At 38.8% G+C, this 143,604-nt stretch overlaps 9 protein-coding genes across 21 annotated transcripts in view; 7 read left to right on the forward strand and 2 right to left on the reverse strand.

Annotated features, from left to right (window-relative positions):
- LOC116264117 (nuclear/nucleolar GTPase 2) overlaps window positions 1-5,813 on the forward strand; it is a 17,423-nt gene extending 11,610 nt beyond the window's left edge. For all 4 annotated transcript variants that reach the window (XM_031644123.2, XM_031644125.2, XM_031644122.2 and 1 more), the window contains 2 exons: window positions 3,922-4,213; window positions 5,332-5,813. In XM_031644123.2, coding sequence (XP_031499983.1) covers window positions 3,922-4,213; window positions 5,332-5,342 — 303 coding nt within the window. In that variant the 3' untranslated portion in view covers window positions 5,343-5,813. The remainder of the gene's footprint in view (window positions 1-3,921; window positions 4,214-5,331) is intronic.
- A 5,795-nt stretch (window positions 5,814-11,608) lies between these two features.
- Window positions 11,609-22,712, forward strand: LOC116263763 (uncharacterized). Its single transcript, XM_031643538.1, has 14 exons — window positions 11,609-11,866; window positions 12,914-13,025; window positions 15,286-15,398; window positions 15,515-15,637; window positions 15,763-15,935; window positions 16,071-16,146; window positions 17,866-17,952; window positions 19,018-19,098; window positions 19,196-19,228; window positions 19,869-19,922; window positions 20,044-20,085; window positions 20,754-20,832; window positions 21,126-21,196; window positions 22,374-22,712. Exons 1-14 carry the CDS (start codon window positions 11,624-11,626, stop codon window positions 22,494-22,496), a joined length of 1,410 nt encoding a protein of 469 aa, XP_031499398.1. The 5' UTR covers window positions 11,609-11,623; the 3' UTR covers window positions 22,497-22,712.
- Window positions 22,713-23,583: 871 nt separating this feature from the next.
- Window positions 23,584-26,492, reverse strand: LOC116263764 (zinc finger A20 and AN1 domain-containing stress-associated protein 4-like). Of its 2 annotated transcripts, none has more exons than XM_031643539.2 (2): window positions 26,058-26,492; window positions 23,584-24,543 (listed from the first exon to the last, which is right to left on the reverse strand). In XM_031643539.2, exon 2 carries the CDS (start codon window positions 24,432-24,434, stop codon window positions 23,922-23,924), a length of 513 nt encoding a protein of 170 aa, XP_031499399.1. In that variant the 5' UTR covers window positions 24,435-24,543; window positions 26,058-26,492; the 3' UTR covers window positions 23,584-23,921. The 2 variants fall into 2 exon arrangements, with proteins under 2 accessions (XP_031499399.1, XP_031499400.1); XM_031643540.2 differs by lacking the exon at window positions 26,058-26,492 and adding an exon at window positions 25,920-25,944.
- A 14,062-nt stretch (window positions 26,493-40,554) lies between these two features.
- Window positions 40,555-59,223, forward strand: LOC116264028 (subtilisin-like serine-protease S). Of its 4 annotated transcripts, XR_004174768.2 has the most exons (19): window positions 40,555-40,717; window positions 40,801-40,895; window positions 41,209-41,306; window positions 42,477-42,629; window positions 44,026-44,137; window positions 44,663-45,203; window positions 46,104-46,198; window positions 46,507-46,755; window positions 47,047-47,161; window positions 48,531-48,735; window positions 53,873-54,024; window positions 54,578-55,162; window positions 55,752-55,826; window positions 56,715-56,793; window positions 56,894-56,958; window positions 57,052-57,087; window positions 58,117-58,238; window positions 58,321-58,475; window positions 58,720-59,223. XR_004174768.2 is itself a non-coding variant. In XM_031643929.2 (18 exons), exons 1-17 carry the CDS (start codon window positions 40,643-40,645, stop codon window positions 58,450-58,452), a joined length of 2,862 nt encoding a protein of 953 aa, XP_031499789.1. In that variant the 5' UTR covers window positions 40,559-40,642; the 3' UTR covers window positions 58,453-58,475; window positions 58,720-59,220. The 4 variants fall into 4 exon arrangements, 2 of the variants coding, with proteins under 2 accessions (XP_031499790.1, XP_031499789.1); XM_031643929.2 differs by lacking the exon at window positions 58,117-58,238 and having other exon boundaries at window positions 40,559-40,717; window positions 58,720-59,220; XR_007574627.1 differs by lacking the exon at window positions 41,209-41,306 and having other exon boundaries at window positions 40,628-40,717; window positions 58,720-59,221.
- On the forward strand, window positions 51,878-53,866 carry LOC116264029 (flocculation protein FLO11-like). Its single transcript, XM_031643931.2, has one exon. The coding sequence runs from the start codon at window positions 52,100-52,102 to the stop codon at window positions 53,117-53,119; it is 1,020 nt and encodes a 339-aa protein (XP_031499791.1). The 5' UTR covers window positions 51,878-52,099; the 3' UTR covers window positions 53,120-53,866.
- Window positions 59,224-67,899: 8,676 nt separating the features above from the next.
- On the forward strand, window positions 67,900-74,682 carry LOC116263875 (GDSL esterase/lipase At5g03610-like). Of its 4 annotated transcripts, none has more exons than XM_031643686.2 (6): window positions 67,900-67,994; window positions 68,762-68,983; window positions 69,280-69,527; window positions 70,088-70,364; window positions 70,576-70,699; window positions 74,073-74,682. In XM_031643686.2, exons 1-6 carry the CDS (start codon window positions 67,946-67,948, stop codon window positions 74,239-74,241), a joined length of 1,089 nt encoding a protein of 362 aa, XP_031499546.1. In that variant the 5' UTR covers window positions 67,900-67,945; the 3' UTR covers window positions 74,242-74,682. The 4 variants fall into 4 exon arrangements, with proteins under 4 accessions (XP_031499546.1, XP_031499545.1, XP_031499548.1 ...); XM_031643685.2 differs by having other exon boundaries at window positions 69,280-69,551; window positions 74,073-74,678; XM_031643688.2 differs by lacking the exon at window positions 74,073-74,682 and adding an exon at window positions 71,806-74,054 and having other exon boundaries at window positions 69,280-69,551.
- Window positions 74,683-77,856: 3,174 nt separating this feature from the next.
- On the forward strand, window positions 77,857-87,416 carry LOC116264599 (GDSL esterase/lipase At3g09930-like). 2 transcript variants are annotated; one of them, XM_050080598.1, is made up of 5 exons: window positions 77,857-77,980; window positions 78,611-78,826; window positions 79,181-79,449; window positions 80,226-80,502; window positions 87,193-87,416. In XM_050080598.1, exons 1-5 carry the CDS (start codon window positions 77,932-77,934, stop codon window positions 87,399-87,401), a joined length of 1,020 nt encoding a protein of 339 aa, XP_049936555.1. In that variant the 5' UTR covers window positions 77,857-77,931; the 3' UTR covers window positions 87,402-87,416. The 2 variants fall into 2 exon arrangements, with proteins under 2 accessions (XP_049936555.1, XP_031500776.1); XM_031644916.2 differs by lacking the exon at window positions 87,193-87,416 and adding an exon at window positions 80,839-81,199 and having other exon boundaries at window positions 77,858-77,980.
- LOC116264292 (GDSL esterase/lipase At3g09930-like) lies at window positions 83,603-85,350 on the forward strand. Its single transcript, XM_031644427.2, has 3 exons — window positions 83,603-83,701; window positions 84,324-84,539; window positions 84,877-85,350. The coding sequence occupies exons 1-3, from the start codon at window positions 83,653-83,655 to the stop codon at window positions 85,107-85,109; spliced, it is 498 nt and encodes a 165-aa protein (XP_031500287.2). The 5' UTR covers window positions 83,603-83,652; the 3' UTR covers window positions 85,110-85,350.
- An 11,989-nt stretch (window positions 87,417-99,405) lies between the features above and the next one.
- The window catches only part of LOC116265003 (uncharacterized), a 47,598-nt gene continuing 3,399 nt past the window's right edge, over window positions 99,406-143,604 (reverse strand). The window contains exons 8-34 of one of the 2 annotated variants that reach the window (XM_050080670.1): window positions 141,173-141,274; window positions 140,907-141,014; window positions 135,021-135,163; window positions 129,677-129,774; window positions 124,035-124,113; window positions 123,890-123,941; window positions 122,723-122,803; window positions 121,015-121,110; window positions 120,826-120,929; window positions 114,003-114,094; window positions 113,662-113,825; window positions 110,613-110,648; window positions 109,757-109,970; window positions 109,567-109,643; window positions 109,168-109,354; window positions 108,844-109,073; window positions 108,640-108,735; window positions 104,253-104,345; window positions 103,876-103,908; window positions 103,647-103,778; window positions 103,009-103,069; window positions 102,868-102,923; window positions 102,717-102,773; window positions 102,454-102,574; window positions 100,908-101,112; window positions 100,684-100,794; window positions 99,406-99,805 (exon numbers count right to left, since the gene is read on the reverse strand). In XM_050080670.1, the coding sequence (XP_049936627.1) occupies window positions 100,961-101,112; window positions 102,454-102,574; window positions 102,717-102,773; window positions 102,868-102,923; window positions 103,009-103,069; window positions 103,647-103,778; window positions 103,876-103,908; window positions 104,253-104,345; window positions 108,640-108,735; window positions 108,844-109,073; window positions 109,168-109,354; window positions 109,567-109,643; window positions 109,757-109,970; window positions 110,613-110,648; window positions 113,662-113,825; window positions 114,003-114,094; window positions 120,826-120,929; window positions 121,015-121,110; window positions 122,723-122,803; window positions 123,890-123,941; window positions 124,035-124,113; window positions 129,677-129,774; window positions 135,021-135,163; window positions 140,907-141,014; window positions 141,173-141,274 (2,664 nt within the window). In that variant the 3' untranslated portion in view covers window positions 99,406-99,805; window positions 100,684-100,794; window positions 100,908-100,960. Of the gene's footprint in view, window positions 99,806-100,683; window positions 100,795-100,907; window positions 101,113-102,453; window positions 102,575-102,716; window positions 102,774-102,867; window positions 102,924-103,008; window positions 103,070-103,646; window positions 103,779-103,875; window positions 103,909-104,252; window positions 104,346-108,639; window positions 108,736-108,843; window positions 109,074-109,167; window positions 109,355-109,566; window positions 109,644-109,756; window positions 109,971-110,612; window positions 110,649-113,661; window positions 114,095-120,825; window positions 120,930-121,014; window positions 121,111-122,722; window positions 122,804-123,889; window positions 123,942-124,034; window positions 124,114-129,676; window positions 129,775-135,020; window positions 135,164-140,906; window positions 141,015-141,172; window positions 141,275-143,604 lie in introns of both variants that reach the window. The other variant, XM_050080669.1, reaches the window with a different exon arrangement.

A 143,604-nucleotide genomic window follows, 5' to 3' on the forward strand; every position in this document is an offset into this window, starting at 1 on the left:
TCTGAAGCTAGGATTTTTCCTGTTCCAGCATTCACACTCCAATCCCGTCATTACTGGAAGGACGGAAGTAGCCTTCAACTATATTGAGTACATTTATAATATCGGTGGGGCCAAACATATCATAAGATCCTAACTAGCTTGTGTTAACATGCTGCAGCTCACGTGTGGACTTGAAAACAGAGGCATATGTTTTTTTGTTCCCTTGTCCAAGTTAAGGGAGGGCCTCCTATTAAAAACTGTGTATCACCCTTCAGCTGTGTTAGCCCTCCTCGACTAACGATCTGGACGGCAACGACTGCCGCAGCCACACACGCACACAGTCCACATGAAGCCCAGCTTCTCTCACGTCAAAATAATCTTCATTAGGGTTTGATTACCCTTAAGCAAGTTTACATGACGTGCTGGGTTGGGTTACACAAGCTAACTAGACCCGACCCGTTACAAAAGAAATTATAACTTAAAAGCACCCAGAAATGACAACAACAGAAATTAAAGAATTGCAGAAATTAAAAGATTGCTGAAATAACTTGTGCCTAACAATTTCTCCCCCTTGAGAGACACCTTGTCCTCAAGGTGTAAAATCTGGAAACCGACTAGTAATGTCTTCCGCCTTTTCCCATGTTGCTATGCCCTTTTCGGTATTGTTCCACTTTATTAACCACTCAACAGATTTTGCCCCGTCCTGGCTGATAGTGTGAGTGCCTAGTCGGCCAAAAGGAACAGCCTTGGTTTGATCTTGATTAATCGGTTTCGAAATTTTGTCTTCTTCAATTGGCGGCTGGGGACAAGGCTTGAGTTTTGAGACATAGAAGACAGGATGTATATTACTTCCAGCCGGCAGCAACAACTCGTAAGCTAGAGGGCCAACTCGTCTGATGATGCGAAATGGTCCGACATAGCGGGGGGCGAGTTTGTTGTACCCTCTTGGTTGACGATACCCTGCGGCATGTGTTGGTCTGTGCAAGTACACCCATTCGTCTACATTACGCTGCTGCTCTCGATGTCTGCGGTTGTATTGGATTACCATCCGATTGCGCGCCACAGCTAGATGCGTCTTGAGATCTCTCAGAATGGCGTCCCTGCAGCGGAGTTGTGTGTCCACTGATTCTTCCCTTGTTGTGTTTGGTTGATAGCGACGTATAGTGGGAGGAGGACGCCCATACACGGCCTCAAATGGTGTGACCCCAGTAGAGGAATGCCAACTTGTGTTGTATGAAAACTCAGCCCATGACAAATAGTTCGCCCAAAGACGTGGCCGTTGCCTTGCAAAACACCGTAAGTTTCTAGGCAGCGGTTGACGATCTCGGTTTGGTCATCGGTTTGTGGTTGATATGGCTATGCTCAACTGCAACTTCGTGCCCTGCAATTGAAAGTATTCTTTCCAAAAGGCGCTGATGAAAATGAGATCTCTATCGCTGGTTATCGATATGGGCATTCCATGTAGTTTTCCAATATGATCTTGGAAGGCACTGGCTACCGTTCTTGCTGAATACGGGAGCGACAAGGGCATGAAATGCGCATACTTGGACATGCGATCCACCACTACCAAAATGACGGATTTTCCCCGAGATGAGGGTAGACCTTCTATGAAATCCATTGATATGTCCTCCCATATCAGTTCCGGCGTGGGAAGGGGTTGAAGCAGTCCCATAGGCTTCATTGTTTCATATTTGCTCTTTTGGCATATGTTGCATCTTCTTACAAAATCGGTGATGGCTCTTTTCATTCCAGGCCAATAAAGTAGGGCGCAATCAGCTGTAAGTACCCTCCACTCCTTCATGACCAGCCGCCTGTTCATTGTGATAATGCTGTATAAGGGTTTGCAGCAGTGTGGACTTGGGCGGAATGAAGATGTGTCCTCTGCGATACAAGTATGGTGGTTTCCACTCATACCCATATACTTTAAGAGGATTCTGCTCTAATTCTTCTTTGATCTTCTTTATCGACGCAGATTCTCCTTGCGCCTGTTGAATCTCCTCCCACAAGTGAGCCTGGACTTGTGAAATTGAAAGTAAGCTACTGACCTGTCGATCGGGGGCTCTTGACAGACCATCCGCTGCAGCATTTTCTTTCCCCTTGTGATAACAGACCTTGAAATCAAAGCTCATCAATTCTAGTATCCACTTTTGCATCGAGGAAGATAAGGACGGTTGTTGTAGGCAATGCTTGAGGCTTGCAGTGATCGGTCAATACTATAGACTGTTGCCCCATAAGATAGTGCTTCCATTTTAACAAGGCAAGTACTAGTGCTATCGATTCTCGTTCGTAGGTGGACTTACTTGCAAAAGTTGGACCCATTGCTTTGCTGAAATAAGCAATTGGGTGTTGTTTTTGGCTAAGCACCGCGCCCACCCCAAATCCGACGCATCTGATTCAATGGTAAATGGAAGCCGGAAATTAGGTATATGTAACACCGGGGCTGTTGTCACTGCCTCTTTAAGTTGTTGGAATGCTTGTTCGGCCTGAATACTCCATGCAAATCGACCCTTCTTAGTCAGCGTTGTGAGAGGTGCTGCCACCAATCCGTAATTTCTGACAAATTTGTGGTAGTAACCCGTGAGTCCAAGGAACGCACGCAACTCCCTTACGGTTTTGGGTGTACTCCAGCGCTTCACCGCATGGATCTTTTCTTGTTCCATGCTCACCTTCCCTTGGCTTATCACATGCCCTAGATATGCGATCTTGGAAGTGCCAAAAACACATTTCGAAAGTTTGGCAAGTAACTGATGTCGCTATAGGGCCGTTAATACAGGTCGTAGGTGGTTGAGATGTTCTTGTTCACCTTTGCTATAAATCAGAATATCATCAAAGAATACTAATACGAACTGTCGCAAAAAGGGGCAAAACACATCATTCATTAGCGACTGAAAGGTGAAAGGTGCGTTCGTCAGTCCGAAAGGCATGACGGTGAATTCGTAGTGCCCGTTGTGAGTGTGGAAAGCGGTTTTTAGGAATGTCTTCTTATACGTTGTGCCACACGGATTTGATGATAACCCGAGCGCAAGTCGAGTTTAGAGAAAACGCATGCCTCATAAAGCTCATCTAGCAAGTCTTCCACAATGAGGATCGGGTACCTATCTTTGATAGTGATTGCGTTCAAGGTGCGATAGTCCACACAGAAAGGCCAGCTCCCATCCTTCTTTTTGACCAATAAAGCGGGCGATGCGAAGGGACTGCGACTTAGTTGAATCACCCTTGTTTTCAGCATCTTCCGTACTAATTCTTCGAGTGTTTCTCGCTGCACACGACTGTAGCGATAGAGTCGTGATTTCACAGGTTCGGCGCCCGGCTGTAACTCAATGCGATGCTCCCACCCTCGCTCGGGTGGCAGCGACTTTGGCGTGCTGAAAACTCACCCAAACTCCTGGATTATTTCCAGCAGCGTTTGTTTAAACTCTTCAAACCCGAACCGAGTCTCCTCCTCTTCTTCCGTCTGAGTCTGCACTTGAGTGGAGAAATTGGTAGCTTCCATGGCTTTTCAACCACTCTGATCTATCTTCACTACAACACAATGTTTGTCTTGCAGCTAGGATAGCAGAACGTATATAGCGATACTTGTACTACACTTTGATTTCCCCACTTTGTTAACCATTTACAAGGGCGAGGGATTTCCACTGAGAAATTTCTGGCAGCTCAATCCACTATATTCCTTGGGATGGTGTAGAATAAGCTTGGCTATCAAATACATCATTTACATATAGATGAAAGCAACCCATTATCTTCCTTGCGTTCACATGATGTGCTGATGATTTGAGTGGATACTAAATAAGGAAAATGGAACATTGTTGTTCTGATTTCAGGTAGCTGCTGTGTGGTGATGAATAAGTCTTTCTATGCACTACGTTATAATATTACTTTATCTGATGAATTACATTCCTGTGTTTATTAGTTTAATTGTTGGTTCATTTTTGCTCACCTTAGGGTGGTGAACCTGACCTGATGACTGCTGCAAAAATGGTTCTCCATGATTGGCAACGCGGGCGGATACCTTTTTTTGTTCCTCCACCATCAGAGGATATTGATGCTGGAAATAACAATGCTGAGGTTTCAGATACAAAGGAGGAGGGTCATATTGCTGATGATAAGACATCTGCTGCAATGAAAGTTATTGCGAATGTCATGGCAGCACAACAGCAAAAAGACGTCCCTTTTCAGAAGGAGTTCTTCGGGGAGGGTAATGTGGTTGAGGAATCAGGATCACCAACCGTGCCTCGTAAGTTAGCCTCTTTCAATGGGCTCCATTAGTAGTGAGCTGTAAAGGTTATATCTCCTGTATATTCTACTTTATGGCCTCTGATCTGCTTAAGAACTTGTTTAGGGGAGAAGACTTTAGTCTTTAGGTTTCTTGAATTTTTTCTTTTGATCTGCAAGTCCTCTAATCTATTTATACGGCTAGTGTTCCATTTTGCTTGGTAGTCAACGCATTTTAAGGTTATAATGTTGCCCATTCAAGAAATAGCATCTTAAGCCCCAATGTAATACCTGATAGAACTTTTGCCAAGGAGCGTAAGTGGGTTATCTTGAAATAAAACTCAAACTTAATTGTATATGTGAAATAAATGTGGCATGTGAAGAGAATTAAGGGGAGGTATCATGGTCGTATCACATTTCTAATTTGCACATGCAAAGTTTCAGGGAATGGCTTTGACAAACTTCTTAAATGTCTGTTTTTCTCCCGGTACAATGATCTGTGAAAGCCTGGAAAAGGAACTATGCAGCTCGTTGACTTGTTTAATTCAGCCCGTGGAGTTATTTCATGTTCATCAAATAGGTTCTGCTTGTCCACGCATATAACCAACCAAACATGAACAACGATTCTGTCTCACCTTATCTCTGGTAGATGTATTGTACATATTAAACTACACAATGTTATGCATGTATGTTTTGCACATCTACTACATGCAGATATAGGCATATAGCACATAAACATTTTATATTTCATGCATGATTTTATTGAAGTTCTGCAGCTACCAAGACTTCAGTTTCTCACGCAGTTAACCATCTCAGTGACGTCTGGTGACTCCTGAGCATAGAATCTGCATAGGTTACCAGTACATTTCTTTTTATTATTAATATTTTATTTTTCTAAGATAGGAAATCTGGGACTAGGGGACGTTGTATTGGACTATGTGAACGGAGATGCATCCAGGGCTATGAACATATGATTTTTGTAAATCAACGACCAGTCAGATTAATAGAACCGTAGGCAAACAGGGATTGTTTTCTTAATAATTGGCTTGGACACGGTCTGTTTGCTTCATCTTGGCAGCCTAAATATGAACCTGCGCCCTTTGCGTATATTACCTTAGTCTCTTTTTGTTGCCTGTGCAGCCGAAGACTGATGCTATATGGAGTTGACAGCCAACAAGTTCCATACTGCAGAAATTATGGAAATATTCAAGGAAACATCGTGCAAACTTTTCCAGCATCAATTTGAAGATGGAAGCAATTTCTTCCTCTATTACCGATGAACGGTCAAACATGGTATCCGCTATCATGAGCAAGGATGTTGCAAAGGAATTTTTGGATTGTGAGCAGTAGGCATGAAATGAGGGTGTTCTACTGTTCTCGTCTTTTAACTTTTCACGTCCACTCAGGAGCAACGTGAGATGGGCTTAAGTTTTGTTAAGTGGGAGCTAGTAACAAAGGAGGAATGAACATTAAAAGCTTAAATTTTGTTAAGTGAGAATTAGTTTGAGAGATTATTGAACATTATATGTTGAATTTCAGAAAAGAAAATAGCCTTTCTGTAATCGACAATTATATTATTTGTTCTTTTTGGGAGGAATGATGAGGCAAAGCAGTTTTTTTCAGTTTTCTGCACGTGGTGGATTCATTAGCATAAGTTACGAATGTTTGTCATGCCTGTTGCCTTCGCGCAACTCTGTGTACATGGACTAAAAGGGGGAGCGAAAAAAAAGAAAAAAGAACTCCGACGGTTTGCTCAACCTGCCAGATCGTTTGCTAATAGTACCCTCTATAGTGAACAAGAAGGCGATATTATTCTCGAATACGAGGACTCTTCGTATATTGTGATGTTTTCAGGGTTGATTACTCCGTTGAGTGCTAATGCTTGGTGCAAATGTACGCCAAATTTTGGATTTGAGAGGATATTTTCAGTTATTTGCAGTCTGCTTCTCCAAAATTTCATACATCTTAATTAAATTTGTCACCATTGCTGTTAAATTCAATGAGGCGAAGCAAAGCACTGAACATGTAAAGCAAGAAACTGCAGGACCAAAATTGTTGAGCATCTATTATCGGTAGATAACTTTAAATTGGAAACATCTAAAATAGCAAGCATTGCAAGTATACAAGTACAAAAAATAATGTAGAGAAACATACTCACTGAACAAAGTTTGTAGCTTCATAAACATACCAGCATCACCCTGCACATCCATCCCATAATTTTAGTCACCAAATGATATGTCTATGCAGAGACTAATGAACTAATTTGCGCCAGCCGACCGCTCTACCACTGAGCTACTGGGGAACAACGGGAGATTAGATCTCCTAGAGTTTAACTCCCGTTCTCAACCCATGACCAATATGAGCCCGAAGCTTCCTTCATAACTCCCGGAACTTCTTCGCCTAAACAAGAATTCTGGTGAAAGCTTGAAAATGCAATTTCAAAAGGTTTAGTTGCAATAGTATCTTTTATCTGCCCAAAATTACACATACAGGGTTTTAGGCCTTGCGGGGAGCTTTGTAATGGGTATAAGGTAGTGTTGGGGTAAAGATGAAGACAACACTTTGTTGAGAATTGGACATCAGCATTGGAGTGTGGATCACAAGAGGCAAATTTATCAAACTTCACAAGATCCGAAAATCAAACTCAATGAGGCGAAATTTAAAAAAAGAGAAAGGCATAAAAAATCGAAGGAAATGTGCCTTCAACAGTTTTTTTAAAAATGAAAAGAAAAATTATTTCTGAAGCATAAGCATCAAACTTCACGATTCATATGCGGATCAGCCTAATGCATACGCTTCACAAGGGTGAAGCGCAAGCATCAGGCAGATTTGCACCTTGCCCACAGCATCAAGGCGTTGGATTGTCTGATGCGCTCGAGGTGTACGTTTCAAACCTTGGAGTGTAAGTTTAAGTGCAGTTTACATGATCGACGTGATAGGGATCAACCTCTATATAACGTGTCTCGCTGTACAATTTAAGTTGGAAAAGAATTGACATCTCTGGAATAAACTTTCGAAGCCATTTTAATCCATGGCTTGGTGACTTAAGATTTAGAATCTTAAATCCCAAAGTTTCAAATCCTTGATCTATAGCAGGAATATGAAACCTTTTGTTTGGTTGAGTTGTATCACAAGTTTGTAATATCTGCATTTTAATGTCCATGGGTCTCACAATCAAAACCCTTCTCCTCTTCTTTCACTTGGAATGTGAGAATGGATCTTAAATTCATGATTGTAAAACCTGCAGTTTGTCAGAGCCGTTGGATCTAAGATCCAAGGTACTCTTTGAAATTTTCCTTTCCAAAGGTTCTTGTCATAAACTCTTGTAAATTACTCTAAAAAGGAAAAAGATATTCTCATTGGGAATCTTCAAAAAAATGGTCCATTATAAAAAGTTAGCGCACATGCAAGGTGTGTCCCCCTCTACTTTTTTCCCTTTTGAAAACCTTTTCCTACCAAAAGTTAACGTGGAAAACTGAAACAGATAGATAGCTACGTCGAAGGATTTAAATGCTTTGGATTGGAATAATTTAAATATATCAGAAATTCTTTTTGCAGGTTATATAAACTTTAATTTACATTATCATATCTTAATCACCTACATCTCTGGTAGTTTAATGCTGTCTTAACCACCAACTTATGATCAAGGGCCACTTGCCATTTCAAAATATCTCGGAATATGAGGCTCAAATTACAATATAAAAATGCAATAGGATACATTAACCTTGTCATCATGTACATTATGAAATTAATGTCCCGCATTTCATGTACGTCAGCCTTCAAAAGGTTTGGTTGGTAGCTCTGGTTAGTGCATCTTACGCACGTTAGGAAATTAATACTTAATTGTTTGCCCCTAAAACCAACTTGCTGAACGAATATAGTGAGGATTTTCAAATTCGTTCTTGGCTTAGGGGGAATTGTCAAATCCAATCCTGCCCAATGGTGATGCCAATCCAGTTTAATGTGTGATTGCTTTGGTTTTTATGAGAAAGATTTTCAAGCAAGTAGGAGTATTTTATCCTACCATCTCGTTAAAAGCCTAAGCTCCACCCTTCCCCTCATTCTTATAGAGTACTCGGTCCGTTTTCGATACCTCGAAGGTGAAGCTCCTGCTATATATTTCAACTTACATGATAGGGTTTTTTTTTTTTTTTTTTGAAGTATAGGTAGTTGATGCCATGTGAGTTCAAACATAAACATGTCTTCTATCAACCCCTGCCTCATCTATTGGGCTAACTTCTTCAGGGATTTCTAGAAAAAAAAAATTAATTTGTATTGTTTCAAGGGAATAAGAACAATTTTTCTCGGTATTTTATAAGCATGTCGAAAGAGTGAAGTGCATAATTTTTGGAAAAATGTCAATCATGATTTTGATTAAGGAAAAATTCAAAAAACACATGTGAAAAATAAGGAATCATTAGAAGTGCACCTAACTTTTCTGTTTCGCTCAGTAATATGCCTAAGCTTTGTCACATGTAATTAAAAAAAAAATAAATCAACTGCTAAGCTAATGAAAATTGCTACTTTTCCTTCTAAAAGAAGAACATGGAAAAAATACCGCATTTTGCAAATATGTGCCAAACCAGGTCGTATAGTTAATAGTAATATTGTCTGGTAAAGTTAAGCAGGTTAGTGCAAACTACCAACATGAGTTAGTGATAACCTCTGGTTTAATTTTTGGAAGGTTGAGCGTAGGCCTGTTTTCAAAACTTTCCCCTTAGTGAATTGATACTATTAAAATTACGTAAAAGATTTTTATTTTTTTCTTTAGTTAGAACACGCTCTGCAAATATTCGAGCATGGTATGCAAAGAATTGACACTTGTGTATTATTTCAATATTTCCAAATGCATCCTCCAGCGTAATCGACCATCCCTTCTCTCCCTTAATCATTGAACCTTCCACCATGCAGGAAGTTGGACAAATTTTCATCCATGACCACATATTCTCCACCAACTTTCCTTACCTTGTGCTTTTAATATTTTATTCAATATGATTGATTTATTCTTTTTTTTTTTTTTTGGTTTAAAAACAAGTTCCGCCTTTGAGAATCAATGTGATACTAACTCTCTCTTTTTCTATTCTTTCTTCAAACTGTAGAATGTAAGTGGCCGGATTGATGAGCTGGTGAAAATCTGATCGTTATTCTTTTAAAGTACAAAAGATAGATATTTGATACTCCAAGTGACATATATATTGCTGCTCTCCACTCAGAATTAGGCCTTCAAAATGTCATTTCTGTGAATTATTCATATTTCAATCAATCATATGCATGGCCTACATCTGACCCAAGTTAACGAACCCAAGTACATATGAGCAAAAAGAATTCTGGCTCCACCGTTGGTCATGGCTCGAAATAGCCGGACTAAAAAAACTGGTTTCAAACTCCTCTTTCTCTCTCTCTCTTGTTTTCTTGTGCAGGGGATGTCGAGTTTGCCATTTGGCTAAGACGTCATGGTCCGTCTGTGGTTGGGTGACGGTGCTGCTCCTTCTTTCCTCTCTATTCACACCTTTTTTATTTCATTGTGCATTATTGTATATTTTCGTCCTTTTGCTTTTGTTTTTGTGGTTTGCTTTTGTATTTAAGGGACTTCTTGTTTCCCAATTTTGTTATATATTTTCTATTTTATCGGCTCTCTCTTCCCACTTGCACATTAAAAAAGAAACCAAGATTTTGCTTACTAGAAAACGCAACTGCTTTGGAAAAAATGTAAGATGGTTTTAAAAACTTCTTAGCTTCGCAACTATGCCAACATCACATGACTGGGGCCAATCCCCCTTATCTGTGGCCACACTGTCGGCATCACATCAAGTTGAAAGACATTGAAAGTATAAAATCTTTTGTCCCCCTTGCAGTAATAACAAGGGAGGTTGCACACCACGCTAACCAGCTTTTTATAATATATATATATATATATATATATAAAAAGAGAGAGAAGTTCGAATGATTAAAAAGGTCATACCATTGTACTCTAAATTTTTGCGGTGCATGAATATTTCACATGCTGAACTGAGTAGATTCAGATCTCCTTGGTACAGTCACAGGAAAGAATTGTCAGAATTCATGTTATTTCTGATGCCTTCCTACGACCTGGTTTGGCTCCAACAAATTATGAATCTCACCCGACCCGTTAAAGTTCCCCAACCAATCTGACCGTCTTTGACGCTTTGACGGTGTGGCCTTCATCGCTGCTCGTTGTCCAAATTTCTTTTATAACAGGTTATTCAATCTTCATCCCAATAGTCTAAGAAGAAAATTTTCATAACTAACTTACGAGTCTTTCTTTGCACAATTTTTCTTATTTTATTTAATATTTTTATTTTTCTTTTAAAATTATGTTTTCATAACAAATTATCTTTTTTTATGAAAGAGCATAAGCCGATAAAAGTCATTTCTCTTAAGCACTACCTTTATAGTTACAAAAAGTAGATATGTGATACTTTAATTGACAAGTGTACTTATCCCACAAAAGTCTACTCAAAGTGTCTGTTACTTCAAAGAAAAAAATGATGAGAGATGTAAGCTTCCGTAGATATTTCCCCCTTCTAGAAAAATGTTTGTCCTTACCTTCGCATAAATTTGATAGCATCATATAGAATTTGGGGCCCATAGCATCTATTGCATGACAATTGCCTTTCGACAACCATGATCGATAAGTAGAAAAACATCATTCCCCCACTTCAATAGGTGGGAGCAGATTTGCGTATGGATGTAAAGCATCAAACGAAGTCCATGTAAAGCATCAAACGAAGTCCAGACTCAGGGAACACTCTCTCGAGCTTCTTTGCCAAAACCCAGCTGAGATATTTGATCCATATGAAAGCCATGTTAACTACTGGGGGTGTTTGGACAAAGGAATAGTTTGTGAGCATAGCATTTCATGAATCTACCTCGTAGATTTGTTTTTCTTGGAGATGAGTCCAAATCCAATTTGCTTCCATCTTCTTGGGTCGGATTCTAGTGCAGTGACTCCAATCCAAATCCAGGTCCAGAACTCCTGCATCAAAACCTCAATGTGGTATTGGATTTGGCTTATCATCTATAGATCCAAACCGCATCTCACCCGATTGTGTCCCACACGCAACATCAACAGCTTAAGTTAGGCCCCTGTATGGCTGGAGCTAGCGTCTAGAACCGACTCGGTTTGGTTAAATCGATTCGCCAGTAGTCGATCCAGAGGGTATGCGACTCGTCTCGCCGTTAGAGCACGAAAGCATGTCCTTCCGACGAACGGGGTGCTTCTTGCACGCGCGAGGAGCCACGTCAGACGAAGTAACCAATAATACGTAGCCAAGTAAGCACAGGAGCTCGTGTGGCAGAGTGATGGCGCGAGAAAAGCCACGGGCCGAAACGTGGCGAATGGACAGCGGCGGACGTGGAAGCGCTCCGGGCACGCGTTGGCTGTGATGATAAATTGGTGGCGGGTAGCGGAATGGCGCCTTCTTTCTCCGCTTCAGTCTCGGGGAGAGAGGGAGGGAGTGAGCGAGAGACGGCGATGGATCTCTCAGGGTTCAGGTCTCTAGGTCCTCTGGTTCACCTCCTTATCCCTCTCTGCATTCATTGGATAGCGGAGGAGATGACGGTCTCCGTGCTCGTCGATGTCACTACTGACGCTCTCTGCCCTGGCGAAACGACGTGCTCCCTCGCTATCTACCTTACGGGATTGCAGCAGACGGTGAGCTTCTTCTCTTTTTCGTGCTTTTGTCTGTCAGTTTTTCCGTTGAAATTTGGTTGTAAGCTCTAATTGAGCACAGAAATTCGGAAATTTACACGTTATTTTGTTTAATGCTGCCGGTTTTCGTGCTCGTTTAACCGGTTTTCTTCTAGCATTCTCGAGAACGAAATCCGTGCAGTTTTAACGTCATTGCGGTGCCGTACTGTTTATTTTTGTCTCGATTAGCAGGATTCATGTTCATGGAGATTTGGATTGTTCTTTTCGAATTCTGAGTTTTCTTCTTCTTCTGTCTTCTTGTTTTTCTGTCCGCGTTCTCTTTCACTCTGATGTTGTTAACAGCTTGTAGCTATCTCTATAGTGCGATGTTTACTGTTTTTCGCATTTTTGTGTTTTATTATTACTGGTTTTATATAAACCGGCCAGGAATTTCTTCTTGTATTATGACACATATCTTTGTGTTAATTTCCGCTGTTTTTTAATTAGTTGAGGTCCAGTATCGTGTTTTCTCGAAACTGTTGCGCTAGTGTTCATTGTCGCGGATGCGGAAACTGGTCGCGGTGATGCGGGAGCTCTGAAAGACGCCCACGGTGTAAGGGCGGAATATCCTGCTTTTTTCCTGATCGTGAAATTGTGAATAGGATGGTTAGAAGAACATGGACATTGATCCGCCGACAAGAAATTATGCTTTCAAGACCGACTGCTTTTTTCAGTAAAAGATGCCTGTTTTTCCTTTTATATTCTTTTACTTTTTAAAAAGTGCGGGCGCAACTTTTTACCTTTTTTTCTTCTTCGGAAGCTCTCCCTATACCGACCCAACACACGCGTAAGGGCAAACGGTATGCCTGCTTAGCACTTAGCAGCAAACGTCGAGCCTTTTGACTTTTTAGAAAATTTGTGTTCCACGAGTTTTCTGTCCTTTGACCTGTTTACTTATTGTGAACCATTCCACGAGTTTTCTATCCTTTGACTTGCTTGCTTATTGTGAAGTATGTACTCTCTCTGCCATCAAATGCCGCCTCACGTCCCTGAAGTTGTGTTCACTTGTAGGTCGTTGGAGTGTTCAAGATGATTGTTCTTCCTATCCTTGGCCAGCTTGCGGATGAATATGGGCGCAAACCAATGCTTCTTATTACTATTTCTACATCTATCGTTCCATTTGGTATGGTGCTTTCTTGCTCTTCCTCTGGTTTTTTTTTTTGGGTGCTAGTTCTTGCTCCTACCTAATACTTGTTAAATTTCACCCAATAGGTAATGATTACTGGTTATCCAGCATTGCTTGGATTCTACGTAAATGCATTTGTGCTTTTGATAGAAAGAAAATTGTTATCAATTTTTATTTTAGTGCCTTCAGACCTTGGGTATATAACAATGGGGTAGGTTCATTTCAGAAGAGCATGGGAAAAATGGATGTGTGCTTGTATTCTTAAAGAGCTTTTATGTATATCTGCCGGTAACTGCATATTGAAATAAGGTAGTTGAGTTTAGGTACTTTTATGAGCGTCATAGTTACATAAGGACCACAATACTGTCATCTTCCTTGAGATCGTCACACTTACATAGTATGGTCAATACTGTCACTAATACTTGTCCCATCGTGTACTTGGCCATAAATCTAAACTTGCTTCTTGGAACATTTGTTGCGATGATGTACCGCATTCACACCTTTATGTGATTGATTATACTGTTATAGTTGGTATGTTGGATATAGAGGAGGCAAAACATTAGAGAGATGGACAATCTGTCAACTTTTGCAACACCACCATGGTTACAAGTGACAAAACTATAGCTTTGAATTAGGCAGAAAGTTTCCTATTTTAAATTCAACTGATTAATACGGATTGGAAAACCATTCTTAATACTCACTTTACTCGCCTGTATCCTTTTAAGGGCAAAGTGGCAGGCAGTAGCGTCATAAGATCACAATGTCTTGGGCAGAAAGAAAAGTCAAAACTAAAACTGCTAGAGTTTTCTGGTTGGTGTTGTTCAGAGTTTGGATTCAAATTTAGCAGTTTTTTTAAACTATTTGTGGAGGCCACCCAGTTTGTCTTGTGTAAAACTCTGAACTCTAGCTATTATCCCTTTTTGAGGTGATTTTGATTACTACAGCAACAGGAAGATCATCCAGGTCTTCGGCCACTACTCAAGACACAAATTTCCATGTCTTCTATGTAGAGCTTGCTGGATAAAAGAACTTACATGGACCTGATAAGGCGAATAACTAGCAAAGGCACTTTTCTCATGGAATGTTGGATTAATTGTTGAACCTCCTCAATGGAATATGTGGGTGATGATTCTGTTTGGAAATGCTTGTATTGATGTATGGAGTCCTTAGTTGCATTTGCTTGCTTCTAGTAACCAAATCTTTTTAAGGTATCATGTAACATAGAAATCATCTGACCTACATAAATTGGCAGGTTATTCATTGATTTCATAGGATAGATTTTGTGCACTGGAAGAGTTGAGATGTCAGGAAATGATAAAGCTATGTAAATCAAGTTTTTTTTTTTTTTTGTTTTCCTTCTTCAAAATTTCATAGTCACAGAAAACGTGTTCTTTTAGAAAAAAACACAAAAAAACTCGAGAAATTAAATGGCCGTTTAAAACTAAAAAAACACATTTTTTTTAAAACAAATGAAAAAACGTGTTTGAACGCGTTTTTTCACTTGTTTCATTTTTTTAAAATGCCAAACAGTTTTATTTTCATTTTCTATTTTTTATTTGTTGCAAATCTACTTACCTTTTTGATGTTTGTGTTATTAGTTTCTCACTTATTTTATTTTTTCCCATATTTTTAGTTTTTTTATATTTTTAAAAATGTACAGTATTTTTCCCTTTTTTTCAAGCTCGCTGTATTATACCCAAGAAAAACTTCGCTGTTTAAAACTCCGAGACGTTGTTTGTGACTGTTCAAATTGCCTTTGTGTGATGAAATTATTTCCTTGTAATTATAAAGAAACAAACATTGTAAAAATGTACTAGTAAATAATCTGGATTGAAAACATAACCCAGAAAGATATTTTTGATTTCATCATCTTCAGCTCTAGTTTTTAACTCAGCTGTCTCACAATTGAAGGTGGAGTATAAGCCCAGAAAGCTTTTGGTTGCCACAGATTCCCAGAGTTTGATGGTTTTTTGCATCTTGGTGTTCACTGGGCCAAATTCTATCAAATGAAAGCATAAGGGTACCTTGCAATGAAGATTTTATACAAAAGCAATTTCTTATATCAGAAGCAAGTTTGTTTGTGAATCTGAATAAGTGTCATCTGTTTATATACTTTACATTGCTATTTACATGATTAAGGCATGACCATATTAGCTCTGCCTCTAAGTTTTACTTGCTCAGAATATCAATGGGCTTCATCTGTGTATGGTGCTGCCTAATAATGAACTATGCCTTATTTCAATTGTTTGTGTTTCAGCTCTTCTTGCTTGGAATGAATCAAGGCCCTTTGTCTATGCATATTATGTTGCCCGAACAATTTCATATATCATAAGTCAAGGAAGTATATTTTGTATATCAGTTGCTTATGCGGTAAGATATTGCTTGAATAAAAATCTCATTTTTGTTGCCAAGTAATTGAATTGTAGCTTCATATATCTGTATAAATCACGTGCTTTTGAACTTAGCACATCTCCATGTCATAACAGGCAGATGTTATAGAAAACAGTAAGAGAGCCGCAGCTTTTGGGTATATCACTGGTCTTTTCTCTGCTTCACATGTGCTGGGTAATGTACTTGCACGTTTTCTTCCGGAAGATCATATTTTTGAGGTGCATATCTTAACTATATTACAAACTGGTAGAATTGTGATTGTGCATGTAACTTTGTAAAGTTTCCTATATATATGATGTGGAGCCTCTATTTGTTCATTCTATTGACAGAATTGCACATTCAGGTCTCAATTTTTCTCTTGATCTGCTCCACAATTTACATGAAGATATTTCTGGTAGAAACGGTTAAAAAAGTTCCTGGATCAACTGGACTTGCACCTTGTGCCTTCATGTTTAAGAATCTGCTTCGGAATCGAGTCAGTTCAATGAAAGACACTATTTCAGTGGTTACGAGAAGGTTTAGTTCACATATTATCTGACAGATTTTGTAGCATTCTGCTATTTGTTCTTTTTCTACATATATTTGCACGGTTAATACTTAAATGGCTTTAGTGGGAATAAATTGTCTGACTATCTCACATTGCTGTGACAGCGGAATACTTAAGCGCATAGCATCTATTTCTTTCTTCTATGAGTTGGGAATGTCTGGCATCACCAGCGTGTTACTTGTATGTGCTCTCTCTCTCTCTCCCCAACCCCCACCCCCTCTCTCGCTTCTACCCCATAGAAGTGTATCTCATTGTAGGTGTGTGGAGAATATGCATGTCTGTGACTGTCACAAATGTTTTCGTGTTTTGCTTTATCCTTGAGCATAAGGATTGTATGTTCTTCTGTTAGTTATGCACCTGCTGATCATTGATGGCTGCAGTTTCTGTTGTATTAACAATGCTGTTTTGTTGTACTGCTGAATTAGTTTGAAGGTGCTCGTCCTAGTTGTAGGTGTTTGCTTAACCTACTGGTGCTACTGTATAGAGAGAAAAACACTGTGTGGTATGGTCTTGTGGGGCTAACTTTTAGGGTGTAGAATTAGAGTGCCTAAGACACTTGTCAAGTTGAATGTATTATGAAAGCTAAATTGATAGGAGTGTGTGGCACCTTTTGGTCTTTTAATTTAATTGTGGAAAAGAAAATGTGGAGTGGACATTTCAGATTCTGCAACAATGTGAATGTTAAATACCGCCTGACTTGGCTGCCTGCCCATACTTGCCTTTCATTCATGTAGCTTGTTATATCTTCTAGCCCTTTAAAGTAGGATTTCATATTGTTCTGGGAGATGCATATCGTACATTGAAATATATGTTCCATGCAGCTCATAGGAAATGATATGGCAAAATTAAGTTGGCATTATCATATTACTGCTTTTCTTTTTCAAATGTGCTTGCGCACTTCCAAATTGCTACTCGTTTTCCCAGATAACATTGCCTACACTAACGTAATCTTGCCGTCCTTCCACTCCCGCAGCTTCCATATCCTTTTCATTTACTGGTTACTTTAGATTCTGTTGCTTAAAACATTCTGCACACTCGGCTCTTCCAGAGAATGGTTGCTAGGGGTTTAGGCCCCCAAACCTTTATTCACAAAAAATGGGGATATATGTACAACAAAAAATGGGATCAAAGTAAGATCCTACCCCAGAGCAAGGCAAACTCCAGAAAACGGGTCAGTTGGTATTAGTCTGATTCCAAAATTTGAACCCTCATAGTTGGAGTCACTTAAAAGAAGTTGGCAAACCTCAGAGGCTGGCCATCCTGCTGTATAGCAGATTTTTCTTATTTCATAGTGATCAACACAATTAGACCCCAGCTCCTCAATGCATCAGTATTTGACTGTCTAAGCGATTTTCTCCCATCACTGTTGCTAGCTTTGACTGTAATCCTACCTGGTGGGACGCTATCTGCATGTAACACCTCAAGGCATTTCGTTATGGCCCAATCTTCATCCATATTGCCCCAGACAGCTTCTCCCCACTTGAACATGCCCTCTTTGTCTTTTGCCCAGACAGCTACTCCCTTGGGTCTAAATTTCCTGCAAAAGGCTATGTGAATATTCACTTCAGTATTGGCGTCATACACCTTGTTCCTGGATGAAGGCAGGTTTGAATTTGTGTTCTTTCTGCCAGTTTACATTTCCTGTTTAGGGTATGGTCTTTACAGGCCTTTGGTCTTTACAGGCCTGCACGCTTCCATTGGTTCCCACCTATGTGAGTTATCTTCGTCATGTTTTAGAGAGTTACACATCTTTACACTCGGTTCTCACATCATGGATGCTGAACTATCAAACTTATATTGCTGTTGTATTTTGAATGATGGAGTAATAATTGTATCTTACGACCTTCTATTTTATGGCATCCCTCGGTGAGCTTAATGCTTTTTTCATCTGTTATGCAGTACTACCTAAAAGGAGCTTTTGGCTTTAGCAAGAATCAGTTATCAGAGATACTGATGATGGTGGGAATTGGTTCTATCTTTTCTCAGGTACTCTATCCAGCTTATACCTCATATCATTGAGATAGTACGTCAACTTCTATTTCTTTTCTTTATGTACTGAAGACATGTTTAGCTTCTACTGCTAATATTGTGTATTTTTCAAATTTTTCTTTGTGTATGCAATTTTCTCAGTCTTTTACACACTCATACATGCACTTAAATTCTCTTTGTCCTTGAAATCTGCTTGTCTGACTCTTTACACTTATACTCACACAGTCTTTGTGATCCAATTGTGAATGACTTCAAATCTGCAGGTTGTTTTTTTATTAGTGAAGGAATGATTTTTTCTTTTCCACTTTGAAGATTCAATGTAATGATGACTGTTTGTTTTCATATTTCCTTGGGAGCCTTGCCTAACCTCAAAAGTTTCCCTGATAGATATTCTTCCTAGGTAAAGCACTGTCATCATATTTGGAGGGTTTGATTTAAAAAAGAAATAAAACATCAAAATATTAATGCTTTATCTGCACCTGTATATGAATAGAAACAAGGCTGATGTGGCCTCTCGGAGACATGAAACCTGGACCTGTATTATGGTGATGGATGATCAAAGATGTATTATCAATTGTAAACTCCATACCAGCATACAATGTGGCTGCGCCCATATGAGTAGTCTATAGATAGTTTGTCTATCTCTATTTTTTTTATTTTAAATCATGTTAAATTTTCTTTCTCTTTTTATGGTACTTAAGTAGCCTTCCAAGTTTTATGCATGTAAAAGCTGATTGGCACATGGTATAGAGGTTCTAATGCTAGGGCTCAAGGAAAGATGGATATAGATATTAAACTTTTGTGCATTCAAAACCAAAACATAAATGTTCATACTTTCTAGGAGAGGTGCTAAGGGCATCAAGAATAAGGTTGCCATAAAAACTCCTGTAACGAGGGTTGGCTGGTAACTGTGGTGCGAAATTTTCTACTTTTGCTTTGTCTAATTGTCCATTACTTAATCATTGTAGTTATGGACATTTATATTGTCATCTGTTCCTGTTGAACAAGAAGCTTCCATTATTCACTTGCTGGGATTGCTAACACGCAGCTTGTTTCCTATAGATTTTGGTGCTACCAGTCATCAACCCCATGATAGGAGAGAAGGGGGTTCTCTGTCTTGCAGTGGGTGCAGCAATTGCTTATGTATGGTTATTTTCCCTTGAGATGACTCTTATTTACTTAATGTGGAATAAACGTAATTGTTTCTTTTTTCATTCATGTCTTATTTTTCATTCTGCAGGCTCTACTTTGTGGTCTTGCATGGGCAGCTTGGGTATGTACCTTGCCTCTGGGAAAGGATGATTTAGATAAAGACTACTTTTTTTTTATGCTTTACAGCGGAGATTGCATACCTTATGTAATATTAGGATGACAACCTTGAATGGCTAACTAAGACCACTGTATGTACAAATTGGCACTTTCTTGTGTAGGCTTCTTCAAAGAGTATAATTCAACAAAAGAAAGAGGAAACAAAACGAACAAAACATGAGCAATGTCCAATGATTTATTTGTCTTCTGAAAAGTCCTTCTCTTGGCCACCTAGAAACTTTTGTATTAAGCAGGCGTCCATTCACCAATTACCAGCCAGAGCCTAGATCAACCGTGCATGAATTGGTAACTTTTAACATTGACATCAGAATTCAAGATTGCTTGTATGACTGCATCTCAGAAATTTGTTGCTGAGCAATTTGGGAAAAAAAAAAAAAAAACCTCTAACCATCTAATCCCTGACTTCACCTTGACAAGATAATCTCTAATTTATGATTGTGAAGCTACAGATAGACTTGATAACTGATGCACATATTTATCATTTAGCCGAACGTTCTTTTTCTGAATTTAATATACCATGCAGAAGTCCAAGTGAGGATCAACTTCAGTCCTTGACTTCCTTGTTGTGAAAAACTTAATCGCAGGTTCCATATCTTGGTGCTTCTTTTGGCGTTGTATATGTTCTTGTGAAACCTTCTGTAAGTATCACCGTATTTTGAGACGTCATGTGTGAAATAACCAGTTCTTTATCAGTTTCTTTTCTTTTACGTTTCTTAGTGAATGTGACATTGAGTACTATTATACTTTGGTGTTGGACAGACTTATGCAATCATTTCCAAAGCAACAGATGCAAATGATCAGGTTGGTCTCTTTGCCCTCGATAGATGCTGCTTGGTTTGTAAAATTAAGATTTTGCTTGGCGGCCTTGGATTACCTAGCTGTTAAATATTTCTTTCACAATCTTTGACATCTTGACCTCTGCATGAGATCTGCTGGGTGGATCCAGTGCAAGTTTTTCTATTTGCACCCAGGAATGAGGTTTATAAGGTTAATTTCATAAAAATGAGCCCCTGGTAGAATTCAGAGTACGTACAAGGAGGTTATGGTATTCTGGAAGTGGGTTGTCATGTGACAAAATCTTTATGATTGAGCAATGAACAATACATGCTTTTGGATGAAAAAGGAAGAGAAGAATTTGAAAGTGTTCTTATCAAATCAACTACACAGATAACTACATAATCAAGTTTGGCAAAAACACTTTAAAATATGAGCATTTTCAACGGTAAAGGAATGTAGTCTTCTTCCTTCGCCTTCAATTACATGGTTTTTCCATTCCGTGCTTCATTAGCCAGAACAGTACATTTTCATTTTAAACTTTTGCGTGGTTTTGGACTATACTTGTAATGTAAAAGGCTTTGAAGAGAGCTACCGTAGGCACGACTTTTTTTTTTGGCTACTGCATGAATCTCGTGAGAAAATGGTATGGCTGCGTTCTTCGAGTAATTGATATGTTGTGGGGTCTTTTGCAGGGGAAGGCCCAAGGATTTATTGCCGGGGTGCAGTCTGTTGCAAGTTTACTGTCTCCAATCGCTATGAGTCCATTGACATGTAAGTAGTCAGACGAAGCACGCCTCAGGAAAATTCTCCGCGTATATATTATATAGCAAATATTGATGTCACAAATTCATGAGTAATATCAAAAGGATAGGGGCAGAAGCGATTCTTTTATCGGATCAAACAGTGGTGGAGAACTGAATCATGGAAAATATCGTGGTTGCCTCGCGTTTGGATCGGCTGTAGAGGATCTTTCTGTGGGGGGAATTATTTAAAACATTTGCTGATACTTGTCTATGCTGCTAAAATCCTGACAATGTTCTCGTTTGTTTGTGTGAATGCACCAGCGTACTTTCTGTCCGACGATGCGCCATTCAACTGCAAGGGTTTCAGCCTCGTGTGCGCGTCCATCTCAATGGTGAACTCTCTCTCTCTCTCTCTCTCTCGTGTGTGTGTGTAAGAGGCGACAAGCAAACAACCCTGACGCTTGTGCTTGATTTACACGTGGTTTTAGAGATTCTGCATGGTCATTTGAGGTGTTATGGTGCTGTTTTAGTTACCTTTCTCATCTGTCTGACACGAAATCTGGTCCTAGGCCACAGATATTCTAGCAACCCACTAGACCCCATACACACTAACAACACTTGCTATGAAACGGCAGTTTTGGGTAGAAAACCACTGAGAATCCTCTTGAGGTTCTTGGCCTGGGTTTTGGAGTCTGACGTCAGTTTAGTATTCAATTCTTATTCATAGGCAATCTGGAAATGGACTCGATCCTCTTATTGAGATCGGGGTGGAGGATGGATAGATGTATTAATAATAGTAAACCGGGCGGTTCGTGCTCATAATATGAGAAAGCAGCTACTTGGATGGATTCATCAGGATCGTTCCAAGGTTGCAAGTCATGTTTTCAACGGAATGTGTATTTTTAACTTAGAAATTCCATAGCTTTCTTGTCTCTATCAAACATATAGATCAGATTTTGAATAATAATTCTAATTTAAAGGACCACATTAATTCATTCCCGCAGTCTGGATTTTAGAGGTGAATTTTAGGAGTAACAAAACATGAGAATAGTTGCCAACTTAAGGGCCTGCGGACGAGGGATAAAAATTGCTCTCTGTTCCTTTTCACTAGCTAAGAATCATTGTGGTTCTTTTTCCAAAAGCATAATTCTTGATTTATGACTCCACCCAGGGGTGGAGGGAGAGGGATGTGTGGGCATAGTGTGGGCAATTGCTCACACTGACCCAAGTCACTTAACTGATTCGGTCAGACAAATCGTTAGGTAACTAGTGCCTTTTTGTTGAAATTTTCGATTTACACCCCTCACTCCACCTGTGGTTTTTTTGGAAGTCTTGTTTGATAATGTATCTTTATTCCTTTTTACTATGAGATAGGAATTTATGTGCAATTCCTACAAATTTATGTGCCCTAGTAATATGTCCAGACGTTTCCGTCACTATGTCCAGACGTTTCCGTCACTATGTCCAGACGTATCAATCATTCTTCAGAGTTTTTTTTTTTTTTTGTTAAACTGGCGATTAGGAACACGCTTTCTCATTTGTAAATGCTCATCGCTATTCTATGAACAGGTCGCTGCTTTATGTCAAGCGCTGATGCTGAAACCTAGGGAGGAGGAAGATGGTGAACAAGGATGCCAAGACGTGAACAACAACGGCAACAACAACAACCTTGAGGCACCCCTTCTCGTTTAAAACAATGTCGACTGTGTCGGTGACCAGTTATGGAAGAAGGAATATGGCGGCACTTCCAGATCGGAGCAATTCTCTTAGCACTCTGCATATCAACATAGCACGTGCTTGCTACTTCTAGGCTTCATACCAAATGTAAATTTGAAAAAAAAAAAAAAAAACCTGCAATGTAAATATTTCTTTATTAAATTATCAGAAGCTCTTTTGGTTGCTTCTCAAGGTCGTTATGCCCCGTTTCAAGCCAGTGACTCCCTCCAGCCACGTGATGAAACTTGGAAGTAAACCTCTTCGCTGAAACTGCATGGATGACTTGTACAGAAAAGCCTCGTCTGCAGAATCATACAGTTTACATGGATGACTTGTACAGAAAAGCCTCGTCTGCAGAATCATACAGTTTACAGGTGAAGATAATGGCTGACGTACAGACACGACCCGACCATAATGGGGAGGAAACCTCATGGCAATTGCTGCATCTATCTAAGGGCCCAATTCGCGACTCACCTAAAGCAAACAAAAGTTGAGTCAGAAACGGGTACCGCATCAGGGGGGTGGGGAGGAAAAAAAGCCAAGCTGAGCCAGAATGCCTCCCCAGTCTCCATTTACAGCCAACTCTCCTGCCCACAGACCGATCACATGGGTACGAACAGGTTACCGACAGGCGCCAGATTACGCCGGCATCTCCTACACTCGTCCTTTTTTGCATAGGAATCCACAAAAGCAGCGCACCTTACGTCAACAGCACCATGGACAAAGAATAACAGGTAATACCTCTATTGGTACCGCAAAGTAGTTGGTTTCGACCGCCATCAAAGACAAAAGGATCAATAAATTCCGGCTTATGATTCCCTGAAATCCGTTTCACCTTGTAGCTGTTAACACCAGACATTGCAGGCTAAACATAATGATAGTTGCCTACAGCAAATACCAACTTAAACCACAATTCCAGAGAGCAATTGAATGACGCCCGGTGAATAATATCAACTCAGTGCAAAGCAGCTTGCCGCCAGAGACGACTAGAATGGGTGCACGTTTATTCGGGAGGGAGGGAGGGAAGGAGAGAGAGAGAGAGAGAGAGAGAAATCCATACCAGTGCATCTAAAGATCCACAATAAAATATAACGAGTAAATGAAACGGACTGAGAGTCCCGGGAAGGGTAACACACCCCACGCGAAACGCTTATCAACACAAACCACCACCACCACTAAAATATGTCACAGACTGAACCCAAACACGGGCCGTCAAGCACAGAAAGGAGTTTCATTCAGGAACAGAGACAGAAAAGAGAGGAAATGGAAAGGATGGTTGAGTTTTTCTTTGCCATCATTATCCGGGCTCTATAGAATTTCCCCCCTTTTTTCTGGTCGATGGCGTTCTCGCCTTTTTTTTCAATCTTTGGAAGAAGATGCCGACTACTTTCAGTACCCACATCAGATCTTCTCGAGTTTCTCTGCCTTAACCACTGGGTTCTCCTTGCGAATCATGTCCTGGCCATGCAGCTTGTAGTCATAGTCGCACTTGTGTTCCTCCGGATACCGATGCGAGGCGCAAAATGTCCGGCCGCAGCGGCATCGAAATCCAGTTAACCCTACGCGCTTTCGGCAGGAGGAGCAGCGGTTGGGTGGCTGCTGGGCAGGTGGATCAGAAGGGGCGGCGGCGGAGGACGATGCACTCTTGAGACAGTCGTCGTCCTGGCCGATAGAGATGGGAGCAGGGACAACAGCAGTTTGGGTGGAGGCAGCCGCGCCAAGGGACTTCTCCACCGCAGCCTTGGCGGAGGAGGCCTGCTCCTCCTTGAGGCAGTGGTCGCGGTAGCACTTAGAGCACAGGTTGAGGGTGGCGGGGCTTCCGAAGAAACCGCAGTTGTTGGCGCACAGGCGATGACTCTCAGGAGCCTGGCAGCCGGTGCCATCGGTACCCCGGTTCCAGCTTTCCTCAGCCATGACTGAGTTTTGCGATAGACGTTTCACGGAATTTCTTCCGAACAGAAGTTAAGGAGAAGATTGCCACGAATCAAAGTTCCTTCTTCTGATACCAAGAACAAGCTGTAACCTGAAAATCCATGAAAAACAGCGATGAGAAGCGAAATTAAAATTGGTGCAATTTTAGAACGAAAAATGATCATTAGGCCTAGCGAACTACGTGAGAGGATCTCTTTCGGTCGATATGAAGGAGAGGACGGAAGCGAAACTTTGATAAAGGAGAACCTAAACCAGGAAAAGACCGGAGACCAGGAACGTGAACGACACGAAAAGAATACCCAACCACTGTAGGACGCGGAAGCCAGAGGAAGAATGTTTCCGAATAAAGAAATTGTGATCCAAACGAAAACACGAATTCTTCTTAGAAGGAGAACGATAGAATTTGTGATTCCACAAAACATTAGCGGGTAAGAAAAGGCGGAACGGAGATTGGGATGCTTTGCGAAGGGAAGGGAAGAAAATTGCGGCTCATAGAGAACAAAATGAGCGAGAAAGGAAGAAGAAATGCAGAAAAAGTTATCCATTCTAATTCTTTAGACAGAAAAGGAGTGATCATGACACCGCGTTCCGACTAACTTTAGACAAACCGAGACTAAAAAGATCAAATAGCGCAAGATGTGGTTAACAAGGCCTTTTAAAAAAAAAATACGAGCTTTGGACGTCCAATGCAATGCACATGGTAACAGCAACAATATATATAGTAACAACAACGATGAACGATGAGGAGACCACCTCGTGGCGGAAACTTTAGAAAATAATAACAATACTGATGAACGAAATTCATCAGAACAAGTTTGAAAAAGGAGGAAATTTTGAAACCGAATAGGTAAGGCCAAATTACACAAGCAGTTAACCTAACAAGATAAAAAAAAGAAAAGAAAAAACCACGACTCTTCGACATTGCAACAAGTATTAGTTCTTTAAAGAACATCTTCAGCAAGCAATAAAATTTAATCGATTATCTTATTTAGAGAACCCATCAGACTTTTTCTTCGGAAGAGCAACAGCTTACAGAAAACTCCACGCAAAGATAAAGACCCTCAGGAAGGAACCTGAATAGTACATAGGCAGAGACCTTGTGAGGTAAAAAAAACGGGAGAAGAAAAAAAACATGGAAAGAAATTATGCAGAGAGCGGTATAGTAAAACGACGAAACATTTCCAAAGAATTGCAGATCCTGAAGAAGCAAACCAATTTCAATGCACGAACCTGAAAACTTAATAAACAGAAGGACACAAAATATCCGAAACGGAGCCAAAGAGCCTGAAAGTCGGGGGGAAAAAAAGCTATAGGATACAAGAACCCCGGCGAGACCACTCACAAACAAACCCCCATTGAAACACTTAGATGACTCGAAACCACAGGCAACCCCCGAAGGCTTCACAAACCCGAGCCAAAACCAACCCGAACGCCAAAACCAACGAAAGCCAACTTGAAAACCCTCACCGATCATGAAACACATTAAGTTCCACCAGAACTCCGCCCGAGAAGAACCATCGGAACCAGTCAATGGCCCAGATCTGCGTAGATCTAGTCGAAAACCAGGTAAAAACGACAACACAACTCAGATCCACATCAACGTACCTGCGCGTTCCTGTCGCCCTGATATCTACCGCCACAGCCCAGCCAGATGGATCGTCTCCGCCTCTACAGCAAAGAAATCGATCCACGGAGCGAAATAGAAGGCTAAAACCGAACAAAGAGCAAACTAGGCGTCCGAAACGAAGAAGGCGAAGAGGCGAGATCGAGAGGCTCTCCTGGTGAGATTTCTCGCCCTAACTTCGACCTTTTCTCGGTTTTCCGATTCTTGTTCGTGGATGAGAAAGGGAAAGAAGGCAAACGAGAGAGGGAGAGAGAACGCTCAAGATTGAAACGGAGGTGAAAGTCTGAGAGGATTTATATAATCAAGAGACGGGAGAAGCCGTCTCGACCTCCTCTCCCTCCTCTCTTCCTCTCTCTCTCCCCTCTCCTCTTCCTCGAACCCACCCAAACCTAACCCTTTGGGCTGCAATAATACCACAAAACCGGAAGCGGTTTTTGGGAAGCTTCCCGATGACGCTCTCCCTTTCTCTCTCTTAGCTGCTGCACATTCTTACCGTAATCTGGTTTAACGTTTAATTCCCAAACTATCCCTGCCTTTTGAATTTAATGGCGTGAACGCCTTTGGAGTCCAACCCGGGTCTGGATCCGACGGATGCTTCGCTGGCGGCTTTTGCTTTCGAAGGTGGCAAGTCGGTTGCGCTGTCGACCGCACGGTACACGTTAAAACGGTAGCCGTCCTTGTCCATCCTTTCCGTCCAGAACGTCGCTTCGTTCGGGACCAACGTTCAAAGCCTTTCAACCAATTTTGTCTTCCGACCGTCGCCGGATTCCTCCTGAGAGTAATTAGGAACGAAGAGTCAAATTCGGACAGTTAAAGATTAGGACGATCCAACTCATTTGTGTGAAGGATTTCCCAATCCTACAAGGTTGTGTTTGTTTCACCGTGAATCTCAACATCTTAAATCAATGGATTTAATGTCCACATCTTCCTGACTTTAAATTTATGAGTTTTAACATATAGCATGAATTTAAAATTTAAAATCTCCAAGAAATGAATTAAAAGTAGTTTGAAGATATTTAAATTAATATAAAGACAGCGAGAGGATTATGATGCACATTGCCCATGTGTGTGACTTCATCCTTGTCTTTTGTGTGGCAAAATGCGCTTCTTTTTTTTTTACTTTCACTCCGCTTCTTGCTTCCGATAACTTTCTTCAAATGCTATGTCCTATAAAATTTAGCAATGTGTTTCGTATACTTGCTCTCCTGTTCTCTCAATAGCCGACGCCGAGTTCAAGACAAGTCACTTGCGGGTCAAGCTAGCATACCATCCTTTTGGCTCATAAAAATAAAGTAGGTAGCTGGATAGTCAGTTCGAAATATTATTACCAATAAGGATTACTGGGTATTGGATCACAAACCGGATCCGATTACTTCCAACCCTATCTATCTATGTAGCATGAGTACAAGAGAAGAACGAAAGTAAAAGCATTAAGCACGCACGCCTCATATGAACCATGTGATGTGAGTATCCAAAAGATACTGGACTTTGGTCAGTTGTGGTAAGCAACCGGATCCGGCCCGATTGCGCGACTCGGTCAACCGCGTGCAGACCGAGGGCTTTTTGGTCATTGCAGTGCTCTTCGTCGGGGCCGGCACTGGGAGAAGGCGAACCCGGTCCCACACAAGTGCGGGGGCGTGGGCGCGTGCGAACGTGGCGTGAGCCCTACGCGTTGCCACAAGACCCATTCCGTCGGTTCCTTGGATCCTCGTTTACTGTAATTTGACCAAAATGGCCTCGGAGATTTGGATCGCCCGGATCAGGACAAAGGACTGCGGTGGGTCCGCGGCGGTTGGTCGATAGGAGCGGCATCTATTGACCCGTGATTGACTGAAGAAGTCTGAAAGCTACGAAGCACTCGAAAGGACGAGTAAAGCAAGGTCGGTTTGACCCAGAAGCGTGTTGCGACTTCTGGACTTCAGATCTGGTTTTCGGGTTGGATTCTGTTATGATATAGAAGTAGGAGGAATGTAAAACTTTTGCTTATTAGAGGATGAAAAAAAAAAGTTATATGAACGAATTAAAGTTTTTGAATTTTGATAAGAAGCGAAGTATCATTTTTAAAAAAAATTATCAAACATAAAAAGTATTAATTTGAAGCACAGGCCTCACACAGTTTTGCCTTTTGACTTTTTAATAGTCTTGAATTTTCTGGACAAGTGTGAATCGAGGGCATTTACTGCAGCAGCAATAAAAGGTTAAAAAAGGTTGAATTGAGCGCAGCAGCAATAATTTTGCTTCAATGTTCTTGATTGACAAGATGACATGAAGAAGTAAATTAACTTCTGCCTTTTATTTGATAGCTTTCAGTAAAAAAAAAAAAAACATGAAGTTGTTCACTCACTCGATATTAGATTTAACGCCCCTAGATTCCTCCACTTGGAGATGTTCGTGTCCATAGAGAAGAAACACATGCTATACGGCCAAACATGACTGTTGCTCCATGCCTCCTTGGAAAAGGACACGCTTTGAAAATTTCATCGCTATCTATAGATGGTAGTTGGGGAAAATTTTGTTACATTGGTAAAGAAGTTCTTTCCCCCAGAGGAGGAAAAATTTTTCTCTCTTTTTTTTTTTTTTTGCCGAGAAGATAACCCTTTTCTTTTGCCCTGTTATTTTCCCGTTCAAAAAATGATCCTACAGAAGTTGTTTGGCAGTAATAACTGTGTTTTATGAATCTGTTTAATGATTGAGACAGATTTATGTAATATTATAACTAATATTTTGTAAATCTCGTTTAATCTTCAGAGTAAATTGCTACTTTTGGTTTTGGGTTAAATCTTTCTTTTTTATCTTGTTTTGTTTTCATGAAAATCAAATAGAAGCAAGTTGATTGGTATGATCCACGGATTAGTTTTATATCGATTGTAAAGCGGCACAAATTTTAGTAAGAACCAAGAGTACAAATTCGATATAGTATGATCTAACATTTGTTCATTCATTCCCATCCAATCAAAAAAGAACTCTTTTTGCACAACCATCTTTTAAGATAACATTTCATTAAAAATAACACAAAATTCAGCTAGAAAAATTTCTTCCATCCAAGCCGAAGCTAGAGAACTTCTACCAACAAAACCTTTCGCGTTTGAAATGTCGAGAAAAACTTTCGAGTTTTCATTTTCAACTTTACTTTTTCCCGGCATTTCATTTTCTTGTGTGCGAGCGAGAAACTGATGGCTGCTGATGTGATAGGCAGGGAAATTTTCCCTTGGCCAACGGCAACTTAAGCTGCTAAAGACTTTTCTTGGCACACCTTGCTCGTTCTGCCGCTAAAGATTGACCCTCTCTCACTTTGGGTTGGATAAAGGGAATCAGGTATGCTACATACGAAATCCAAATTTCATTTTCTTCACTAGAAAAAGTATATTCAAAATTGGATCGATATTCCAATATATCCGATCCATATACAGCCTTCATATGTCGGTATTAAAGATGTTAAGCAAAAGGCAGTAAAACGAGAAAGATATAGAAAACGAGAAGGTGAATGTTTTGAAGATACTTTACGAGAACAGGCAATTTGAATCAGAAATGTGATGTGAAGTGGAAAACCAATTGAATATGGGTAGTAAATAACAAAAAAAAAACATGTTTCTTGGTAACTCTTTTATTTTTATAGTTGAAAATATGACTAAGCTTGATTAGAGAAAAACTTTTGCCTTATTCTTAAGGCAGAAAACAAACGTTTAGTAAAAAGATTTTGCAACGTTTATTTATGTTTGTCCTACTCCTAACTACCAAACTAGCTTTAAGATTCTTAATTAGCATTAAAATCTAGATCAAAATGTACATGAAGGAAACATAATTCTGAGTTTTTTTTTTTAAATCTATATATATAAAACAAACAAGTGCATCAGATATTAGTCTAATGTGACACAAAAGTCACATCTGCATAATATTCAATATGAAATAGTCAATATAAGAAAACCCCAAGAGAAAAGTTTAAGTGGGTACATTCAAAAAGCTGTACCAAACATAAAAAGTCACATTAAAACACAAGTGGGGCATGGTGGCCCGGTGGACCAAGTTTGTGGTGCCATGTTTCTCTAAACAACAGCCAGGGGATGATACCTCAATAGGTCGATTCCGAAAAATGTGAATTTCAGCAGTTGGATTTGGTGAATCGGGATTTCTAGTACACCAATAAATAAATAAATAAATAAATAAATAATATATATATATACATACTTGTGGATTTGTATATCAAGTTTACATGGAAATATCCTTCAGCCTCTCATATGTGATGCATGGGATATTGGGTAGTGTGTTTAATCACACCTACCTAATGCATTTGCATTCAGCAGCCGTTTCTCTCTCTTACATATATAAAACTCTGTGAGCATACATGAAAAAAAGGTAAAGAATTTTCTTTTCCAACCATTGATTTGATCGCATATTATATCTCTTCACAGTGTTAAAATGATATCTGGTTTAGAGCATCCAAGAAGAAAGCTAAAGATTTTTCTTTTCCAACCATTGGTTTGATCACATATTATATATCTTCACAGTGTTAAAAAAATATTCGTTTATGATTATTATTGATTCCGTGTCGGCTGCAGATTGGTCTTTGAACGATATGCATAAGCTTCATTCACTATAGTAATTCATAAGCTTCATTCACAAACTTTAATCTTTTTATAATGGAGAAAAAGTTGATCGCCTGTAAGGAGTGGGGCCGATTCAGTGGATTTGAAATGATTGATCGATTAAAGATCCAAATCCGGTTGTTATTAGCATTAGCATATGTAAATTCCGTCTGTTGTGGATATGATCCGCAATTCTACATACTCGGATGATCCAATCCGAGCTGTTGGAAAACAATTTTACGTTTGGCTTTAAGGCTGCGAATGGATCAGTCCAGGGGCAGAATTAGGATTTTTTTCAAGATGATCCAATCCGAGCTGTTGGAAAATAATTTTACGTTTGGCTTTAAGGCTGCGAATGGATCAGTCCAGGGGCGGAGTCAGGATTTTTTTCAGGAGTGAGTCAAACAATCCGCGGGTCTGGCCAAGAGGAGCGACGGGTATGGCCAAGAGGAGCGACGGGCCAGACCAAACTAAAAAAAATTGATTTTTTCAACATAATTTTTTTTCCTCTGATTCAATGGGTTGAGGCCTCAAAGATTCAAGTAATAACTAGGTATTTAAGTTTAAGGCTAAATGTGAAAGTTTTACCACATTTGAGATTCTCTCTTTTGAAGATTTTCTTCATGACCTATTTTGCTATTCAAAAAGAACAGCACTAGACCTGGGCATCGGCCCGACTTGGCTCGATAAGAGTTGGGCCCGGGCAATCCGATGCCTGAAACTCAAGCCTGATATGTTTTTTATACGCACTATCAACCAGCTAAGCTATGTCCCTTAAAATAAATACTAACAAAAAAAGCTTTTGAATCACCTCGCAATGGAATATAGCAGTTTTTATTAGAAAGCATAAGTCAACACGTCTCCTTTAAAAGGAAAAATTATTTGGAGGTGTCATGGGACGCTTGCTTTGAAGAAAATGCAACTGTGCTTCCCCAGGATTCAAAATTATTTGTTTGATGTTGAAAATATCAACTACTTTGTTATGTTTTGTTTGCCAACAAGAACTTCCTCCACTTGCTAGGGAATTGGACTTAACGAGCCTTTAATTCGAAGCTAAGTTAAGGGTTCGATACCCGAGGGCGCACGCCTTGGTAAGATAATTCGGCATCCCCAATTTATCTATTAAATATTTTAAAAAATAATTACGAATTATTTGTTCGAGGAGATCCATAGGGGGAATGGGACGCAAAACGCACCAAACGTCCACCAAAAATGAGTGATACGGACGTCACGTCTAAGTTCAAAATTTTCTTAATAGCGCGTTTGACTACCTGAGAAAAGTTTTCCGACCGTACTGAATTGGTAAAAAAAAGGGGTAAAAGGTTCCCCTTGTTCGGACCGCAAAAGCAAACACGGGTGAAAATTTTCAGAACATTCGTCGCATCTCGAACCTGAGATCCAAACGGGAACTATTTTCGGGTCGAATTTGAGCAAACGGGGTGGATCAGGGATGGTCCTTGCTCCAATCGCCACGTAAGCATGAAATCTCATAATAGCCGCCCTGGTGACGTGGAAGGATGACGTGGAGGGCTAGCCAAACACGTGGCAAGCCAGAGCCCGACGAAAACCGGCGTATAAAAAGACAAAATCTGGTATATTCCATGAATGATGTGGACGGTGCAGATGCTGCCACGTGGCTTACAATGATTTGGTGAAAAGAGATAGATACGAGCCCCCTGGAGGTCCAGCCTGTGGTCCAGCTCATCAGATTGGTAGTTTTCCTACATGGCTGGAGCCGTCCAAGTTTGACGCTAAAAATAAATTATTATTTTTTCTGCTAAACTTCCAAAAAGTACTAAATGAAGATAAGAACGGACTTAATTCATTTGGATTAAGTCCTAAGTCAAAGATTATGACACGCTAATCGGGATCACGAATCAGCATTGTCGGAATCCGCGATTCAAGCGTTTGCATGCGACATAGAATCCATGTGGGATGGGACTCAAGCGTTGACTTTGTTTTTGCCTTTTTAAATGGGGAAATGTTGATAGTTGGAAAACTTATTCTGGGTACAAGTTGTCCTCGAAGCACAAGATTCATCCCCTGAAACGCTTTCAAACACCTTCAAATATGACCTTGCACACAAGGACACACACTAAGGACAGCTTACAAATGACAATAATTTGCTTAGACATCACATGTGGGAAGCATAAGATCAGGTATCTCATGCCGCAAACATGAAAGGGAATTGTGGGATGGATGGAATTTTGGGGAGATGCAAGGGAAGAAAAGATTAATAGGCAGACTGGCTTGCAGGGTCCCCACATTATTACTAGTGATTTGACATGTTTTGTCTGGCCAATCGAAGGCGTAAGCATATGGGATGTTGCATTTATTTGCAACAATTGATAATGGCCTAAAAGATATATATATATATATTGTAAAGGGAGCTACGGTTCTGAACTTGTGCGTACGAGTGATCTCCCTCTTCTCATGAAATATAATAATGTATTTCTTATAAGGCGTTTGATACATGTTCTTAAGATACAAAACACCAATTTCTTATGCAAGAAATATGGTGTAGATATGAATGTTGTTCTCAAATCTAACAATTAAATGTGGAACATAACCACAATATGTTTCACATCACAAGAACATGGTGTTCTTCAAACATGAGCGGAACCATGATCAGTCGATGGAAGAATCTTAAGTTTTCATGGCAGATGACATACAGGAAATGCTGTATGTTTGTGCATCATTAATGGCGAATGGGGCCTTCCATTTTCAGGCGAGCCAAGAACATGGTGTTCTTCAAACATGAGCGGAACCATGATCAGCCGATGGAAGAATCTTAAGTTTTCATGGCAGATGACATACATGAAATGCTGTATGTTTGTGCATCATTAATGGCGAATGGGGCCTTCCATTTTCAGGCGAGCCAAGAACATGGTGTTCTTCAAACATGAGCGGAACCATGATCAGCCGATGGAAGAATATTAAGTGTTCAGGGCAGATGACATACAGGAAATGCTGTATGTTTGTGCATCATTAATGGCGAATGGGGCCTTCCATTTTCAGGCGAGCAAAGCTCATGTGCATCCTTCCAAAGAGGTGTCCCATCGCCATTACGCCGGTGCAAAAGTTACCCACGTAGAATGCATTTGAAGATTGGTTCGAAAGAAAGTTGACAAAAAGAATACAGTCCACACTGATTGTAAGACGTTCTTTTTATCTTTTTTTATGGATCAAACCTTTAAGATGTGAACTGCATGTAATTGTTTCATGGAAAAGGACTTTAGATCATGTAACTGTGACGAAAATTTTATCTTCAGATCTTGAAAAGTTTATCTTCGGATCTGAAATTCATGTTTTTATGTATTCAATTGTTATGACTTGAAGCGTCGTTTATATCAACTACGATATCACATCAATTGAGTGCATAAAGAAGATCACAATTATACAACTCCACAACTTCTAACTCTAATTTTCATAATAGAGATGTAGATATTTAAAGGGAAGCTGCACCCAAGTTTCCTTTTTTTATTAAATGGCGCCACATCCACACCCTGTGCCGATGCCTTGAAAGCTCCGAGGGGCATAGAGCTGGTCCGTCTGAGTGTTACATTAATGATGCATCTTCATTTCAATTCTTGTGGTTGCTACTCTCCTAAACTATTACAAACGGCGGCATGCAAGGTCTTTGCGTCAAATGGCAGTAGCTTTGCCTCTCACTAACGGCTTCGGATGCCTTGAACGTTTCTTCTATGGTCAAGCATTGCCAGTGACCTAGCCAAGAAGCTCGATCGAGTCCAGTCAATCGTGTACCTTCTTTCTGAAACATGAATTCGAAAGTTCACAATGATTCTGTCCAGTTTCATGTGTTTCCCGGCTTAACTGGAGTAGTGTAGGGTGAGCACCAAACATGGACCGGACCTAACGTCCTGCCCTGCCGGAGTTTTATAAGGTCGAATATGGGGCCAACTCGTATGGACATCTCTAAAACTTTACAGCTAAATATGAGCTTGATATATCAGAAAATATACTTTCACATCCTTACTAATATATTTTATTCCCATTATTATTATCATATTTTTTTGTGGTGAGGAACCATCCAAGCAGCAGACCATCCAAAACGGCATACAAGATTTGAAAAAAGTTAAAGGAACTCCAATTCATATATAGATCTAGCTACTTTAAAAGTTCCAAAATTAAACGATGTTGGGTTTTTCCATTCAAAAAATTTGAGCAAAACAATTGATTTTCATGATTTTTTAAATATTTTTTTACGTTTTCAAATATTTTGCACACGATTTATTTTTTGAAAAAAACACAAAGTCTGGTAATATGAATGACCGAATCTAAGGACTATATGCATATATATAATCTCATAGACCATATTAAACTTTACGATTTGATTATCTCACACGAAACAAAGATTGGGGATCTCGATAGATAAGTTGAACGTTAATGAAGAAATATAAAGAGTACAAGTTTAGCATTCTATCCAACGAATATTGATTTATTATTCGAAGGACGTAATGACATGACTAATTGCAGAAGACATGATTAATACATTTTTTTTAATTAAAAAAGATTCCCTCCCTTGAGAAGAAACCAGGCATCCAGAGCTGAAATAGCAATATCTCATAATCATTTTTTTTAATTTCATAATTATTATCTTTGTTTAGGTTAGGGACTGTCTAGATTCGAGTCAGGCCGTGCACCATTTACCATATCCCATCTATGAATATTGATGAAAAGTATATGTCATATCCAAATATGAATTTAGATTAACAACCACGTCTGATCTGAAATCTACTTTTAAATTTATATCCAGATAATTAAATTTGAACTGGCAACATAAATTTAAGGTGAAATTGGCACTTATTTTCCAGTTAGATATTCATTTCAGACCAAATCCAAATCCCATCAGATGTCATTTCATAAAACTGAGTTAGATCCATTTTCTTAGTGGAATTTTAAAATATTTTTCATACAACAGCTTTACTGATTCATTGACATCATACTAGAAAGACAAAAAAATATGTTTGTAAATAGTGGCATGGTTTGGACTCCTTTGTTTGAATACACCCGTGACTGAGAGAAATTCGCAGCAACGTGGAAGGATTTATATTCACGTGCATTCTTATCAGCCTTTAAAAATGTCTCAACAAATAACCATTTTTTCCAAAATTTGCCAAATATTTGCAGCAATTATCACTCGAACATATAAACCAAAATCAGAGCTTCAGGCCAATGTTGAGGGCAATTTATAACCTCACATCTGACCTTAGGACCTTCAAATAGATAAATAACCTCAAATCTAGATGCAGATGAAATTGTTTTAGAAATTTTTACTGAAACCATTATTATTATTTTTTTACCAGAGCATGCAATACAAAGTAATTGTATAAAAACATAGTGCAGCAAATTTGTAAAATCTGTTCATAAAACTGGGATTTAATGAACTCGGAGTTCTCGTCGCCATTAAATCCGATGACCTCAAACGCCTGAAAACTATGTAGGGTCACAGAAGTTGCTTCTTTCATTTGAATTGCTTTGCGGTTTCCCATTCATCTCATTTTCAAAGTTCACGTCAGTAAAGTTGCTTCGCTTCAGGGGAAGGTATTCCTTGAGAACTTATCGTTGATGCATGACAAGCCAAATAAGTTCTGTGACGGGCATGGTATGGGAACCAAGCCGAACATCATATATGTTCGTGTTTGCTAGTCCTAAGACATCTTCAACTTGATATTTGAAAAGGCAGAACCTGAATCAATCAATTGGACGCTGAAAGTTGTAAGATAAGATAGCCAACATTTTGGAACTCAAGATGTTCTTCACATAGTTTTTATAATTTAAAGATTTAGATATAATGTTCATTTCAGATCCTTCTTTTTGGTGCTTCTGCGGCTGTTTTATATTTATCCTATACAAAATTTTTTAAAAAATAATCATTTCGGCCCCATCAAAATTTTGAAACTATAATTTGGTCCCCTCATAAAAAATTCTTGGCTCCACGCTTGCTTCCTTCATACTTCATGATTTTAGAATAATGTCCTTTCAAGACCTTGCAAATATTTCAGATTTGGATCTTCTAATGTTCTTTTTCCTGTTACTAAAATTTTTTCTTCCATCGTGCTGAATGTTCAATCTATCCCTCCTCACCTTTGATATGTGGGCAGTTCTGATTCATATTTTCTCCTACCATCAACTGCTACTGCAGTTGGTCTTACTATATATTCACTCACATAAGTCTAAGTAGAGTCAGAAATTTTGTGTGAGGGAGACCGAATTAAAGTTTCTAAATTTTGACATGGGCTGAAATATCATTTTTCAAAATTTTTATATAGAACAAGTAAAATTTTCTAAAATTTAGATGTAAATTTTTTAAAATAGATCTTTTGTGATGAGGCCAGAGCCCATGGGGGCCTCCCCTTGGCTCTGTCCCTGAACCTATTTTCTGTCCTTCTGGCATGCATCGAGAGCTGCTAAATTCACTCGTTGGTTGAAACTGCTGATATCCGTTAAAATATTAATGTGTAGTACATTTTGGATTTGATAACCAAGATCTATATCCAAAAGGTGATAATACATATAAAATGAAAAGATGCTTCCACGAGACACCTTGTTTGGTGAAAAGTTGCAACCTTATTCATCTTTGAAATTTACCAAGATGTATGATGTTCATGTAAAAAGGTACGCCCTTTTGTGAAAGTGTTCCACGGTTCATTTTTGGGCTCTTTAAAAAGCCCTCTTTTCCTTGTAGTATGGAATCCCATTTGTTCATCTTCAATAAACTAATGTTTTTTAGTGCATTTGTGAAAGTATGTGAAAGTGTTTCTTTTCTCTTTTTACTCTTAATTTTATTTTTCTGCAGCCATTCCCATTTTTTGTTGCACCAATTAAAATATTCAAAATATTAGAGCAAAGGTTGAAGAGGACTACCTTGTCTTTGAAATTATGGCAATGAATTCAAATAGCTCTATCGCTAATCTTTCTTTCCTTTTTTTTTTTTTTTGAGTCTCAAAATAAAAACTGTATTTGCCTCACAGGAGCTTTCCTAGATCTTCCATAGCAGTTATAAAGAGCGGGCAGATGATGTGATTCTTTCGTCATGAAAATCAACAAAATATAAAGAGTTCAAGGATAACAGGAAGAAGATGCAAAGACACTTCTATGTATCCAATTTGGGATAAGTAATACAATCTTTCCCCTATCAGGAAGTTAGCTTTATCCAAAGAATCTTGAAATATCTTAAAAAACTAAATTCCAAGGTTCCAAAAATTCATCTTTGTTAAGTTCTTCTTTAGACTTTAAATATAGAGTTGTATTGATGATAATTTAATTGAAGAAAAGAAAATAATTTCTAGAAGATTTTGAAAAGTTTGCCATAAAAGTGCGATTATGTCATAGCTGCCAAAGAAGAAGCAAAAGATTTATTAATTCTATAATTACAAGAGCCGATGGGATCTGTCCAGGCAGAAGAAAAGAAAATTATAAGGTTTGAATCTCAAACCATTAGGTGCGCTTCAAACAAGGCTCATTTTTTATGAAGAAACAAAAAAATTTCGATTTTCAAAAGGAAGAAATCAAAGGTTTCGAAGGCCATGACAAAAGAAAAGTTACTCTATACAACGAGGACCGTTCAAGCAATTAGAAAAATACTGTCATGTTTTCAAAAAATCTGGCATGAATCTAAAGAATGTCGATTTAGATGTATGAGAAGTTGAATATCAAATCACACTCAAAAAGAGTGTTGGTCGCAAGAAAAACCAGAAGCCAATTTCTCAAAAAATGAAATCAGATTGTTTTCTCTTGTATGAATGTTGAGCAAGAGCAAAGTAGCGTATAACAAAGTTTTTTTTTCTCAAAATAGAGAGAAATTTGATGAAAAGCGACAAAAATTCATGTTTATTGGCCATAGTGATACGTCGAAGGCCCATTGCCTCATTAATCCAAATATAAAAGAATTGGTCATTTCAAGATGTCATTTAAAAGTGAATGGACCAGGAAAAAAGTTAAGAAGAAGCAGTTGAAAGAGAGAATGTGTCAAACATACATGCAATGAAGATGATGATTAAGTGATGCAGAATTTGAGACTCCTTCTAAAAGGTCAGATCTCTTATAGATATTTTTAATTCTTGTGATTTGGGATTATTTGCTTATCAACCACAAAGTTATGAAGAAGCCAGTCAACATAAGATTTGGAAAACTGCAATGAATGAAGAGACTTCTACAATTGAAAAAAATAACACATGGGAATTAACAGATAGACGAAAATGAAAAGATGTTACTGGACTAAAACGGACTTTTAAAAACTAAATTCAATGAAGTCTTTTAGATTAACAACTACAACAACAAGTGACGCCATATGTGATCGTCCTAGTCGTCAGAGAAACTAATATCGGAAGTATCTGAGATAATCCCAACAATTTCAGGATACTCCAACATCATTCCCCGTCATACTACTTTGATTTCTATAACATGGCTTGCTCAAATTTCGGTCTTTTTCAAAGGCGTATACGAGATGCACACGATCACATGTTCATCATATTAAAACTTTTTATTTAGTTATTGCTTGATGGGGACGACGTAACTGTGCATTTAGTCAAAGCCAAATGCTATATGGCATCATTATTATTATTCCTGAGAGAGAGGGAGAACAAAAAAAAGAACTGGTTATCAGAATGGTCATGAAACAGCGGTGTGATTTTACTCTTTGCATTACCGATTAGCCAGTATTCTCTATAAGAATTTCAACTATTTTATCTTAGACTTTTTGTTTGATCAACAAACTGCAGATATGATCTCCTTTGTTTATTTAGCAAGAACCCTGTCCCGAACTGTGTCTTGAACTATGTGGCATGTGATGTTTTAGCATATGGGTAGTAGTATGCTGAAAAAGTGAAAACAGCTTCCCCTAGTAAAAACTTGAACAAGTTGAACTCATCCATGAATTCCGATGGACAAAATAGAATTCGCGTGATGGCTTTGCAGGGGTCGACAGTAACAGTAATGACGATAAAAGCAGGTGCTTATAGTGGTATAAATGTTTTGGATCTGGATAGACAAGCTAAGCTATGAATAAGAAATGCAGAACCCAATGGCAATAGAACTCGATTTTCCTATCTACGAATGCATGAGAGGTAGAACGCCGTGAATATATATGTATTATGTACCATAACTTTATGTACCATACCTAATACTTTATAGGCAAAGATCTTAACAATTTTCGGTTTGATGTCCTTCTGATCTTCCAAAGAACATAAATTTCCACTCTGGGCATCTCCAGCCCCTTTTATATACAAAAGTTTGTCCTGTTTTCTCTGTGGTGAATCTACTGGTTTCGCAAGTTTTTTGGTACATTACAATTAGGATGGTGGGATTCTTCAGGCCAGCATATCCAATTGTTAGGATCCAAGTCTGACCCCATTTTATGTTCACATTTTCTTGCAGGTCTCATTTGTTCTTGTCACTTTCAGTATATGTAAGCACATACTGTACAATCCCATTCCTCGTCAGCTGAAAGGGCACCTCCAAGTTTTCTGAGATTCGTAGTTTAATTATTAATGGCTCTATATTACATCCGGATTCCTGTATAACAGTACTACATCAGATCCAATAATGACTAACTGGATCCTGACATCGTCAATTTCTTTGGTTGGCGTCACGGCACTATTCGACAGTCACAGATGTGATGCGCAAGCTGATGCCAATTTATTAGTTCCTGCTACCATCTTTGATAGTTTCTTGTATATCATGAGTTTCTTTATTGGGCAGGAGCAAAGGTTGGCTGATCACCTAAGTCAAATTTCTTCACTTTCTTAACGGGCTAATGGATTTCTTCTTCTTTATTTATTTCTTTTCCCGTGCTGGGAAGTTAAATCCAACCAGTTGACAAGAAATAAAAAACTAGTATTTGCCTATGTTTTTTGATTCGGACTGTTCCTGAATTATTAATTGAAAAGGTTGACTTGAAATATTTAAAACGCCAAGTGAGAGTTTGAAGATCGAATTCATCCAGTGCTCATTGTTGAGCCATGGAGTTCCTGGTCTTCTTCTTCCTTCTTCTGCTACCTTCATTTTCTGCAGCAGATGGGCAGAGCGGAACTAAGGTACGTAAGTTCTGTCACAGTTTCACGTAGGAGACAGAGATAGAGAGGCTCAGAGTCTTTTGTTTGGTTTCTCTCGAATGCAGCGGCACTACATCGTTTACATGGGACAACATTTTCATCCAAACAGTGAAGCTGTGATCCTTGCAAATCATGCAATTCTTTCATCTGTGGTCGGCAGGTATACTGGCAAATTAACACAAGACCGCCATTAGCTTACCATCTGCAATTTTTTTTGGCCTTGTACAGCAACAAAACTTGTGTTTAAGATGTTAAGTATTATCACCACCTTGAGAACTAGAGAGAAATTCGGAAGAAAACAAAATTTAAAAGTTTTCTTGCTATCGTTTGCTGAAATGAGAAGCATGATACGTTCGGTAAATGGAAGAATTTTATAAGTGAAAAAAAAAATCAATTAATCAACTTGATATTTCTGAAATCTAAATAGAGTAAGCATCTTAATTTATTGACCTACTTAATTTGGGGTTACTCAGCGTGCATGGGGCTCGAGAGGCTGTGCTGCACCACTACAGCAGGAGCTTCAGAGGCTTCTCTGCTGTTCTAACATCAGAGCAAGCTCGCAGACTTTCAGGTACTTGTAGCAATTCACAGATCTACACAATTGCTGCAGGACTTCTTTTTTTCATGTACTAAGTTAGCCTTTCTAATTGGCCCAAGAAATATGCTAGTAATCTTAAATAATTTAGTTAAATGCAATTCATTGAAAAATATGTCGTTAATTTGTGAAACAAATACTAATTACATGCGAGCTTGCTAGCTGGTTATGAGTTCGAACTTCACTGTGGCTTCCTCCTGTCGGGTAGACTGACATGCCTTGGCTGAGTAGAAGTTCTTGGGTTTCAAAGGTTCTTTTACACTGTTAGGAAGACGACCATTAGTACTATGAGATGATATAAGTTAAGGAAATACTCTCCGACCCAAAAATAGTTTTCTGTGTTATTGAAAAAAAAAGGGAATACATTCAGTACATGTGTACATACTTCCACGGGTAGTTTGGAAGCTTTCAAGCATAAAGCAAACTGAAAAATGCAACACAAAAGAAATGGTAATACGACAGATCTTCTTGAGTTTAACAAATTTTTAATGTTTCCGCACAAGCAGTTTATGAATATTTTCAATGATTTTATACCTCGGATTTTTCATCATTTGTGCCGGAAAAACTGATGATCTGGATGTACTTTCCATTTGGTGGAGACCAACTTGTGATTGGTTTTTTGGATGTCGAATCAGGTTTCTTTTGGGCTTCAAAATCTGAGAAAACTCCTTGATGACAAAATGTTCTCGTCAAAGTATGAAGCGGTTTTAGTTTAATCGAACATGAGATCCATATAATTAATAAGATCAAACTCTTTTGGGCAGTTACCATACATCATTGGTTTCCTTTGTAAGAGTAAAATGAGAATGTCTGAATTTAAGTTCTGATTTAAGATTTTGATGCACAATTCTAGAGAACGTCTAAAATATTTAAGTTCTGATTTAAGATCTTTGCCTAGATGAATCATAAATCATTAGAGTAGACCATTAGCCACATCGATAAAAGTATGCTCCATTTCTAAATTTAAAATCAATGCTACTCAAATGCCTCTGTAAGCAACAAAGAGACCCATGCCTTTCAGTAGCCAGCCAACCATTCAAAAAATCGGACAAGAACAAAATCAAAAGAGGGCTGCAGGCTAGTTTAACGGTGGCGATGGATGGATGAGAGGGAACTGACGGTGTGGATGACACTATGATTTTGCAGAGCACGGAGAGGTGGTATCAGTTTTTGAAAGCAAGGTGTACCGTGTTCACACATCGCACTCATGGGACTTCTTGGGGGTGAGCCAAGGCAGCTTCAGCACAGGCGTCGACTACGCGGCCCAGCAGGATGTCATCGTCGGCGTCATCGACACAGGTTACGGCCTCAATTGCTCATTTGTTATCATCACTAGTTGCCCCAAGGCATTCTTGGTAAAGCTAACCCTGCTTTGGAAGTATACTGCCACTCTAAGGCAGTGTGGGCGTTTCTCCCTGGTTCTGCATGGAGCCACTAGGTGGAATTTCATCTGAATTTTACTTTAATGGGTATTTCTAGATTCTTATTGAGGAACCACTGCTGCTTTTATTCTAACAAAAGGTTCTCGGAAAAGATTTGTATCGATAGTTATGACCTTACGTATGGACAATTTCTCCATATGATGTAGAAGATCCTAACATGAGTGATTCGGCAGATTTGAATTCTCATATATATCCACTCATGTTCCTTACTTCAGCAAGGTGCAAATATACACATTTCATTATAGGGGTCTCTCAAAAATTCTGAGGAAACACCAACGACTGCTGGTTTTTTCAATCTTTGTTTAGGCAGTTCGTACCATCCATACATAATGTTTTGATCTAAGGTTTCAATTATTGCAAGTTTCAACTCAGTAGCAGGAGCTGAGGCCTGCTTTACTGTATCTTGCCCATTTTTTGATTAATTTATTCTGAGGAAGAACCTCCAGCAGGGTTGTTTCAGTCATAGATCGATCATTCACCACCCGTGGAGAGCAAGTAGTGATTAAGAAGAGGACGATCCTAGCTGACGTTTATAAGCAGTACACATTTTTTGTTCTTTATTTTGGAAAACAGCGTAGTAGTTTTGGATTTAATTTGAAGAGCCGATTCCAAAGTAGTTAATTTCGGTGTCAATGATAAATTAACTAATTTCTTGAGAATTAAAAATTCATGCAAGAGGGTTTCACGTAAGACCATCATTAATATTGGTTGAAATCAATTATTTTATCGAAGCTCAATTGTGATCTCAAATGATTCATAAATTTTCTTCATGAGAATCAAACTATGCACTTGCTTTCAAACGGACTTTTAACCAAATCAACTATGCTATGCCGCTTGAGGCAAATGATTTGGTCTTAAGGTTTAAGAGACTTCATAATCTCCACCATCTAATTTTTAAAGATAAGAATTGAATTACATATACATGAATATATCTTTTTCTTTTTCTTTTTTCCCTGTTGTTGCAGACGATCACGGGAGGGCCATTTGTTTCATTTTTAAGAAAAGATGGAATTGGCTTTTCGATGTGAAGATAAACATGGTTTTTCTTTTTCTTGGGGGAAAAGGAAGTGGAAAAAGTTTCTTATTGAATGAGAATTTTACTACTTTCCGTTTGAAAAATAAGCGATAGAATTTCCCTGTTAAGAAACTAATTCCCTTGATATCCTCAACATAAATATTTGTTAATACATTTCAGTTTTTGCATAAATTAAATGAAGGAAATGTCATAAATAACTTGGTGGCACTGCAAACAGGAATATGGCCAGAGTCCAAGAGCTTCAGTGACGCAGGTATGGGGCCCGTGCCTCAGAGGTTCAAGGGTCAATGTGTTCCTGGACAGGATTTTACCTTAGCCAATTGCAACAGGCAAATCTCTCTCTCTCTCTCTCTCTATATATATATATATATATATATATAGATTATGAACTTGAGATGTTACAGATCTTGGCTTCTGATTCTCTGTGTTCAAGATCAGTAGGATTTCTTTCTGTTTCTTTTTTCCACCCTGTTGAACTGATCAATCTTCAGATTAGTTGCAGCAAGGTTAAACCACCTATAATCCTGACTAACATAATCACTATGAGCTCAATCACAAGAATATTCCGGCGTTAATGAAAGTTTTCCCGGCGATTGAAATCTTATGTGGCGATTGAGCTAATCATATTTCCTTAATCACCATATATAGGACTTCACTATTTTAAACCAAAATCACTTGCAAGAATGAGATTCACAAAGAGATATGATGCCCATTGTAAGGTTATAGAATGGATGCAGTTTGGTTTCTTATGGTGTAAATATATGTGCATGTAAACATAGAGATCATAGTAATCTGGGGCAACATTATTATTTAGATTCACTATACGTTCTTCTCACAAGGATAATTATATACAGGAAGATCATAGGTGCCCGCTATTACTACAAGGGATTTGAGAAAGATATTGGACATCTTGAATCCGTCGGCGAACTTTTCTATCTCTCTGCCCGGGACGCCGACGGCCATGGTACGCACACTGCCTCCACCGCCGCCGGAGCCATAGTTACTGATGCTAGCTTCATGGGATTAGCCAATGGGACTGCAAGAGGTGGGGCTCCTGCTGCCAGGCTCGCCATTTACAAGGCTTGCTGGTTCGGCTGGTGCAGTGGTGTGGATCTGCTTGCTGCCTTCGACGACGCCATCGGCGATGGAGTTGACATCATATCAGTATCAGCAGCACCGGATCCACCACAGCCAAGCGTCTTTAGAGATGCATTCTCCATTGGGGGCTTCCATGCATTTTTGAAAGGGATCCTTGTGTGTGTTTCAGCGGGGAACCAGGGCCCCCTACCTGGTAGTGCTACCAACGTTGCTCCATGGCTTTTTACTGTTGCAGCTAGCTCTATAGACCGAAGATTTGAAGCCGAACTAGTTCTTGGCGACCAGGTTGTTTTGAAGGTATTGAATTTTCAGGAACACAGCGTGTAGTTTTATGTTTGTTTCTCCGGTTTGAAGCTATTTTCGTTAGTTAAATATGTTGTTTGGGACAACAACTATACTAGTTTGATTCTTATAAGTGCTATTCCTTTAAAATGCAAAAGATAGTAGTGTTGACCCTTTTGAGCGGGGTCTGCTCAATTGGTATTGAATTTTATACTTCTTTCACCATAAATGTATGAGTGATAGATCGATGCTTCACGTTATATGAGACAGTTATATGAGACAGCTCTACGAAGCTTCGGTTCAGTTTAGTTAACCATGGTTGCACTACCAGATTTTGCTGTGGAGAAGTGTTTGGCATCTTCCTAAAAATGCCCTATCAAGCTTTGTAATAACTATGAGACTCACCTTAAGATCGGACCCAGACGTCCCTATATTTGGCAATATTGTCAAAATCGGCCTGGAACGACCGGTTCGAGTCTAATTGCCGGCAAATCGATTGAAGTTAACCTAATTATTTTGCAAACATTTTTTAAATATTTATATTTTAATTATTCAATATTTTCTTTTCATTAAAGTTATATAACAGTTTATTCCACCACTTTATAACCGGCTCAGCTGAACCGGCGGCCCTTTTCTGGCGATATGTTTGATGAGGCTTGAAGACCAACGCCCACCATCACTTCAATGATGTTCTACGGACTTGGTTTAGAACATGTCGGTATCCATAGGTACATGAAAAGCTCTTATCGGTTGGATGGGCTGTCATAGACTTGTTCTACTTGAGAAGTTCTCGTTGATGAATTATCCTCTCTGATCCGTGAACTTCCTGAAATCAAAGAGTCCTTGGTTCTCATTCTCCCTAATATATTTGAAAAACCGTTATGATTTCATTGGGTTGGCTTCCTCTACTTGCAGGGTGAATCACTAGCCCCTGCAGGGCTGAATGAGTTTCATGATCTGATTGATGCAAGAAATGCAGCAGCACCTGGAATTCCTGCTGCCAATGCAAGGTACTTTTTTTTTTTTTTAATTTCCACCTAGTAACAAGTAGCAATGTTGAATAAAGGCGCAGATGGCTCCCAAAATGAGCTCATCTTATATAGGGGATTAGCACATTGGAAGCATGCAGACCAAGCGTTTGACATAATGTTATAAGGAGTCTGCCTAATCCTACATTGCCATTAAAAAAGAAGCAGGTTGAGTATGGAGTAGGTGAACTGAGAATCAAATTGTTGGGGCCTGGGGGTCAGGTTAACTGCGTAGCTGAATTCGAATCTGTTTATTCAGTCATGTATCATCTTTTTTCTTTTTGGTGTAGCTTTTGCTTGAAGAACTCTTTGGATCCTAATGTGGTGACTGGGAAGATTGTCTTGTGCGCGATTGATACAACAGGCAACCACAGCAGCAGTAGAATAATGAAGAGCATTGTTGTTCAACAGAATGGGGGTGTGGGAATTGTCCTCTTCGATCCCTTCTTTAAAGATTTGGCAATTCCATATGTTATACCCGCAACAGTAATCGGAGAGGGGCAATACCAGCAAGTTCTCCAGTACATGGCCACTCAAGGGTATGTTTTAAAGTATACGTTGGTTAATTTTAAAATAAAGAACCAAATATAATTCAAATATTTGTATATGGGTGTCAACTCCAGTGCTGTTGGAAAAAGTGTTATCTACACCAGCTTGGTGTCGCTGTATACCAGTTCTAATCGTTTAATTTGGTTGACCTTATGAAATTAAAAATAATATAAATTTTCTAGATTAATTTGAAAATTTAAACATGAAAAAACCTGACCGGCACCAAACTTATGTGCTACTCTCTGATGCATAACGTTGATTTTTTCCCTATTACGTCTCAGGAGGCCTATTGCAACAATTCGGCCGCCTGTAAGTGTTCTACGAGTTGAACCAGCGCCACAGATAGCTGCATTTTCTTCAAGGGGTCCTAACACCATGAATCCTGATATCATCAAGGTATGGCATCTCTCTCTCTCTCTCTCTCTCTCTCTCTCTCTCTCTCTCTCTCTCTCTTATTGCTTATACGTCTAATCTAACTTTAAACCTTTTGCAATCATTTTAGCAACAACTCAACTGACTGAAATGGCAACAACAACTTCCACTGAAATGGTTACATTAATGTTTTCTTTTGTTTTAAGGAAAAAACATAGCTAAATTCGCATTCTAAAGTAAAAAATTAAAGAACCGTTTACTAAAATTATGTTTGCAATGTACAAACGATTCATTTACCCTTAAAGAACCAAGGATGCATTTTAAAAGGAACTTTCTGTTTGGAGTGCCACCTTTTATCCATAATTTAAAAAATCGGCTTCCTGTTTCTGGAATTCCTAATATAGTTAAGTTGAACTTTTGTTGGCGGTTGGAGGGCCTGCCCTTGTCCTTGCTGCTTAACTTAGGTTAAAAAACTCGGTGAATTAAGTGAAACGGAAGTAATTTTTTGTTTTTTTCTCAAGAGTGAACGAACGATTTTCAATTTGAAAAGATGATATGAAAACCAAAAACTTCACATGTTCCAAAATGACAGTCTTCAATTTGAGTAGGGTTTTCACTTTTTATCATCAAAATTACTTGGACCAATAAAAGAAAATTCTGAAATTTGGAATCTGCTTTCCAGATTTCACATATTTCAAAATGACAGTCTTCAATTTGTATAGGATATTCGTCAGCAAAATTACTTGGACCCGAAAAAGGAAATTCTGAAATTTGAACTCTGTTTTCCAGATTATGGCCAAAATGTGGGACCTTAGATGGTTGCCTGTTGAAGAAACCATGACTGCAGTGGTGCTTTCACTATGTCAAACAGTTGAAGTCAGCTATTTTGTGTAGGGTGTAGGGATGTAGTAGGAATGTAAATGGGTAGAGTATATCATATTGCAAGTCCAATTTCAAACTCATTCAGTCAAATGTGGCAAAGAAACCAGAATTTGCTTACTAATCAGATTCAGGTTCTATACTTAGCTTCATAATGGAATCCATATGTCAATATCTGATTGGTATCTCATAAAAATCTGATCTGATTTCATATAAATGTCAGGTTTTATGCTAGTCACATCTGCATTCAGTTTCAAAAGGTAGTTTCCAATTCAGTAGAATTTCATAAATGGCTGGTTCCCACCCAAATCTGAACTGCTTACATGTTGACATTGGTTTGCAAGCCATTGCATGTGTGAATGTGCTTATATATACATATGTTCACATGCAACTGATGAGTTCAGTTTTAGTGCTCACGAGTGTTACGTTGAAAGGGGAACCCAAATTCTTAAGGCTGAATGCCACAAGACAAATCATAAAGTTATTCATGAACTGATATCTCCGTATTTTGCAGCCTGATATTACAGCTCCAGGATTAAACATCTTAGCAGCATGGTCTCCAGTAGCAGTGAGTGGTTCCGGTGGAAGACCTGCAGACTTCAATATAATCTCCGGAACTTCCATGTCCTGCCCTCATGTATCTGGCGCCGCAGCACTCATAAAATCTCAGCACCCTTCATGGAGTCCTGCAGCTATTAAGTCTGCCTTAATGACAACAGGTGCAGTGAACTACGTTTTCATTGAATGAAACAGTGTACTTGTGCACAAGATTCATACTTATACACAAAAATCTGCACCCTAAGAGAAGTTTTAGCTATGGACTTCCAATTTTGATCATTTTGATGGTGGAAAGCCTAAAGTTTGGTGTTATTGGCTAACATGATCACCTTATGAACAAAAAAGGTTCAGAACAGGAGTGTGTACTGCTCTTCTAAACTCGTCACAAGCCTTTGGTTCCCTCCTCAGTTATGTTAACCCTTTGGATTCCAATGTGCTAAAACCTTTGTCGTCTATAGCTCACTCTGTTTCTAACCTGTATTTTGGATCCTTAAATGATGGAAAGACAAACTGGTTACCTTAAGGCATCTTCTGACAAGCCTAAACTACTGAAGATTGCATTAGCTGGATTAGTTTTCAGTATTGGACTGGTAGAAAACTGTTCACCAGCTCTCACTTTCTCCTTTCGTTTATGACGGCTCTAATTGTGTTCCTTCATGGTTGATTCAGCCACTCTCAAGGACAACACTGGAGGTCCTTTACTGAGGCAACCACAAGGCATTACAGCAACTCCATTCGACTTTGGGTCAGGGCACTTGAACCCGATTGCGGCCCTTGATCCTGGCCTAGTTTATGAGTTAGACACTGATAATCTCATAGACTATCTCTGCAGTATGAATGCAACACAAGTTCAGCTGCTATTTCTCATCGGCAACATGATTAACTGTGCTAACCGACAAGTTCCTGCCTACAATCTCAATTATCCTTCTGTTGCGGTAGCAGAGCTGAGAGGAACTATCTCAGTTTCTAGAACTCTTACAAACTATGGAGAAAGTGGTTCAGTTTACACAGCCACGATTGGGCATCTTGAAGGGGTTAATGTTAAAGTAACACCAGACAAGCTAAACTTCACCAGAAATGGTGAAAAGCTTTCATATAGGTTGGATTTTACTGTGCAGAGCCCGGGTAATGGGGATTTTACCTTTGGCTATTTAACATGGAGTGATGGAAAACACAACGTAGGCAGTCCAATTGCTGTAAATGCAGTTTCAGTATAAGATTTTACTAAAGAAATGTCTACAAATTCTTCATTTGCACGACTTCATATGTGCGTGCATTGTTCAGATTTGAAGAAAGCCATTCTCATCAGCTATTGTAAAGAGGATTTACAACATATTACTAATGATATTGGCTGCTTGGTTCGTAATTTATGTTTCAAAGATATGTTTAGAACTAAAATAATTCAGCCTAGTTGACTTAAGGGCACTTCTTCCATTAGGAAGAAAATGTACCTTGCGGAGTTCCACACTTTCAGTAGTCTGGTCTGGTGGCCGACTGGGTAATATTTTCATTCATGATTTGTCTCCAGAGCTGATGGGACTGTCTCTATTCATGGACTACGGCTGTGCTCTATGAAACGACACAAACAAAAACAACGGATTCTCTAATCTACCAAACGGAAAAAAATTCACAAAATTTGATGTGAAGATTGAAAAATGGGTTCTGTGGTTCTGAATTCTGATGCATGAGAGGAGTCTTCTAAGGGTTGCAAAACCAAATATGGTATTCCATTCTTCTGTTCAAAGCTTGAGCTTTACCTCTTCTTAATTTATATGAAGCAAAGAAAAAAAAACATGCTGACCACATCTTTAACTTTAGCACTGAGATAATGTTGTTGCTGTAAGCGAACAGTGTTGCAAATATGCTCGCAGTTGCTCTTTTGATATGGGGTTGGGGTGGAGATATTCCAAATGGATGAAGTAGCATCGTCAGTTTTTCTTAGACACACTTTTGAGGAATTAAGTTGCTCTTTTGATATGGGGTTGGGGTGGAGATATTCCAAATGGATGAAGTAGCATCGTCAGTTTTTCTTAGACACACTTTTGAGGAATTAAGTGTGTAGATGTCATCTACATAATGGATCTAGTAACATCAAGCAATTAAACAAGCATTTGGATTTCAATATGGATTTCTAATGAAGGTCCACCAATGCAGATGCATTACTAGAACGTATATCAACCTGCTTCAAGTTGGTGTTTGAGGATTCGTATAAGCTAAAGTTCACATATGGATCTGAGTAGGACTGCACAATGAATCGAGCCAGGTCGAGCTCGACTCAAACTCACTCGTCCAAATTCGACTCGAACATGAATCATTTATAAACGAATTGAAATCAAGTTCAAATGTATGGTTGAAATGTTAAACGATGCGAGCTCGAGTTTATAAACCCTGGGTGATTGTTTTATCTTTTCTTCTATGTTATTCTTTCATCTCCCTCTCTCTCTCTCCCTCTCTCATAAACATAACTTTCTAGACCAATTAACCCAAAGCCACCCGTGTTTGATCTGTTTCATGCCCTGCTGACCTCTCTCTCTGGCAGATGTTCGTATTGGGTTGTATGGCTTACGGGAAGCGGTATAGCATCCCCCTTCTTCCTCCATTCTCTAGCCAACCAATGCAACTTTTGCTTCTATGCTGCAGTGTCTCGGCATCATCTTTTCATCTCTTTCCTTCTTTTCCTTTCAGCTACCTTTTCTCTTTTCTCTTGCACTTAGCCTTCCTTGCTACCTCTTTTACCCAACCCTCTGTCCGGTCACCTGATGCTTCCCTTGGCCCTTTCGCCCACTGTCTCTTAGCTCTGATGTTTCACATGGTGAACTTAGCTTGTCAGTTGTTGGTAGCAGATTTAGGAAGAACACAACAACAAGAAGTCTAGGGACACAACTAAATTCGTCAGTTGTAGGGCTGATGTCCTTGCGTTGCACATCGGTCTCACTCCCACCGGGACACAGCTACTCCTGTCCCTTCTGTGGGGTATGCAATTGGGGCTGAACTGCACCCAGCACTTGGCTGATGCCTACAGTTAACCGGTGATTAATCGCCGCTTCCCTGCTTTTATTTGTTTGATTTTTGCATTATGTTTTGTATTTCTTTTGTTTTTTTTTTCATCTGTGACTTTTTGTCACAATTGTTGATATTGATTTTCCATTTTGTCGGCTCTCTCTCTCTCTTCGCTTTTTTTTTTTTCCCTTCTTCGCTTTTGTACATTCGGTGATAGCTTGTCACCCAATTTTATTACTACTCTAAAATCACCCGCTTGAACCTGTTTCACCTCTCTCCAGCACAAGTGTCTGGGCCAATTAATCCACACCCACCCTTTTTTAATCTGTGGGAGGATTGGGGAGGAACACAACTGGGCGCTGCTACCGCTGAGTTCGTCGAAGGCTAATGTCCATCTCGCGCTGCACATCGAGCGGCGGTGCGCCCAGCTGCTGATTAACCGATCTCTCTCTCTCTCTAAACCACGCCCGTCTTGAATCTGTTGCATCTCTCTCTCTCTGTCTGTCTCTCTCTCAGAAGTCAGGGATGGAGGCAGAGCAAGCCCCTCCACCATCTTCCTCTGCTCCATCCTCCTCTTCCTCTGCATCATCTTCTTCATCCTCTATCACTGATAGCGTTCCAACCTCATCATCGCCCTTCTCGACTGTTGCCCCCACTCCTTCCCCATCCCTTTCCACCACTCCCGTCAGCGCCACAACCACCACCATGGCCACTTCCACGGCCACATCTGACACCACTGCCACCGTCACCACCACCACGACCACCCAAATGATAGATATACCACCAATACTAGGAGCCACTGCCACCACCACTACTTCTACTGGTGAAACAAATTCTCTGACGTCCACCAGTATCAGCAGCAGCACCACCGGTCCAACTGCCGCTACCACCATTTCCACCACCACCACGACCATCACCACTTCTCCATTCTCTACTTTCGACCACCAACCACCATCAAATTCACTTCCATTCAGACCTTCTTTCCCAATCAACAGGAATCGGCCTCAAATGCCACCTCCAATGCCACCTCCCCATTTCGTCCAGCACCTTCCTTCTCCGTCCCCGCCCCCTCTTCCCTTTTCGTCGTCATCACCAGCTTCTTCGTCATCGGTGGGTGTGCCTTCCTTGTTGGCTTCTTCTTCATCATCGTCGTCTTCTTTATCTTCATCCTCATCATCATCTTCTCCTTCTCCTCCTCCTCCTCCTTCTGCTACGTCTCCTTCCTCCTCTTCCTCCCCTCTCCAAAGAGGGGGACTCGCCATTGGTGTCCCTGCTTATCCTCCCAGACCTCAGTCCACCTCTTTGCTGCCATCGTCGACGTTCGGTTCACCCCCTTTTGGTCACCAACTCGGTAGCTTGGGCAGAATTTCGGATCAGACGCAGAGCGCCAGCCCTCAGAATGGAGGACGTATTTTGGTGCTTTACTTTGAGCATGTCGTTCGGCTCATGATTGAAATACGATGTACTTCTTTTTCAAAACCTTTTCTTCCCCCCTTCATGGCTTTACACGGGTTTCTGAATAATTATCCCAGTTCACTGGCATAGACATGATTGAGGAACAGACTTGGCGGACTTTCGAATCCGATTTATGTAGATGAATTGATACCCATACCCTAGACGAGACTTAGTTTTTAGACGACAACCATTTGCCCAGAAAAGTAAGTTAAGCCATGTAGTACCCCGTCTATTACCCATTTGCCAGAAAAGCAAGTTAATCCATGTAGTATCCGATCGAATCCCGCTTCCAATAATGAATATTGGACAAGAATGCGTCTAGCTGTTATATTTCTCCTGAAATATGTATCTTGCTTCCTGCCGGAGATTCGATCTCGAAAGGTATTTCTGTTTCTTATAATAGAAAATACATACATGTTGAATTCATCAAGATAATTAAAGTTCTTAATCTTGTACACTCTTAGTAATTCTTGAATAGCCACAGTCCTTTTTGGAAGATTTCAGTATGCACAGAGTTGGTTCCATTGGGTTCAATTATTCGTAAGACAGATTCAATTGTCAGGTCCTTTTTTTGTATTTGACTGAGGTTGGTTTATTTTGAGATCCATTAGGAATCAAGCCGGATATTGCAAAATACAGAACTCTTTTCAATTCTATGTACCATTACTTTTGTTCACGACCTTCTTCAGCCCTTTTCCCTATTTGATGTTACCTGTATGCGTATATTATTGGACCAAATGAAGACTCCAAATCTTATATCTATTTACTTTTATACTCCTAAAGTTCAGTCTAAGTAATTTTAAATTTTCATGCTCTAATTTGTTATTACATAGGTAAGACCAGGCATGCAAGGAATTCAGACAATCCGGATGATGGGTGCACTTTCAGGTTCACAAATTCGTCCAGGTGCAGCTGCTGCACATCTTCCACCAAGACCTGCTCAGCAGCAACTGAAACCACAGTCTCCTTCGAGTAACCAACCCTCGGCACCTCAGGTTTTCTCTTTACCATTTATTTTGAAGACAATTATTCTCGTATTTCTTCATTGATAAAAGGTTTGTTAATTCAAGGACTACATGTTTTCTTCTTTTTCTCATTAAGTGAAGAATCAATTGATTGTCTAGATTGGTGTCCTTGACTGATTCTTTGAAGTCATGCCATGCCCCTAATGCCAACCCATTTTTCTTCATCTCATGCCTAAATGTACTTCATATTGATGTTGCAAGGCATGCATGTCCCTTACTAAAATTTGTTTTCAACCCGAGCCATCTTTTATTTGTTTCTCAGTCTTTCCTGTTTGATCACAAAGCATACCTTACTACCTTAGCTTGGGGTTTCTTTTTTATTATTTGTATTCTACTGCCTATGATCTTCGAGTGAAGACATCAATCTTACTCTTTAATGGGTTACTAATTCCACATGATGAGCTTGTTATTTCTTTTTGAAACCTCTCTTCAGGAGATGGTGTTGGCTTTGTAAGTTAAGAAGTTTAACTCTTTAGTAGTTCAATAACTAGCTCCTCTTTCTTCTGCTATCTAAATTTTACAGAAGCAGCAGGGTCCGGGATTATCAAGAGTATCTTCATTTGGTCCAGGCAATTCTCAACCACCTAGCATGCCACATAGTCCACAGTCCCATACACAACCATGGATGTCAACACAAGGAAGATCAGTGCCTGCATCTGTCCTGTCTTCTGCTTCTTACAGACCACAATTTCGATCATCTATCTTGCAACAAAGATCAACAAACCCCCAGCAACAGCAGAATCCTATGGCAGTTGCACCCCAGCAGCAGCAGCAGCAAAATGCATCTTCACAACAACAGCAGCAACAACAACAACAACAACCTCAGCAGCAGCAGCAGCAGCAACAACAACAACAGCCTCAGCAAAACACATCACAAATGCAACATGCTGCAGAAAATTATCCTCAAATGCATCAACCATCTCAGATGCATCCTGTGTTGCAACCACAGCAAGGGCTGCGACCTCAAGGATCAATACAGAAATCAATTACTCCACCTAGCGTGCCATCAGCTCATCATGGATCTCTTGCGCCAACCAAAGCTTCTGAAGCTGTTGAAACAGGCAATCAAATTCTTTCCAAGAGAAGCATCCATGAGCTACTAGCCCAGGTCTGCTGCACTATTATATTGCTTTTCTTCATTTTGATTGATATTACTCCTTGGTCTGCTGTGCTGTTAATGCTTCTTCTGTTCAGTATGGACCATGGTTGACAATGACACTAGTTCCACTTCAAAGTCCAAACTTGCTTGCCTGTGGTAGATTTCACATGCAAAAATATCTTCCTGCCTCAGTTTGAATAGGATATTTGGAGTGTTTGAGGGCTACAAGTGACCGACAGATATTGGTGTGTTTCTTATATTGGATACCATTAGCTTGATTAGGGATGAAAACTATCATGAGTTCAACTCTCAGAATATTTTTGTTTTTCTTTTCTAGTTGCTTGATGCAAACCTCATCCCTTCTGATGGATTTGGATGACATTCATTCTCACGGTTTATTACGATAAAATGAGTAGCAAGCAACCTAGTCTACTGAGGAACTCAGAGTTAAGGGCATGGCGCATGCATTACAAAGTTTCTTCTTCCTATAATGCCAAACTATTTAGTAGTATGGATTTATAAGCTCTGGGTTTGCATGAATGGTTGAGAATCATAGTATCATCAGTTCTCATTCTCATTTAACAAGTGATCCTGGCAGATTGATCCATTGGAGAGGTTGGATCCAGAAGTTGAAGATGTTATGGCAGAGATTGCTGATGATTTTGTTGAATCTGTAAGTCGTCAGTCATCTTACAAGTCTGTCAGTGGACAACAGCTTTTCCTTTGTTTTTTTTTTCCTTTCGTTTACTGCTTCATACCTTGGGTTGAAATTAAAGAATGTTGCTTGTTTTGATTTGCATCGAGTTCTGAAAACATTAGCACCTGTCAGTCTTCGTGAAATTGAAAGGCCTTTTAAGTTGATCTTTTTGAACTTGGCATTTTATATATTTAATAGTATAGCATTTTGTGGATTATCTGTAGAACAGGCACAACACGTATTCGATACTGGTACCAGAACGAATGGCCAATTTAATTCTAAGGATTACTTCTTGTACTGGTAAAATATGTTTTCTAGTACTTTAATTTACGAATGTATTTATTATTGAAAAGACCTTGGGTTGAAATTAAAGAATGTTGCTTGGTTTGATTTGCATCGAGTTCTGAAAACATTAGCACCCGTCAGTCTTGGTGAAATTGAAAGGCCTTTTAAGTTGATCTTTTTGAACTTGGCATTTTATATATTTAATAGTATAGCATTTTGTGGATTGTCTGTAGAACAGGCACACACTTATTCGATACTGGTACCAGAACGATTGGTCAATTTAATTCTAAAGATTACTTCTTGTACTGGTAAAATATGTTTTCTAATACTTTAATATACAATTGTATTTATTATTGAAAAGATCATTTATTTATTATTGAAAAGATCATTGAAATTGTGAAAAAGCTGAAATAACATGGGACTTGTCATGTTTTCTGTCCTAATAGGTGCAGGAATAATATTACTGGTGCACATGACAGTCCTGATTTTCTTTGTCCCTCCAAATACTTTCAGAATCAGTTGTTCTTGACTATGGCATGCATGATATAGCTTGCATATTGTATTTGTTTTTTTGGGCAGATAACAACTTTTTCTTGTTCCTTGGCCAAACATCGCAAATCAACTACATTAGAAGCAAAAGACATACTTTTACACATGGGTAAGATTTTAGCATCTACCTGAATTTTTATTTTACTTTCGTTGACTGGCTGTAGTAGTAAATGGTGCTCATTTTTCTCCATTTTTTCTGGTTATTTCAGAGAGAAACTGGAATATGACACTCCCAGGATTTAGTGCGGATGAGATTAAGATCTTTAAGAAGCCTGTAAGTGGTTCCCATGATTTGAGGGCAGTTAGAGATATTTATGTAGCTTCATTTCTTTAAATCTCACTGCTTGGCTTGGGTGGTTGTCTGCAGCCTGTGAACGATATCCACAAGCAACGAATGGTCGCTGTAAGTTTACTCCTTCCTCTATAAAATTGTTAATGTATGTTGACCTATTAATGATCTAATTGACTTCATCTCTACTACTTGGCCTGATCTTGAACTGGTCTGCATACCCATGGATTTGGGGACAAACAAGAATCGATGATAGAGGGACACAACTGCTTCAGTTATTTGATTGAACTGACATCTTTTACATGGTTTATCTGGCGCCCAAATTGGTTCAGGACTAAGTGACATGGACTTGCCTAAAAGTTTGCCCATTGGAGTTGACATGTCTTAGGTGCAGGCTACTGCTCTGGTGCGGTAAAATTATCAGTCAAACTGACTGCACCAGACTGTTTTTTGTTGAAAATAAATGTGTATGTTTGAGTTCATGGTGGGTCAGGAGTGGTTGAACTAGGTCAGGTATGCACCTGGACTATTTGTGTCCAAGAAACAAGACAATGTTGGCTGAGTCTATATTTGTCGTTTTTTAGCTAAACAAATAAAGAAGACTATAAAAGGGGTAGGGCATGTTCCTCAACTGTTGCTCCTGCTCTCCCACTCTTGGTGCCGTCTCTCCCTCAGTTTCTTTTTTCTCATGCTCTGCCTCTCTCCATTATATTGCATCAGCAGCGAGATTCTCTTTCATTCTCGCAATGTCACTCTCACTCTGCGTCTCTCTTGCAAATTTATTAGATGCAGCTGACCTGATCATGGCCAGCTCTCGATGTAATGCGCTCTTCTGTAGCCAAAGACTCTCTCCCTCTGCAATATGTTTGTGGAAAATTATTAGTCGATTTTTGCATCTATATTAATATGTCTGTAGCATTCTTATGTTTCATATGGCCTAGGACTTTTTGATGTGGCATATTTTGTTACAAACTGAATATATTTTATGGTGTTCATTTTGAGACTATATTTGTTGTTTTTTGGCATGCTCGATTGTGTGTGTGTGTGTGTGTGTGTGTGTGTGTGTGTGTGTGTTCACACTGCCGGCTGCCAAGTTTTTCTGAAAATTGTTGTCTGGACACGCACCCTGCACCTATGCGACAGGTTCAGGAAGGTCTCCAATCTCTCTTAATTACGATGCTGTGGACAAAACAGGACGTACTAGAACATTCTCGCAGTACATTTAGGCATTTAGTTGATCCGTGTTCCTCATTCTTCAAGACCTTGTAATTACTCTTTACTTTCTATGACTCTCGACTTGGATATGAGTAGCACATTTGTCTCATTGACAATTACACGTCTGTTTAGATCAAGAAATCATATATCACTACTCAGGCTACGGCAGAAACTGCAAATGTAAAGGGTTCTTCTGGTCAAGTTCCTGGAGATGTGAAAGGTCATCCTGGAAAAGGTCCTGCAATGACCTCTCCCAAGACGTGACGATAGTTGTCCTGCAAACACTGGTAAGCTTCTAAACACTGCTGATTCATTTGTTTTAGCTTTTTTTCATAGTTATCAGGAATTGCCTTTCTGAAGATTTGTTTGGCCACTTCTGATTTATTTCCTGCTTCTCCAAATATCATCACCTATTATAATGTGATGTTTTTCAAAGGAGCATTTGTTTCTCTGTTGCACTTATCGCATCCATGACCCCTGTATTTAACCGTGGCTAACATTTCGTTGGAATGTACATGGGGCAATATGTAGGAGGATTCGCTCCATCATGTTGGTGTTTCATGGTGATGAAATCGTCTGGTCCCCGAGCTTGGTACTGCTACCGAAGAGCGTGAAGAAATACACTGGTGCAGCAGCAGGAAGTTGGTAACCAGTGTAGCTTATGGCTCAGTGGAACGAATCCTGGTCGATTCATCATAAAGCTTTGATCACTTGGGGATGGGCATCATGTGGGGAGAAGGATGGTCACGTCTAGTCGAGCTTGGTGTTGGACTCTATCCTCTTTGCAGGATCTCTCCTTTATGTAGTTTGGTTTGCTAGCTTGTCCTGTATCCATTTGGTTAAAATAGACTGTTTGAAACCAATGTCCTGGGGGTTTTGAAGTCCAGATGAATGGAAAATTGCACATTGAGGTGCGTTGAAAAAGTTGCAACTGGCTGAAAAGCAAGTGGCTTCAGATAAATAACGGGGGTATATTGGTGGCGACTTGTTTTGTTTGTAAGAATCCTGGAAAATAGTTCTATACTAGATTTGAATGTTTAGTAAAGAAAAAATTATCGTCAAAACTTCCTTAATTAGGTTTAAAACTCGAAATCATGCAGCAAAACTATTCTGTTGGTTTGTGACTACTGATTCCATGTTGCTTAATATTGTTATAACGTTCCATAAAAGATGGCCCTTCGAAGGAGGAGAAAGAGAAAACGGAGGGGCACAAATGAATTTCCTTAAGCTGAACTTCTTGTCTCCTTTGATCAATGCATGAGTGTGCAACTGCTGGAACCATGTTGCTTAATATCATCACAGTACCAGAAAAAGGCCCCTAGTTTCTGCACCTTTGTGTTGGAACGAAAAACTGATCATTTGAGGACCCGAGGCCTGTTGAGGCCACTTGTTCAACATCAACAGCAGCTTTTCCTACTGCGTGTCTGAAACCTGAATGATACTTGGCCGCTTGTGCCGCTGACCTGAATGACTCCTCCTAGATCCGTGGAAACCCTTCATGTCAAAAGCAGCTTTAACGGGAGTCTCTTCTTTTTCATCCAAACAATGGAGAGCTCAAGAGCTCACCATGGGGATGGCAGAAGAATTCCCTTTACCACTGTCAAAGAAGCCACTCATTCAAAATCAGAGACGCTTTGTCATGAGAAATTTATATTGCATAGCCATATAGAAATTTCCCTCTGACTCTTGGCTCAGATGTCATCTTCGGCCTTGCAATGAGGATGTGAATTTAGAAACTTGGTAACGGGTATTCAGAAGAGTGTAAAATTCTTACATGCACATACAAACAAGGTTAGACAGCGAGGAGGATGAGGAATACAAGTCCTTTTGACTAAAGATATCGAGATATAAAAATGTATCTAGAAGAAAACAGTTGAGAAAAAAACAAGTTTGATGATCAACTGTTTAAAGCACGCAGGCAAAGACGAGAAGGAAGGTGGATGGTCTTAGTTAAAATTATACATCTGAATCCTAATGATGCAACCAGCTTCCTGCCCGTCTGATCATTCACGAGCAGCTGCATGATTCCAGTAAATGCCATCTTAAGTAATGCCTCTAGGGTGTAGGGAGAACCCTATATCACACGACGTTTCGTTTGCACCATTTTCATACTCTTAAAGATGCATGAATTCATTGAGCAGGCTCTATACTTAGCTGCTTGAAGCAATAGCTGGAATGGTATAATCTCTGAGGAGATGGTGCTTTTTTAAGTACTGCACATCCAGGTCATTAAAAAGAAGCGGCAGATTGTATGATCTCGAAGCGTTCATCGGGACGCCATGTCTGGCCGGAATTCCGGCAATGGAACTTGTAATCTTATTTGTGTACACGGATATAAAACAGACGCTTGAGCTCTCTAGATAGCACCTCTAAAGTTTCTTCAATTCGGGTACTACAGTACTATGGTGTCAATATTAGCATCAGCATTTGAATATTTGTTTTGCACGACCATGATGTCAATTTCCACTGTAAACCTCGGTTTTATTACTTGAACCAAGTAATAGAGTGCTCGGCCCTCCGCACACTCACGTCGATTCTCGTATATCGAATGACTAAAATGACCCTGAACTGAGAAAAGAAAAATGAAAAAGAAAACCCCTATAAAGACAAAGGTAGAAAAGGAAGAAAGGCTACCTTTTGGAATATGAAAAGTTAAATAAGTTCACAACTTCCTCTCAACTGAAACGTTGGCTCTATTATTGTGCTTGTCCTCAACACCTCAGTTAAAATGGCAAGAAATGATATATTTTTCTTGACCAAAAGCCTAAAGCTTTCTCAAAGCCGCACAGTACTGCTCTATCTGCTTAATAGGCTGAGTATGCATGGTCTTGTGTTTGTCGACAAAACTGGCTGCATGGATGCGATACTTTTGATCTACAAATTAGATTTCGTAAAGACTTAAAAAGAATCAAATATTCTGAATTTTTTCATTTATGAATTCTTATATATGAATAAAAGGAAGTACATGATTCTTTACTTGATTTTCGTGTTCAAAATATTAAATTTACATCCATGTTTTTAGAAACCATTTGTGAACGTGAATACATGTTTCATTGGAATGTTCAAGCGCTCCTCTTTTTCTGTCAGAAGAAATATATATATTCGATTTCCCCTTATAGAAGTCACAAGTGTCATTCCATGCATTGACGCAGGCTTATCATCAACATCATTGTGCCTGAACTCAAGCTAAAATTTTAAGTAAAAATGCAAAGCAATTGATGACTGTACACTCTTTTATATTAAATAAAGTAAACATCTTACAGTTTCAGATCAACACGGGCCAGGGAAGTAAAAGAAAGGTAAAATTAAGGAGAAAAAAAACACGTATTCATGTTTCCTAAATCAAGAAATTCAGAAATTTAAGCGATGGGCAGAATCAAGAACCGGAGGTTTCCTGAGATTGAAGTCAAAAGTTTTGGCCATTGGACGAAATTTTTCTCTAGATTATATGTCCCTCGACGGAACAAGACTTCTGCTCATCTTTCTCCTTAATCAGCTACCACAGAAGCATTAGCAGCAGCAACAAAGTAGCCCTAGAAGCAGACTCATCATGATTTACATGTCCTCTCCAGCCTCGCAGAAATAAGACTTATATATATAACTAAATCAGCCGCCATGGTTGGAGGAGTGATTTTGATGACCAAGCCAGGGAAGACATCACCTGGGTCTAGGATATGTGATCTTGATGACCAAGCCAGGGAAGACATCACCTGGGTCTAGGATATGTGATCTTGATGACCAAGCCAGGGAAGACATCATCCGGGTCTTGGATGTGAGGATTGTTTTCCACGATGAATGGGTCATCACACTTCTCGCTTATGGTGTTCAGTGTCTCCCCTTCTTGCACAACATATAGCTCATCACACACACATCTCCATGGCTGCTGCTGCTGCTGCTGATGATGATGATCATGGTAGGGCATCCTCTGGTTCATCGCCTCTCTCTTATTGCAATCCGTGCAAGAAAGAACCACGAGGACGACTACGGCAACGGATGAGTACCAGGAAGTTAATGATGGTTTTGGCATCTTCTTTCTCTGATTGACTTCATGGTGGTTGAACTGATGAGCTTATTTTTCTTCTTCTTATAGGAAGAGTTGCGTGGGAATGTTTGGAGAAAGGTGTTCATGGAACGGAAGTGACCTCGTCCACGGTTGGTTTGCTTTTTTTCCAGTGGGTGCAGTTCTATGGGACGCCGTGAGCAGCAGGGAACCCCTCCCTCTTGTTTTTTAAGCAACGAAATGAGTTATTGCATTTGTACTCAATCTTAATGTCAATAGATACAAGAGTTGAATAGTTTTTCTTATAAAATGTGAGATCCTCCGGTATATATCAGCCATTACCTCAGCTGTCAGCATCGGGAGCCTGATCAATCGGCCCACATTTATTGCATCAGCGCCTTCTCCAAATGTTTTTTGTGAAACTAATTGAGAAGTAATTGATAAAAGCTTCATCTTAGAACAACAATTGTTTAACCTTAATGGTTAGATCTTCATGAAGCCTTAGTCATGTGAAATAACATGCCCTTGCATGTAACACCCCAAATGTTTAGTTCCGTATCGAAGATTGTGAGGGATCTTCAAGGGCTTATAAAGGGAGGCTTTAATGAGATGATTGTCCTGGTTCCTAGCCTTTTTAGGATTGAAACCGAAATTGCTAGGGGGCGGGTTGGGATCCGTCGAACCAGGGGCCCGAGCCCGAGAGTGGGTCGGGTTGTTATAATGGTATCAGAGCAGTTTCAACACTCGGACCTAGGGTCCCACACGCGCGGACGCGTGTGTCTTAAGGGGGTGGATTGTAACACCCCAAATGTTTAGTCCCGTATCGAAGATTGTGAGGGATCTTCAAGGGCTTATAAAGGGAGGCTTTAATGAGATGATTGTCCTGGTTCCTAGCCTTTTTAGGATTGAAACCGAAATTGCTAGGGGGCGGGTTGGGATCCGTCGAACGAGGGGCCCGAGCCCGAGAGTGGGTCGGGTTGTTATATTGCATGTCATTGTATATTGATTAATACAATTCTCACCATGTTGCTTGTGTTAACGCAGGCTAATTGGTCACCTTTGATTGATCAATTCAACGCTCTACATAACTTCAAGGATGAAGTTGCTTTTGTTGAGGAGAAGCTAGAAGGAAACTTAGAAAGAATAAGGTGGACATTATGGTGCAAAAAATCAAGTTTTAAACTACGTTTTTTTTCCGTTTAAATCTTTAGAAGATTTATTGTGATTACTCTTGTAACACTTCAAAAGTAATAAAATCAGGTGGCATTTAGTATCAGCGCCAGTTCTATGTTCACAATTATTAGTTGTTTTGGTCCTATCTATCTTTTTTGGGTTGGAATCGAAGCTGTTAAGGGGTGGACTAGATCAGTCGGATTAGGAGCTCGAATCCCGTAGGAAAGTGAGTCGAGTCGTTATGATTCTGAAGTACAGTTTAGGCTGAATCGGTTGATTTTGGGTTGACTCTCCGTCAATTGGTGTCATGATTATAGGCTTCTGGGACTTCTTTAATTAGGTATCAAGTCTCTTCAGGTCCCCATGTTTGCGTGGGAATAAATATCGCGCCCAGATTGGACTTCACGGCAAGGATCACCGGCTTTATTCCCTAAACAAATATAGTGACGTAGGGTTGACAATCCCTTGCCAAACAAATGGATCTGGGCCTTAGATCAGCGTCCTACTAAGAAGAGATCTAGACCATTCAGAATAAAGAATCGGATCAGCCTTTACCAAATTCAGCGTAATCGTACTTCTTAAAATCTAAATCCTTTATACGAATAATTAGGTCAGATATATTCTTCATGTTGGACATCAGACTCGCGCCTAGATTCAGTTATGAAATTGCCCACCAGGTTAGAACCTGATTAATAACCAAATACAAAGCTTCTCTACCATATCCAATGGATCCAAAATCAGATCTGCTATCAAATATAGTTGATCCATTTATATTCCCAAGGCTACCAAACTAGATGTCATGCGTTAGTTGCTTAATGTAGGGCTGGAGCACCGAGCTACTTCAACCAACCATTCGGATCGATGACAATGATCCGTTCTAATTTTTCCCTTAATTTAAAACGAAGCAGCGACTACCTAATGAAAATGATATCTTCTAGTTGAGATGATGTAACCCATTAATTTCCACACCACCAAATTCATGAAGTCATTCTCCTAGAAGTCAACATAATACATATATTACGTATACTAATAATCTGATCATCGTTATATTAAATTGAGAAAACTTAATTAATGGAAGATCGAGGTCGGTCAGAGGGGAGGATTTGAAAGGTCACCGGTGGGAAAAAGGTTAATGTTTAGGGAAGACTCAATTTTTAATCATGGTTGTGAAAATGATCTTGAGTAGGCTCAAACCAGTAGCAGATTGATTCGACCATTATCATGACATAATCTTTAAAAACTTTGTTACTTTTTTAGTTACTTTATATATGCAATTTTATTTTATTATAAACAAACACGACTATAATATTGATTGCTGTTTTTCAGATGATTCAGCTGAATCAACCTACCTCATGATAGATTAAGACAGAAGGACTCACAAAATAAAAGGAAATAAATGCAAAGAAAATGGATAAAAGAAAAGAAGATGAAGCGACACCTTACCTGCCGCACCATGAGACCGAAAAACCAGCTCCGAACCAAACCCCTCGAACAAATCAAACACCAGAAACACTTGAATCCATTCCTCCACTGACTCACCAACTTCCACCTTCTCCATCCCTCCAAGCTCACGCACCATCTCCGTCATAAGAAGAGGAAGAAACAAAGGAGTTCAGAGAAAGATCGATGAAGATGGCCAAATCATCAACACCACCGTCCACGACTTGGTGCTTCTACATGGCCATGGTGGCCATGACGATGGCGTCTCTGTGTTGCTTGGATTTGGATTGTTATCATCAGATCGAAGACGTAAGGAATGACCTGAGGATGTTGATGCATCATGGTGGTCATGCAATGGGGCATGGTCATCGGTGCGAAGAGATATATGTGGTGAGAGAAGGGGAGACGCTGAACACTATCAGTGAGAAGTGCGGGGACCCTTTCATCGTGGAGAACAACCCTCACATCCAAGACCCAGATGATGTCTTCCCCGGCTTGATCATCAAGATCGTTCCCAACTCCGGCAACTGCAGATGACGCGCGCGGCCGCGTGGAGCTTCTAGGAGCGACTTGTAACTTCGAGCACAGAAAATTGCGATGCAAGAAACGAAATGTATGCAGGCAGGAGCAGGAGGTCCATCAGTTGGTCATTGTAGTGTTCGTCAATTCTTCTCTTTGATGTTATACTGTGATGATCTTGACTGAAAAGTAGGAACGTTCTTGTATTGAAAACAAAAGAATTTTGACGAGTACTTGATGCTCAACAAGCCTATATGAAACACACATGAACTAGTTGCACAGATTAATCGAATGATTTACTTATTGTCGCCTCAAGAAACTTGTCTTAGAGATAAAATTTACAACTACCAATTTCGCTTACTAAAGCAAATTTTGTTGTGCAATGTCTCTTCAAATTAACTCACACTAATTCTGGCGAGTTTTCATGTTTGGTAGTTCTCTCGGGTGTATATGTATGGTGATCAATGAACGAGGGAGCTTTCTTACTGCTAACATGAGGTGCTTTCATTATTTTTTCTTGTTAAGTTATATATGTTCTGGCCTAACTGAATCTTAGTTTAATCGGATTATGCATTACATGCAGGAGGTAATATCTGCTAAAGCAGAATTTGAATACGAGCAGTCCAATTAATGTTTGATAATTGCAAGATCTGGTATCATTCAAGCAAAATTGTTTTGTGCTCTTGGTTAAGTCATATCAGATTTTCTGGTTTACCAAATCTGGCCACGCGACGGGATAAGTAACTTGAGCGCCAGGAACCGTTCACATTCTTTAAAGCAAAGCTTGAAAATTTCTCTGGCGTAGAATCATTAATCGCTTTCCAATGTTCGTTCTCTAGAGAGAAAGGCTGGCATGTCAGTGGTTGGAGAAAAAACTGATTTGATACGGAAGAGTATCAAAGTCACTGTACATGCATCATTAAAAAAAGTTTTTATTGATGTTAAAATAAAGTCAACAAAGATAATAAAAACGTGAGTAAAACTTTTATTACAATGTCATGCATCACTAAAAAAAGGTTTTTACTACACTTAACGTCAATAAAGATAGCAGAAACGTTAATAAAACTTTTACTACAGTGTCACTGATATTTAACTGACGTTCTTGCTATAGCTGTATAGTTCAGATTTTCGTTGAACCTCTTTTTGATCTATTGGTAAGTTCAGATTAAACAAACATGAACCATGTTAAAGGGACCTGCATCACGACTAAATCTCAATATGATATTTGAAATATTTAATCTTTCATTTTTTCTTACCGAGGAATGGGGTAGGGATTAGCCATTCCATTACCAGGGCAGCTCCTTCAAAGGAAAGCACAAGCAAACACTGACCACGATGTCCTAGTAAGACAACGCCATGAAAAAGTTCAGTCTACAAGGTGGGCAGGCTGGGAGTTGGGACTGAGTCACCAGTGAATGAATCCAATTGGAAGGAAAAAAACAAGCATCTATAAGAAAAAAAGTACCATATTCAGCAGCATATGTCTCTAAAGGCCGGATCATTTGCTGCTGCCATATTCGCCTGTAGCAGCAGATGAAGCAGGATCACCACTCAAAAAGACACAGCTTGGACCCTAGAGGAGGGGAAAAGAGAAGCAGTTGGTGGGGGCGGAATTTGGTGTGAGAAAAAATTTCTAAATAAAAAACAGTAATGAAGAGATAAATCTGATTTTGAGGCGACTAAGATTGAAGCAGGGTCTAGAATCTGATCTGTAAGAATTTGTAAATAACAAACGTGAACAAGTTCTAATATTGGGCAACAGGATTAAAGCAAGATATTTTTTTTTTATTTTATAAACTTGACTCTTGAATAATTAGAGTTAAGTGAAGGGGATCAGTATAAACAGTTTTTCAGGATTTTCCCAAAATTTTGAGCACCTAAGTATGAAGTTCTAATTAAGGTTGGGCGGTGACGGCTAAATCGTCCAAATGTTGAGCTTTTCTTTTATGGGGGGTTTTTGGGAGACTGATATTCATAAGCCAAACGAATGGAATTTACCATCTATAAAGCGTCAGCTGTTCATATCCGGTCGAGCAGCCGGGTGTGTAAAGGCACGTCAGTTGAATGTTATTTTCCTGAACTCTAAATTAGATCATGGCATTCAACTTGATGGGTGTATCACACCCTACCCATGAAAGAGAAAGTTTGCGTGGATAGGTATTTTACTAATCTTTGAAAAATGTCCTTTATAGTTTTTTGCTTTTTTTTTTTTTACTTTGTTTTCTCGATTTTCATTTTTGCTTGTATAAAAAATTTTCTTTTCCAGTGTAAACAGAGGGTATTTTAAATATTAACCATATTGACGCATGAAAATGAGTGTACTTGTATGATGCAAATAGCCGGGTGAGGGAGGCGTTGGGTGCGTTGTTAGCCTCATTCTGAAGAACAAGTTTAATAAAAAATGTTAGGAAATAATAGAAAGATTCGTGGAAAGATTTGCTTATGAAATCATCTGTCATTAAGTGGTAGTACAATTGGAGTGCTCAAACGTGCCTTCGTCACGGCCCTTAATCCTTATCCTCGTTCTTCTTGTAAGGACCTTTAAATTCACCCGTTGATTTGCCTTAGAAACCATACAGCAATCGCTCTCTCTGTCACTGGCTGTGGTGAAGAGGTCGAGCATCAATGGCTGCAGGACCGTCCATTGGCTTAGTCATGATATTCCTTCTGCTGGGTAATTGGTCTATTTAATTATTTTCTGCTACCTTTCATGAAAGTCTCGTTTCTCTGTTCGGCAGCTTTGTATGTTCAAATGGAAATATAGTTTCCAGGCAACAGGATAACGTTAGACGAAGTTGCAAGGATCAAACGGGATCTGCTTCGGTTAAATTTCAGGCATTTTAGGACGTCCAATCTTAGAAAGAAGAGCTTGAGGACCATCTTTAATTTTTAAGTTGTGGTTGGAAATTAAACAAGCCAGACTAGGGAACTGTGTAGCCAACGACTGCTTATGTGCAGAAATCTTGGAATATTGTTTTGAGTTTGGATTTGCAGAACTCTATTTCTAACGCAGTTTTTTATGCACTTTAGATGCCACAGTTCAGTTCTATGCTGCCTATTATATATGTAACAGCATGTTCCAAGGCCTATTGGCTCAGAACTTCACTATTGAATCCTCTACTAAAGCGCCATAATTAAAACATACTCTCCATGCAGTCAGGTCGATCAGCCCCCATAGGGACAACTCAAAACGGGCACCAATGAAGGAGACATCATGAGTTTAAGCGCCAACATTTTAAATGTTAACACAATGTACGCATGATCTTGTTTGTCACTAGGTAAATAATTGAGACACTAGTTTGTTCTATAAATTGCAGGATCTAGTAATTAATAGATCGTACTTGCAGCCTTCCCTCAAAAACACTTGGGGTTGACTAACGATCCTTTACTGCAAATTCTTTTATTCATATAGTGAACCGAAGCTTGCTTCTTCTGTCACAGTTGTGGGTACAAAAGCGGGGAATCTGCAGACTGGCTGGAGCTGGAAAGGCTTCCTTCATCCACACAGAAGGCTGTTCGTGTTTGGGGATTCCTTTGCCGACACCGGCAATGTGCACAACCCAAAAGGACCCTACTTTTCCCTCGGAAAACCCTACGGTGAGACATATCCGGGGTTTCCTACCGGTCGATGGTCCGACGGTAAAGTCATGACAGACTTTGTAGGTATGCTTCTCCGGCAACTCATTAATTATCCGTTTCATCCTTTTCATCGGTCACTTTTTATCTCTGGGTACCAATTTCACAAACTATCTTGTTGGATTCCGATCCACCCTTGTAAGCATCCGTCTAAGACCATTAAAAAATTAAGCTTCTACGAATTTTCAGGGTCTCATCCATACATATATGTTGCAGAAGTTATTTAGTTCTTTGACGACTCCAAAAATCCATTTCAAATCTTCCTGTATGGGTTTAAAACGAACATTAAGAGAAATCTGACAAAAGTAACGGCACATGTGCAGCTGAATACCTGCATCTACCTTCTCCGGTTCCATACAGCAAGAGAGAGCAGTTTAAGTGGCTTCGAAGGTATGGCATGAACTTCGCGTACGCAGGAACCGGCGTCTTCGACACGTTCACCGGCCTTCCCGACATGACACAACAGATCGACGCGTTCGAACAGCTGATCAAGAGCGGGCTTTATGCTGAACATGTGAATTCCTCCGTTGCTTTCGTCTCTTATGCAGGCAACGACTACTTGGTTTATCTTGTAAGGAACAATTTCTCTATGGAGGTAATCACATATATAGTTCGAATGTTCTTTCTTCTTTTCCCTTTTCCACTTTTTCTTGTTTTTTACATGAAGAGGAACAAACACGCAGATTGAAGCAATAGTTGAAGCTGAGTCTCCAACTTGTAATAAAATTAATCAGATCCGACTATGTATCACATCTGGGCTATCATCATGTAACACCAAGTTAAAATCGATTAATTGGATGTAATGCCAAAGACTCATGAATCCAGCACATGGACTTTGAGTTCTTTCACAGTTTGTCTAGTCTGAGACCTAAAAAGAAGGTACAGTAGTTTCAAATTTAGAAACTCAAGTTTTATATGGCCAAAGTAGCATGATCCCTATCAAATAAAATAAATGGAAAACAAGTATGAGTTCTTGAGCCAAGAGATGAAGCTTGCACACTAGCTTTTACCTGGTTGTGTGCGCCTGAGAGTTTCAATAAGTGCTCGAGGTCTTGGATTTTCAAATTCCACAGAAATTTTTCTGCTGCATGATCAAGTACTTGATGTTCACCCTTGTGGATTGATTTTTAGGGTCTTTATGCCTATGGGCACCAAGTAGTGCAAAAGCTTGCAGCAAACCTGCAGAGGCTGCAGGATCTAGGGGTGAAGAAGGTGGCAGTGACAACCCTCCCGCCATCAGGCTGCATACCCATTTTCACATATTCGACCTCCTTCTCTCAGTGCGTTTCTCAAAACAATAATTTCTCTGCTCTGCACAACCAACTCCTCAACGCCTCCGTTCGAGACCTCAGCCCACCGGTGGTCGTTCTTGACAACTACAACGCTTTCTTGACTGTGCTTCAGCAAGGTCTGTTCAATCCTTTAACCTGATGAAAGATATCTTCGTTCCAAGAGAGAAATTTGAGCCCTCTTAAGGCGGATATTTTCTTCTCATTTTTGTGGCCTTCACAAATTTCACCGTTTCTTTAATTTTATAAGGTCGGAACGAGTGAACTGTCCTAATTTCACGCCCGTTCTGGTTCTGTAATCGATAATATTTGCTGCTTGGCTCTTTGCAGAGAAGTTCGGAAACAGATTGAGGGGTTGCTGCATGGGCGTGAACGCCACGGTTTGGTGCGGCCAAGTGGACGGCAATGGGCAGCCCCAGTATACACTATGCCCCAACCCGTGGTCTACCTTCTGGTGGGACGCTAGTCACCCCTCCCACTTTGCCTGGAAGGCCCTAATCCAGTATCACCACCCAAGCCTTCACCACTTGCTGCTTTGATCTAAATTAAACAACAATATATATATATATATATATATATATATATATATATATATATATATAAATAAAATAAATCTGTTGGCTCTAGTAGATACATATTGCATGTGCTCATCTTGTAAAGAAAATGAAGGCGGCGTTGTACATGCCCGGTCATCCTGCTGGCGCGATCAGTGCTGATCGTGTCATTTGATTTTTGTTTGAGTAATTACTTACCTTACTTTATTATCCATGGTATTAAGTTATTAAGGAAGGTGACCGTGTATTTCATTTGTTTATCATCCAATCCTTTGTTTTGGTAAAATATATAGTTTGCACTTTGTGCTTTAGAGCTATGTCACCTAGGTGCTGGTACGGATATTGAAAAACGGGTATGGGTATGCCATTTTTGCAAATCATGGCATGGGTGTAGTATTTTTTTATGCGATAATATTAATTTTTTAATTAAAAAAATTAAGAAAAGCAAAAAAAATGATATCATCACAAGACAAACATATAGTCTCATAAAGAAAACATACTATCTCATAAAAAAAACATAATTATTCCTACATACCATCTCATAAAGAAAACATCAAATGTTTCTTTTATAGTTCCTATATATAATCTCATAAAAAAGAAACATAAAAAAACTGAGATCTCGGATTAATATATTTCATTGTAAATTCTATTCCTCTTTCACCTCTGCAAAGTCCTCCTTATCCACCTCTACCTCTTGTAGTGTACATGGTTTATTTAACTCCGAATTAAGATGGTCTAGATCCTCGTTTCCTTCGAAGTTAAATTCCTCACCATTCACATCCCAATTTTTACTGCTTCTTTTCCTATAAAAAGATAAGAATTAAGAATATAATTATGTAGTAATCAACAACATAGATACGAAAAAATTGTAATACAATAACTGTTGATTTACCTGTATTCATTATTGTTTCGTGAAAGTAACCAAATGTTAGAATGCACATAGACTAAATCTTCCGCACGCTTGCTTGTAAGTTTGTTTTTCTTAATGTTGTGAATATGTGAATAGGTGCTCCAATTCCTTCCAAATCATGAAGATGTAACATGCTGAATAACAACCTTAAAGCAATGTATTGAAGAGTAGGATAAGCACGTTCATGTTTGACCCACCAAGGAATAGGTAGATATGTGTCTCTATCTACTATTGCAGTCATATCTTCATTTCCTGTAGAAAAGCTTGTAAACTCATTGTGAGCTCGTTCATTTTGATATGGATCTCTAAAAATTCTATGAAGACATATCACCTTAAGTTTTGATATTTCAAGACCTATATGTGGTGGGGTTCTTCCGACACATTCAGAGAGCCACTTTAATCCATAATACTTAGGGTTCAATGAGTGTGCCATGCATTGCAAAGAGGTGTTGCTCTTATCTCATCTTGTTACTAATATATTGTGCACATGATAAAAAAAGTCTGAATCTTCAAGTGCAAAGTTCTTCTTCTCATGATTGAAAATGACATCCCACAGTTTGCAAATCATATTGTTCCACATTTCATAAACACAGTGAAGCATTGACTTGTCACAATCAAGAGCCCTCAACATCTCCCAAAAAGCTATGTGAATGTAAGAAAATAAGAGATTTTATCTCAAAAAACATCACCAACAAGCAATTGTTTGATGGTTTGAGCTTTGTTATCAACACCATGATAGAAGTTCCAATCATCATCTGTCACCATATTGATTAATGCACTTTTCATCACAACAATGATAGAAGCAAAACATGTCTCTGCAACTCTTAACTTCAAATCTATATATCTATTATAAATGGAAAGCACATGTTGATGATTAACTATGAAGTTTCTAATGTTTTTAACGTCTCTCCAAGTCTTCAATCCACGAACACAACTGATAAGCACGATAATCCTGTTCTTTGCTTGATGGATTGCATATACTTTTCAATGCCAAATTTAAACTATGGACTGCACAAGGTTTCTAAAAAATGTGAGGATATTCATGTTCCACTAGAAGACCAACAACTCTACATACAGTTGCATTATCTGTAATTATCTGAACAATCTTATCATTTCTAACTTCTTCAATCAACTCTACAAATAACCCTTTCAAATACTCCGCATTTTTATATTCACCAAACACATCTATTGCTTTCAGAAAGATTGGCCCATGCAATAAAGTTAATAAGTAGGTGTCTTTGAATATCTGTCTAGCCATCAAATACAATTGAAACTCCATGTCGCTCTCATGTCAACTTTTTATATTGTAGAAATTTATCTATTCGACTCTTCTCTTGTTGTAGGATGATTGTTTGAAGCATTTCAGAGTCTGGAGCAACATATCCAGACATATTGTTATTTGCCAAAGATGTAACTAGATCCTTTCAATATGGATTTCTAGCTACATTAAATGGTATGCAACTAGAAAAGAAGAATGTTCCAACTTTTCTATCTAATTCCTACCTTTTTTTTAAAGCAAATGTCTGTTCAATTGATTTTTGAAATGTGTCCATTTCCTTTTTTCTACTCATGGACTGCATCATCGTATAAGAGTACTGAGGGAATGTTAAGAAAACCGGATTGTTTACCACTTCTCTTTATATCATATTGTTCTTGTTCATTCTTCAACTCATTCACACTATCAGGTTTGATATTATTACACAATTGAATATCATTACCTTTTATGTGCAATAGATGTGCTTTAACTCTTGTATATGTTCCATTGAACTCCGTCCTACAAAAAGAACATTCAAAGATTACATTCTCACCACCTCCATGAGCTTTTCCTTTCTTTTCCACATAACCCCATTATGGCTGGTCCTCTTGTAACTGTGACAACTTGAACTTGTAGGTGTAGAAGTAGTTCATTTCTCTTTACTTGAAGCAGCCATACTATAAGTCTATAAAAAAGATAATCAAACAAGCAAGTAACATAAATTGTTCACTCTGTGTAATATATATGACATATGAACAAATTTAAAAAAGAGAACAATATCTGCAATGAACAAATTTATAGCTTATAGGAAACACAGAGTGCACAAGAAAAGCAAATCTCGTATAAACAAATGCTTGACATATAGACTTGTTTGTTTGACTTATGTGGTGGGGAGCACGATTGATTTTTCTTAGTGAAATTATGCACAAATGAAGATATCAGATTTACTTGGATAAGTATTGTGGATGTGCATACAACATATTTCTATTCTAAATGTCTTCTTCGTGTGAAAAGGTAAAGCCATGTAGCAATACATCAATAGATTAGCAACAAACACATAATACAAAGAACTCTAGAGATTCTGAAATAAGAAATGCAAATGAAATAGGAATTCATATGAAGAAAAAAACAAATCAAAGAACCCAAGCACCCGTCGTTGGAAGAACGAAGAACCCACTCACCATCCGTCGCCGTCCACCGGTCGTTGCCGTCGCCGGTCGCCGCCACTGCCCAAAAAATCAGAGAACCCAAGCTACCTCCCGCCGTTGGAAGAATGAAGAACCCACTCACCGTTCGTCACCGTCCGTTGCCGTTCATCACCGTCCACCGGTCATCCGTCGCCGGTCGCCGCTGCTGCCCAAAAAATCAGAGTGGTAAAGCTCCCGCCGTTGGAAGAAGGAAGAAAGTCGAGAGGCATTGAGGAAGAAGACGGACCCGCGTAGGGTTTTTTTCTTGCTTTTCATTTTGATATGGTTTGGATATGGTTCTGACCCAGAACTAGATCCAAACGTACCACCACATACGAGCGTATTGGCATACCGGTGTGGGTATGCGGGTCGATCCGACGTACCGGTACGGGTACGCAGGTCGATCCGGCATACCACGGTGGCATAGCTTTAGGGTGGTGCTTCACCATGCTTCAAAAATGTGTCAGCAGCCTCTTTATAACACAAAAAGTTGACTTATGTTCAACAAATTCGAAATGGATACTAACCACCTACCTATCAATCTCCACCCCATTTATTGTTTCAACTCTCTTAAATGAAAAAAGTTAAGTCAACTCTGTAATGTCAAATAACAAGATGAGGTCTTGACCTTGCTTGTTTATCTGAATCCATGAGGATATGATGGACGCCCGACGTCAGTTTTGTGGAATTGGGCAGATAGAAGACCCGCATTCAAGTTGATCAGGCTGGAAATTCGGGAAGCTGCTTTTGCCGTCGACAAACTCACGCCCTCAATCCAACTTTCCCTTCGACATGCACCAGCCTTTCTGCTCATACAGTTGGTCTCGATTAGCCCAAAGGGGCCGTTCCATGCAAGTCGGCAAAGCACTTCCTTGGGAATTAAATACAAGGTCCGAACTTGAATCCACAATTTAACGAGGTTAATTGCATAACCCATGTTGAATCTGATTACTTATAACCGAATTTTGTTTTGATTACATTCCACATATGAATCTAACCCAAGACGATCAAAACTAATTGTAATATATATATATATATATAATGGTGATTCTAACTTTTAGAAGTTATGGGTATTTTTGTTGTATAATATTAGTTTACACTTTTTTTCCTTATTTTTTTTAATTATTCATCTGTTTCATATAAACAGCCATGGTTAGACGGTTAACTAATCCTGGATAGCTAGAGTCATCACCTTATATATATATATATATATATATATATATATATATATATAACAATTGTTTTTTCAGGTTGACAAATCTGGATTTGGTTTTAAATAGGCCCTCTACTCTAAAGCCAAGTCAAGTCTATTAACACAATTCAGATCCAATATTTAGATTGGACTTGATAATTCCCATATTCAAGCCTAGACACGTGTGGATCAGTCTCTGTACAAGCAGCCTGGCTGGACACCAAGAACAGAGACCAGACATTTTGGCCTTGAGGCACTAGTTTTATAACTTTAGAATTTTAAGGAATACTTATATGTAAATGAGAAAAACTGTCATATCCTCCAAAGGAAACGTCGTCTCTTAGATCTGCAGATAACATTGGGATTATAAATCCTTGTTAGAGAGAGACCCATTGAGAAGACAGTTGATTACCTATAATTTTAGATATAATATACAGATTTTAGGGTGTTATATTGTTGGATTTGCAATTCATGATTTCTAACAAGGATGTCTGGTAGAAAGCTGAAGCTTCTACCTAACTTCTTGTCCCTTCATGATTTCTAACAAGGATGTCTTGTTCATGTTTTGGGGTGCCTTTTTCACTACGCTTCAACTTACACATAAGTGAACCTCCTCTAACGTCTTAGAAAGCTACTACCGCTGACATTTGAAATGAAAACAGGCCGCCTATTGAACACCATCTAAGCATCCTAAGCAGTTGAACCAACCCTTGGAGGTGATTTCTAACAAGCATTTATTAATCGTATTGTTTAGAAGATGAAACGATTATGCGGTCAATCTATAAATCTTGCATCTAGAAATTCGTGAATCTCAAACCATAATCCCCTTCGCCAAGTTGAGATGGATCGGCTTAAAGCATACAGCTTGAGTGTGCTATACCATGGGCTTTGCTTTGTTCATAAACGGCCCACTAAATAATAAAGAACACGTATGGGAGATGTCACTCGATGAACATCAGGTCAATGAATTTTGAATGTGAGTACGTTATCACATTCAATGACTTCCTTTTCTTGTGAAAAAGAATTAGAAAGTTGAATTGCTGTTATATGAAATAATTAAATTGCCGTGAATGGTTGAGTCCGAGTGTTGGTGTGAAGAAAGAAAAATCCCAATTTGAAACTAAAAAGAGAGTATGATTTCGTGCTCTTTATGAAATTGACAGTAGCGTAACAAAATGAGCAATTTTTTTTTTTTTGTAAAGATGAAACAATCTCATTAAATGGTCACAAATTTTGAAAAGTAACATAGGGACTTTCATTTCTGCATACCGGAAACGGAATCACGTTCGCTTAACAAAAGAGAGAAGTGACGTTTGCCATAAACGGGATGCTGTAAAATGCAAAACTGTAGACGTTGAAAGTGGACTTCATGATTGAATAATGTCATTAATTTCCATATTCCAAGAGTATTTGTATAAAACATTAAATCTATTTGTTTATGGCTAAAAGGATGCTGAGTCCCGTCAATTCAATTTGGATTCAACTTTCAATGAATAATAACTCTTACGTATTTGGATTTAACCTTCCATCAATAATAACTATTAAGTATGGAAAAAATATTATAGGTTGTTCTTTTTGGAAAGTTTTGTTCCTATCAAGGCCTGTTTTTGGTAAGTCTGCATTGCTATAACTTGTACTCAGGTGCCCCTCATTTGCAGCATATTCAATGCCGCATATTATATTATAGTTAAATATGTGTACGAGGCATTATAAGCTGGAGGAATGTCTTCTTATAATGGAATCCAGTTTTGTGCTAGGTGGTTAACATCATAGTTAGTAAACCCATGGTTGAGACTCGGAATTGCAAACGACCAAGTCATCTTGGCTGCAAGTTGATTCACTGTCTCGGCCGGGTTAATACAAATTACTGTGGCTGAATCCCCCGAGGGCGAGTCGTGGCCTCAAAGATCCAAGCTTACTCGAACGATCCCCAAGCCAACTCTGCCAATTTGCCAGTAATGCTCAAAAAGTCATTTTCAAGTTCTCATTCAGTACTTATATAGAAGGGGGGGCTTCTGGTTTACATGAAGGGTATATTTTTTTAGTTTCTAGCTCCTAACATATTGTCTTGTGTTAAGTAGCCTAATACACAATCTACTTCATCCTAAAAACGGAAAAAAATATCATATTCTCTTGATGTCTAAACTTATTTTGTAAGAAATTCAAAATCAAAAGTCTTAGAGTTATGAGCTTATAAGATTCTACCTATTCATCAGAAAATTGTGAAAACGTACAAAACAGTGCCTTGTCCATTGGCCGAGTCCTTGTCTTCATCTGAACGGAAGAAGGGCGGCTTGAAGAAAGGCAGCAAAAGATTGCTTTTGGAAGATCATTGCGGCATACAGCGTCTGATCAAATTTCAGCAGTTGACCTCTTCAGATTGCGCGGAGCGATTTGCGCGAGCGTTATGATCTACCATAAGTCATAAAATTAATTATTGGACTACTCTGATGTGCCTTCATTGGACCCCAAAACAGTGTCGTTGTCTCCTTCTTGCTCCCTTTAAATACAGTCTGCATTTGCTTTAGAGACCACCCAGCAATCTCCGTCTCTCTATAAATCTGTGGTAGCGAAGCGGTAACGCAACAATGGCTGCAGGACCATCGATAGGCTTATTCGTGATATTCTCTCTTTTGGGTAATTGTTCTATTTCTTTTTAGCTACCTTTCATGATAGTTCCAGGTGTGGGTTATATGTGGGCAACTGCACCACTTGTTTGCATGGACCTCGAAAGCCTTTTTATTTTTATATTGTTATTTTTGAGCAATTTTTTTCATTTGGTGCTGGTTAAAATTTTAAATTTTTATACCTAATGCCCTTGGCTAGAATAGAATTGGGTTGCGACTGACCACTTATTTTCAATGGTGTTGAAATAAGGTTTTGAGCTTTGGATTTGCGACGCAGATTTTTCCTTTAATCCTGGACTGTAGATGGTAGTAACACATTCACTTCTCATCAATGCTTACATATAACACCTTGTTCCAACACTTACACTGGAACAAAACTTATTTCATTATTAATGCGTCCTTCACTTGAGGTGTTACCGCTTGGTGAATAATTGAGACGTAGTTGTTAAGTTTGTAAATTGCAGGACTTAGAAACTGACCCGTGAATCTAAGCTGGACTAGAAACTATGATTCATCCTTTTTAGCGTTTCCGGACTGTGCATATAAGCAGCTTCCGTCTGCCCTGACTGGACATTTGGTACAACTTGAGAGCTTCTTTTTTTTTGACTTAGCAAACTGAAGCTTGCTTGTTTCATCACAGTTGTAGGTATCAAAGCGGAGAATCTGCAGACTGCTCGGAGTTTGAAAAGCTTAGAACACAGAAGGCTATTCGTGTTCGGTGATTCCTTTGCAGACACCGGAAATAAACAGAATCCTAATGAACCATACTATTCTTTGAGAAAACCCTACGGTGAGACATATCCGTTGTACCCCACCGGTCGATGGTCCGACGGTAAAGTCATGACCGACTTTGTAGGTATGCTTCTGCAACTCGGTTGTTTTCCGTTTCATCCTTGACACTGGTCACTTTTTTCTCTTTGGGTATCTGAGGAATAATCTAATGGAATCGAATACCAATTCACTGTTGGATTCTGGATCTGTCCGACACCAGAGAAGTTAAATTTCTGTGATTTGTTCAGAATTCCATCAATACAGATGTTGACATCGTATACATATGTATATATTTCAAAGAACTTAGTTCATTGTTAGATCAGTTTATTTGGATGTGTATATAATAATTTGTAGTCTAACATGTTAGAAATTTTAGTTAGATTTCCATTACGTTGAAAGAAGAAACAAAACTCTAAAAGAAGCAATGCCGCATGTGCAGCTACGTACATGGATCTGATTTCTCCGGTTCCATACACCAAGAGAAATGACTCTATTCTGCTTCAAAAGTATGGCATGAACTTTGCCTATGGAGGAACCGGCGTCTTCGATACGTTCACAGGCCTCCCGGACATGACACAGCAAATCGACGCGTTCGAACAGCTGATCAACAGTGGGCTCTATGCTGACCATCTGGATTCCTCCGTTGCTCTCGTTTCTTATGCAGGCAACGATTACAGAGTTTATCTAGAAAACAATGGCTCCCTCGCGGTAACTACTAACAATATATTTCCTTATTTTCTTCTACTTAGATTCCATTTTTCTTGTTTTTACATAGAAAAGAGCAAGTTAAACAGAACCCAACTTGATGCATTAGCGGAAGCGGAGTCTTCATCCTGTAACAAGATTGATCAGATCCAACTATCTTATTAGGGGTACAAACAGTTCACATTCAAATTGCACATGAGACCAAGTTCAAATCGATTAGTTGAATGTTGTGCCTGCCTAGCTTGGAATTATGTAAAAGTTGTGGCGTGGATTATGCAATCGTTTGGAGATTCCCATTTCAATTGGAATCTAACTATGAGAAAAATATATTGGTTTCGGTTTAGAAACTCAAGTTTCAAATGGATAAAGCATAATCTGAACCATGGTCCCTGGCAAATAAAAAAAAATGCAATACATGGATGAGCACTAACCATTTAACTAATAAAGATACAATGGCACAAAAGTCAGGGCCTCATGCTTTATACATGTCAATCCCTAGTTTCTTTATATATATATATATGTATATATATATATTTGTTAAGGAATTTATAATACATGAAAAGAGGGGGAAAGAGAGAGAAGAATTGGTCTACTTCGCCTACACAACGCCTCCAATCCCAAGATCAACACTTCTCGATATCAAGTTTGGAAATGGAAGACGTGTAGGAATTTGATCCTTTCAAGTGTTAGGGGTCTTGCATTTTGAAGTCTTTCACATGAGTTCAACTCCTGCCCAACATGGCCAAGTTGATGTTAATCGTTTTTGCTTGATTCCGCAGGGTCTCGGTGCCTTCAGGCAGCAAGTAGTGCAGCAGCTCACAGCAAATCTGCAGAGGCTGCACAATCTGGGCGTGAAGAGGGTGGCCGTGACAAACCTGCAGCCCATAGGCTGCAGTCCAACCGTGACATATTCGACCAACTTCACTCAGTGCTCTTCACTCTACAACGGTCTCTCTCAGCTGCACAACCAACTGCTCAACGCCTCCGTTCAAGCCCTCAGCCCGCCGGTTGTCATTCTTGACAACTACAACGCTTTCTTGACTGTGCTTCAACAAGGTCCGTGTTAGTCACTATATCTATTGCGTTCATGTGTACACTCTAGCAAACTTCTTTGGGTTATTAATGATGGTACGAAGAAAATAAACTATACATGCCAAAACAAATTAAAACCAATCATGTCCTTCATTGTAGAAAAGTTAGCGGTAGGCTTGTCTATTGAAGTTTGCTAGACGGTCCACACATATATTTGATTGTACATATATTTGATTCACACCAAATGAGAAGGTACATGCTTATATGTAATACATGACATATAGGCCCACTACATAGCTTTTTAGCAATCAAACGTGGGTGTTGATGTAGTTGACGATTTGTTCTGCTCGATTGCTTCAGAGACGTTTGGGAACAGATTGAAGGCATGTTGCATGGGCGTGAACATCGCAGTTTGGTGCGGCACAGTAGACGGCAGCGAGAACAAGCAGTACACGCTCTGCCCCCTCCCGTGGATTACCTTCTGGTGGGACAACAACCACCCCAGCCACTTTGCCTGGAAGGCCGTAGTCGAGTACCACCGCCCCAGCCTCGACCAGCTGCTGTCCTGAATCCAAATTATGCACAACTAATGTATAATAAAGTTGTTGACTCTAATAAATGCATCCGTCAACAATTGAACTCGCGTCTTGTAGAATAAATGGCGGCCTTGTGTACCTCTTGGTCGTGTTCAATGGATAACGTTGAATTTCCTTTGAATAAATCGCTTTACTTGCTTAATATGTGCATACCATCTTATGGAGGATTAAATTTTTTGAGTTAAATTCATTAACTGGGTTGAACCTCCATGAAACTTTCAGCTCATACGTTCGGTATGGACCATATAGCTCAATGAAGCGTGCAGAGAATTTTTCTGAATCCCATAAATTAATAACGAGGTATCCTACCAAAAAGTTGGGGCATGTATATCTTAAAATTATTTGCCATAGAAGTGATAGCTTTTAACGGGGAAGCTTTTCTCGTTTTCGATTCATGAGATCAATTGTCAATCAAAGTTGAAATAGATTATTGACATTGTAGCGTGTAACATAATTCATCAAGCTTTTTTTTTTATTCAATCGTATCAATCTCAAGTAAGGGGTATTTGATAGACGGGTGTATTTCTTCTGTAGAAATGTTTCCTGCTATACGGCGGTGGAAGTTTCATTGTAGATGAGCCGGAGCTCAGTGCACCAACAGATCTTGGAAATGTTGCGAGCAGGAAATCTTCTCTTGACATAAGTTTCATCATTTGAAGTGTGGTAAATGTTTGAAATCTTTTATCGTGCTCCAAAAGGGGATTATTGACATACAAACTGAAGCACTACAACGATAACACTACGAAGCACTGATATCCGTGTCTTATACTATGAAGTATAAAGGGTTGGAGGGCTTCTGCATTCTTTTGAGTGGTGGAAAACCCACTCACCCAAAAAAGGTATACTTAAAAAATTTCGGCTGCCCATAAAACGCTCAATTAGACAAACCCATAATGCTAGCTACCTAAAACTGAACTTTTAGTTGAATTGTGGATCGTCACTGAGTGTTAGGATCTATGTTAATGCAAAGTTGGTTATATCCAACGCCCGGTGCATAAGAAATTGTATCCCATAGTCAGTAAAACGGAGAGCCCCATATAATAACAAATAAAAGGCAGTGAAAAGCTAAAAAAAAAAAAAAACATTTCTTTTGAAAAAATTTTCAAAATACCCCAACTTTTTTTTTTTTGAGCTGTTGTATGTTGCACCCTCCCAGTCTCCAATCAATGGGTTCTTTCTATTGACACTGGTGTATCCAGGGGCCAAGGGAGGGGGGGCCGCCTAGGCCGTGGCCCCACCCTAGTTGACTAAAAAAAAAAATTACATTAAAAAATTTAAAAATCATTAGTTGTCTAACTTATTTTCAGTCGAACTACCATTTGGCTCGGTTGAACGAATGTTTAGCCTGCCCTTGAAAAAAATCTTGGCTCCGCTTCAAGAGCATTAGTTCTAACGGGTTATGTGCACATGGAAAATTGTACAGAAGTGTGAAATAACCAAAATACCCGCATCATTAAAAAAAAAAAAAATGAGTAAAAAAGGATTATAAAAAAAGTAGAAAGTTTGATTCCAAAGTCTCGCTCTTCATTGTACACTAAGTCACCCGAACTCTTCTATTTTACTGCATCACTCGAGTCGCATCGAGTCGGCTGCACTCCGGTCACAGCTCCGACTCACAACCGAACCCAATTACAATGTCATATTGCTAAATTACTTATATAATATATGTTGTTTTGATATTTTTCTATGCAATACAATTATTCAAGTATGTTATATACATTTATAACTAAAGTGTAATAATAATATATACATGTTTATTTTGTTATATATATAATAAATTAAAAAATAATAATAATAAAATACTCTCGCCACACCACCCCACCCCACCCCACCTAAATTTTTTGGAATGTGTTGGCACCGGCACCCCACACTAAGGTGACATCTAACAAGGGAAAGAAAAAAGAAATCTCGTCTATTCTTTCTCCCCTCTTCCGCGTTCTCTTCATTTCCTCTGGTGGGTTCGACCCCATGACATGACTTAATAGTTATCCTAAATTTAACGATTGAAGTAAGGGAAGACCAGCATAAGACTAGCTAAAATTCTTCTTATATACATATAAAAATGACCCTCATGGTCCACTTAATTAAAAATTTACAGTTATGAGCCGTTATTAAAATATTCCAACCTCGCTGCGGAAAATTGTTGTGAGAGGAAGTAGCATGGTGTCTCGAAAGTTACAAATACCCATTTGACGAAAGTTACCAAATACGCATTTGACGAGAAGATCGACGGCACTAATCCATTGGCCGAGTCCTTGTCTTCATCGGAAAGGCGGCATGAAGGAAGGCAGCAAAGATTGCTTTTGGTTTTGGAAGATTATTGAAGGCATACAGCATCTGATCAAATTTCAGCAGTTGACCTCTTCAGATTGCGGGGAGCGATTTGCGCAAGCGCTATGATCTACTATAAGTCGTAAATTAATTATTGGACTACTCTGACGTGCCTTCATTAGGACCCCAAAATGGTGTCGTTGTCTCCTTCTTGCTCCCTTTAAATACAGCCCTGCATTTGCTTTAGAGACCACCCAGCAATCTCCGTCTCTCTCTGAATCTGTGGTAGCGAAGCGGTAGCGCAACAATGGCAGCAGCACCATCGACAGGTTTATTCGTGATATTCTCTCTTTTGGGTAATTATTCTATTTCTTTCTAGCCACTTTCATGATAATTTCAAGATAGTTCTAGGTGTGGATTATGTGTGGGCAATTGCTTATATGGACCACTTGTTTGCATGGAACTCAAAAAACTTTTTATTTTTATATTGTTATTTTTGAGCAAATTTTTTTCATTTGGTGCCGCTTAAAATTTTAAAATTTTATACCTAATACCCTTAGCTGGAATTTTCTAACAAGTTAGCTAAGCACTGGGTTGCGACTGACCACTTATTTTTTGGATTTGTGCTTCCTCTATGACGCAGATTTTTGCTTTCAAAGGTCATCATGGACTGTAGATGATAGTAACACATTCAATTATCATCAATGCTTACATACAACACCTTGTTCCAACACTTACTGGAACATAATTTATTTCATTATTAATGCGTCCTTCACTTTGAGGGTTTTGTCGCTTGATGAATAATTGAGAAATAGTTGTTATGCTTGTAAATTGCGGGACTTAGAAACTGATCCGTGAATCTAAGCTGGACTAGAAACTATGGTTCATCCTTTTTAGCGTTTCCGGACTGTTTTGGTAAAACTTGAGAGCTTCTTTTTATTTGACTTAGCAAACTGAAGCTTGCTTGTTCCATCACAGTTGCAAGTATCAAAGCGGAGAATCTGCAGACTGGTCAGACTTTGAAAAGCTTAGAACACAGAAGGCTATTCGTGTTTGGTGATTCCTTTGCCGACACCGGAAATAAACAGAATCCTGATGAACCATACTATTCTTTGAGAAAACCCTACGGTGAGACATATCCTTTGTACCCCACCGGTCGATGGTCCGACGGTAAAGTCATGACCGACTTTGTAGGTATGCTTTTCCGTTTCATCCTTGGCACTGGTCACTTTTTTCTCTTTGGGTATCTGAGGAATAATCTAATGGAATCGAATACCAATTCATTGTTGGGTTCTGGATCTGTCCGACACAGAGAAGTTGAATTTCTGTGATTTGTTCAGAATTCCATCAATACAGATGTTGACATCGTATACATATGTATATATTTCCAAGAACTTAGTTCATTGTTAGATCAGTTTATTTGGATGTGTATATATAATTTATTGTCTATACATGTTAAAAATTTTAGTTAGATTTCCATTACGTTGAAAGAAGAAACAAAACTCTAACAGAAGCAATGCCGCATGTGCAGCTACATACATGGATCTGATTTCTCCAGTTCCATACACCAAGAGAAATGACTCTATTATGCTTCAACGGTATGGCATGAACTTTGCCTATGGAGGAACCGGCGTCTTCGACACGTTCACAGGCCTCCCGGAGATAGCAAATCGACGAGTTCGAACGGCTGATCAACAGTGGGCTCTATGCCGACCATCTGGATTCCTCCGTTGCTCTCGTTTCTTATGCAGGCAACGACTATAGAGTTTATCGAGGAACCAATGGCTCCCTCGCGGTAGCTACTAACAATATATTTCCTCATTTCTTTTGTTTTGATTATATTTTTCTTTTCTTTTTTACATTAAAAAGAGTAAGTTAAACAGGCCCCAACTTGAAGCATTAGGAGAAGCGGAGTCTTTAATCTGTAACAAGATTAATTAGATCCAACTACCTTATTAGGGGCATAAACAGTTCACATTCAAATTGCATATGAGACCAAGTTCAAATCGATTAGTTGAATGTTGCGCCTGCCCACCTAAGAATCATGTAAAAGCTGGGGCGTGGATTATGCAATCTTTTGAAGATTCCCATTTCAATTGGAATCTAACTATGAGAAAATATATTGGTTTCGGTTTAGAAACTCAAGTTTCAAATTGGCAAGGCATAATCTGAACCATGGTCCCTGCCAAATAAAATAAATGCATTACATGTATGAGTACTAAACATTTAACTAATAAAGATATATAATAAAAATCAAGGTCTCATGTTTTATAAATGTAAATCCCTAGTTTATTTACACACACACACACACACACACACACATATATATATATATATATATATATATATTGAGAGAGAGAAGAAGAATTGGTCCACTTGGCCTGCACTGCATCTCTAATCCCATTATCAACATTTCTCACCATCAAGTTTGGAACGGAAGACGTGTAGGAATTTGATCCTTTTAAGTGTTAGGGGTCTTGTATTTTCAGGTCTTTCACGTGAGTTCAACTCCTGCCGGAACATGGGCAAGTTGATGTTAATCGTTGTTGCTTGATTCCGCAGGGTCTCGATGCCCTCAGGCCGAAAGTAGTGCAGCACCTCACAGCAAATCTGCAGAGGCTGCACAATCTGGGCGTGAAGAGGGTGTCCGTGACAAACCTGCAGCCCATAGGCTGCAGTCCAACCCTGACATATTCGACCAACTTCACTCAATGCTCTTCACTCTACAATGGTCTCTCTCAGCTGCACAACCAACTGCTCAACGCCTCCGTTCAAGCCCTCAGCCCTCCGGTGGCCATTCTTGACAACTACAACGCTTTCTTGACTGTGCTTCAACAAGGTCCGTGTATGTCTCTATATCTACTGCATTCATGAGTACACTCTAGCAAACTTCTTTGCGTTATTAATGATGGCACAAAGAAAATAAACTATCCATGCCAAAACGACATTAAAGTCAATCAATCATGTTGTTCATTGAAGAAAAGTTAGCGGTAGGCTTGTCTATTGAAGCTTGCTAGAGGGTCCAACAGATCTTTTAAAAGCTTCTAAGGGTCCACACATATATTTGATTTTACATATATTTGATTCACACCAAATGAGATGGTACATGCCTATATGTAATACATGTGATATAGGCCCTCAAGCACGGGTGTTTGTTATAGTTGTTTTCCAAAAAAAAAATGCTTCAATAACAATAAAACATGCCAAACCAACTAATATGATAGTCGGACATGCACAAAACTGCTGAAAATCAGAATCCCAGAATTGTGAGCATAAGATCGAGTTTTCAATATCAATGTTGCAGCAGTATATATCAAAATATATGCTAAATATTACAGAAAACAAGAGACCGCCGTGAAAAAACCCTAAATAATGAGGTAAAAAACCACGGTCAAGAGAGACTTTCTATATATCAAGAAAAAGAGTCAAATACACCTGCAGCAATATCTCTACTATTTTAAGAAAAACAGTAAAGTCAAGAAAACAATAACACTCTCTTATACGAATGAAAGAAAGAACCCCAAAGAAACAAGAAATAGAACACCCAATGAAGACTCCCTTCATTTTCTTTTTCTTCTTTGTCTTTCCTCTATCTTCTTGGCGTGCGGATCAACCCACTCAACCTTGCTGCTATTTTTCCTTCTTCTTCTTTTTGCCTTCGTCTTCTCCTTCTCCTCTTGTTGCGTGCAGCCACAAGAAGCCTCCTCTTTTCTTTTTCTCAAAAAAAACACGTGCAAGAGAGAGAAACGTGAGAGAGAAGGGCACCATCAGGTACTCTCTTGAAGCTGGACCGGACCCAATAGTGTTGATGGTGTAGTTGACGATTAGCTGTGCTTGATTGTTTTAGAGACGTTTGGGAACAGATTGAAGGCATGCTGCATGGGCGTGAACATCACGGTTTGGTGCGGCACAGTGGACGGCAGCGGGAACAAGCAGTACACTCTCTGCCCCCTCCCGTGGACTACCTTCTGGTGGGACAGCTGCCACCCCAGCCACTTTGCCTGGAAGGCCTTAATAGAGTACCACCGCCCCAGCCTCGACCAGCTGCTGGCCTGAATCCAGGTTATGCACAACTTATGTATAATGACGTAGTTGAGTCTACTAGATGCATTCGTCAAGAATTGAACTCGCATCTTGCCTTGTGTACCTCTTGGTCCTATGGAGTCTATGGACCATATAGCTCAATGGAGCCTGCAGAGAATTTTTTTGAGTCCGTAAATTAATAACGAGTTATCCCATCAAAAAAGTTGGGGCATGTATATCTTAAAATTGATCGCGATTGAAGAGATGATCTTTGTTTTTGTCGTTTTCGATTCATGAGATCAATTATCAATGAAACTTGAAATAGATTGTTGACATTGTAGCATGTAACTCAATTCATCAAGCCTCTGTTAGTCGTATTAGTCTCAATTAGGGGGCGTTTGGGAGAAGGGAGTTTTTCTTCTGTTGAAATGTTTCCTGCTAAACGGCGGTGGTTGAAGTTTTAGACGAGCCGGACCTCAGTCCACCAAGGGAAAAGTTGAGAACAGAAAATCTTGTCTTGAAATAAGTTTCATCGTTTGAATTATGGTAAATGCTTAAAATCTTTTCTTATGTTGCAAAAGAGGGTCACTGAAGCATAAGCTTTGGAACACCGAAATCTGGTTCTATACTATAAAAGACTATAAAGGATAAGGGGTTCCTAGGGGCTTCGGCTTCTTTTGAGTGGTGGAAAACCCACCTCACCCAAAAAATGTATGCCGAAAAAATTTCGGCTGCCCGTAAACCCCTCCATTAGACAAACCCATAATGCTAGCTACCTAAAACTGAACTTTTAGTTGAATTTTAGATCAAGTCAGTGAGTGTTAGGATCTATATCAATGCAAAGTTGGTTATATCGAACGCCCTGTGCATAAGAAATTGTATAATGGGATGTAATGATCCAAATACCCCTAGTCAGTAAAAAGGAGAGCTCACAATAATAACAATTAAAAGGTAGTGAAAACTTAGAAGTAAAAAAAAAAAAACATTTCTTTACAAAAATTATCAAAATACCCCATCTTTTTCTTCTTCCCATTTTTTTCCTTTGCACATGTACCCTGGTGCACAACAAGTCACTCTCCCATCAATGGGTTCTTTCTATTGGCTAGACCTTCTCTCACTGGTGTATGGTTCTTATTGTGCTAAAAGTTTTTACTCAACTTTTTGCTGTTTGAAGTAGAAATCCAAGAGCATCTAGTTCTATTCAAAACGGGATTTGCACAGTCAACTTTTTGCTGTTTGAAGTCCAAATCCAAGAGCATCTAGTTTTATTCAAAACGGGTTATGTGCACACGTTTGAACAGGAAAAATTGTGCACAGAAATGTGCAATAACCAAAATACCCCATCAGTAAAAAATTAAAATGAAGGATTTAAAAAATAGAAAGTTTGATTTCAAAATTTTGTAAATACCCAAAACCCCTTTCATTTTTTCTTTAGTGTATACTTGTCCTTGCACTCAACTCCATCTCGATCTCTGTTGGATGTCAATTAGGCTTATTACTGTTATTTAGTAAAACGTCAATTTCTAACAAAGAGCGGCCCCCTTTCATGGTTTCTAGTAAAAACCACGTTCGTGATTCCAATGGTCCAAATTCTAGAGGAAGAATTCTTTGTTGGTAAGAAAAACGGAGGCCACATTTATTAGCCAATGTATGACTGTTCCTTTGTGTCGATTGCCAAATTTCTCCCCCCTTCCGCGTTCTCTTCATTTCCTTTGGTGGGTTCAACGCATGACATGACTTAATAGTATTACTTATATCTATCCTAAATTCATAATGGTTCAGGAAGTAGCATGGTGTCTCGTGTTCTTGATGCGCTGTTTGGGAGCAGTAATAGTGTATTATTGTTTCATGCATTTGGGCCAAAAACCTGGATAGATTTATGGAATATTTTTTAAAGTGTCCAATGCCTCTAAACCAGATGCTTTGATGTTACACTCCTCAAAAGACCTTTGAGAGATTAATGCACTCATTCTTCACCCTTTGTTGTGCTGTCCAATGAACAATTAATGGTCCTAACAGTCTAAGTGTACTCAAGATCCTCATGTTGTTCATGCATGCTTTTGACTAAAGAATTCATTGTAGAAAGGACGCACTCTATGCACATTAACAGTCTATAATGCAGGAAAGTTTAAAGTGTTACACTGTTAAATTGTGTTATGGTGTTGTAATGTTATATAGTATTATGATGTTATAAAGAGTTGTGTAATGTTATAGTGTTATTGTGTGATAGTGTTATACATCGTGATATTGTGTCATCGGGTTAGATAGTAATATAGTGTTATATGTTGTTATAGTGTTATACAATGTTATATTGCGTTATAGTCTTATATAGTGCTACATAGTTTTGTAGTGTCATATGTAATGTTATAGTGTCATGTCGTGTACAATACTGTTATAGTGTTATATAATGTTATAGTGTTACATAGTGTAATAGTGTTTTAGTGTAATAGTGTTATAAAGTAATATTGTGTTATAGCGTTACAGTGTTATATTGTGTTATATGGTGTCATGGGGTGATATAGCATTATATAATGTTATATGGTGTTATATTGTGTCATAAAGTTATATAGTGTTCCATATTGTTATATAGACTTATATAGAGCTATATAGTGTTACATAATGTTGTATAGTGTTATATGGTATTAGATAGTCTTATAGAGTGTTAATGTGCAATATAGTGTTATATATTGTTATATAGCGTAGTAGTGTTATATTATGTCATAGTGATATATCGTGTTGTGTTGTTAGAGTGTTATAGTGTTATAGAGTTATATAATTGTATATAGTGATATTGTGTTATAGTGTTATTTAGTGTTGTAGTGTTATATAGTGTTGTATTTTTATAGGGTATTATAGTATTATGTACTGTTATGTAGTGTAACATAGTGTTTTATAGTGTTATAGTGTTACATAGTGTTATAGTGTTATTCTATTATATAGTATTATCTTGTTATATTGTGTTATAGTGATATATTTTATTACAGTATTATATAACGTTATATAGTGTTTTTAATATTATATAGTGTTATAAGGTTAAGTGGTGTTACACTGTTATATAGTGTTAGAATGTGTTGTAGTGTTATATAGTGTTATCGTATTATGTGGTGTTATAAAAGTATGTAGTGTGATAGCGTTAGATAGTGATATTGAGTTGCAGCATTACATAGTATTGTATTGTGTTATAATGTTATAATGTGTCATGTAATATCATAATGTAGCAGCGTTATAGTGTTATATAGTGTTATAGTGTTGTACAACATTATATAATAATATAGTATTATAGTGTTATATAATGTTATATTGAGTTATATAGTGTTACATAATGTTATATAGTGTCATTTTGTTATAGTGCTATAGTGTTATAGAGCTGTAGGCTTAATTTTATAGTGTCGTATAGTATTATATAGTGTTATAGTCTTATATAGTACCACAATATTATATAGTGTTGTATAATGCTATAGTGTTATAGTGTAACAGTGTTATAGTGTTATTGTGTTATATATTGCTATATAGTGTTAGTGTTATAGTGTTATTTAGTGTAATTGTATTATCTTGTTATATGTTGTTATACTGTTATAATGTAATGTTATATAGTGTTATAATATTGTTGTGTTATATATTACTGTAGTGTTATATAATGTAATGTGGTGTTATATAGTGTTATATGTTATCGTATGGTTTATATAGTGTTATATAGTGTAGTAGTGTTATAGTGTAATATAGTGTCAGTGTTATATAGCGTTAGTGTTATATAGTGTTATCATGTTTTTTAATGTTTTACAGCGCTATAGTTTTGTCGTGTTATATAGTGTTACAGAGTTACACTGTTACATAATGTTATAGTATTATAGTGTTACATTGTTATATAGTGTTATAGTATTATATATTGTTATATAGTGTTATATTGTTTACAGTGTAATAGTGTTATAGTGTTATATATTGTTATAGTGTTATATAGTCTTATATAGTGTTATAGTGTTATAATTTTACAACTACTTACATAGTGTTATGTTGCTATATAGTGTTATAGTGTTATATAGTGTTGTAGTATTTATTATTTAGTGTTATAGAGTTATATAGTGTTACAGTGTTGTATAGTGTTATTGTGCTATAATATTATAGTGTCATATAATGTTATCTGGTTATATGGTGTTATAATAATATATGATATTATACTGTATAGCGTTATATAGTGCTATATTGTTATATAGTATTATAGTGTTATATAATGTTACATAGTTTTATTGTGTTATGTGGTGTTATCGTGTTATATATGGTTATAATATTGTATAGTATTGTAGTGTCATTGGGTTATATACTGTTATAGTATCCTGTTGTATTATAGAGTTATATGGTGTTATAGTGTTTTATTATGTTGTATAGTATTACAGTGTCATATATAATGTTATGTAGTTTTATATAGTTATATAGTGTTATAGAGTTATATAATGTTATTTATAGTTAAAATGTTATCGTGTTATATATTATTATAGTGATATATAATTTTATGGTGTTATATAGTGTTTTAGTGTTAGTGTTATACCATGTTATAGTGTGATAGTGTTAGTGTTATTGTTATATCATGTTATAGTGTGATAGTGTTATAGTGTTAGTGTTATATAATGTTATAATGTTAGAATGTTATATCATTATATAGTGCTCTAATATTATATGGTGTTACATAGTGTTATAGTGTTATAATGTCATATAGTGTTTTGTAATGTATTCGTGTTATAGTGTTGTAGTGTTGTAGTGTTATAGTGCGCTATAGTGTTATATAGTGTTATTGCATTATAGTGTTATATTATGTTATATAGTCATATGGTCTTAGTTTTATATATTGCTATAGTGTTATACTATATTACATAGTGTTATATAATGTTACAATATTATACAATGTAATTTTGTGTTATAGTGTGATAGTTTTGTATAGTATCATAGTGTTATGTAGTGTTACAGTATTACATTGTAATATTGTGTTATGTAGTGTTACATAGTGTTACTGTATTATATAATGTTACATATAATTATAGTTTCATATTATAGTGTTGTAGCGTTATATAGGGTTATATAATCTTATAGTGTTATATAGTATTGTAGTGTTATAATGTTTTATATGGTTATATATTGTTATACAGTGTTATATGACATTATATAGAGTTATATAGTGTTATTATGTTATAGTGTGATAGTATTATTGTGTAATATAGTACTACATTGTTATAACGTTATATAGTGTTATAAGTTGTATATCGTTATACTATTATATGGTATTATATAGTGCTATATAGAGTTATAGTATTATTGTGTTATATAGTTTTATATTGGCTTATATTGCTATACAGTCTGTTATCGTGTTCTATTGTCTTATAGTGTTATAGTGTTGCAAGATTATAATGCTATATATTGTTATAGTGTTGCAAGTTTATAGTGTTATAATGTTATAAAGTGTTATAATGTTGTATAGTGTTAGACAATGTTGTATTGTTATAGTCTTATATAGTGTTAGATAATGTCATAGTGTTTTAGTGTTATATAGTATTATAGTGTTGTAGTGTTATAGTGATATAGAGTGTTATATATTGTTACAACGTTATAATGTAATAGTGTTTCATGGCGTTATAGTATTATATATTGTAATATATTGTTATAATGATATATAGAATTATACTATTATTTAGTTTTGCTGTGTTATAGTGTCATGTAGTGTTGTGATATTACAGTGTTATAGTATTTCATAGACTTAAATAGTGTCATAGTGTTATATAGTGTTATATTTTGATAATAATATATTGTTATAGAATTATAGTGTTATATCGTGTGATAGTATGATATATTGTTATATAGTGTTATACTGTTAGATAATACTATGCAGTTTATCATATTGTTTTATTGTGTTGTAAAGTTTTATAATGTTATAATGTTAGATGGAGTAATACTGTGCTATCTAATGTTACATAGTGTTATGTAGTGTTATATGGTGTTATATAATTTTGTATAGTATTATTGTGTTATAGTGTTTTTTTGTTATAGTATTATAATATTATATAGTATCATAGTGTTATATAATGTAACAACATTATCATGTTATACGGTGTTGTCATCTTATATAGTGTTACAATGTTATAGTTTAATAATGTTATAGTGTCATATGGTATTGTAGTATTATATAGTGTTATAAGGTGTTATAGTGTTGTAGGGTTATATGGTGTTTTAGTGGTATATATTGTTATATAGTGTTATCGTGTTATACAGATTTATAGTGTTTTTTTTATTGTAGTATTATAATATTATATAGTATCATAGTGTTATATAGTGTAACAACATTATCATGTTATATGGTGTTGTCATCTTACATAGTGTTACAGTGTTATAGTTTAATAATGTTATAATGTCATATGGTATTATAGTATTATATATTGTCATAGTGTTATGTAATAGTATAGTGTTATATAGTGTTATAGTATTATACAATGCCATATTATATTTTATTGTTATATAGTGTTATAGTATTATGTTGTGTCATAGTGTTATGCAATGTCGTAGTGTTACATAGTGTTATATCGTGTTATAGTGTTATAGTGCTATATAGTGTTATATGGTGTCATAGTGTTATATAAAGTTATATACTTACAGTATTATAGTCTTATAGTTCTATATAGTGTTATGTATAATATGGTGTTATAGTGTTATACAACATTATATAGTGTTGTATTGAGTTATATAGTATTAATATAATGTTATAGTGTTATGGGGTTATATATCGCCACATAGTGTTGGAGTGTTATAGTGTTATATGGTCTCATATAGTGTAATTGTGTTATCTTATTATATAGTGCTATATTGTTATAGTGTAACATTATATAGTGTTATAATGTTATATAGTGTCATGGTTCAGTACACTTTATATAGTATTATAATGTTATAGTGTTATCTAGTGTTATAAATTATTATACGTTGTGATATATCTTAATAGTGTTATATAGTGTCAGTTGTATATTGTTAATGTGTTATCGTGTTATTTAGTGTTGTATAACACTATAGTGCTATCATGTTATATAGTGTTATAGAGTTGAGCTGTTACATAATGTTATTGTGTTATAGTTTAATATAGTGTTATATTGTTATATAGAATTATAATATTATATAGTGTTATTTAGTGTTAAATGGTGTTATATAGTCTTATATGGTTTTATCGTGTTATAGAGTAATAGTGTTATAGGGTTATATAGTGTCATAGTATTAAATAGTCTTTCATAGTTTTATAGTGTTATATGGTGTTTAATGTTATATAGGCTTATATAGTATTATGTTGTTATATAGTGTTATGTGGTATTATTGTGTCATATAGAGCTATATAGTGTTATAGTGTTATTTGACATTATATAGTCTCATAGTGTTATTTAGTGTTATTGAGTTATATAGTGTCATAGTGTCAAACTGTGTTATACTGTCATACAGTGTCATTGTGTAATATAGTGTCATATAGTGTTATACTGTTATAGCATTAGATAGTGTAATAATGTATAGTATCATATAGTGTTACAGTGTTGGATAGGGTGACATAGTGTTATAGTGTCAGTTTATGCACGCATCGACAAAAGAACATATGGATGCTACTAAACGTATTTTGCATTATCTTAAGGTTACTCTTGGGGATGGACTCGTCTACATGAGACAGACAACTGATTTGAATGAACATACCATTTCTACCTATATTGATGCAGATTGTGCAGGTGATCCAAATGATAGACGATCAATTTTAGGTTATTGTATCTTTGTTAATTTCAATCTTATTTGCTGGAGTAACAAGAAGCAACATGCAGTTGCCAGATCGGGCACTGAGGCAGAATATAGAGCAATGACAGCTGGCACAGCTGAAGTTTCATGGTTGCATAATCTTCTTAGGGAACTCTCCCTTCCCATTGCTCAATCATCTCTATTTTGTGATAACCAAAATGCAATCTGCCAGATCGAGCACTAAGGCAAAACATAGGGTAATGATGGCCAGTACAGCTGAAGCTTCATGGTTGCATCATCTTCTTGGGAAACTCTCCCTTCCCATTAAAGTGCGATCAAGATTCCTTTCAATCCTATTCTACATAATCACACTAAGCATATAGAAATTGGTCAACACTTCAAGGGTCTCACAGGGCATCATTTATAGGAATTGAAGAACAAGATGTGCATAATCAAACCTCATGCACAACTTGAGTTGAGCTGTTAAAGCCTAACTCTTGTTCACCATACGCCACACATAATGGGTCATAGCATACTTGTAATTTTTATTATTGTTTTGGGTATTTACTTGTAACACAAATTAGTATAGAGTAATGACAAGGGGCAAGTGCCAAGCCCATGCCCCTCTTTCCTCTCTCCCTTTTTTCTCGAGCAGCCTGTTCCTCTTCTCATCTTCTCGCTCTTCAAAATTTCAAATTTCATCTAGTGGTTTGGTGTTATACATCAAAATCTTACATTTCCTTTGTATGCCTATGAGAGCAGAGTATTTATCTTTTTCATCATACTTTCTTCCTACTTCAAACCCACAATTTATGCAATATATTCCAATGCCATGGTCGCCATGGCACTTGTCAAAGAGTTCCATTATGCACTGAAACTGTTGTGGTCTAGAACCCTACCAAAATATATCTTCCTCAATCAATCATTTAGCATTTTGAAGTTGCTTAGATGATCATGTCGTTTTGGCGCTGCATTCCATTTTCAATGCTTGCATTTTTATTTGTAAAGACATATATAAGTAAATTATAAATATATTAAAAACATTACACGTGAATGGAACAATAAAACACAACAATGTTTTGTAAGCATAATAACACACATTCTTTTTTTGAGGCCAGTAACATGAGTGTGATGCTTATCTCCCTTTTCCCTTTTAGTTGCTGACCCTGTAATAACAATCCACTTTACAAGACATAATAAGCAACATATGAAGCTAACAATTACACAAACTAACATACATAAAATTACACTTTTCTCTTTTGATACCTCAAAGTTATCTTATTCAACTCTTTTCCCTGTTATACAAAATCAATATATATGATATTATGAACCATTATAATGTTGAACTACATTACACGGTCAAAAAGTTGTTCAACTTAACATGGATGCTTCTTTTATGCTGGATCTCCTCATATTCATCTTCTTCCATCTCCTCTTACTTTTTGCCATCTCATTTTCTCCCTCTATTGACTCTTGCCAGTTCTTCTCCCTCTGTCGCTCTCTCAACTCCATTATTCAAACTTGCCAATACTTATTCAATGATGCAATATCTACTATATCATCTCATTATATCTCCTCTTGTCTTCTTCCATCTCGGTCTCCCTATGCCATCTACTTGGCTCCTTTTCTCTTCTCTTCTTTGATCATCTTCTTTGAATCCCCTCTCTAGAGAAACTTCATCTATTTCTTTTCTTCTTTTCCTTTCCCTTCCTCCCTTGTTTCTGATTACTCTCATGAAGTAAGACAAAATTTACTTATTGCTCTCTTTCATTCTCATCTAGCAATTATTCATTTTCCAATTGGCTCATTTCTTCTCATCGGCTTTCATCTAGTTCATTATTGTCATTTGTCGAGACTTCTTTACTCCCTCTATCTTCTTCCTTTTCAATCCTTCTCTATTATCCTTCTCTAGTCCTAGCTCCATCTTTTGCCCATAATAATTTCACTTTCCTCAATTTCATTCACATGAAATGTCTGCTCTCATTCACAGGTCCATCCTAGGCTTAAATGTTCTCATCTTCATTCTTCTTCTTCTAGAATCCCCTTTTAGGAGCAATAAATTTGTTCAACTTGCTCCAAGGAAAGCACATAGTTCAAATTACTATAATCTACTTCACATGGAACATGACCAATGTGTATAAGACAGCCTCAAAAGCATTGGGACTCAGCTAATGACAAGTTGCCCTCTTTTTCAAAGCATAAAAAATAAACCATACTATAAAATGAAAAGTAGGACGATGCCCTCAAATGTTCACTTTTATGAAACTTGGTTTACAAAGTTTTTAATGATATTCTAAGAACCTGGCCTTTGTGTCTGCTGACATACCCAAAACACAGCTTTTTATGAATAACTTGGGAATGCCAGGTTATTCAATCCCCTTTTGAAAACTAGGTTAGTTTTTGTCAAAACTTGGTTTTTCTTAAACTGTGTTTGGATGTCACCCAAACACTTCAAAAAACATCATATTAGATTGTCATCCAAATGATCCCTAGATGGTAAATCAATTGAAAGCTAGATTGCACAAATAAATATAGATTTAAATCACACACTAACTCCCTCACCTTTTTGTTCACATAAACAGAAGTGCACAACTATTAAACAATATTTTGCCCATTTATATGCACCACATAAGTTACATAATTTACTACAATGTCTTGAGTATATGCTCACATGAACTGACTTTCACCATAATAAACAATTTGTTGCCCATCTCATACATCCCCTAAGTCACACAACTATGATGCATCGAGCACATGTTTACATGAACTAAGTTGCACAACTAACCATTACTTCACCCATTATATACACCACGTAAGTCGCACAATTTTTACTATGATGTGTCAAACATATGTTCACATGAACTAAATCACTCAATGTCTAATTACTAATGTCTCCCCATTATAACAATCTGAGTGCATAGCTTTTCATGACCGCACAACAACTAAACACTAAGTAGCCTAACATAACCACCTAGGTTGGCCATATGTTCACATGAACAAAATTGAACAATTGAAGCTGATTATGAGCTACCTTCAAATGAAAACTTAATTACAAAACTACGCATAATTAGTAAACAATATGCCGTGCATTTTATGTATCACGCAAGTCAAACGATTTTACTATGAGCCAAACACAAACAGATTTAAAGAGTGCCCCAAAACAAAAATGGTATATCGACAAGCTACTCGAGTGTCTGGCAGAAACCTCCGGTTTCACATTGGCAACACCCAAAAGGTGAACACTTCTCATACGATTCTTCAATTTCGATGGTTCACAGTAAGCGTGTGCTGGCAACAACCAGCCTTGTTTGGCTATGATGGCAGTAATAACAACCAGCCTTGTTTAGCTCTAGCACACTTACAAAGGCACAGTAGGACTATGCCAACAAGCAACTGGCATTACACTTGGATCGTCGGATGCTTTGCATACAAAGAGATGTAGTGAACAAATCTGGTCATATGTGTCGTGAGGGCGTTTTATGCATTGTGTGGGTACTCCCAAGAATCCTTCCTCTAAACTCCGTTCGCTTTCCCAGTCAAATGAAGGGGCACTCGCTTGGCGGAGGGTTCTTAACGTCCTTCGGGTCCTACACAAATGTGGGCATTATAATTAACTTGGGGACTGAAGGGGTGTAGAACCTTTTTGTTGCTACATCCCTTTTACATAAAATTTGAAGGCGACAATGAAGTTGTGACAACTAACGTTGACAAGACTTCAAACATAGTCTGGATTCTTACATTTTGCATCCAAATCTCAATTAGGAAGTATAAGCAATTGCTACTGGTTGTTGCTCTGGATGAACATGTTTAGAGACAGCCAAAGCCATCACTATTGTTTCAGTGTGCTGTCAAGATCCCGAACCAGCTCTTCATGCCGTAATGAATTACCGAAAGAAAGATTCCAAATCAACGAATGTGTGGAGGAAAAAGAGGTTAGTTAGGGGATTCTTCCTAGCATTTGGACTAAGAAATTGAAGCATAAAAGAAACTGGGACAAATTGATCCAATTCGGATGAAATTGCAATGCAACAAGTCAACCAAGGCGCAGCTCATACACAAGATTAGAAGACCTCCGTACCCGAAATCTCAAACTTTCTATAGTTAAGTGCAGACTGAAAGACGTGACCATATGCACGACTTGCAACATCAAGTTGTTACTCCAACCAGAGGGAGAGAGCAGTTTTCTTTTCTGAGACGAGGCGAGAGGAGAACGCGACCGAGTGATGACATGATTCAACGTTCATCACATACCCCTACTTATCCCTTACCACCAGTGGCCGGTGAAAGCACAAGAAAATAATCACAAAAGGCTGTCTCAAATCATATGATAACAAACACATGCTCGAGGTTTGTCCAACTGCAGTAAACCGGCCAACTTCGGCCGGAATAGGTGCCTGTTAGTAATGTCATTAAGCTGACACCATTTTCCATGGTCAACCATCAAGACCAGACAACTGTGGACGTGGTAAGTTTTTCATTCTAATGTTCTTCTGTTTTTATTCTGTCAACACTTCAGAGAAGGAGATCCTGCCAGAATCCATCATCGGGAAAATGAAATGTGGACTCTTTCATGGGGAATTCAACTGAGTACCTTCGAGGCTGATGAGCAGATGAATAAACCGAAAGCAAGACGAGAAAACAGATCCCTGGTGAAACCAACTTGTACATTTCCTGAGAATCTCCACGTTGTGACCTCCCTGTAACAAGTGCTCCTTCAGTTCATAAAACTTTCTTTTCTTCAACTTGGACACTATGTACCTTAAGTCATTAAAAATAAATATATACTAGCAAAAAATATTCCTAAACAAAATAAACAAATAAATTTCAATAAAACCAAGGTGTAACTGCAATTCCTTTTAGACCTATATGCAGTCGTCATCAAAGGTCCTTTTGTAGTTTATTTTCCTTACCTAGATAATTACAAGAAAAACTAGAACTGGAGACTACCGCCATGATTAGTTTTAAAGGGTTCCCACTTGCCACTTATAAAAGATTAAAGAAAATGAGCTTATAAAATTCTTTCCCTGGGGCCCTAGCCTAGTTAGAAGCTCCAAGTGACTGCATTTGGAAAGAAAAAAAGTGTCTTGGCATTTAAAAAACCTGCCACATGGCAATGGCCACATTTCCCTCCCAAAATGCCCTTAAGTAACCCACATTTCGCTCGAAAACCTAAGCTGAATGAGAGGTAATATTGTTGAACGACTATAAGATCAAACATAGTCAAGTGCTTAAGCCATTTGAATCCATAGGCATCAGAAATAAGGCTTAAGCAAGTGAAGTTAAGCTTAAACTCGCAAGCTTTATAGTTCAGGTGAGCACAAGGAGGCCAAGCACAGGTTAAGCTCAGAACTTGCACGCCCCATTTAGGGGGATCCCTATCCCGCAAGCTTAGCCTACTCAAGTCAACGTTGTGCTCAAAATAACCAGGATGGTCATATACTGTCCTACTCCAGGAAAAAGTAGTGTCATTAGATGACCAAGAGATGCAGTTTTTAAACTTCTTACTGTCCTAGCAAGAAAAATTGAAGAAACCCAATTCAAAGGACAATCCTATAAAAGGTTTGCAAAATATAACCTTCTCAAGCCAGAGGACTTCAATGTTGTGACACAGGAGATGACAACGGCATACTATGTTTCCTGACACCCCTGGCTGCCTACATCTTCAGAAAATCAACAATGACCATTGCTGCAAATCAAGAACCAAGAGATGCAGTTTTTAAACTTTTTACTGTTCTAGAAAGAAAAATTGAAGAAACCCAATTCAAAGGACAATCCTATAAAAGGTTTGCAAAATATAACCTTCTCAAGCCAGAGGACTTCAATGTTGTGTCACGGGAGATAACAACGACATACTATGTTTCCTGCAACCCCTGGCTGCCTCTTACATCTTCAGAATCTGCCGCCATCTGGCTGAATGGCGTTTGTGTGTTGTTACCATCCTCATTGTCATCATATGCCTGAGAGTTCACCACTTGGCCTGACAAGTCTTTGTGCTTCAGGTTACCTGTTACGATGGTTAATCCTATGACTGATGATTTATACTCATCTATATGCACAGGCCATGACAGCCTAATACTGATGTTGTCAATATTTGCATAGGAAGTTTCACTTTGCAAAAATGATATTGAGCGATACTCAGTGAATGACAATAACAATTTTCGGAAAAAAAAAAGTATGAGATATAACAAAAGGAACTTATTGCAATAATTTGACAATAATGCCAAAAAATAGTGCAATATTTTTGCAAGATTTAAAAAACACATTTAACATATTTTAAACTTTGCTTTATTTCTTTATATTATCATAATAAATTTAGACTTTCATCAGTGACTTTCTTAGAAATTTCGCGGAAAAAATTACAATCTTATACCTTTTGTTTTATTTATGATTTAAGTATCTGAGTTCCAAATATTTTCCCGGTAAAAACAACTCTCTGATTAACAGAAACTCACTAATAAGAACCATTAAATGATATTTTGACTATATACATAGGATCCGTGAATTTGGCACTCCATGATTTATGGCCATCCACCACCATACAATCGATTTCTGCCAGTTTTTAAAATCTGGCTTCACCGATGAGTTCAGAAGGTCCAAATCTACAAGCCTGAAAACAGATCATTGAAGACCAATAAACAGACTAGATTTTATGACCCTCCAACCCCTCACAAATTTTGAATAAATTTAGAACAGTCCAAAGCTGTTGGTCAAGAGGCACAGACCAATGCATCTCTCTCTCTCTCTCTCTCTCTCTCTCTCTCTCTCGCTATATATATATATATGTCACATTGTCACTTCACAAATATTGTTCTTGGGCTTTACTATTGAGGCTTTTTTTGAGTATTATCAAGAAGCATTGTTTACCTTTGGGAATTAAAAAGAAAACAAATATTTTCCTTATAAAAGCATTGATCAAAATTCAGAATATCTATTCAAATATTTAACAAATATTACAACCATTTTCCATTGGGGAAAGAAAAAAGCAAAATAAAAACATAATATTATCATTTTGGACTTTTCAAAATACCACATTTTTTATTTTTAGTTATTTTCATTTTCTTCATATCATTTTGAATATCTAGGACTGATTATATATATATATATATATATATATATTATGATGGAAGTCCTTGACTTTCAGAAAATTCATTGATACAAGTCCATTGTGGAATATAGGCAACAGATGTTGCCTTGCTGCTGAAAGCTTTGCTTCTTATGTCATCTCAGTGCACTAAAGAAATGTAATTTGCTCCTCTTTCTTTTCAGGAAGAAGAGGGCCTCCCGAAGATGGCATGCAAGTCAAAGAAATCTGACAAGCTATTCATAAGAAGAAAAGAGCACATACCCATCCAAAAGGAGCATCCATTTGACGTGCTGTGGAAAAGACCCTTTACATTGAACAGGAAACGCTCCATCATTCTCTTCGTATAAGGAATCTTGCTAGTGATCATTATTCTCCTTGATACCTGAGTAACAATATTTTTCATATGAACTGAAAAACAAAACAAAAATGTCTGTATGGTTCTAGTGGCCCTCTAAAGCTCTTTAATCTGCAATATTTAAAGAGGTCAGATATTTCGTATAAGCAGCTGAGTGATAAGTTCTAACCTTGGCCTCAGAGCAAAGAGTCTGTATGGTTCTAGTGGCCCTCTGAAGCTCTTTAATCTGCAATATTTAAAGGGGTCAGATAGGAGATAAGCAAAACAAAAATGTATAAACCATAGCAAAGAGGACACTAGCAGTCGCCAATAGCATTTACCATTTGAATGATAACAGCATTATGCACCACAAAATGGATCTGTAAAAAATCAAAAACTAGAAAAGAATCATATTTTAGTGCATTGAACAAATAGTATGCTGGACATAATTAAACAAAAAAAGGGTTTGGAAACTGATCAACCTTTCAAAAAGGAGTCCACAAATTTCCCACCATACTTAATAGCCATTACGTGTATGTTCAGCTGATTAGTCAAAACAAAAGCATAAAAATTCTTTTAGTCTCATGAACCTTGCATCATCAAGTTGATTCAAATGGAAATCCTCAATGAAGGAAGAATTTGGCAGGAGAAAAAACACATGCAGTCCGAAACAACTGAAGATGAGGACACTGCAAGAACTGAATATTTGCCATATGGATTCCTTGTCCAGATGTCACAAAAAACAGATAATGATCAATCATAATTACTGAATGTTATCTGACAAATCTGTCAGATGTTGTATATGCAAAAAGGTTAGGTATTGACATATAGTAAATCATAAAAGGTTAGGTATTGACATATAGTAAATCATTTTCCAAATGTGCACATTGGGTTTCTAAGAACGAAAAGTTACCTGATTAAATCATGTTTTCATCTTCAGCATTCCAGATGCATTTTACATTACCATGCTGAGATTTACTAGTTAAACTTATCTAAAGGCAGCTTGGATAATATCTTGGCTTGAACTAAGTTTGTCTTCTTTCTTTAATTGCATGTAGATGTCTACATGCATGATGAATATGGTTTCATGTTACCACTGTTATGGCTACAGCAGAATTACCTTGTCATGAGTCTTGCACATGCTTACTAATGATACGACAATGTCCACTGATACTTGTATTTGTCCCAGTAGTGTTGCCACCATTTCCTTGTTGATAGTTTTTGAGTTTTGCAATAGTCCAACTTCTTTCAGCTGCAATGTAAAGTTCAGAATATCCAGAAATTAAGCTATGATGACCAGGAGGTAGGACTAAATCTTCATGAACATGATGCTATAGAAGTAACCATACCAATTTATTCAGCACACGAAGATTTTCTTCATGCTGCATTAGAACACTAAACCCATAAAGCTTCTTGAGGGAAAAAGACAGTCAATGAAGTGGTTGGAACTATGTCACATGTGTGTGGACATGGATGCGGAGCAATTTCAAAAACTTGGGTGCAAGCACTCAGTTATACAATACAACAACAGCAAGGTTTTAAGCAAACATTTGTTAGTCATACTATAAAATATAAATTAACAAAAAAAGTACCAAAAAAAGAACTACTATCATTTTGCAATGCCCAGTGCCTACACCCATGTCTACCCATGCCATAATGGGCAGTCCCTTTCCATGCAAGTGCAAGTGATGTGGGTTGGAGTTCATTGGACATGAAGATCACCTACCAACTCATGATACCATGTGACAAGTGTAGCAGGGCAAAGTGTTGGGAGTCCATCCACTGAATCTTGTTTGTTCTTAGCTTTATAAGAAGGAACCTGAAAAGAATAAAATTTATGAGCACAAAACAACCTTGCTTCGAGATATCTATAGGACAGATTGAAGACATCAGAATCATATTTATGTTTGTTGACTTGTTCTAGAATTAGGCGCTTGCATGTATATCCTGTCCATATCACAAAGGAAGGCTTGTGTCTGAATTTACTTCTACAGCTATTTGCTTACAAGAATGTTTTTTACATGTCATCAAGGTGATCCAAGGTCCGGTTGTTGGAAACAAAGGGATTCCTATGAACAAGAACGGTTCACAGACACTTAACAATGTTTAGAAGTATAGCCACAGCATGTCATCCTTTAGCATTTTCAAACTTTTCATGCTCCTAAGAGATGAATTCAAATTGCCACATTTCCTTTCATGTCACATCTTAACTGCATTCATTTATATGATGTTGCAGATTGAGAGAGACGAGAGAGATGTCGAGGGAAAGGAGAGAACAAGAGAGAGAGAGAGAGAGAGCCAAAAGGATTAATTCATTAACGTAACCCTAGTCTCTTTTAAAAGAGACTAGGGCTGGCTGTAAACACTTTACAAAAACAGTCCAACAACTATAAGAAAATGTTTAAAGACATCCTCCCTAACTTTCTAATATTTCAAAAATACTATTTAACACTCCCCCTCAAGCTGGAGCGTATATATCAATCATGCTCAGCTTGCTATAACATCTCAGGAAATTACCTATGGGAAGAGCCTTGGTGAGGATATCAGTTGTCTGATCTTCTAAGGAGACATGAATAGTGCTAACAATTCCTTCTTGAACTAAGTCTCGAACATAGTGGCAATCCACTTCAATGTGTTTAGTCCTCTCATGAAAGACAGGATTGTTAGCAATATATGTAGCTGCCTTGTTGTCACAATACATCTTCATTGAGAGATTCACTGCAACACCCAACTCCAAAAGTAGTGATCTAACCCACGACATTTCAGCCGCAGTTTGAGCCATAGCCCTATATTCCAATACAGCACTAGAATGAGCCACCACATTCTGCTTCTTGCTCCTCCAAGAAATAAGATTACCTCCCACAAAGACACAAAAACCTGTAGTAGAATTCATGTCATCTACAGACCCTGCATAATCAGCATAACTAGATTGATAACTGCTTAGGACAGATGAGGTGGGGTATCGAGTCGAGTATCTCCTCGACCCTAAGTGTGCATTAGAAAGCATCCTAGAATGATAACTGCCTAGGACAGCTACAAGCCAATCATGAACCGAGACTACTCTCCGGGGTTTGGCTAAGTTTTGAAAGATGTGATTGATGTGTTTGATAAGATGTGCATTTTTATGAATGTAAATGTCGTGATTTGTTGCACATGTATTGTTGTGGGCAATGATGCAACATAAACCTACAGAGAGGTGAATCTGCAACATAAGGGTACGAGCCATGTCTAGTTGGCGATGTTTCCTCTCAGCAACTCCATTTTGTTGAGACGTGTGAGGACATGTAAACTATCGTCAAATACCATGATTGTTGTAAAATTGCATTAAATTGGAGGCTTTGAAAGATGTGAATTTTTATTAATGTGAATGTAGTGATTTGTTGCATATGTATTGCTGTGGGCAATGATGCAATTGAATGAAATTGGAGGGTAGATGTACCTGTATTGTTATTGTTGAATAATATGTGTTAGGTGGTATTTTTGAATATTTAAGAGTTTAGGAACAACTCTTTATAAATAAGGGTTTTATTTATGGACCTCTTTTGTAATTTGTTACTTTACCCTAATTCTCATTTAACATGAGATTAGGGCAGCTTTAGTCAATACGATAGAAAGTTTTTTCTCTCTCTCTCTCGTTCTCTTCTCTCCTTTCCCTTAGCTGCACGTAACATGGTATCAGGAGCCCAACCTTCCTTACTTCCTTGGGACTGAAACCTCTCTCACCATGCTCATCCTCTGTCTCTTTCTCTTCCTCTTCTTCTATTCTCGTGGATAGTTCTGAGAGCACGATAGGCTGAACGTGCATATTAGGCTCGATCTAGGGTTTTCTTAAGCAAAAGATTAAAAACCCTAGATCGATGACCTGTTGAAGTGTGTTGAAGTGGACGTGGATGGACGTTGCAGGTGTCTCCGTGGCAGAAGTTTCCTTTGTGGTCGGTGGTCACTACTTGGTGAATGGAAGTCGCTGCAGCCGTGGATATTACAACCTTTTTGTTTCAGCCGTGGATCTGCCCTAGGGTTCTGTCAGCCGTGGATATGTCCTTCCTCTTGTTGGATGTTGCTGCCGGCGATTTGCTCTAAATTTCAGTCAGCCATGGATCTGCCCTAGGTGATATATGTCCTTCTTTTTGTTGGATATTGCAGCCGTGAATATAAATTCTTTCTTTATCGTGCATCTGCCCTAGCTGGTGTTGGATGTTGCAATAGTCGACTTGCTCTAAGTTTCAGTCAGCCGTGGAACTGTCCCAGGTGCGATCTGGTCTAAGTTTAAGTCAGCTGCGGATTAAAATTCCTTTATCATTTGCACAGACGAATTTGGAATAGAGGCTTGTGACTCCAATGGCAAATCTGAAACTTTCTCAAACGGGCAGCAATATCTCAAACTAGAAGCAATATCTGAAACTTTCTCAAACAAGCAGATCTGGAAATTTATAAAACAGGCAACAATATGGAACCAACTGTTTCAGTCGATGACTGAAACTTCTTCACCCAACGACAAAAGACTGCTGCTACTCCTAAACACAGCAGTTTCTCATAAAACTTGTTGTCCACACGACAAAGAAATCAATGACATCAACTGAAATATCTTGTACTTACGATTAGCAGCAGTCCACACCTCACAAAACCTCACTTTACTGATTTTACATTCACAATTTGCAGATATTGCTCCTCACGTCAAAACTGCATCTTCAAACAGCAATGTGACTTCACACACAGCAGCAAAAAAGGGCAGATCTGACATATATTGTCACAGATCTGCTGCCACGACAGCAAAAGGAATCAGAAAATCAGATCTGTTTAGGGCAGATCTGATACATGATTTCATAGATTTTCTTCACAGCAGCAGAAAATCAGATCTGATAAGCAGATCTGAGCGACATAAATATTCCTTCCACGACAACAGAAACTAAGATCTGATACATCCTTATCAGATCCACAATCTTCTTCCACGGCAGCAACTTCATCAACATTTCTCTATGTCTTCCATGGCAACAGCAACACAAGAGTGCTAATCACGTTTCTACATGTTAAACGTGATTAGCCCCTTTTACCAAACAGATTACTTTTTTTTCTTGAAGTCAGCAGAAAAATATAGGCGTGAACCCTAACTTGGTGGAGGAGGCTAGAGATGAGGGAAGAAATGTGAAACCCTAGATAGCACAGTCCTAGATCTAGGGCTCTGATATCATGTTGCAGATTGAGAGAGACGAGAGAGATGTCGAGGAAAGAAGAGAACAAGAGAGAGAGAGAGAGAGAGAGAGCCAAAAGGATTAATTCATTAACGTAACCCTAGTCTCTTTTAGAAGAGATTAGGGCTGGCTGTAAACACTTTACAAAAACAGTCCAACAACTATAAGAAAATGTTTAAAGACATCCTCCTCTCTAACTTTCTAATATTTCAGAAATACTCTTTAACATATGATATGACATGTAAAATTATGAATAAGCTGAAAACCCTATCTGGAAGAATTTCCTTATTTACATTAAATGTTTACCATAACTAGCATTTCAAAAGTAAAAGACGTTATACAAATGTTTCTTGTATTTCCTGACATCAATCCATACTGTAGTTGACGAAATAGTTACTGCCTACCAAGTATTGCTGCTCAATATTGCTACTCATGAAATTTTGGAAAGGAATAAAGATTTTGAAATATGATCTTTGAGATCTTTCCACAGAGATACATAGACAAAGAAATCAATCTTGGCCTACAGATGCACTATCAAGTATAGTATTCTTATATTCTCTGCAAGTATTCATGTTTTTCATTTCTGTATTATAATTTATCATTAAGTTGAATCATGTAATTATCAAGAGCCAACATCAGGAATTAAACAACAAAGAGTCATGCTTTCGTGGACACAATCATTAGTTAGATTAGGGTGTGATGCAATCCACCCCCCTAGAAGTTACTAGGAACATATGTCTGTGACCATTCAACAACCATGCAGAGGAATATCTTGGTTTATCATAAGACAGCCCATCTTGCAAAAGGATAGCAATAGCATAGAAGAACCTTTTCCATCCATGTAGCACAGAGTGACAGAGATATGCATCTCAAATTCACAACACGTGCGTCCAATACAAAACACAATAAATCATAGATCTGTACCTGTGGCAATATTGTACAAGCAAGCTCGCTAAGCAAACCTTGCACTGGCTGAGCATTTGTTATGTGTATATGCAGTATCTTTTGAAGCATCTTGCCCTAAAAAAGCATCATAATGAGATAAGGTTAGATTTTTGTGCAACATACAATCTGTGACAAGATGAAAACCTAATGATTTTTACTAGGCTGATAAAATAAACAACTTACACTGCTTCTCCAGTCCCCATCATGAAATTGGCAATCCCAGTCATATTCTAAGAGCCTTCGAGCTAAGGCTCCAAGCTTGTCCTGTAAGGTTGGAAGGATCCCCATCACAAATCCAATGTAGTTCTTCCTGATCCCTTCTGATAGTTTATCAATGAACATTTGGATGGAATTCACAATTGATTGAAGAGCAACCAGTACTTCTGATGCCAGTGAGAACGAGGATGAACATGCTGCACAGCCGAATAAAAGATACAGCATTATGCATTCCTATCTTTGAGAAGATTTATTAAGGAAAATTTTTAATTAATAGTCAAATTATTGTACCTATATCTGCCAAAGAATAAAAGAAGGAATAATCATCACAAAATGCGTAGTCTATATTCCCATATGATGGGGAGGACCGGATGCTGAAAAGAATATCATCCGTCGTTCCGCTTATCCTGAATGCATCCAGTAAATCTTTAAGAATTGGACTATTCAGTTGAGAATAAATGTCTGGAAGACTCAGTACCTGAAAAGAATCATATAAGATCTTATCATTGCATATTAACTAGCAGGAGAGCAAACAGATAAAGAAACAATGTATTTAGCTGCTAAAGTTGTGAGGAAAATGGAATGGTTGCATGCATATACACATGCACATATCTGGGAAAAACATATATAATAACACAAACACATGCACACTCATGCACACACACACACACACGCAGAGAGCGAGAGTACTTTGCTGTAGCAGTACAAAATTTCTTTACAGATGGACATGGCAATGGAAGATGTTGAGGTAGGCGCTTGAGCAGTGCCTGGATTACATGATGACACACATGTCACAACATTGGGGCATCCTTATGTTTGCATATTCACATAAACCCATTCAAGGAACCAATTAAGTCAGAAAAAAAAATGACAACTGTACCTTGCCTAAGCACATAGATCGCTGTCTCAAGATGTTTCCTGAGACAAGGGAATAATGGTCTAATTTCCTTCAGGAATTCTGTGAAGGACATATGATTGAGACCATCTGGTGCCTCGTAACCTTTTGTGCTAGAACAAAGAGGATGTTCACTCCGGCAGCTTAAGCAATCCAGCTTAAAATGCAGATCACGAAGGAGATACAAGTGCAGAGGCAGCTATCACAAGGGAAGAGCAGCAATATCATCAAGATCAAAACATATAAAACCATGTCACACAGGTGCAGGGTGTGGGTGCGAGTATAAGTGGAGGTGCAGCAGCCGGCAATGATATTACACACACACACACAATATATATATATATATATATATATATATATATAAAGTTCAATGCTGCAGATGCCGGATAGTTGTAGATTGTTAAGAGTTAAAAATTGTACTCTAAAACGACCATACATTTTTGCAAAAGCTACTGTAAAATGTTGTCGCATCATAAACTATTGCTAATGCCATTGTAGTAACTGTTTTTTTAGTAATAAATTTGTATATTTTAGAAGCCATCCAACAACATCCTATATATATATATATATATATATATATATATATATATAAAGTTTTTTCTACAAACAATAAAACTGTTCACTAGTAATAGAAAAGGCATTAATGATTAAGAAAATATGATTTTATCAATGATTCCGTGGGAAAGAAAAAAATCTGTTTGTCGCTGCAACTGAGCTGCACCCAACACGACTAGGGTGCAGAAACCATTTTGAATAGTCTGTGATACTTAGATGGAAAACCTCAACTTCATATGACCAAGAGAAATTAATAAATGCCATCTTAAATTTCAGTTACGCATACCTCTGCTGTTGAACCTGGACAGTGTGTTTCATGTTTCTGCAAGACAGAGTTAAGACAATGACTGTTCAGAGCAGTATCTGTGTTAATAGAAATTAGTGACTATGCAGAATTGCGACAAAATCTAGAAAGAAGTGAATAGGAATAAAGTGCACAAAATAGGTTTCCTTTCTCATCAAAATGTCCATAAAAATAAAGCCAAGAGAAATTTCCAAACAGGCACCTAGCATCTTACATATTAGAAATAACTACCCAACTATCTACATAGCTGCTTTAGTACAAACCTACCTATATTTTGACTTAGTATATGAAAGAAACCATGCTACTTTTTTTATGTAATTCATCAATAGCACCACCATTACAATGTCAAAACTCATAAATAGATTTTCTCGATTTGACTATCAGAATCACAGTAATTCAAGGCACCCCAATTTCTCTTGTTCAATGTCAGGCAGAACAGTGAAAACATGAAACTCAAAAGAAATATGGTATTCTAATACAATATTGATAGAAAACCCACCATTCTCAGAGATGGTTGCATCATTCCTGGACATTTTAACAAATGCAGAAATGCTGCTAAAACGGTGCACAAGGTAAATATATGGAATATGGAGTTTTATATGTACAAAGTTTACCCTGTCTCTCCATTGCCTTGTTCTACATATCCAGCCAAGAGAGAGAGAGAGAGAGAGAGAGAGACATGACAGACTCTTTTTGCTAAAAAATGAAATCTAGAAAATTGATTCTTTGAAACTGCCAAAGTCAAAGGATACGATTTACCAAACTTGTCTCACATGGGAAATCCAAAGAAAAAAACCTAAAACCAAAGGGGATCACGTTACACCTAGCAATAATATGGATGACCATGGTGGCAGGAAATTTTATCCAGTAGTGGGTGACCAGATCTCAATTCGTGTAACACCCATCTTCTGCAGGATTGTTAGCACATTGAATAAAAAGGAGCTGGTAAGATGGTCTGCAATTACAGCTGTTAAGAATCTCTAGAAACCATTAAATCATTGTAGAAGAGCACAGAGAGAGAGGATAAGGATGGTAATAAGAAAGTGAAAAATAGAACTACCTTTGCTGATACACAATTGAGGGTGCACGAGTGAGGGGTTACAATGAGAAAAAACGTTGACATATAACAATGTTCTTGTAAGATCAAAATCAAGAGGAAAATATGTTCCAAGCTAGAGCATCTGATAGAGAAAAGACTCGCAGAGAGTTCACAAGCAAAGGCCTCTGAACCTCTGTGCCTCTAACATCCAAAACCATGAGTTCAAAGGAGAAACCACCTAGAGAAGCCTGTAACCTAGGATGAATTGATAGAGAGAAGGGGCTCCAAACTGGCCACAACGTCCAGATAAAAACATCAGCATTTGATTTACCATAATCGAACAAATGGGAAGGGAAATGGAGCATTGATCTGAGGTAGGAAACCTTATTTTACTTTGTCGCACCTGCACCTCCCATACTTATGTACCACTTCAGATAAGAATTTAAGAACACATTCTCTGTAAGACCTAGCATGTAATGTGAACTTACTGCTGGACGTTCAAACCCAGGCATCTCAATGATGTAAAATGACCTACTAGCTAGTTCTAAGGGGGTCCTTTTCTTCAAGAAAGGCAGAATTTCCACCCTTGACCTTACTGTTTTAGCAACATTTCCATTAACGTAGGAGGACCAAATTGCAAGGGCCACCCCGTAAAAGCCTCTCAACTCCTGAAACAAAAGATAGCCGAGCACAGAAACTCCTTTTCTTTATCAAAGAGCAAAACGATTGAGAGATGAATGAAGGAGGCTCTACTATGCACAAATATTTGTCTTTCATTAACTAGTAATGTGCTTCCTTCTCAAGACATGTTCTTTCATTAACTAGAAACAGTCCTGTGGCTCCTACCAAAGATTGAAACTCAGTTCCGACTCTCGTACTATAAAGTGGTTCTTTCAGAAAAAAAATTACATAATAGCACCTAACTAGTAGCCAAATGACAAAGCGCCATTTAAAATATCAACTTCAACAGTTAGACACCCAACCTTCTAATATAATTCTCAATAAACGGCCTCATAATAAAAATCATTAAAATATCCAAACAAAGTACAGAATTGCCCCTCATCAAAAATATATTTTTAAAAGCTATGTCACACGGATACGGGTACGGGTATCCTATGGGTGCGGGTACGGGTACGCGGATACGGCAATTTTCAAAATTTTAGGATACGCGGACACGTCGAATTTTATATTTTAAAAAAATAAAAAAACATTAAATTAATAATTCACTCTTACAATCTCATAAGTCATAAGAAAGAAAGTCTCAGATTCTCAAACAAAAGATTCTCAAACAAAACATTGTTCATGACCAATCTCATAAGTCATAAGAAAGAAAGTCTCAAACAAAACAAAGAATGTCGGGTTAGTAAAGTGGTTCGGATCGGGTCTGACCCAGATCTGATCCAAAAAGTATCCTGCCGTGTCCAAGTGTCGGTATCCAGGTGTCGGAGTGTCGACACCGGTACTTGGCCCATTTTGAAGTGTCCGTGTGACATAGTTTAAAAGAAATAATCAAAATTCAAAAACTCACCACTGAGGGTCGACAGTGGTCAGCGGGTCACTGATTACCGTCAACCCTTGCCGGCCTTCTCAATTTTCTTCTCTAAAAAAAGTGAACAAAAATTTGAGAAGAGGCAATTATATACTTTGCTTGCATATTTTTATTTTTTTTCTATTATGGGGCGGTTCTTGGAGAATCATATTAGAACGTTGGGCATCTAAGTGTTGAAGTCAGAAGGCTGTATTATGCTATTTTTTCTTCCAACTATTATGGAGAAGAAGTCATTCCCTTTCCATGCCTCTTCTGCAACAGTACAAAAGTAGGGAGAAATAGTATTAAAAATGTCAAAATAGGAAGCTTCAGTTTTCAGGCACACCATTCTTGATGCATGGATAAGGGTCACGAGCAGAATAAAGTTTTTAAATGTATCACAATGTTTTATGAGGACAAAAATAGGGATAGAAATACATCCATCCTACAGCAACTAAACTAACCTTCGAGAGAGATAGAATGGACAGAGAGTTCACAAACAAAGGCCTCAACTTGTGTCTCTGGGCATCTAAAACCTTGGGTTCTGAGCATATATCCAAGAGACTGAGCTCCTCTGCTGAATCCCCCTTGGCTAAGATTGAGGAGAAATCCTGAGATACCTCAACACCTGTTGCAGCATCAGATTTTTTGAAGGCTTCCAAAATAGTAAGCTGTCTAAGATTTGCATGACAATATGAAGCTTGATCTGCTGAACTCGTTTTCTGTTTTTTCTTATCACTGTGTAAAGTCTTATATACCATTCTCTTCTTATTAAGACTTTCACATTGCATCAGTTCACATTTACCAGACGTTGGTGAATGCTTTATTAAACAGTTCATCTCGGGTAGAGAAAGTGGATGCAACTGAAGGCATGATTCCAAAACATGCTCCAATAACCTGCATGTGCAGAAAAAGCTTGAGTTAATAAGAAATGATTGTATTTTCTACACGCATTACCTTCACCAGAAGAAGTAACAATTTCTATACTGGGATGAAGAAAAAGCTACACAAGTCTCCACAAAGAGAACAAAACCTAGATCACACATTATATGTTCTGAAACATATTATATACATATATATAGTGTCACAAAAGATAAAAAATTCATCTGGCCATGGAGGTTTCAATTATATATATATATATATATATATATATATATATATATATATAGGAGACGTAAGCTGTGCAGTGGCTATGCTAACCATTGAGTGTCTGTTGCGCTACCGGCTGTCCATGGCAGTGCTAGGAAAAAAAAATTTGCCCTTCAGGCGGCAACAGCCACCCCTTTTTTCCACTATGGGGGAAGCCGGTTGCTGCCTCTGGATGCCGCCAGTGGCCGACCTCTGGCAATGCTCTGCAAGGCCGTCCCGGCGGCATCCGGGGGCCGCAACGGCCTCCTGAGCAAAAAAATGTTTGCCATTGGGCAAATTTCTTTTGCAAAGGGGAGGCCATTGCCTCCGCTCCATGGCATCGCTGGTGCTGCAGAGCGACGGCCGCCCCCTTCTGCTGTGGTGGCAAGGTATCAAGTGATGCCTAGTGGTTTCTTTCTTTAAAAAATGAACATTCGTCTGACCTTAAGGGGATCAGACGGCTAATAGATTGGGTAGCCGTTGCACAGTTTTTACTATGTACCCGCTGAAAAACTTTTACTATGTAGCCGCTCACTTTTCCTATATGTGTGTGTGTGTGTGTGTGTGTGGGCCTATGTCACATAGGTACGGGTACCGGTACGGGTACGGGTACGGGTACGGACCATTTTTAAAAAATTTGGGTACGGCCGTACACACACGGACATATATATATATATATATATTTCAAACAAAATAACATATTCACACATATATATCAAAAAATTGCAAACAGAATAACACGCTTACTTTCACACATAAATCATGGTCCGAAACACAGTATGGAAGTAATTAACATACAATTATACAAACATGTCAGCTTTCTTGATTCTCCTCAGTCGAAATAGATGAATCCTCTCACGGTACGATATATCACAGCAATAACTAGGGAAGACGCAGTTAACAGGGATCATGTAGTGCAAAATGCCAAAATCATATACAATACAAATGTTGGCAAATTTGTATTGTATAAAACAAATTTGAAACCCTCTCGGGTAGAAAAAGGGCTAGCCAGAGGGAGAGGTGATGGAAATAAACATTAGAGAAAGGGGGAGCCAGAGGGAGGGGCGATGGATTTTCTACACACTGTCTTTGTCGCCGGTCATTGCCGGCGGCGAAGGCAGGGGTGGAGCCGATGAAAATGAAAACAAAAAATGAAAAAAAAAAAAGTCACAGTCACCTCTTGCCGCAGCCATTGTCGTCGCCTGCGTTCGCCGCCCCTACCGTCGCTGGAGAGAGACGAGAGGTAAGAGTCGTAAGAGGTAAGACGCAAGGGTTTCGTTTTACGTTTTTTTTTTTAACGTCAAAATATTTTAAAAGTTGAAATGAAATAAACATTAGAAAAAAAAGGACAAAATTGGACTCGGTCAATATTGACCGTATCCAATTTTGGACAGATACAGCTCTGGTGCGTTGACTGTACCCGGTACGGTCAACGCACCCAGGCCCTTGTACGGGCCTTGGGCCTTGTTAGAATTTATGGATTAGCACTAATGTAAGTATACAATATATGTTTTTATATCTACTGTCATATATCTTAAACTCCTAGTAGTTAGATATATGATTTGTATACATAAACATGTGCGTATGCATAGGCCTTCTAGTAATTATTTTATTTTTATTTTTTGTGCCTTTTTCTTAACATTTTTATTTCCTTTTTTATTTACTAAAGGAAGTAGCTGTTGGGCAGCTCCAACGGTTAGATTTCTAGCCGTTGGGAGCAGCCAACAGCTACTCCCTTTTTCTCCTTCCGTCTTTCTTTGTTCTATAAATAAGGGACTTGGAACCCTTGCTTTGTTAAGGCTTTTCCTCCACTAAAGATGCTGATGTTTTTATCCGGATGTGGTGGCCAGTTTGGAGTCCCTTCTCTCTATCAATTCATGCTAGGTTACAGGCTTCTCTAGGTGGTTTCTCCTTTGAACTCATGGTTTTCGATGTTAGAGGTACAGAGGTTCAGGCCTTTGCTCGTGAACTCTCTGCGAGTCTTTTCTCTATCAGATGCTAGTTTAGATGCTCTAGCTTGGAACATATTTTCCTCTAATGACAAGGTCGTCGACACTCCTGAGGCTTTAGGAGTAAAGATGAAGATTGATGATGGAGAAATTCTAGAAAATCCCACACCCTTTCGTTAATTGGATTGAGCTTTTACATATTTATCTATCACAAGGCATGACATATCGCAAGTTGTACATGTCATAAGTCAATTTCAACAAAGATCCACTTAGTTCTATACACATGGGAGCTGCATTGAGGATTGTTCGATATGTCAAACACACTATCACTAAGGGACTTTTCTATCCTCTTCATCAAGCTTGAATATAATTGTACATGTCACCAAGGGCAGGGTGCAGGTGCGGGTGCCGTACATCTCAAAAAATTTAAGTGCGGCGAGAGCACTTATTATTATTATTAAGAATGTCAAGATTCCCCTATCACCCTTTCCATTCCTGGGTGATTTGCAGTTTTTGGTAACCCTTGCAATGAGAAAAAGGATCTAGTTACATGAAAGAGATAAATAAAGATCTATATGAGGTTAAAAACTACTAATAATCAATGGGGTCAGATTGTGGGTTGGGTCCGCCATTGAGAGGTTATTCCTGCAACGATTTTGATTTTGGGTAGGTAGGATTGGATTGGGATCCAGACCCGAACCCAAATTCCATCGCTCGAAGAGGAAGCCAAACGCGGGTTCCCCTTCCTCGTCTTCCTCTCTGTCTCCCTCTTCGTTGCCCTCTCATTCCGCAGGTGAGCATCCGATGCAGAGAAGAAGGTTGAGGAAGGAGCAGCGGCAGCGCGGCGATTAGGGTAACTAGGTCTTTCTCTTTCCCATCCGTTCCCCCTTCCTTCTCACCCTGTCTCACCTGAGCCCTCTCTGTCTGCACTCTCTTCCTCCCGCGCACCTCACTCGCCTTCAGTCCCCCTCACCCTTGCTCTTCCTGTTCCCCCAAATCGTGTCATCCCTCTCCCTTTGTCCCGAGCACTCGTGTCGTCCCTCTCCCTCTGTCCCGAGCTCTCTGTCTGTCTCCCCTCTCTGTATGCACTCTTTCACTCCCGCAAGCTCTCACGCACTCTCTCCTGCATTGTCTCCCTCCTTCGCAATTCTCCCGCACCCTCTCTGTAACGCTCGTTTTATTTTTCAGGTAGGGTCGGATCGGATCCAGAACCAGACCCGAGCTCCACTCGCGGAAAGGAGCCCGTCGCGCGAGGGAGTTCTCCTCCCTCGACTTCTTCAGCGTCTTCTTCATCCCCTTCTTCGACTCTTTGTCTGCTACGACCGCAGCATGGTGAAGAACAAGGCGGTAGGTTGAGCGGCGGCGGCAGCTCGTGGGTAGCCCTCTCGACCTCCACCTCTTCCCCTCCTTTTCCCCTTCTTCCCTTTTCTCCTCCCTCTCTCACTATTTCTGCCGTCTCTCCTCTCAACTGCCCGACCTCCCTCTTACAGAACCCTCTTTCTCTCGTGCTATTCCCCTCCTCTGCCATTCTCTCGCCCTCTCTACCTGCACTCCCCTATTGTCGTTTGAATGGATTGCAGCTAGGGGAGTCTATCTTCCCCCTCTTACCAGCAAATAGGGCGTGTGGTTGGCGACGACAGCAAGCAATCTTGGGCATTGGCACTTGATCGAACCCTTGAGGTGGCTGCCTAGATCCTTGCAGCAATCTAAACCCTTGATTTGGGGTGAGCAAGGCGTAATTGAGCCCATTTTATTGTATATTTACCTTTGGAACACATTTCATCTTGTAATTATTTTATTTTTATTTTTGGTGCCTTTTTCTTCACTTTTTTATTTCCTTTTTATTTACTAAAGGAAGCAACTGTTGGGCAGCTCCAACGGCTAGATTTCTAGCCGTTGGAAGCAGCCAACAGCTACTCCCTTTTTCACCTTCCTTCTTTCTTTGTTCTATAAATAAGGGACTTGAAACTCTTAATTTTTTAAGGCTTTTATGCCTACTATTGTATATCTTTTGAGGTTCAATACAAGTTCTTTTTACCTCTGGTTTGAGGTTTCTCTTTGTGTGACTCCTTGGAATAGTTGGCATCTTCAAGAGTTACACTATTGAAGTGTTCAAGTTTGGGCCTGGTTTACAGGCCTCTCATAAAACACTAACCGATGAGCAGTGTGTTTAATCACACCCACCCAATGCATTGCATTGGGCAGCCATGATGGGACGGAGATCCGGATAGCCAAAGGATTATTTCTCATATATATATATATATATATATATATATATATACATATATATACTAACTCCAATTTCATTCCAACAAAGTTTCTTTTGGTATTTGTACGCATAAATACTTATAATAGGGCTCATAGGGCATACATTTATTCAAAATTACCTCTATAACTATTTAAAATTACATTTTTACCCTGTTTCCAAATAATAGACAACAAATCAAATTTTAACTTGGAAAAAAGCCAGATATTACAAAAATTTTTGCTGTCATCTGCTGAAGCAAATTACAAAGCAATTGCATCAACTATGGAAATAATTTGGCTTCAACAGATTGTGTGATATAAGAACCAAGATAGTGGCACCAGCTAAATTATGTTGGGATCAAAAATGCTCAATTTACATTACTAGAAACCAAACTTTTAACGAGTGTACGGAACACCAAAAAATGGAATGTCAGTCTGCTCGAGAAGAACTCTTAAAGAAGACAATTAAGTTATCATATGTTATTTTGAGTTTCAACTTGCTGATTTCCTCAGAAAAGCATTGTGTTTTTTAATATTTGATTTTTTTTTCTATGTAAGACACTTATTAAAGGTAGAAATATTTGTGTCAATGCAACACAACACTAATGCGTACGGGACATTGCTTGGACATGGCAGAAACATTGTTTGTGATTTTTTTGGTATATTTTTTGTAACTTTTAAATGTTTTTTATCTATTTTAGCATTTTTGTTCAATAATATATACTTTATAAATGTAAACAATGAATTTTATATGTTTATTTGCTTAAAATTTTATTATATATGTACAAATCTGTATATATATGTGAATATATATATATATATATATATATATATAGTCGCGTTCTCATACTCAAGTTTTTTAAAAATATTACACACCAGTACCTGCACTAGCACCTGCATATGTACTTATGTGACATAGTTTTCTTTTGAGCAAACTTTTGGTGGTCAAAACATAATCTTGAGAAAGGGTGTTAGAATATTTGCACACACACACACATATATATATATAATCAGTCGGCTGCCTCTGCAACCAGGTGGCTTTTTTTAAATTTTGTGCCGCTGAAAAATTGTTGCAAAAAATACATCTTTTTATGGTGGTTTTCAAGACACAAAACAAAAAAACAACCATCCAGCCACATAGGTAGCTGACATCAAGTATATTTTTATTATGTAAACCCATTCGAATTTTGAAGTCCACAATATATTTTTCCTTTAGCCTAGGAATAACTTCCCCATGTCTTCCATACACGCAGCACTTCCATTTCCTCATTCATTGCCCCTATCTACTTATGTGACTTTATAGTTTGATGAAAAGCAATAGGTTCATATTATTTCTCAACCTGCAATATAAGCAATTAAAAATCCAAAAGGAAGTTATTATAGTTGTCCAATCATTGAAGTGGATGTTTACTCTAACCTTCTTTCTAAGGGCTCGCTGTCAATTTCATTATCAATAGTGGGAGGATACTCCTTGTTCTTCTTACATAACTTGACCATAAAAGTTGCATAATTCTGCAGTTGAATAATCATCTAGGTCATTTACCTAAGAATATTTACAAAAGCCTATAGATGCCTCATATGAGCAGATCAAGTATTGGATCTTTTTGCTCCAGTAGTCATAGCCTACAAAATTTGGAGTCCATTTTAGTGTTGATTCTTGTCTAGGCAACTGACTGGCCACTAAATAACACGATGGTCCAGTTATATGCGGCTATGGTCTCAAATAAATGAGCTATGTACCTATAAAGATCTAACTACTACAAGGCTTCTCTGCAGTTATTATCATGGTCACAAATATCATTTACGAGTTTTATACGGTGAGGTTTTTCTCAAGTATAATACGGCGAAGTCTTTTTTTATTAAAATCTCAACAGATTTTAAAACAATTAAACAAAAATAAAAGTAAAATGTGTAAATCAAGATGTGGTAGTAAAAAATGTTAAAAATGCAAAAACGCAGAAAATAGGAAAAAAAATTAAATATCTGTCATCAAACGCAGAAAACATGAAAAAACGTGAAAAAATGTGAAAAAAAATGTTTTTTTTCGTTTTGGTTTTTAAAAAAAAAACGTTTTTTTGTCTTTTTTGACCGACTTATTTTTTGTGCTTTTAACGCATTTTTTTAATGCGGTTATGATAATGCTAACATTATCAACACAATTTAACAAAAAAAAAAGCAACTTAAGAACATGGAATTACTGCAAACTTCAAAACTCAAATAGGAAAAGCTAAAAAGGTCTCATTGTATACCAGAATTAATGTAAATCACAACTCACAAACCCCTCACAGAGATTCATATACTTACACCAAGTTTCTCAAGCGCATCAGTAACTTTGATGTTGTTCCCACACTCGCAACCCGAGAAAGGAAATCTTCTTTGATAGAAACTTGTGTAGAAAAGGAATTAAGCTACAGATAGCATTGTAATAAACATAAGCCAGAGTGAACAACAACAATCAGTAAAACCAGCAACTAATGAAAAACTGAAGCATACCAGTTCCCTTATCCAATTGATTGAATAATAGAGTGAAAGGCATATTGTTTGCTTCTCTTTTCCACTCAGAGACTTCCAGACAGTTCCCTTAAAATACTGGCACAATATTGCCAAAAAAGAACTATGGATTACAGGCTTCTAATATTGTGCAAATGAACAGTGCAAACTTCAATGATAGCTAGATGTGAAACTGAAAATGCGTCAGACATTGGAAAGATTAATCAGATTAAAACATATACACTATGTAGTACGTAGATAGCAGCTGCATCAATGACCCCAACAAATGTGACAAATATCACATCGGTAATACTGAGTCTTGAGACCCTGTTGTCAATGTTTTACCAAGCTTCCTCATTCAATAAAGTATTTTATTATTTATGTATTTGTACCTTACTGCATTAACTATGACACTTTTGAGTGTCTGGCTGTGCTTTTCTACAAATATTTGTTTTGTTTATCATTATGAGGCTTTTTGCAAAGTCATTTTTTCCCTTGATTTTATCAAAGATTTAATGCACTCTATGCTACTGTAACAGAGGAGGACTCTACAACAACCAGCTGTGAGCCTTCAGATGAAAGTGGTGAACTTATTTTTTCCCCTCAATGTTGGCTGTGAGGCATCTGCAATATTTCATTCTTCTTTTAAGATGCCTTGTTGCTATACCAACATACATACATATTTTATATATATATATATATATATATATATATATATATATATATATATATATATATATATATATATATATATATATATATATATATATATATATATATAAAGGAGGAGAGCGTGAGAGAGAGAAACTGAACCATGACTCCAGTAAATATTTGTCAAATGGAAAGCTGATGAGAGCCAGCTGATCCCTGATGCTGCCTTTTTTATTTTTTTTCTTAATTTTTTTCTCTCAGCTGTCCATTTGATAAATGAATACTAAGGCCATGGTTTTCTCTCTCTCTCGCTACATATATATATGTATACACACACATACACACACACACACACACATATACCTACATACCCACATAGATACACATACACACACATATTATATACATACATATATGTATTCATATATGTATGTGAAAACATTATATATATATATATATATACACATATATGTGTGTGTGTGTGAATATATGTATGTACGTATTGATGGGTGTTGGTGCATGTATACCTAGTCATGCCCTTTTATCCATGTTCTAGAATATCTGTATCACACCCTCCGTACCAGCACTCACACTCACACGTGTAAATGATACAAGTGGCTGATAGCAAGCTTCATCTATCTAACTGTAACAATCCGACCCATGCCTGGGATCGGGCTCCTGGTTCGACAGATCCCAACCTGCCCCTTAGCAGTTTCGGCTCCAGCCTCAAAAAGGCTAGAACCAGGACAATCATCTCATTAATGACCCCCCTTTATAAGTTCTTGAAGATCCCTCACAATCTTCAATACGAGACTAAATTTGTGGTGTGTTACACTAACTTACCAAGATTCTCTTTTATTCATCTGGATGTCTAAGAAAAGGAAAAAACTGAAGAAAAAGAGAAAGATGTGGAATGCTATCCAATGATGCATGTTGTTATGGCATCTTGCTAATTTTTATCTTTCTGTACTCACAACACATGACCAACTTAAAGAATATCCAGGTAAGATAAATACAGAAGAAGAACAAGAAAGTAACATGACTGGAACTGAGAGGTTACCTTGGTCGAAGGAAGATATAATGGACAACCAAGAAGCGCATCAATATCTCCAAGAGAACCATGATTTGTCAACTTAACAACCTTAGAGAGAGGGAAAAGAAAAATCCATAGTTAGTATTCATCAAGATTAGTTAGTATTCATGAAGACCTAAGCGTTAGAACATAAAAAAAAAAAAATATTCCACCACAATATATTTCAGAAAGTATGGATGAGAGGCATGCTTTCACAGCCCTCAAAGTGGACTGCAAAAAGCTGCATTATCTTCAATTGATATGATGGAAAATCATAAGAGAAACAAGTATAGCAATGCCATAAAAAAATATGTTAAATAATATGTGCCTTGATCTGGATCAGATCTGAAGATAATAATAAAAATAATTAAATAATTAATGAACTTTTTTTAGTTTTTTACTATATTTCTTATACTCCAAATCTATATTGGATCTATGATACCCCTGTATTATTTTATAAAATCGAGACCTTTTTATGCTGTTAAAATTAATACTAATTTAGATCTACAACATGAACCACATCAGGACCCATCCAATTTTGGATTAAAATTTATATGTATCAGATATCCAGATTTATATGTATCAGATATCCAGGCAGGCACTAGATGAAATGTCCAGCACTTAGACACTTAAATTTGAAATTATCATTGTGCAATGTGGTATGTGAGTGAATTATATGGCTTATGTGAATTTGCAATGATGCTTTATGTCTATTATTACTTTCAGAATATCAGATATGCTTTTGCTTTATACCCCTTGATTGATTTTTCATCAACCAACTTGGACCAACTCTAACCAAGTGCTCTCGACTAGTGTTCATTAGGGTTTTGAGTGACCGGTGTTTGACTCCCAACTTCAACAACTTAGATATAAACTCAAGAGAACCATCATATGAAGCAAATGACCAGCCACAAGCTCTTTATAGTGGGTCTCCAATCGCCATCAACTCTTATATCCTTTTTGCTCTAATAACCAGAATTAGTTCAATTCTGCAAAGACACTAAGTGTTTCCAAAAGTATTGTAACCAGATAACCTGAAATAAGTAGCCAAAGAATTGAATTATGTATTTATGTTTGATATCAATGAAAAAACTTTAGACATCTAGAGAACATAAATCAGGGATATCTGTAGTGAACAAAAATTTGTGCACTAACAATTGACAGTAACAGGAACTTGGCTGGAAGGAACTGCAAAGTGGCTGATTTCCTGCAAGACAGGCAATCCAAGCTTTACTATTCCAGTAGCCAGTGAACTCATAATCAATAGCATGTCAAACAAAAGAGCCCAGAAAAATATTACCTTTCTGATGAAGAAAGCAGTGATAGTATGTTCAAACAAATTGGAGAGAGATCACCATCTAAGTTCATCCACATTTCACCTGAAATTAAAAAGAGAAAATATGCTTACCTTTCTTCGCTCTCAGCAAATCAATGGTTTATGCGACATGGATGCTTCATATGGTTTACTGCACCACATTACACGTGGCTGCAGCTCAGGTGTGGATGTGACTCAGGTGCAGCAAAACCTTGCATTCACCGAGCGAGATGCAATCAGCCACTGCTGCCATTTTTGTCGAAGAAACTAGTTTACACCCCATTCAGGTCAAAGTGACTCAGACATGATAAGCCTGGTTCTTTTTGTCGAAAAACCAAGTTGGGCTGATGTTGACTTTCGAGCTTAATTTTGTCTATTTCTTTATCATTAAAGATTAAAAAAGGAAATGAAATTTAGAGCAAATCCACCCTTCTCTCTCTCTCTCTCATTGAAGAGGCATTGGCCCTCTTGCGACTTTCAGAGAAGCCAAGCTCCTCTCTCCTTTTGACGCACTCCCTCCCCATTGACTTCCAGGGATAGGCCAAGCCCTAGTGTTATCTTTGGTCATATGTAGTTGACTGCTTTTTGTTTATTGTATGTTGAAACATATTAGATGGGTCTCAGGATCGGGAATGGATCCATACCCGATCCATCGTGTAGCCCTTGTTGGGCCTTACTTAAAGATTGTAACCCTAATTTTGAGAATGTTAATGAAATCTTAAGAGAGAGAGAGTCTGGCGGCTAGTGGGCACCAGCTCCTCATCTGTGGTTTTTTCCCTCTTGTTGAGGGTTTTTCCACGTTACATCGCGTTCCTCTGTTTTCTTTTCTCAGTGTTCGTGTTTCTACATGGTATCAGAGCCCACGGATTTGGGATTTTTTTGGTGATCGTGAAGATTTCTCTCTCACCGCCGCCGCTGTTGTCTTGTCTCCGCTGCCGCCACCATCGCCGCTGCCACCACCGCCGCCGCCGACTGCATTGCTCTTCACCCTTGCCCGACCTTGTCTTTCCTCTGTCGTGAGTTCCGACGAGGTCTGCCAAATTCACCGTCGTCGTTCGTGGTTTATGCCCCCGACGATTTCGTTCTGGTGCCACTCTGTGAAGTTGTGCCGTCACCCATCGCCTAAGCTTCTACCTCTGTCGTGGAGTTCCGACGTTGTCTACCAATCTGTCGTTGGTGTTCTGCTCCACCCGACGTCGCCTGCCTCTGCTCCGCCCGACGTTGCCGTCGCCTACCTCTGCTCTGTCCGATGTCGCCTACCTTTGCTCCGCCCGACGTCGCCTGCCTCTGCTCCGCCTGACTTTCCCGTGCCCTCTGTTGTTGTCCAGGCCGACGCTATTCCTGTCTGCTCCGCCTGACGCCACTCCCTGTTCCGCCCGACCTGTCTGCTCCGCCTGATGCCACTCCCTGCTCTGCCTGCTCTGCCTGCTCTGCCTGACGCTACTCAGTCCTGTCTGCTCCGCCTGACGCTACTCAATCCTATCTGCTCTGTCTGCTCCGTCCGACTTGCCACTGGCGCCAGGCATCGCCTTCCAGGTCTGTCGTGCCCCTTGCTGCAGCTAGTGACTCTTTGTTGTCGCCCGGTGCCCCTCTGTCTCTGCATCGCCCGACGATTCCTGTTCGTTCGACACCCAGCGTCTGTTGTGTGGGTCAGGCAACTGTCTTCTGCTGTGTTGTTTGTGTCGCCCAGCGTCGCCGTCCTGTGACGCCGAGTGTTACAGCCCCTGAGACTCTTGTTGGGCTTTGCTGCTATTTCCCTTGGCATTGTTATCAGCTTTGATTTGGGTGTTTTATCGACTGATGGCGGATTCCCGTATGGGAGAGTGGATCATCGACAGTGGCGCTACTCACCACATGACCGGCGATCCTAAAGTCTTTCATGGGTATAAACTTTCGTCAGGAAAGGAGCGTGTTTCTCTTGTTGATGGTTCATCTATCTCTGTGGCTGGGAAAGGGAGCCTCCCACTTTTGAACAAGTTCTTAGTCCACAATGCTCTACATGTTCCCCATCTTCCCTTGAACCTCTTGTCGGTTAGCCAGATCACGAAAGAATTGAATTGCGAACTTATTTTTTCTGTTGATCGCTGTGTTATGCAGGACTTGGTGACAGAAAAGAGGATTGGGATTGGTCTAACTTCTGACGGGCTATATCGTTTACCTATGCGTACTGCTCAGGCTCTCATGACGGCAGTCAGTCAAGCAACGAAGAATAGAGAGGACTCCCTTCAGTTGATTCTACGTTGGCATGAGCAACTTGGACACCTGCCTTTTGGACTTCTTAGACAGTTGTTTCCTTATTTATGTTCCAGGTTAGATATGACTATGGTGTCCTGTGATATCTGTCACCTGGCCAAACATGTTAGGGCTTCATACCCTTTGTCTAGCCATCGGTCTAATGAGGTATTTGCCATGATTCATTCTGATGTGTGGGGGCCTTCAGGGATTCCTTTTTGTCATGGTTTTCAGTATTTTATCACCTTTATAGATGATTGTTCTCGTAACACTATTGTCTACTTGTCGAAAGACCGTAGTGAAGGTCCTACTGTCATAGAGACTTTCATTGCTTATGTGGAAACTCAATATGGAGCGTCTGTTAAGACCATTCGATCTGACAATGCTCGTGAGTATATGTGTCAGTCTGTTGATAGCTTCTTTCGGAAAAAGGGAATTGTTCATGAGACTTCCTGTAGTTATACTCCTCCTCAAAATGGAGTTGCTGAATGAAAGAACCGTCAGTTATTGAATATGACTCGAGCTCTTCTTTTTTAACGTCATGTTCCAAAAAGGTATTGGGGGATGTTGTGTTGACCAGTGCGCATCTTATAAACTGTTTGCCTAGTCGTGTGTTGAATGGGCAGACGCCTCACTCTATGTTACCAGGGAGTCGTGAACCTTTTTCTCTTCCACCAAGAGTCTTTGGTTGTGTTTGCTTTATTCACAATCATAGTCCTCACATTAAAAAGCTTGATCCAAAGTCTATTAAGGACATATTTCTAGGTTATTCTCCCACTCAAAAAGGAGACCGTTCCACTGGTCGTGCCTATGTTACCAAAGATGTCACTTTCCTTGAACATGCTTCCTATTTTGGTGAGAATCCTCTTCAGAGGGAGAATTCTATGTCAAAGGAAGAGTATTTTCCGAGTCAGGAAATTCAGTTTACAGATTTTTTGGACTACAGGCGTGAATCTATTGGTCCTTCTATTGAGGTGCTTGAACAAGAGAAAAATGGAGAGTTCTACTGGGGCAGAAGAGGAATGCGATCGTCTGTTTGGGCAAGTTTACTCTAGGTGAAGAGTCTGTACAGATGAGATGACAGGTGGTGAAAATTCTACTCCCAATCCAGTTAGTCCTTCCTTAGATGACCCAAGTCGTGCTTAGAAGCAACCTGTTGAAGAAGAGATTCAGACTGTTGTTGCAAGTGAAGAGCTTCCCATCGCCTGCGAAAGGGTGTCAGGTCATGTACTCAACATCCTATTGGTAACTTGTTTCATATTCTAGATTGAGCAAGGACTACAAATGTTTTGTATCTTCTCTTTCTTTGGTTATGATTCCCAGGAATGTTGCTGAGGCTCAGAGTGATCCCAAGTGGACTTATGCAATGCAAGAGGAGATGAAAGCCCTGAGAAGAAACATGACATGGGAAGTTGTAAAGATTCCTGAAGCGGCTCACTTGGTTGGATCTAAGTGGGTCTACACCGTCAAGTACAAACCAGATGGAAGTATTGAAAGATACAAAGCTTGTCCTGTGGCCAAGGGGTTTAGTCAGAAATATGGAATTGATTACTTGGAGACATTTGCTCCTGTTGCGAAGATGAAGACTGTCATAGTCATTATCTCCTTAGCTATGATGAAGCAGTGGAAGATGTACCAACTTTATGTCAAGAACGCTTTTCTCAATGGAGACCTTGAAGAAGAAGTATATATGTGTATGCCTCCAGAGGAACGTGGAAAATGTTGCAAGCTAAGGAAAGCTTTATATTGGCTCAAGCAATCTCCTCAAGCATGGTTTGAACGACTTAGACTTGTCATGAGACAATGTGGATACCATCAAGGGAATGGAGATCATACACTCTTTGTGAAGAGAAATGAAAAAAAGGTTACTATTTTGTTGGTATATGTTGATGATATGATTGTCACAGGTGATGATGAAGATGAAATAATTAAGTTAAAGAAACTGTTGGCGATCGAGTTTGATCTCAAGGACCTTGGTAAGTTGAAATATTTCCTTGGCATTGAAATTGCTAGGTCTGGGACTAGCCTCGTGCTAAATCAACGAAAGTATACTCTAGATTTGTTAAAGGATACCGGGAAACTGGGGTGTAGACCAGCTTCTACTCCTCTAGATGTTGGTCATAAGCTAAGTCTTAGAGATGGGGAGTCTCTCTGTGAAGAGGCCAAAAGAAGATATCAATGTCTTGTAGGGAAGTTGATTTATCTTACTTTCACTAGACCTGATATTACCTTTGCTGTGAATGTGATGAGTCAGTTCATGCATGCTCCCACGGATGCCCACTTGAAAGCTGTTGACAGGATCTTATGCTACTTGAAGAGAAATCCTGACAAAGGTCTTTTGTATGTCAAGCAAGACACTCTTGGGATTGAAGGTTATTCAGATGCAGACTGCGCAGGCTGTATTGACACTAGGAGGTCCACCTCTGGCTATTGTATTTATTTGGGAGGGAATCTCATAATGTGGAGAAGTAAAAGGCAAGATGTTTGTTCTCGTTCCAGTACTGAAGCAGAATACAGAGCATTGGCTATGGGAGTTTCAGAGCTTTTGTGGCTAAAAGTATTATTGACTGATATTGGTATAAAGGTTGAAGAACCAATGAAGATGTATTGCGATAACAAGTCTGCAATCAACTTGGCCAACAACCATGTGCTTCATGACAGAACAAAGCATGTTGAGATTGACCGGCATTTTATTCGAGAGAAAATTGATGCTAAAGAACTTGTACTTCCTTCCATGAGATCTGAAGACCAAACAGCTGATGTTCTGATGAAAGTTCTATCTTCGACTTCGTTTGAGAGAAATGTATCCAAATTGGGCATGTTTGATATGTATGCCCAACTTGAGGGGGAGTGTTGAAACATATTAGATGGGTCTCGAGACCGGGTCTGGATCCATACCCGATCCATCGTGTAGCCCTTGTTGGGCCTTACTTAAAGATTGTAACCCTAATTTTGAGAATGTTAATGAAATCTTAAGAGAGAGAGAGTCTAGCGGCTAGTGGGCACCAGCTCCTCCTCATCTGTGGTTTTTTCCCTCTTGTTGAGGGTTTTTCCATGTTACATCGCGTTCCTCGGTTTTCTTTTCTCAATGTGTGTTTCTACATTGTACATTATATTTAACGAACTTTGATTCTTACTTGGTTGTGCTCTGTGATTGTGATGGTGCTGATCGTGATATGTTTGTCAACTGTGATCGTTTTCTGCAACACAATTCTCACTGGCTGATTCTGCATTTTCATTAACATCCTATGATTATTGGCCTTCTGTTGATTATCGTTTAGCAAACAGTTATCTAGTTGTTATTGCGTGTGTTCGTGTGTCCACAGTCAATCATGAATAAAAGATGACAGGCAATTCAAATCAAGATAAGGAAAAAGAGAATGGTGCCTAGAAACCTTGTAAATCGCCGCTCTTCTGAACATTGGTAGATGGTTGGCCTCCCTCAAGGTCATGAATGAATTCAGACTCAAACTCTCCCACAAGTTCATACATCCTAAAAACAGATGTAAACAAAAATACTTATTAAGGCAGATAAATTTTCATATGGCATCCACAAAGTGACAAAGAAAAGGTTCATATGATCCACTGTGCATTTAAAGGAAAAAGAATTGTGTTTAGTATCCAATGTGTATTTAAGGGGAAAAAAATTGAGTGAATTTTGGGTGTAAAAAATGCCAGTCTTGATTTTAGGGTTGTTGGGTCAACTCATGTTCTATGTCAAAAACCTTTTTTTTTTTTTGGACAATGGACATTAACAAAGGCAAAGCCCAAGGTTGAGGACAAGTTGAAGTTCAACTAAAATGTTTTTGGAGGGTGAGGCGCCTCCTTGGTCCCTCAAACCAGGTTCCGAAGAGGCTTAAGTCAGCCATGCCAGGTGGTGCAAATAGTTTTGCCCCTAGCACAGTGGCATCTAAGGTTAATATGAAGACATCATGCAAGTTTTTCCTTGTCTACATACTTATTTGTGATGGCTTTAAGGTATGCATTTTTCATCTGTAGATTAACTTTCACCTCATCTAACGTGTCTGCCTGACCAACATCAATCTGGCTCAAATATGCTAGCAGCTCACGAATCTGTTACGCAGAAATAAAAACTTTACTGTCACTAGGGTTCAGTGCATTCGAAACAAGCTTCTTCCCAACAGAAGACCTCCCCCTACCATTCTTCTTCTCTGGATGCAGGTCCTAACAAAACTCCATAGTGTGACCTAGTCTTTTGCAGTGAGTACATTTACGAGGGGAACAACCAGTTCCCATAGAGGCACGGCTAACGAAGGCTGACTGTTCATTGTGAGATATGTGATCCCCCTTTCTCTCATTTATGACTAGCTGCCTTTGCTCTTCAGCTTCAACACGGGAATAAACATCTTCAATACTGAATGATTCTTCAGAGTTAAGAATCTGACTCCTTATATTTTCGAATTCATCGCTCAGTCCGGCTAAGAAAAGGAATATCCTATTCTCCCACTCCTTGGCCATATAATGCATCTGGTCTTGAGGACAACTCCATGTATCATCAGAATGGTAGTCAAGATCCTCCCATTTAGATTTTAATGCGGCGTAGAAATCCGCGACAGAGAGATCCCCTTGTCGAAGAGCATACAACTCCTTCATTAGTTGATACACACAAACTTTTCTCTTCTTTTGACCATACATCTGTTCCAAAATAATCCACATATCTCTCGCAGTCTTCTTACAAAGAATGAGAGATTGAATATCCGAGGATACTGAATTAACAATCCAAGTTTTTACTTGGTTGTCCTCAAGAAACCAAGTATCCCAAGCCATACTATTTTAAGGAGGTTCACCCTTACTCCCATTCACATAGGCAATACGGCCTCGACCAGCTATACCCATAGTGATGGCGGCAAACCACTTAAGATAGTTTTCCTTGGTAAGACGAATGGTAGTGACCTGAACCGAAACATTCTCAGTTCTATAAGTCCCAATTTCAGGTTGATCCGAGTTGACGGTTGAAGAGGAAGACGCTGCCATGATCACAACCAAGCTGCAGCAACAAAAAACAGCACTGACGTCAACAAAGGTCACCGGCGGCAGCAAGACGAACCGATGGCAGGCTGGACCCAGGCGACACCAGCGCAGCAGCAGGTGAGTGGCAGGAGCACTGGGCGGATAGACAGAGAAGGCAGCGGGCGGATAGACAGAGAAAGCAGCGGCAGAGAGCTACTGCAAGCGTCGCCAAGGTCTGGCGATGAAAGCAGCAGGCGATGCAGCGGATACACGACAGCAAAAACAGGGCGAAATCAGGTTGTCGGACGATGCAGAGGGTGACGCCGAAGCTTCACGGCGCAGAGGGGACCCGTCGGGCGACGTTGGGCTTGGGCGTTGTTATCGGACAGAGCGTCAGGTGCGTCGGGCGTTGAACAGAGTCAAGCAGTAACAGAAACCTCCGTGACAAATGAGTACCTCCAGACGAAGGCAAACAAAAGGGAGCCTCCGGCGACAGCAATGGAGCACGGAGTGGTGGGCGATGGTGGTCGCTGGTTAACGGGCGAAGGAACTGGCAGAGGCGACGTCGGGCGAAGGAGACACCACCGTAGAGAAAGCGAGCAGCAGTCTCGCGCAAAGCTCGTGAAAGATGCACCATTGGGCACAGCAAGTTTCGTCAGGGTCCACCAGAACTTCACGGGGACAGAAAAACACTCACCAAACAGAGTCGAGGGTTCTTCGTCAAATCTGAACAGTGATTTTAGAAACTGTTTTGCTTTGATACCATGTTGAACTAGTAAAAGCGAGAAGAACAACTTATGTAAAGTGGAAAACCCTCAACAAGAGGGAGAAAAAACCACGGGTGAGGAGGTCGGTGCCCACTAGCCGCCAGACACTCTCTCTCTTAAAACTTCATTAACTCTCTAGATTAGGGTTTACAATGGTATAAGTATGCCCAACCTAGGACACATTGGATCGGGTCTGGACCCGGACCCATCCACCAAGATCCGTCAACAGCAAGAATTGTGGACGACGAAGAAGCTGCCGAAAATCATGAAGCGAAGATGAGTTACCGCATGTTCACGATGGCAGATTCTGTTGGCGTTATCAAATCCGGCGAAACCCGCTGTCGAGCGAGAGTCTATTTCCGAATTAGTCCAACTTAGTACCTTTCTGGCATGAACCATATAGATAAGAGGTCGTATTTCCATGGGTTGGTAATAACGGAAGAGTCTTGACCTTTTTTTATCCTGACCTTTCCAGAGAGTCCTGACCTTTCCATAATGAGTCCTGACCCGAAGCGGCGTCGATCCTGTTCGAAGATAGAAGCTATTCGAACCTCCGTAGAGGAATCCTTGACGTCTACTGATCATTCCTGAGCGTGTTTATGACTTTTGGAGTTGCGAGGAGGGAGTGATCAATGTCTAAAGCTCTGCCAGAGACCAGAACGTTGTTCTGTGGCTGCCGACGGTGAATTATCATCCGCTTCTCCAATTATATTTTAGATTTGGGATTTCCTATGCATCTAGTGATTCATTTCAACACTCTCATTGATTTGCGATATTTGTGGACAAGATTAACCTTTGATTGCATTTTTTGTGACATTTATGAATGACAGAGCTCGACTGAGTCGAAGAACAGCAAATCGACTGTTGCTGGTGAACCAGGGAGCGTCTGTGGCTTCGGTGAGGACAATTTTCGACGGCTTCCTCAATTCTATCAAAAGATTGGGTCTTTTCGTAGTTCCAGTGACACATTCAATCCCTGAGCATTCTCTGTTTATTTCTTGTTTGAATTGTGATCTATTGTACTATCTGTGAGGCGTCTAGAGGTGCAAGAAGCCTGCGAACGAAGAAGTAAGAAGCAGTTGACAGAAACAAAGCGTGGGAAGACTCCGCAACTGCCGGTGCAATTCCGACAATTGATTCCCCAATTCTCACAAAGATTGGGTTTTCCTACGATTTATGATGACGCAATCCAACATTGAGTGTTTGATATTACTATGTGTGTTTGAATTGCGAATCCGATAGCATCTGTGACGTATGCTGTGAGCGAGGAGGACTAAGACTAAAGGCGTCGGGCAAGCAGCAGGCCTGTGATGATCGTTTCTGCCTGAGTTTGCTTTGTGGCGAAGGACTGAGTGACGACACGATATTCAGCATCGCAAACATCCCCGTTCCAGTGACAAACTGAAGACAAACTGATTTAATTGGAGGAAGCAATCTGCGGCACCTCAATTGATACCGAGTGTAGCAAAGAGCAGTCATCGATCATCGGCGACTGACCAGCCAACGCTGCCCCAATCTCTGTTTACAGAATTGGGTTACTCGACATTCCGGTGGCATGTTCAACACTCATGATTCTCATTATTCATTACTGTGCTGAATAGATATATGTTGATCTTTGGATTCGTCTATGCCTGCATTCTCTGACCGGAGGGCGAGCTGCTGAACTTTGCTGAGAGTTATAGCAGCTAATCCCTGTTGTGCAATCTGCCACGAATGTAGCTACTGAGACTGTTGTGGTAGAAGACTTGTTGGGGCCTGTGTGGGCTGGTTCCACCACTTCTCGGACGTTCTTGCTACGAGGAGTCGCCACCTTATAAAACGGGGATTCGGGTGGTTTGTGACTGTGGCCAACGAGACTGTGTGACTCGCTGAGGGCTCCTAGAGCTGAAGGCCTAGTCCCTTCTCTCAACCCTTGACCAGTCGTCCTAAGGGCAGGGTGTGGTTTGGCCGCTTAAGGATTGCATGCGTGTGGTTTGAATGATGGTTTGATGCTTGACGTGCATGTGGTTTGTTGAGTGAGGCGAGTGCAATTTGTATCAAACGCATGTATACAGTCTCTTGGGTAGATTGTATTGTGTAAATATTGAGCAGTGTGGGAGGGTTAGCCCCTTGTTGTACCTCGTCCCAGGGATTATATTCAGCCAGGGTTGCTGTCCGGTAGGCAAAAAAATTGTATATTCACTTACGATGAGGTCTAGCTGAGCCATCTCTCCAAGTGTTCCTGGCGCAGGCTCTTCTTTGGCGCAAGGATTTGGTCGGCTGAAGTAAGGATCCCATCAGTTTAACTCTTGAAGTTCATCTAGTAATTGTTCAGGACAAGCTAATCAAACAGCTAACCCTCATGACTCGCTAAACATTAGGCTAACCAAATAGCTAATCCTCTAGCCAAGCGAACTAGTCTAACTAGTAGCAGCTCCATATCTCATTTGTGTATGTCAGGGATTAGGACCTCACAGTTCATGCATATTTTGTGCAATAATGATAGTATCATTTTTATATTTTATACCCAAATGCAATATATGAGTGATTTGTTTCTTCAACATAGGCTCTTGGAAATTTGTGATTGGTCTCTATTGAAAATGCCTGTGCTTTTTTACTCTCTTTTTGCAAGGACTGCCAATCAGAACATAAATAAGCGAACCAATAGCACATGCAACGCAATACATAAATAAACAAATGGACACCTATCATCACATGGCAATGCAGTCCTAAAAGACCAAAAATTTATTATCCTATCCAGGCTAAAATATATGGGCCTCAAAATCTGCTGAACTACAAGAGTATCCAATTGCAGCTACCTGAGCCTGCTCAAATGAAAAAAAATACACAGGTGTCCCTTTATGGCAAGTAGTATAGGCAGTTGACTATAGTGAAAAGTCAACAGTAACGATACACATAGGCTGGAAAAGCATCTTATTGAGGTAAAATAAACAAAGCAATACCACATGGAAGTATAGTAGCAACAGTTTACTATAACTTAATTAGAATCTAGATATCTCACCACTCCATAATAAGTGGCTGAAGGTTTGTGCCATGTAGTACGAGAGCCAACTGATCATATAACAGGATAGAAAGCAAAGGAGATTCTTTGCAAGAGTGGAATGCAATCCTTAACAAGTCCAAAGCCTCATCACTGTTTGGTTTCTGCAAAATTTATGTAATGGATTCTAAGCATATGGAAACAATATTTTTCACAATGACATATACTTACAAGAAACATATCGATATTTAGTACAAGAACGAACCAAGTATGGGTCAGGCTAAAATTTGTGTCACGTCAAACAATGAGTACTATTTTAAGTCAAGGTATTAATAACTGTGGGATATTCCACCCAATTATGAAGGACAGTTCCCCAAGCCCACAAGGTCCTAAAATTGTCAAAACTTGTTCTAGAAACTAAAGAGTATGCTCTTAGGCCCGCTTGTCCTGACATTTTCCATCGACTGTTGCACATGTGAAAACTTATAATTCCTTGTCAACATGTTCGTGGAAAAACAGGAGAGTTATTAACTTTCTCTGTTAGAACTATGTAATGTAAGTGCCAGACTGCCAGTACATATTGCTAGCACAGATACACATGATTGATGATTGCCACATTTGCCAAAAAGATGAGGATGCAGGTGTAGCACCCGCTCATTCATGCATGAGCATGCACAAAGAAGCACACACAGAGGGAAGTGTTCTCAAAAGCATTAAACCCTTCTCTTTCCAGCCAATAGAATTTTTGGATTCCTATGTTCAACTGTCTCTTCTCCTTCACAAATCAGATTAATTACCTATACATCTGACCTGTCTCTCACGCAAAATAGCATCTGGCTCGTTCTTAATTCATATTACTATGTTTTGCCAACATTATTGATTTTACCACCTTCACTCTTTAATTTGTTGTGCATTATAGCGGTTTTCCTGCCTTACCTGTCCCCCATACAAAGTTGAAACATACACCATGCTCACCTTGCATTCATTTCTCATTAAAGACCAGCTTGCCAATTTTTCCCCCATGATTGATAGAGGTGTGAAAACAAATTTCTCTTGGATTGTGATCTTCATAGTCTTTTCCTTCCATCATCAGCATACATGAATATAGAAATAGAAAATTCACCAGAAAAAGAAAATCCCAACAGTTTCCCCAATGACAACTGAAATAAATAACTTAGATCAATAGGCTTGAAACTCCAAATTTGGAGTGGAGAGGAATCAGTCATTGTTATCAAGACACCGTAGGACTCGACATTTTCTCATGTTAATTTTCACAATGGCAGAATTTAGATTCTAGGAAATATCAACCTACGCTTGTCGTATAGGCTTGATGGGAATTTGGGGTTAAGTGATGAACAACTAGCTCAGTCAACTTATTACAGCCATCAGTGTTGTACGTATCGTACGATACGGGGTCGTATGGTATCATTTACAAAATACAATACGATACACCCCCTGTATCGTAAATAGGGGTGTATCATGCCTGTATACGGGCTGATTTCAAAAAAGGGAGACTCGAATCCCCTTTTTTCTAGTTTTCTTTATAAAAACCTGCCCCTTCTTCATTTCTAACCTAGAGATTGTGCCGCCGTGGAGGGAAATCATCAATTTCCATCATTAAATCATCGATTGTCACCGTGAAATAATCGATTAAACCATGGATTGTGTGTGGGTGGCTGATTCCAGTTGGGAGGAAATGAGTTTTTTTAAATCGTGAAGATGAAGAAGAAGAAGAAGATGAGGATGAGGATGAGAATGAATATGATGAAGATTATGAATGAGAGACAAGAGTACTTTCATTTTATATATACTGACATTGAACATTTTCACAATTTCATTATCATCTCGTGATAAAAAGAATAGTGTTGAAGAGAGATTTACAAAGTACATCAACCGAAAATAGAGGAATGTTTAAAGAGACCTCCTAACTATTAAATATTGCAAAGAACCACCTAGAAACATAAACCCTTCTAATTCAACACCATAAACAACTAAACAAATACAAATCAAGATACAAAAAAATAAAAGCATTAACTAGTTATATAGATATATATATATACACACACACATACATACATACATACACACACAAATACGGCCGTACCCCCATACCTGAGTTTTTTTAATATGCTTCGTACCCATACCCAAACCGGTATCCGTACCCAACCATCCAGGCCCGATGGATCCCTCTAATCAGATTTGGCACTAGCACAATTCTCCTTCTCTCTCGCCTTGAACAATGAAACCTTGCTCATCCCTCTCATAACTACTCTTCTTCTCCGATCTGCAGTTGGACTTTCTATCCTGATCCCCCATCCCATTATTTTCTCTTCTTGTTACACTTCTCTAGGTAAATGCACAATCATTATGCAGAGACCAACATGGTTGCTTGTTTTTTTTTTTTTTTGTCTTAAGATAACGACATTTCATTTTTCCATTCTTTTCTTGTTGTTCATCTGGTGGAAAATTCTGTTTTTTTTTTCTAGAGAGAGACAGGGAAGGAGGAAGGGAGAGATAGATAAAATAGGAGTAGAGTGGAGGAAAGGTGAGACAGCTGCATGGGAATGACGACAAGGAGATTGAGAGAGGATGAAAAGAGGAGAGGATGGTTGAGCAAGGGCTGTGAAGGCAGGGGTTGAGAACCATGTTATATGGACACTTCAAAAAAGGTGAAGTGTTGGTGTCCAGCCGTATCCAACACCGACATGCCCACGTGTGGGACATGCCATTTTTTGAACATGAAGTGTCCAAAAAAAGAACACGCATGTCACCCCTTTTTCTTCTTTTTTTTCTTTTTTCTCTTCACTTTCTTCATTTTCCTTTCCAGTTAACCTCCCCGTTTCCGACTGACACCTCTCCTCTCCCTCTCTCACTCCTCCTTTTTCTGAAGGACATCATCCCTTTGACGATGGAAGGAGTGCGAGAAGCGCTTGGGCCCTTGTCCGTTTCAGTGGCAATAGCCTGATCCTTCTTGGCAATCCTCCTATGACAAGCCAACCATTACACCAGAGCATCGCTCAGCAGGTCCTTCTCCAAATGCACCAGTTGTTCAGCCAATTGAAATGGCAGGAGATGAACCAGCACATTGCATCCTCCAGGAATGGTAGGTATTCCACAGCAATCACGCACCAAATCAGGAAGTCCGAATTAGAAAGAACACAACTCAGCAACTTCTGCATTTAGCGCAAGGCCTGGGTGAGAATGGTTTCAAGCTGAAATTTGAATGGACTGCCACTCAAAAAGGAAGGCCACCAGATTTGCACAGAAGGTGTTGTCCCTTGATCCTGGTGCAGCAAGATAATAGGAGATTTACCACATCTTAAGGAATTTTGAATTCCTTTGAATCCGCCCTTAGGGTTAGCAGATTTGGGTGCAGTTTATTTAAAGGCTAATTAGCCTCCGTGTAATGCATCTTTTCCAGCTTAATGAAATTACAGTTTTAGAGAGATCACCTCTGCATCAATCCCCCTTTCTCCTATGAGTGACAGAATGAGAGATAGATGCAAGTGATCTGCCTATGGTTCTGGCAGGTTGTCGGCCTTCATCTGTGGTTCCGGCATTGGCATCCCCCTCTTCGTGCCTTAGACGTTCACTGGCAGAGGCGCTGCACCTTCATTCCAGCAGCGTCTGTTCCTGCAGTTGCTGATAGCCTCCATCTCTTCTGCCTGCAACTAAGGTGTTCCATCGGTGAGTAGGGACCTTTTCTTGCCGCAGCTGCCACTTCTGCATCGCACCTTGCACAGCATATCTACCAGAGTAGCATCCATCGCTCGCCCGTGCATCTACCGAAGCGGATGCCGCCGATGGAGAGAGAAGACGGAGAGAGAGGAGTACATGCCGCCGGTGGAGGGAGAAGATGGAGAGAGAGCAGCGGACAAAGAGAAAGCAGGCACGATCGATCATGCCCTAAATCGAGTTTTACATAAATAAAAATTTAAAAAAACCAAAAAATGAACCAAAATGTCCATGACATGGTTTGACCTCACCTGATAGGCTGACTCGCGTTTGACGTGAGTCAAGTGCACGTCCAGATTTGATGAAAATAGTCGGGTGTGACTGACCGCACCCGATTCACCTTGACTATGCATGGGTGCAAATCATGGTCGCACCCGCGCCGCGTCGACGCAGGTGCGTTACCAAAAACACAACACGTGTGACTGAGCAGGCAAGTTCTGGCGTGAAGTGTTTCGATTGTTGGACTCAGACTTGTTGTTTTCAACAAACTTCCATCCACAAACAGACGACCAAACCAAACGCATCAACGCATTGTTGGAACAATACTTAAGGGCTTAAGGCATTTTATAAGTGCAAATGAGAAAAATTAGGCAAAATTGTTGGACTTAGTTCAATTCTGCTACAACTTGCAGAAGAGCAAAGCATACTCCATTCCAGATAGCCACTGGGTAGCAGTCGTTGATGCCTCACACCCTTGCTACCCAATAGAAGGTAGGACCAACCTTCGCCTACTAGTTTGTTAGAGACTAGCAGGAACAAACAAAGTTAGCTAAAGCATTCTTGCACAAAGCTATCAAGAAGATGAAGAAGTGAGCCTACAAGAAGCGACAACCTGCGGAATTCAGAATCGGAGACCAGGTCCTCGTGAAGTTGTACCCAAACCATACAAGAATTTTTTGTAGGCGACACTGTGCCTTCATACTTTTGTATGAAGGACCCTTCTTGGTAGTCAAGAGGATCGAGAAGCTGGTGTACAAGCTAGATCTGCCACCAGACTTCAAAGTACATTTGATGTTCCATATCTGCAACCTGAAGTCTATCCATGCTGATGGTGATGACCCGAAGAGGAGCACACCACAGTGGAAGCCAATCTTACAGAGAGCACCATCAACCAAGCGAGCGGTGGACTAACAAATAGAGTACATTCTTCGACACAAAATCAACTATCTTGGAGAGCCAAAGAAGTACTTTGTGAAGTGGGCAGGCGAGGAGCAACAGACGTGGGAGTACACCTTTTGGATGACGCAGTGACACCTGGAGGAAGTCTTGGCCTATCATGCAACAATTAGCGCCCAGGACGACGCATTGAAGGGGGAGTCTATTCCCCTGTTTATGAGTTTGTTTTGCTTACTTTCCTTTTTGCTTATAATGTATTTGGTTTATGCTTTTTTTTACTTGTAACAGAGCATGCTCCCACCGGCCCCAGTGCATGTTAGGGATTTTGTGTTTTGGGTGGTCAACATTTGAATCCTTGTAAATGGCCTCGGCCATCCTATGTGATGTGAGTAAAGTTGAATTTTTTTGCAAACCTCCTTACTTACATTGCTCTTGTGATGAATGTGATCCATGCCCATGGCAAAAGCATTCCTCCATTTCCTTGCAATCTTTGATTTTTGAATGCGCTCATTGTTTTCAAGTTATATGCACACTCTTTTGCCCCTTTAGGCTTACAGCAGGCGATTGTGGGGCCGCACAGGCCAAAGAAAGTGAGCTCGTGACAACCCAACCAAGAAAACTACTTCTCATTGAGTACTTCATCATATATATTCTGTCCATACATTGTATTGTTTTTGTGACTACAATGCTTAATCATATGCATTCTAATTTGTGATAGCTTAGGAGATGTTGAACAGGCTCAAAATGTAGACAGATAATAAGACATGAAGGACGGAAAGCAATTTCAATCATCATCTATGGCAAAAGAAAAATACACCAATGTCATTCACTCCTCTCAAACGTTCTAATGGAAGAAGGTGGGAACCATTTTCAACATTTCCATATGCCTGTTAGATAAAACAAACACTAAGACAAAGTATGTTCCCACTTGTGATCAGGACCTGGATTCAGTTAATCAAGGATAAATATTCAAGAAATATTACCAGCATCAGCAGAAATTGGAAATTTTATTATCCATACAAGGAAGAACAAAATATGACCTCGATAGCAACTAACCACAGAAGTGGACATGCATGTAGAAGCATTACTATCACCCAACAGAGAAACTACTTTTAGTGTGCCAATTATACCCATTCTTTTGTAATGCCAATCTGGATTGCTAACCTGCTCAAAGTAAAGGAAAGAGAAAAGGTCATAGGCCATTAAAGGACAGTGCCACTACATTGATAAAGAGAACATATGATATTTTCACTGATTTAGGTTTACGATATGTAAACAAATTGAAGTAGAAATTCAGTTTGAATCCTGGTAACTTTTAGCACCTGTTTGCGAATAATCATCAAAAGTTCATTTGCAATACCAGATGTATCGGAGATGGCATTTGACCTAACTGACAATGCTAAATGACTGAAGAGTTCATAAACCTGCACAAAATAAATGGTCAAATCTCTCTCTCTCTCTCTCTCTCTCTCTCTCTCTCTCTCTCTCTCTCTCTCTCTCTCTCATATGCATGAAACGCGCATTCAAATTTCCATGTACAGCAATAAGGATTAGAATAGATATAAAACTCATCAATCTTTTCATATGCTAATTGAAGGATATTGTTCACAAAAATGAAAAACTGTTCTTTTAAGTTCCATCTGTATGAGGATTGGGACAAACCAAGCTCCGAATCAATTTTGGATCAATCATTATTTCATTTATCTTCAACTGTACAAGTGTTTCTACTTTGACCTGACATACATACTTAGCAATATTTGTCACCGTAAAGCACGTATAGTCTTACATCCATAACAAGTTTATTTTCCTCATGCAACATTAAAGCATTTCTAGGAACCTACCTCAATATAAGAAGTCTCTAATACAATGTGTGGTTCCATGAAACAGATCCTTTAGATACACACACACGCACACACATACAGTTTTCGATTCAGAACATGAGTTTAAATTTTTCAACTTGAAAAGTCTAAAAGTCTAACAGGCGACAGTGAAATTGATATCCAGGAAACCAAGAAATATTTACAACAGAATTTTGTGTCAAAAGATTTTGGTTCTGTCAAATATTTCTTAGGAATAGAAGTTGCAAAAAATAAAGAAGGCATTGTATTATCTCAAAGGAAGTATGTCATGGACCTTTTACAGGAGACAGGACTCTTAGGCAAAACCTGTATTTATTTCGATGAATCCTAGATTTCACCAACATGATGAACATTCAGAGCATCTAGATAGTAAAACATATTGTTCTTTGATAGGTAAACTCTTATATCCTATTGTCACAAGACCTGATATATCTCTAGTGATTGGGAAGTTGAATCAGTTTATAGACAAACCGCAAAACGTGCAATGGGAGACTGCTATGGTGGTGCTCAAGCCTCAAATATTTAAAATCTTCTCCTGAAAAGGGCTATTTATAAAAGGTTCCTCCCTTGACATTAATGTTTTTACTGATGTTGACTATGCAGGATCCATTGATGATGGAAAGTCAACCACAGGTTTTTGTGCTTTTGTTGGAGGAAACTTGATGCAGGGCAGGACCAGACTCGTCACTTTCCTGGGTCCAGTTCCTTGCCTCAGGTTCCACATTCGGGCATCGGTGCAGTTCATGAGCCTTCAACCGTGGGATCACCTGTGGACCCAGAGCATACACGAGAGGAGGTGCCTCTCGTGTATGCTCTTTGTTGTATTCCCTTTGTTGTCTTCTTGTGTTGTATTCCCTTTGTTGTCTTCTTGTGTAAGTAAGTTAGTTTAGAAGTTTCCATCGTCCTAGCATATGTTGTCTATTTGCAAGTTAGATTACATCAAAACTTGTTACCGAAGAAGAGTAAAAAACATAAATTAGTAGCTAGGTTAAATGCAGAATCTGAATATAGAGCTATGGCACAAACTGCCACCGAGATGATGTGGATGAAATCAATGCATGCATGTCTATGAATTCAAGTATCTTTGCCATGAATATGTTATGTGATAATAAAGTTGTGACATGCATCGCTAACAATCCAGTTGCAAACGTATTTGCCAAACCTCTTCTTATTTCTGTTTTTTCAGAATGTTGTAACAAGCTGAGCTTAATTGACATATATGCTCTAGCTTGGGGGTTGTGTTGAGAAATAATGATAGCTGTTAGGTGGTTTTTATAAAATATTTATAAATCATGTGGTAGTAATTATTTTAATGTTTCTTAGTGAATTGTAATTCCCTTTGCCGCCCCTAATCACTACAAAAAGTAATTAGGGCTTTCTAATGAAGACTGATTTTGCTCTCTTCTTTCAACCTGATTTCAACAACTAAGATACTGATTTACAAGTGACTTGAATCAGTTTTTGACATGATTCCTAGTTAAAACAGGGTCGTCTTTAGAATCTGGCATCTACACTCTAAGCCTTCAAGGTTTTATGAACCATATTCTCCATCCACATGCCATTCTCCCACCACATGTCCCTGCACCAATGCTGGCTTCCACCAATGGCCTGTCAGTGGTTGTACCCAGTTTGCTCTCGCTGTCTATACTTTTGCATACTTCGGGACTCCATCTCTCTTTTTCTCTTCAAAATACAAAATTAAAAGTTTTGACTTAACACAGACAAGTTCTTGAGGCAACTAACTGACCGGCAATCAGCGGTTAGCTGATCCACAGGTTTGCCAACTATGCTTCTGTGTGCATTTTAATTCTGAAGTGGCTCTACTTCTCTATTTAGATGGAAATCTGTCTGTTATCATGTGTGCATTTTTCCATATCCTGACTTTTTACTTCCTT

The sequence above is a fragment of the Nymphaea colorata genome, chromosome 11, assembly GCF_008831285.2.
Source record: "Nymphaea colorata isolate Beijing-Zhang1983 chromosome 11, ASM883128v2, whole genome shotgun sequence".
NCBI lineage: Eukaryota > Viridiplantae > Streptophyta > Magnoliopsida > Nymphaeales > Nymphaeaceae > Nymphaea > Nymphaea colorata.

Bases quoted from the DNA above. Each gene is read 5' to 3' on its own strand.
- LOC116264599 (XM_050080598.1), top strand. From the start codon at position 77,932: ATGGCTGCAGGACCATCGATAGGCTTATTCGTGATATTCTCTCTTTTG. The intron at 77,981-78,610 runs GTAATTGTTCTA...GTTTCATCACAG, and splicing joins CGTGATATTCTCTCTTTTGG to TTGTAGGTATCAAAGCGGAG. The intron at 80,503-87,192 runs GTCCGTGTTAGT...TGATTGTTTTAG, and splicing joins CTTGACTGTGCTTCAACAAG to AGACGTTTGGGAACAGATTG.
- LOC116263763 (XM_031643538.1), top strand. From the start codon at position 11,624: ATGGCGCCTTCTTTCTCCGCTTCAGTCTCGGGGAGAGAGGGAGGGAGT. The intron at 13,026-15,285 runs GTATGGTGCTTT...TTTGTGTTTCAG, and splicing joins TACATCTATCGTTCCATTTG to CTCTTCTTGCTTGGAATGAA. The intron at 15,399-15,514 runs GTAAGATATTGC...ATGTCATAACAG, and splicing joins GTATATCAGTTGCTTATGCG to GCAGATGTTATAGAAAACAG.
- LOC116264292 (XM_031644427.2), top strand. From the start codon at position 83,653: ATGGCAGCAGCACCATCGACAGGTTTATTCGTGATATTCTCTCTTTTG. The intron at 83,702-84,323 runs GTAATTATTCTA...GTTCCATCACAG, and splicing joins CGTGATATTCTCTCTTTTGG to TTGCAAGTATCAAAGCGGAG. The intron at 84,540-84,876 runs GTATGCTTTTCC...CCGCATGTGCAG, and splicing joins AGTCATGACCGACTTTGTAG to CTACATACATGGATCTGATT.
- LOC116263764 (XM_031643539.2), bottom strand. From the start codon at position 24,434: ATGGCTGAGGAAAGCTGGAACCGGGGTACCGATGGCACCGGCTGCCAG.
- LOC116263875 (XM_031643685.2), top strand. From the start codon at position 67,946: ATGGCTGCAGGACCGTCCATTGGCTTAGTCATGATATTCCTTCTGCTG. The intron at 67,995-68,761 runs GTAATTGGTCTA...CTTCTGTCACAG, and splicing joins CATGATATTCCTTCTGCTGG to TTGTGGGTACAAAAGCGGGG. The intron at 69,552-70,087 runs GTAATCACATAT...ATTGATTTTTAG, and splicing joins GGAACAATTTCTCTATGGAG to GGTCTTTATGCCTATGGGCA.
- LOC116264029 (XM_031643931.2), top strand. From the start codon at position 52,100: ATGGAGGCAGAGCAAGCCCCTCCACCATCTTCCTCTGCTCCATCCTCC.
- LOC116264028 (XM_031643929.2), top strand. From the start codon at position 40,643: ATGGAGTTCCTGGTCTTCTTCTTCCTTCTTCTGCTACCTTCATTTTCT. The intron at 46,199-46,506 runs GTACTTTTTTTT...TTTTTGGTGTAG, and splicing joins ATTCCTGCTGCCAATGCAAG to CTTTTGCTTGAAGAACTCTT. The intron at 55,827-56,714 runs GTAAGTCGTCAG...TTTTTTGGGCAG, and splicing joins CTGATGATTTTGTTGAATCT to ATAACAACTTTTTCTTGTTC.